Genomic DNA, 121,896 nt, shown 5'->3' with positions numbered 1-121,896 from the left:
TTGTTGTGGTGACATTCCCTGTCTGCCCAGTTATTCCTTTAAGTTTGTGCCTCGTTTCACCATGTTCCCAAATTTCAGAAACAAATGTTGAAATGTTTGCTCCACACCCACAGGGTTTCATCTGTTTAAAGCCACAAACAGAAAAGTCCAGCTTTCTCCTGGAGTTTGAGACAAATCTGTTTTCAAAATGATGCAGAGTTTCAGCCAATGAGGGAGATCCGCGCTCAACCCCGCCCCTCATTCACTCCGATTGGTTGGAGGGCCAACCGTACCCCCTTGATCCTGCAGTCCCGCCCCCATCCACCATTGGTCCGGAGCTGCCGTCAATCACCTGGACATTGTGACGTTTGCATGTGCAGTGTGGCTGCTGGAGCTGGACATCAGAGCGCAGGTGCAGTCCCGCCTCGAGTTTGGAGCATGCGCAGTGTGAGTGAGGGCGAAAGAAAGCTGCCTGTTTGTCAGGTCCGCAGCCGGTAAGATAAAGGGCTGAATTGAGGGAGAGATGCAGCCGGCCGGTGGACGGGCAGGTTTCGTAAACACCTTGAGCCGTTCTGAAGCCAGAATAACAAGCTACCGGTTCCTCGCTGGTATCTGTGGGCGGCAGTTCCCCCGATCCGTGTCCCTAGGTGAGAGACCCGGGTTAACGGCCGCCATCTTGTGCAGCAGGGCGCATGCGCGATCATCCCTGTCCCTGTCAGCAGGAGGAGATGATATTGTGTATTTCTATCCTGGACTGACAGGGACGGATTTTGGAAACTCCTTTTACAGGGGATTAGAAGGGGAAGATTTACACACAGCAAACTCAAATCAAAAGAAATGTTTGTCCCTTCTCAGTTTCTATCCTGGATTTATAGTGACGGTTATTGTAAACTTACAGGGCACTGGAAGTGGAGGATTGACAGACGGGAAACTCAATCCAAACATCACATCAACATCTGACAGAGTCACTCGATTAATCAGGACCTGAATATCATCAAAGTTTGAATGTGGAAGTGAAACAGTTTGTCTGTAGGCAAAGGTTTCAGGTAAGTATGAGAATAATGAACTGGGGGAAAGCCAATTTCAGTGGGGTAAGAATGGATCTGACCCAGTTAAGTTAGAATCAAAGGTTGGCAGGTGAAACTGGAATTGAAAAATTGGCAGCCTTTGAAAAAGAGGTAGTTTAGACACAGTCAAGGTTTATTCCCACAAGGCAAAAGATAGGGGCAAGAAGTCCAGAGCTCTCACGATGACAAAAACGACAGAGATTAAGATGAAGAAGAAAAAATGTGCTTCTTGCAGATGTCAGGTGTAAAATAGAACCAAGCTGAATAAAAAAAGTTCAAAGCAGAATTGGAAAAGCAATTAAGAGAAGCAAAGAGAGAGTATGAAAAGAGATTGGCAGGTAACTTAAAAATTAAAATGTCTTCTGTAGGCATACAACTAGGTAAAGGGTGATAAAGGTATGGGTGGGGCTGATTAGGGACCACAAAGGGGATTTACACATAGAGGCAAGGGGCATAGCTGAGGTATTAAACTAACAATTTGCACCTGCCTTTACCAAAGAAAAATACATTGCACAGGTCCTGATGAAAAAGGAGATAGTTGAGACCCTTGAAGGGTTTAAAATTGATGAGATATTGGATAAGCTGTCTGTATTGAAAGATAGACAAGGTACCAGGATGGTTTCCATCCACAGATACTGAGGGACCGGAATCTCAGGAGGCTTCACACCGCTGGCTGCTCGTGAGGAAGTGATCTCCGATCAGATTAATGTGCTTCTGCTGTAAGTATTTAATAAAGTGTCCGAACCTCTCATTGTGCTTCCTGTCCAATATTCCCCTTGCCATGGATCTTCCAATTTACCAACTGGGGGAAAAAAATGGCTGTTCACTGATTGGTCTCGATGGCGGCTGGTTTATCCAGAATTCCCTGTGGGTCAGAAAGTCCCCTATCAATGAGAACAGGAACCCAGAGCGCCACTGTGGGGACCGGGCTGTGCTCTGAGGCAGTGGCACAGCTGGGCGATGTTACTGAGGTGGAAATGGGTGGTTTTAGTGATTTGTAGTCAGTAGCTCAGCTTGGGCTGAAATTTGACAACAAGATTATGAATAGGTTGGTTCAGCCTCAGAGAGCTGCAAGAGGGATGGAGTCGGTGGTTAGGGAGTGGAGACAATGGCTTTCATCTTCCCAACATTTAAATGGAGGAACTTTCTGCTCATCCAGTACTGGATGTCAGACAAGTTAGGACAGTGTGTGAGTTGGAGGTGATGGTGTTCATTGACACGTGTTACTTTCATACTTCTAGGTAGTGGATGTTGAGGGTTTGGGATATTCTGCCAAAGTTCTGGTTGAGCTGAAGATGTATTAAACACATCTTCACCCCCTGCACCTCCCACCTCTCTCTTTCATCCCATGGAGGCCAGAGTCTTGTGTAGACCCAGACCAGGTGGCAGGTTCCATTCCCTGAAGGACATTAGTGAACCAGTTGGGTTTTTATGACAATCCGGCAGTTTTCATGGTCACTTTTCCCTGGTGCCGGCCCCACAAATTACCAGATTCATGCAGCTCAATTTCACAACCTGCATTTGTGTTTTTGTGGATTCTCTCTCACACCTTTTTTTCTGTTTTAAATCAATTTCACAGGGTATTAGAAGGGGAGGATTTGCAGTCGGGAAACAGAAACAAAACATCACAGCAGAATCTGACATTCGCCCTGAATATCATTTGATTTTGAACATGGAAGGAGAAAGTACCGTTCACAGTGGAGAGAAATCGTACATGTGTCCTGTGTGTGGACGAGGCTTCAACCGATCATCTGGCCTGTCAAGACACAAGTGCAGCCACATCGGGGAGAAACCATGGAAATGTGGGGACTGTGGGAAGGGATTCAGATTCCCGTCAGAGCTGGAAGAGCATCGGCGCAGTCACACTGGGGAGAGGCCGTTCACCTGCTCAACGTGTGGGAAGGGATTTACTCTTTCAAGCTACCTGCTGAGCCACCAGCGAGTTCACAGTGAAGAGAGACCTTTTAAATGCCCAGACTGTGGGAAGTGCTTTAAAAGTTCCTGCGAGCTGATGTCCCATCAACGTGTTCACACTGACGAGAGACCATTTAAATGCTCTCACTGCGGTACTGGGTTCAGGCGATCATCTCAACTCACTGTACACCAGCGAATTCACACTGGGGAGAGGCCATTCACCTGCCTTCAGTGTGGGAAGGGATTCACTCAGTCATCCCACCTGCTGACACACCAGCAAGTTCACACAGGGGAGAGACCTTTCATCTGCTCTGAGTGTGGGAAGGGATTCACTGCCTCATCCTACCTGCTGAGACACCAGCGAGTTCACACTGGGGAGAAGCCATTCACCTGCCCCCAGTGTGGGAAGGGATTCACTCAGTTATCTAGCTTGCTGAGACACCAGCGAGTTCACACTGGGGAGAAGCCATTCACCTGCCCCCAGTGTGGGAAGGGATTCACTCAGTTATCTAGCCTGCTGACACACCAGCAAATTCACACTGGGGAGAGGCCGTTCATCTGCCCTCAGTGTGGGAAGAGATTCACTACCTCATCCAACCTGCTGGCACACCAACGAATTCACACTGGGGAGAGGCCGTTCACTTGCCCCCAGTGTGGGAAGGCATTTATTCATCCATCCCACCTTCTGACACACCAACGAATTCACACTGGGGAGAGACCATTCACCTGCCCCCATTGTGGGAAGGGATTCACTACCTCATCCAAGCTGCTGACACACCAACGAATTCACACTGGGGAGAGGCCATTCACCTGCCCCCAGTGTGGGAAGGGATTCACTACCTCATCCAACCTGCTGACACACCAGCGAGTTCACAAGTAACTAAAGTGGTGGGATTTTGCTGTTAATCACATCCAGGACTGAACCATGTTCATTGGGATCTGTTTCTGCTGATGTTAATAAACTACAGACCACTTAGGGGGGGGCAAATATTCTGGATAAATATCAAATAAATTAGTTTTGTGTTAAAAGGCACAATGTGTTGAACCTTTTTAATATCTCTAACACAAGTTCATTCCTTTTGAAATGCTCTCCCTCCATCCTCACCCCCAACAACTGGTGTGAGGGTCTCATGGAGCTTCTTTGTCACCAAGATTGAGACAATCGGATGAGCTGCCTTTGCTGCTTCCCTCCTTTCCACTCGCCCTCCCTAAAGTTCCCCAATACCTGAGCCCTGAACTCACATCTTTCTGTAGTTTCCCTTCCATCTCCCCTCATGCCCTCTCAGAGCTCATCTTGTCCATGAAATTCATCTCTTGCTCTATTGACCCTACACCCACTAAACTACTGATCACTCAACTTCCCCATTTTCACTGAATATGTCAACAGTTTTCTCTCTCAAGTACTGTCCATCTTTCCTTCAAATCTGCCATCATTATACCCATAGAACTATAGAAAAGTTACAGCACAGAAGGAGGCCATTTGGCCCATCTTGTCCATGCCAGCCCGAGGACACCCAGGTACCCTTTCTAATCCCACCTTCCTGCTCCCGGTCCATAGCCCTGCAGCTTACAGCACTTTAGGTGCAGATCCAGGTACTTTTTAAAGGAGTTTAAAGTTTCTGCCTCTACCACCAACTTGGGCAGCGAATTCCAGACACCCACTACCCTCTGCGTAAAAAAGTTCTTCCTCATGTTCCCCCCTACACCTTCTGCCACTTATCTTGAATCTACGTCCCCTGGATCTAGAATTCTCTACCAAGGAAAACAATTTTATCCTGTCCTCTCTATCTATTCCCCTCATAATTTTGTACACCTCAATCAAGTCACCTCTCAGCCTTCTTTGTTCTAAGGAAAATAACCCCAACCTATCCAATCTCTCCTCATAGTTACACTTTTCTAACCCTGGCAACATTCTTGTAAACCTCCTCTGCACTCTCTCCAGAGCTATTATGTCCTTCCCATAATGTGGTGACCAGAACTGCACACAACACTCCAGTTGTGGCCTCTCCAGTGTTTTATACAATTCCAACATGATATCCTTACTTTTATATTCTATACCTCTGCCAATGAAGGAGAGCATTCATATGCCTTCTTTACAACCTTGTCTACTTGAACTGCTGCCTTCAGGGACCTGTGTACTTGTACGCCAAGATCTCTCACTTCATCTACCCCTATCAGTATATTCCCATTTATTGTGTAATCCTTGTAACTGTTTGACCTCCCTAAATGTATGACCTCACACTTATCTATGTTAAAATCCATCTGCCACTTTAACGCCCACTCCACCAACCCATCTATATTGTTTTAGAGATTATGGCTATCCTCTACACTATCCACTACTCTGCCAATCTTTGTGTCATCTGCAAATTTCCCAATCGTCCCCCCCACGTTCACGTCCAAATCGTTAATGTATAACACAAACAGCAAGGGTCCCAACACTGAGCCCTGGGGAACACCAAATGAGACAACTTTCCATTCGCAAGGGCATCCATCGAACATTACCCTTTGTTTCCTGTTACAAAGCCAACCTTTTATCCAGTTTGCAACATTACCCTGAATCCCATGGGCTTTTACTTTCCTGACCAATCTGCCATGTGGGACCTTGTCAAACGCCTTGCTAAAATCCATGTACACAACATCCACTGCACTACCTTCATCAACCCTTCTTGTCACTTCCTCAAAGAATTCAATCAAATTTATGAGGCAGGACCTTTCTTTAACAAATCCATGCTGACCATCCCTGACAAGCCCATGCCTTTCCACATGACAGTTAATCCAATCTCTCAGGATTGATTCTGCTAATTTGCTCACCACCGATGTAAGACTAACTGGCCTATAATTGGCATTTCCTTTGATCCCTTTTTAAACAATGGAACTACGTTTGTATTTCTCCAGTCCTCCAGTACCTCCCCTGTATCTAGTGAAGATTGGAAAATCATCCTCAGAGCATCTGCTATCTCCTCCCTGACTTCCTTCAGCAGCCTTGGAAACAATCCATCTGGCCCTGGTGACTTATCAACTTTCAAGGGTTTCAACCCTTCGAGTACTTCCTCTCTCTTTATGACTATCCAGTCCAATATCTTGCAGTGTTCCTCCTGGACTACTATATTTCCATCCTCTCCTTTGTAAACATGGAGACAAAATATTCATTCAAAACCCTTCTCACAGCCTCTGCATTTACACACAAGTTTCCATCTTCATCTCTGATAGGTCCCACTTTTTCCTTAACTAATCTTTTAGCCTTCTTGAACCGCTGCAGTCTATGTGGTGTCGGTACGCACACAGTGCTGTTAGGGAGGGAGTTCTAGGATTTTGACCCAGCGACAGTGAAGGAATGATGATATATTTCCAAGTCAGGATGGTGTGTGGCTTGGGGGGGATCTTCCAGGTGGTGGTGTTACTATCTATCTGCAGCCCTTGTCCTTCTAGATGGCAGAGGTCTCAGCTTTGGAAGGTGCTGTCGAAGGAGCCTTGGTGAGTTGCTGCAGTGCACCTTGTCGATGGTACACAAACTGTGTGAAGTTAAAGCACGTTGTTTGCAACCTCAATTTCATATTTGACCAGAAGGTGAGCTTCTGACCACAAATCTGCACTATCACTAAGACTGCCCATTTCCACCTCAGTAACATTGCCTGACTTTGCCCCTGCCTCAGCTCATCTGCTTCTGAAACTTACATCCATCAAACTGTTAACTTTAAACTTGATTATTCTAACACAATCGTGACCGGCCTCCCATATTCTACCTTCAGTAAACGTGAGATCATCCAAAACTCTGCTGTCTATGTCCTCACTCACACCAAGTCCCATTGGCCTACCATCCCGTGCTTGCTGACCCACATTGGCTCCCGGTTCAGCAGCACCTGAATTTTAAAATGCTGATCCTTGTTTTCAAATCTCTCCATGGCCTCCCCTCTCCCAATCTCTATTATCTCCTCCAGCCCTACAACCCTCCAGGATCTCTGGGCCCAAGAACTGTCCCACATTCCCACCAAAGCTACACATCGAGCCGCAGGAGCCTCCAGCCTGGAACTCGGAGTGGGAGAAGGGGGAAGAATGAGGAGACACAATATAGTCTGACACTCACAGCAACCGACAGTCTATTTATATTAATGGGATAGTGAGGCAGTTCAGAAACAATTCATTGAACTACAGAAAAGTTATGGCACAGAAAGAGGCCATTCAGCCCATCGTATCTATGCAGGCCGAAAAATAAAAAACTAGCCACCCATTCTAATCCCACCTTCCTGCACATGGTCCGTAGCCTTGCAGGTTACAGCACTTTGGACGCAGACCCAGGTACCTTTTAATTGAGTTGAGGGTTTCTGCCTCCACTGCCAAACCAGGCAGTGAATTCCAAACACCCACCACACTCTGGGTGAAGAGATTTTTCCTTAAGTCCCCTCTAATCTTCCTACCAAATCACGTTAAATCTATGGACCCTGGTAATTGACCTCTCAGCTAGGGAAAACAAGCCTTTACTGTCTACGCTATCTGGACCCCTCATAATTTTGTGTACCTCAGTTACATCACCCCTCAGCCTCCTCTGTTCTAAGGAAAACGACCCTAGCCGATCCAATCTTTCTTCATAGCTGCAATTATCCGGTCCTGGCAACATTTTTGTAAATCTGTCCTGCCACCTTCAGGGACCAGTGGACATGCAGTCCAAGGTCTCTCACTCCCTTCAGCCCTCTCAATATCCTCCCGTTTATTGAGTATTTCCTTGCTTTGTTTGCTTTCCTCAAATGCATTACCTCGCACTTTTCTGGATTTAATTTCATTTGCCCTTTTCTGACCGCTCACCAACACAATTCCTGTAGAAGATCCCATCAGGAAAACATTTTAGTTTCCCTTCTGTAAATCCTCCCCTTCTAACCCCCTGTAAAAGGAGTTTCCAAAATCCATTCCTGTCAATCAGTGAGGCAAGTCTGGCCACAGGAGAGGTGCCAGAGGACTGGAGGACAGCCAATGTGGTCCCGTTATTCAAGAATGCAGGAAGGGACAAACCAGGGAGCTACAGGCTAGTCAGTCTAACCTTAGTGGTGGGGAAACTATTGGAAGCAATTCTGGTGGATGGAATTAATCTACACTTGGAGAGGCAGGGATTAAACAAGAACAGTCAGCATGGTTTTGTTAAGGGGAGGTCATGTCTGACCAATTTGATTGAATCTTTTGAAGAGGTGGCCAGGTGTGCAGATGAGGGCAATGCATTTGACGTAGTCTACTTGGACTTCAGCAAGGCTTTTGATAAAGTCCCACATGGGAGACTGATAATGAAGGTAAGAGCCCATGGGATCCAAGGCAATTTGGCAAATTGGATCCAGAATTGGTTGAGTGGCAGGAAGCAGAGGGTGATGGTCGAGGGGTGTTTTTGTGACTGAATGCCTGTGTCCAGCGGGGTTCCACAGGGATCAGTGTTGGGTCTCTTGCTGTTTGCTGTATATATAAACGATTTAGACTTGAATGTAGGAGGATTGATCAGTAAGTTCATGGATGACACGAAAATTGATGGGATGGTAAATAGTGAGGAGGATAGCCTTAGATTGTAGGAGGATATAGTCGGGCTGGTCAGTGGCAAATGGAAATTAATCCAGATAAGTTTGAGGTGATGCACTTGGGCAGGACAAACAAGGCACGGGAATACACGATGAATGGGAGCACCCTGGGAAGTACCGAGGATCAGGGGGACCTTGGTGTGCACGTCCACTGGTCCCTTAATGTAGCTGAACAGGTAGATAAGGCATATGGGATACTTGCCTTTATTAGCCGAGGCATAGAATATAAGAATAGGGAGGTTATGTTGGAACGGTATAAAACGCTGGTTAGGCCACAGTTAGAGTATTGTCTTTAGTTCTGGAATCTGAATTATAGGAAGGATGTGATTGCACTAGACAGAGTGCAGAGGAGATTTACCAGGATGTTGCCTGGGCTGGAGAGTTTTAGTTATGAGGAGAGATTGGATAGACTGGGGTTATTTTCCCTGGAGCAGAGGAGATTGAGGGGGGATATGATTGAGGTGTATAAAATTATGTGGGGCATAGATAGGGTAGACAGGAAGGGACTTTTCCCCTTGATGGAGGGATCAATAACCAGGGGGCATAGATTTAAAGTAAGGGGAAGGAGGATTAGAGGGGATTTGAGGAAGTATTTTTTCACCCAAAGGGTAGTGGGAGTCTGGAATTCACTGCCTGAAAGGGTGGTAGAGGCAGATACCCTCATAATATTTAATTTGGATGTGCACTTGCGATGCCATGGCATACAAGGCCATGGGCCTCCTGCTGGAAAATGGGATTAAAATTAGGTACTTGTTTCACCCGCGCAGACTCGAAATATCGTTTTCATTCGATTGGAATTGCAGCCAAAGAGTTCGGATAATCTCGAAGTTGGGGGATGATAGGAAACTTGGAAGAATTGTAAACTTTGAGAAGCACAATGTTGAACTTCAAAAGGACGGAGGCAAGTTTGTGGAGTGGACACTATCTGTCAAGGCACATCTATCTGGCAGATGATGTTCGTTGTGGAGAAGTGTGAGGTGATTTTTGTTTTTATTCATTCATGGGATGTGGGCTTCGCTGGCTGGGCCATCATTTATTGCCCATCCCTAGTTGCTCTTCAGAAGGTGGTAGTGAGCTGCCTTCTTGAACCGCTGCACTTCATGTGAAGTAGGTACATCCACTGTGCGAAAGTGAAGGAACGGTGATATATTTCCAAGTCAGGATGGTGAGTGACTTGGAGGGGAACTTTCAACTGGTGGCGTTCCCATCTATCTGCTGCACTTGTCCTTCTAGATGGTAGTGGTCGTGGGTTTGTAAGGTGCTGCCGAAGGACCCTTGGTGAATTCCTGCAGTGCATCTTGTAGATGGTACACACTGCTGCAACTGTGTGTTGGTGGTGGAGGGAGTGAATGTTTGTGGATGTGATGCCAATCAAGCAGGCTGCTTTGTCCTGGACAGTGTCAAGCTTCTTGAGTGTTGTGGGAGCTGCACTCATCTACGCAAGTGGGGAGTATTCCATCACACTCCTGACTTGTACCTTTTAGATGGTGGACAGGCTTTGGGGAGTCAGGAGGTGAGTTACTCCTCGCATGATTCCTAGCCTCTGTCCTGCTATTATAGCCACAGCATTTATATTGCTAGTCCAGTTAAGTTTCTGGTCAATGGTAACTGACAGAATGTTGATAGTGGGGGATGCAATGATGGTAATGCCGTTGAACATCAAGGGGAAATGGTTGGATTGTCTCTTGTTGGAGATGGTCACTACCTGGCACTTGTGTGACGTGAATGTTACTTGCCACTTGTCAGCATAAGCCTGGATATTATCCAGGCCTTGTTGTATTTGGACATGGACTGCTTGAGTATCCGAAGAATCGCGGAACAATGTGCAAACATCAGCGAACATCCCTACTTCTGACCTTATGATGGAAGGAAGGTCCATTGATGAAGCAGCTGAAGATTGTTGGGCTGAGGACACTACCTTAAGGAACTCCTGCAGTGATGTCCTGGAGCTGAGACGACTGATCTCCAACAACCACAACCATCTTCCTTTGTGCTAGCTATGACTCCAACCAGCGGAGAGTTTTCCTTATGATTCCCATTGACTTCAGTTTTGCTAGGGCTCCTTGATGCTACACTCGGTCAAATGCGGCCTTGATGTCAAGGGCAATCACTCTCACCTCACATGGGAGTTCAGCTCTCTTGTCCATGTTTGAACTAAGGCTGTAATGAGGTCAGGAGCTGAGTGACCCTGGTGGAACCCAAACTGGACGTCAATGAGTAGGCTATTGCCAAGCAAGTACCGCTTGATAGCAATGTCGATGACCCCTCCCCATTACTTTACTGAAGATCGAGAGTAGGCTGATGGGGCAGTAATTGTCCAGGTTGGACTTGTCCTGCTTTTTGTGCACAGGACATACTGGAGCAATTTTCCACATAGCTGGGTAGATGCCAGTGTAGCAGCTGTACTGGAGCAGCTTGGTAAGAGGCGCGGCAAGTTCTGGAGCACAAGTCTTCAGTACTATTGCCGGAATGTTGAGAGGGCCTATAGCCGTTGTAGTATCTCGTGCCTTGACATCATATGGAATGAATTGAATTGGCTGAAGGCTGGCATTTGTAATACTTGGGACCTCCGGAGGAAGCCGAGATAGATCATCCACTCGGCACTTCTGGCTGAAGATTGTAGCAAATGCTTCAGCATTTATTGTACTGATATTCTTGGCTCCTCCATCATTGAGGATGGAGATATTTGTGGAACCTCCTCCTCCAGTGAGTTGTTTAATTGTCCACCATCATTCACGACTGGATGTGGCATTTTGGTAGGAAGAACATGGAGAGACAATATGAAATAAAGATACAATTGTTCAGGGGGTGCTGGAGCAGAGGGACTTGGGTGTATATGTGCATAAATCATTAAAGGTGGCAGGACAGGTGGAGAGAGCAGTTAATAAAGCATACAGTATCCTGGGCTTTATCAATAGGGGCATAGACTACATGAGCACGTAGGTTATGCTGAGCTTATATATGACATTATTTAGATCTCAGCTGAAGTACTGTGTACAGTTCTGGGCACCACAGGAAGGATGTGAACACGTTGGAAAAAACGTGCCCAACATCGCCCTCATACCGATGGCCACCTTTGTGTGTGGCTGCATCAAGCGGTGCGTAGACCCTCAGTACGCAAATACCAAGTGTCACTATGTGCTGAAGTTCTACCTGTCCCCGGTGTTGCGAAGGATGGGTCTGGCCACGCTACCGCAGAACGCTCCAAGTAGTTGGACCGTGCCGTACCACCTGTCCCTCATGGAAAAATTTATGCAGTGAAACACCTTCGACCACAAGTCCATCAGGCAGTGGTCGGCACGTAACGTCTTAGAGGCCCTGAGGGAAAAGGAGAGGGTGGATCCTTTGGGATGGTACCCCGAGCAGACTGTCAAAGTCATTTGGCAGAATGCCTCATCGCCAGAACTTTCCAACAAGCACCAAGACGTAGCTTGGCTGGTGGTGAGAAAGGCCCTCCCCGTCAGATCCTTCTTACACGCCAGGAGTCTCACCCCCTCGGCACGTTGCCCTCGAGGTGGCTGTGGTGGGGAAGAGACCGTTGTTCACCTCCTTGTAGATTGTGCCTTTGCAAAGAAGGTCTGGAGAGAGATGCAGTGGTTTCTGTCGAGGTTCATCCCGAGCAGTTCTGTGACACAGGACTCTGTGCTCTACGGGCTGTTCCCAGGGACACACACCGAGACAAACATCAACTGCAGCTGGAGGATCATCAACTCGGTGAAAGATGCTCTTTGGTCTGCCCGAAACTTGTTGGTCTTCCAGCGCAAAGAGTTGTCCCCGACCGAGTGTTGCAGACTGGCACATTCCAAAGTCCAGGACTACGTGCTGAGGGACGCACTAAAGCTTGGGGCAGCTGCCGCAAAGGCGCAATGGGGAAGGGTCGCTGTCTAAGACCTTTCTGCTACAGTGCACCGAGGGACTGGGAACTGCTTAAATCCCCTCGGGCTGTCCAGCTCAAAATGAATGTCTGCAAATGATTGTAATATTGTTTGTACTGATGCACCTGGTGATACATGTTGTAAAAGTTGAACCTGATTGTACCTTTGTAATGGTGTGTTTGAAATGGTTTGGAATGTGGTTGACGACATTTTATGAATAAAGTAAATTTTTACCAAAAAAAAACAAGACGTCCGCGCATGCGCACTGCACCCCGCTGATCCAAAATGGCGGCCGTTAACGCGCTTCTTCGGAAAAAAGAACCGGGCTGCAAACAGGGGTATCTCAGGGTCTTATTCAAGGTTTGGAGCCTTTACAAAGTGTTTAGAAACCCTCCCCGTCCTCCCGGCGCCTCCATCGTTCCTCCGTGTTTTCATTTCCTTTCCAGTTTGAAGATAAGACAGACAGAAGACGCCACATCGCCATTATGGCGCATGCTCCAAACACTGGGCGATAATGCACCTGCGCATTGCTCTCCTCTGGCGGGGAAAGGGGACATTCACCACCGCGGGGGATGCTGGGTAAATTCCTTGCCATAGAATGGCCTAATTGGTAGTGGTGAGTGTTTTTTTTGCAAAGATGTGGGGATTGGGGCGAGTGTCGGGCAGTCAATAAAATTAGGAACCAACACAAAAACAAAAATTGCTGGAAAAACTCAGCAGGTCTGACAGCACCTGTGGAGAGGAAGACAGGGTTAATGTTTCGAGTCCGTAGTAACATTAACTCTGTCTTCCTCTCCACAGATGCTGTCAGACCTGCTGAGTTTTTCCAGCAATTTTTGCTTTTGTTTCAGATTTCCAGTATCCGCAGTATTTTGCTTTTAAATTAGGAACCAAATTATACAGAAGCCCAAGTGCACAGAAACTCCATTATCCACCAAAAAGGGAATTGATGGTGAATTGCAAATCCCCCAAAGTTTTACCAGAACAGCAGCAATGACGGGGAATCCAATCCCTCCAGTCAAATGTGAACTTAGCAGATGGGGTGACTGAGTGAATCCTTTCAGTGAGTAACTGTCAGGATTGTTGTCTCGTGGATATTCCTGGTTGTGCATTTTTAGTTATGCTGTCACATACCAATAACACAGTAATCTGGAAACAGGCTGCAGCTCCTTTTTTTCATTCGTCACAGGATGTGGGTGTCACTGGCAATGCGGGAATTTATTGCCATCCGTAATTGCCTTTGAGAATGTGATGGTGACCTGCCTTCCCAAACCGCTGCAATCCAATTGAATTTTCCTTTCTTCGAGCGGCTTTGATATGACCAAGTGGCTTATGCACCATTTCAAAGGGTCAAACACATCACATTGTAGTTGGTCTGCAGTCACCAGTAGACCAGATGAGGTTGGGATGGCATCCTAAAGAATGTCAGGGAACCAGTTGGACTTTTATAACAATCCATTCATTTCATGATCACTGATAACAGCTTTTATAGTAGATTTTTATTCCAGATTTATTGAATTAACTGAATTTAAAATCTCTAACTGTTGTGATGAGTTTTGAACTCACATCTCCAGATTATTATTCCCTCTAGATTGCTAATCCAGTAATGTAACCACTATGCCTGGGCATGTTGTCAGAATGCCTGAATTCAGATTGACAAACAGGTGCTGTACTCGGAGCTACACCAGGGAGGCTCTTCACATGGGGCCAAAGGAAACTTTTCAAAGACAATCTCAAGGCCTACCTGACATTCTGCTCTATTAACAGAAACACTTGGGAAGCAGATTCCCAATTGCCTCCAAAACGGTGAATCATCATCCATGAACTTTTCAATCAACAAGAACATCCACTGAGAGAGAGGGACAGAGAGAGCAGCTGCTCGAGTCAGCAATCCATCACCAACTCTACTGGCCAACAAACCCCATGTCCTCACTGTAAGGAGAGCCTGCAAGGCTAAGATAGGACACATTAGTCACCTGTGAATACACAACTAACACTGACGTATCACTTGCACCCAGTCATCCACAAGGAAGAATCACCCTTGACAGAAGGGATTACTGATGGATAACCATGATGTTATCGTACCCTTCTTTATCTGGGGATTGAATGTCAGTTATACAATTGTAGCAGCAGTTAAAAGCCTCCTGTGAACACCTCCATGCGATCTCTTAGTGCAGATTTAAAAAAAATTATTTTGAGTGTGCTTACATTCAATGAGTTAATACTGATTTTATAAACCAACGGTTATGCCTCAGTTGGAGTGCTGTATTCAGTTATGGGCATCACACTTTAAACAGGATGTGAAAGCCTTAGAGAGGGTGCAGAAGAGATTTGCTAGAATGGTACCAAAGGTAAGAGACTTCAGCTATATGGAGAAACTGGGATTGTTTTCCTTGGAGCAAAGGGTTAAGCAGGATGGTGGTGGTGGTGGCATGATGGTATTGTCACTGGATTAGTAACCCAGAGACCAGGGTTAATGCTCTGGAGGCTGGGTTTCGATTCCCACCAGGTCTCATGATGACCCTGAAGCCATTGTTGCTTGTCATAAAAACCCATCTGATTCACTAATACCCTTTAGAGAAAGAAATATGCCATCTTCACCTGGTCTGGCCTGCATATGACTCCAGACCCACAGCAATATGGTTGACTCTTAAAATACCCAGAACTTACACCATGGACTGCAGCAGGCCAAAAAGATGGCTCACCACCACCTTCTCAAAAAAGATGCAAAGCGGTTTTCAAAATCATGAACAGTTTTGACAAACTGAAAGAATAAGGGTGTCCAGTAGCAGAAAAATTGCTAATCTGAGGACACAGATTTCAGAACTTTTTTTTAAGCAGTGTGTTGCTGTGATCTGGAAATCACTGCCTGAAAGGGTGCTGGAAGCAGATTCAAGAGCAACATTTTTGGGAGAATTGAATAAATAGTTGAAGGAAGAAATATCCAAGTCTAGGAGTAAAGAGCAGGGGAGTGGGACTAATTCGATAGCTACACTAAAGCGCTGGTACAAACACGATGAGCTGAACACCATCCATTAGCTCCTGTACCATCTGAAGACAATGGCAGATGATGATACCCGGAATGCTTCAGGTGGTAGAATATGGCCCATCAACATCAAAAGGGATGCAACACTGATTTTTCTTCCTTTCTTTCATGAAGGTGCTGTGTGATGGTGAGGTTCAATCCCAGTTACTGTTTACCCACCTGTACCCTGCCAAGTGGTAATTCTGAGCTTATGATCCTACACTGTGAGCTATAATAACGGTATTTTATTCAAGAAGCAAGTTTTCAGACCAAAGGCTGAATTGCAGTGTGACTTACATGAGGAAATTCACATAGAGACTAAATAATAAAGTTAAAAACATGGAAATATGACAATCAAATAGCAGAAACAGGTTCCAGTTGAAAACTAGCAGGAAAAATGTTTCCAGTGATAATAATAAACACAGACACCAGAACTGGAATAAAAGACAGGCTATTTTCTAATAATAACAGTGGCATAGTATAAGTGTAACAATTACAAACACAGGGTCTGATACAGTAAGAGTGCAGATGGGCCCAAAGGAAGAATAACAAAGGTTTGGCTCACCTTGAGTGTAACAAATACAGTATTTGTTCCAATAATAAGAGTTAGGCTGCAGTGTGTTAGTTAACACATCATTGGATCCAATGTGATGATAATGCAGTCAGTATCTAGTGCAGCAAAACCAAAGTTTGGGTCTCATCTAGCAATGTAAGTGAGTCATGGTCTATTAGTATAATATGATGTCAATGTGTTGCCTAATGTCTAATAACAGAGCCAAGGATCACTGCAATGGGAATGGGATGGGTTTAATGTAATAACACAGACATGGTCTAGTGGAATGGGAACTGATATCAATATTGACTAATTGGTGGCACTCTCACCCCGAGTCAGAAGGATGTGGGTTCAAGCCCCCTCCAGAAACTCGACCACATCATCCGAGCCGATGCTCCTGGTGTCATTATAAATGGGAGTCTCTGTTCTTTTGCCGAATATTTTCTTAGACTCAGAAGGAGTGAAGGGAATGACAGACGGGACAATTCTGGGCAGTTGCTCCATCCAGCAAAGCATTCCTGGGACATGATTGCAGGTTTGACGTGCCCATCCACTCCTTAAAAAAAATCTCTTCCTCTTTGGGTTTGTGAAGGGAGTTACGACTGCAGCACGTGGGGCTGACTGGAGTCTGGTGTAAAAATAATCACACAGGCCGACTCCAGTTCTTAATAACAGAGGTCACTTTAACTGCAGGGAACCTTACATTAAGTGAGGAAAGAGGCAGAATAAAGATCCGATTGTAATAGGAGGACAAGGTGTAAGGAAGCAATGATATTTGGGTTTCTGTGTTATGGTGAGTGTCACAGGGAGGTGTGTGATAAAATAGGAGTGGAAATGTCATGACAGAGACACGTGTGACTGACTCCACTTGACTGAGAGCTGTTGTACCCAAGGGGAGGGCAATGACGACATGGGGAACTCCAGAGATTTCTGTTATCTGAGGTGATAATGGTGCATCTGAGGAACTGAAAAGAATCGGTTCCTTCTCACCCTTGCCTGCAGTTCCCAAGTTGCACAGACACACAGGAAACAGATCTGACAGCTCGTAGAAACCAACGTTTTAAATCTTCTGTTTGAGACACATTATGATTGAAAAGATCAAATGTTAAAACCTCAGGAGAGGAAAATTCAGAATGTCACAAAGATCAGTGAACCGTCCAATTAGTTCCATTCACCATAACTCTGCCAATTTTCCCCTCTTCATTTATTGATCCAATTCCCTTTGAAAGTTGCTATTTTATCTGCTTCCAACCCCGTCAGTGTGTGCATTCCAGATCACATCAAATCACTGCGTAAAAATATTCTCCTCATCACCCCCTCTGGTTCTGTTGTCAAAATCATAAATCTGTGTCCTCTGGTTACAAACTCCTGCATCTGAAAACAGTTTCTCCCAGTTTTCTCCCTCCCTCTTCTCTGCCTTGGTTCAGTTCTCCAGCTCCTGTGTCTCTGATTCAGGGTCTCAGGCTGGACCCCAGCTGCCGCCGGGCGGGACACAGGAGGGGGGGCCCTCCCGGGTGGGTCTTAGCCGGACCCTGTGTCCGTCCTCCCAGTTTCTGAGCCCTCGGGCGGCCCGCGGTCTCCCCGTAATTTTTGAATCTCCCGCTCCGGAGCCTCTTCCCCCGAACCCGGCTCTGTCACCGGGAAGAAGCCCCGGAGCTGCAAACGCGGGACATGGAGGCTATGATCCGGGATTGCGGCCTACACCGGGTGTTTCTGAAGCCTCTCCCCCGACCCGCCGGCTCGATTCGGCCTCACTCACCCGCCGCCTCCAGTCAGTTTCTGTCTCCCTGCGGTTCCGACACCGGCCCGTCCGAACACCTGCACTGCGCATGCTCCAGTCAGAGCGACACTGCGCCTGCGCAACAATCGCCTGTTGTACAGATAGGGCACATTCTGCCTCTCGGTGAATGCTGGGTAAGTCCCACCGCCATTGACAACCTGTTTCATCGAATACAACATCATCTTTTGTGGTCTGTTTACGATTTGAACCCTGGATATAAAATGGTTAAGTCAGTTGACACAGTATCCATAGTTCTATCCTGGACTTGATTAACAGCAGGAAAAAACCCTCAATGTCAAATGTGAACTCACTGGATTCTTAGCAGGCGGTGTGAACGAGTGTGTCTTTTCTCGTAAACAGAACATTTAAACAGCTCCTCATCACCAATTGATTGTATATCAATTGCTTTGAACTTTTAAAGCTGGAGTGTTAACTAGTGGAAATACTGAATAGATCCCTCTGCGCATATAAAGTATCTGAATGGTCTCCCTCTGACGTGACTGTGTTCTTGTGTCAGTAAATGGGATGACCAAGTGAATCCCTGTCTACATACAGCTGGTGGACGGTGTATTTGTGGTGTGGTTGTACCCATGAGTTCCCAGTTCTGACATGCTTCGCAAACTCTTAATATAACGAATTCCATATTCTCACATTCCCCTGGTCAAAGAAAAGCAAAAATACTGTGGATGCTGAAAATATGCAATAAAAATAGAAAATGATGGAAATACTCTGATATTGAGCAACTTCCAGGTCAGAATTGACTTGATATGATGTGTTGCAGCCGTAGCATTTGGACGTTGGTAGGCACGAATGTGATCCACAACAACAACATTTGCAGTAAGTGCAGCTCGAGGAACTTCAGCTCAGAGTTGTTGAGCTGGAGCCTGAACTTTGGACAATAGGGAGAAAGTTGCCTGGACAATTTGATTCAGCAAGCAGCCACTCTCCTTAAGTTACATAATATCAGATTTAGTCTGTGGTCAGGGATGGGAGGGTGTGACTACTGGTGATACAGGTATGGGTATCAAGAAGGTAGCACTTTGCACTTGTCCAGTAAATTCAAAGTTCTTGGAGCCATGAGGACAGCAGCTTGATGTATGAGCAAAGTGACCATGTTACCGAGTTACAGGGGACCATTCAAGCTGGGGGTGGTGGGTGGCGGAGAGAACAGAGTGTAGGAACAGTCGGGGACTGTAGCCAAGGGTGTGAGTCCCGAATGCTGTGCAGCCTGCTCAGTAATGGATTTAAGGACATCTCCTCGGGCTGGAGAGTAATGTGGAGAGGGAGGGAGAGGGCCCAGTTATCGTGGTTCATGTAGGTACCAGCTACATAAGTATTATCGTGTAAAAGGTTCTGCTCAGGGAGCATGAGCAGCTAGGACCTAAATTAAAAAGCAAAAACAAAAGTAATAACCTCTAGATTACTGTCTCAGTCATCAGTAAATCGGTCAAAATGTTGAACGTTCAACAACTGGTGTCACAAGGGTCATTTGGAAGAACTCCTTCAGACTCATCCCATCTGGGTCACTAATGTCCTTTAGGGAAGGAAATCTGCCAACCTTACCTGGTCTGGCCCACGTGTGACTCCAGGCCCCAACAATATGATTGACTCCGAACTGCCCTCTGAAATGGCCTAGCAAGCCTCTCAGTTATACTCAAGGCAGCAACTCGCCACCACTTTCTCAAGGAGCACAGGGAGAGGCCATTCAGCTCCTCGGGCCTGCCCCCCCTCCCCCATTCAATAGGATGGCGGCTGATCTTCTGCCTCGACTCCACCTTCCCGCCCTATCCCTTCGCGCCCAAAATCCTATCAGTCACAGACTTGAATAGACTTAGCGACGGAGCATCCACAGCTCTCGGTGGGGAGTTGGGGGGGGGGGGGGGGGGGGGGGTTAGAATTCCAAAGATTCACAACCCTCCGAGTGAAGGAATTTCCCCTCATCTCAGTCCAAAATCGACGACCCCTCACCCTGAGACTGTGACGCCCCCGCCGCCCCCCATTATAGACTTTACAGCCGCAGGAGGGAAACAGTCTGTCAGCACCGACCCCGTCAAACCCTCGAAGAATGTTCAAAGTTTCAATCAGATCACCTCTCGTTCTTCCAAACTCCAGCGGTAACAGGCTCCCCTATTTCAATCTCACCTCGTAGGACGGCTCTCTCATAGGGATTCACGGAATGAGTAAGGAGGCCATTCTGCGCTTCACCCCCATGCCAGCATCCCAGGCATCAGTCTCGTGAACCCTCACTGCATCCCCACCAAAGGCAAGTCTCCTTAGCTAAGGAGACTGAAACTTGTGCACGTGTGCTCCAGGCGTGGTCTCGCCAAGGCCTTGTATAATGGCGGCAAAACTTCCTTACTCTTAAAACAGCACCTCCCTCGCAAGGGGAGAACCGACATGCCATTCGCCGCCCTTTATTGCTTGCTGCCGCCAGCGGGGCAGCTTGCCGCGTTACGGGTGTGGGGCACCCAAATTCTCCCACGTGTCAACGTTGGCCAGGGCTCCGCACGGTGGCTGAAGGGTGCAAAGCCAAAGCAGTTCGCTCCGGGGCGTCGCCCTGGCTCCCTTTGAGCGAGGGGAACTCGGCGAATCCCAAGTGAAATTTGCGCCGTTCTCCCTTTTGCCCCACATGCAATGATGATGATGATGATGGTGTGTGTGTGTGTGTGTGCACGTAACTCCTGCCATTTCGTCTTACCTGGACCTTTGGTGCTCTGAGACCCTTTACTGCCTTATTTCAACTCTTCAGCCTGCCACTGGTCACTTGCCTACCTCCAACCTGACACGCTTCGCTGAGTTGCTCTATTACTATGTCGCAACCTCTCCTATCTCTTAAAGCCTATCTTTCCTCTTAAGAGGGAAACTTTTCATTTAAGTCCAACAGTTCTGACATGCAGTCAGAGCCACGTTAGTTGGCCAATGTTTGGGTGACCTTTGACCCTGCCTAAACTGGCATCCCAATGAGGTCCTGGCTGCCTTTTATTTCACTTTTTAAAACAAATAAATACAAATAAACCCTGATTAGAGTAACCTTATTTCAAAAACTGTGTTCCCTCTTATAATGTTTTATTTCTACTTTATTCCATGACCAGCCCCTCCACCTCACACCCTCAAATAGCGTCGCTTCCCCCTCCATCTAACGGCTTAAATACATGGGCGGCCGCAGGGAGGGGGCGGGGACAGCCATCGCCACGCCCCCGCGACCAATCACGGCGGGCGCTTCTGTTTCGCCCATCGCGTGGCGGCGGCCCGCCGTCCAATCAGCTCCCCACCACCTCCAGACCCTGTGCGGGCGGAGGGCGGCTCGAGCTTTCCCGCCAACGGTCGGAATTCAAAATGAGGACCACGTGGTTGGGGTGGTTATTCGGCCCCTCCCGCCATTACAAGCCCCTTTCCCCAAAAATGCATCGCAAAAAGGCATTAACATGCTGAAGGATATGGGGACCTATCTTCTCAAAAGACATGAAGATGAAGACATTAAGATGACTGAAAAAGAGAACATCTTAAAAGGCATTCGCAAAAGGAGAGCACATCTTCTTAAAAGGCCAGGAGATGACTAAAAAGGACATATTTTCTCAAAAGGCATTAAGATGATTGATAAATAGAATACATCTTCCCAAATGACTGGAAAAGAGGACAAATGTTCTAAAATGCATTAAGATACAGAACATATCTTCTCAGAAGGCATTGAGATGACTGAAAAAGAGAACATATCTTCTTAAATGCATTAAGATAACCAAAATGAGGACATATACAAACATATGAACTAGGAGCAGGAGTAGGCCACAAGACCCTTCAAGTCTGCTCCGCCATTCAATAAAATCATGGCTGATCTGATTGTAACCTCCTCCTACCCCTGATAACCTTTCACCCCCTTGTCAATCAAGAATCTATGTAGCTCTGCCTTAAAAATATTAAAAAACCTTGCTTCCACCGCCTTTCAAATAAGAGAGTTTCATGACCCACCACCCTCCGAGAGATAAAATTTCTCCTCATCTCTGTCTTAAATGAGCGACCCCTTATTTTTAAATAGTGACCCCTAGTTCTAGATTCTCCCACGAGAAAACATCTTCTCCACATCCACTGACCCCTCAGGATCATAAATGTTTCAATCAAGTCACCTCTTACTCTTCTAAACTCCAGCGGATACAAACCTAAGCTGTCCAATGTTTCCTCATAAGACACCCATCCATTCCTGGTATTAGTCTAGTAAACCTTCACTGAACTGCTTCCAACGCACTTACAACCTTCCTTAAATAAGGTGACCAATACTGTACACAGTTCTCCAGGCGTGGTCTCACCAGTGCCCTGTACAACTGAAGCATAACCTCCCTACTTTTGTATTCAATTCACCTCGAATAAACTATTACATGCTATTAGCTTTCCTAATTACTTGTTGTATCTGCATACTAACCTTTTGTGATTCATGCACTAGGACACCCAGCTCATCCAGAATCTTAGATCTCTGCAATCTCTCACCATTTAGATAATATGCTTCTTTTTTATTCTTCCTGCCAAAATGAACAATTTCACATTTGCCCACATTGTACTCCATTTGCCTGGTCTTTGTCCACTCACTTAACCTATCTATGTCTCCCTCTTCATGTCCTCTTCACAGCTTACTTTCCTACCTATCTTTGTGTCGGCAGCAAATGTAGCCACCAAACCATCTGCCCCTTCATCCAAGTCATTTACATAATTTGTAAAAAGTTGAGGTCCTAGCATTGATCCCTGCGGCACACCACTCGTCACATCCTGCCAACCAGAGAAAATACATTTATGGCTACCCTCTGTTTCCTGTTAGCCAGCCAATCTTCTATCCATGTCAATACATCCCTACACCCACGAGCTTTTATTTTCCACAATAGCGTTTGTGTGGCACTTTATCAAATGCCATCTGAAAATCTAAGTACAGTACATCTACCGGTTCCCCTTTATCCATAGCACATGTGGCTCCTTCAAAGAAGGCCAATAAATTGGTTAAACATGATTCCCCTTTCAAAACACCATGTTGACTCTGCCTGATTGCTTTGAGTTTTTCTAAATGCCTTGCTATAACATCCTTAATAATAGCTTCTAACATTTTCCCTATGACAGATGTTAAGCTAACGAACCTGTAGTTTCCTGCTTCCTGTCTCCCTCCCTTCTTGAATAAAGGAATCACATTTTCTATATGCCTACCTAATGGAACCTTCCCAAAATCTGGAGAATGTTGAAAAGCTTCTTAAAAGGCATTAAGATGATCAAATATCTCCTCAAATGCATGGAGGCGGCATATTATAAGGCATTAAGATGACTGAAAAAGAGAGCATTTCTCAAAAGGCATTAAGATAATTGAACAAAGGAAAATATCTTCTTTAAAAAGCATTAAGATATGGAAAAAGGGAAAATATCTTCTTAAGAAGCATTAAGAGGATTGAAAAAGAGGACATATTTCCTTAAAAAGCATTAAGATGGCTAAAAAAGAACAAACCTCATCTAATTGCTGAAAAATTGGGAGGAAATATCGAAGGCAAGTTAATCAACGGTCAACGCCAGGATGGTTGATCAAGGCCAAATAATTGCCTCCATGTCCAAACAAGAGTTGTTAACACAAGCCATCAAGAGTCACTAAACTTTCTTGAGGTGCAACCACCCACTAAAAACTTAAATGTAGCCCAAAGAGTTTCGGGGGAGATGGCGGTGTAGTGGTACTGTCACTGGGCTAGTAATCCAGTGGTCCAGGCTAACGCTTAGGGGACACGGGTTCCGATCAAGAAGAATTAGCAGAAGCGACATATATTCAGAAAGAGGAACCTGTCCTCTGCAGGCAAAAGGAACATGTCCAGGCATTACGCCTTTTTTTGAATTAAACAAAAGCCTGAGGGGAAACAGTTCCCTTGGTGCATTGTCCAAAGTAACACCTTGACCAATCTGCTAAGTGCAAGACGAAAATCTTTGCTGCATGTCTCCTCAGCAATACACGACTCTTATCTTTTCTAAACAATTTGGTAGATATGTTGCCTTTATAAAGCACCTTTCATGACATCCCAAAGCACTTTACAAGTCAATGAAGTACTTTTGAAGTGTAAGCACTGTCGCATTGTCGGATTACCAATGTGATTACTGCTTTTTTCAGTGTCATTGGCCAAGAGATAAATGCTCATGGCACAGTAGGGATAATTCCCCTGCTCTTCTTTGGAATAGTACCCTTGCAATCCTTTACATCCACCCGAGAGGGCAGACGGGGGGTCCTCGGTTAAAGGCCTCATATGGCAGTGCAGCATTCCCTCAGCACTGCATCAGGAGTGTCAGCCCAGCTTGTGGGCTCGAGTCACTGGACTGGGCCTTGAATCTACAGCCTCTGACCCTGCGGCCAGGCTGCTAGCCAACAAGCTATGCTGGTTATACAGTCAGGCTTTGTATTCAAAAATCAGGGTAATTTGATTGAAGTGTATACAAGATCCGGAACGGCCTTGACAAGGTGGATGTCGAAAGGATGTTCCCTCTTATGGGTGAGTCCAGAACTAGGGGGCACTGTTTTAAAATTAGAGGTCGCCCTTTTAGGACAGAGATGAGGAAATTTTTTTTTCTCTCAGAGGGCTGTGCGACTTTCAAATTCTCTGCCTCAGAAGATGGTGGAGCCGGAGTAATTGAATATATTTAAGGCGGAGGTGGACAGATTCTTATGAGGCAAGGGAATCAAAGGTTACCGGGGTTAGATGGGAATGTAGAAATCGAAACACAAGAGGATCAGTCATGATCTTATTGAATGGCGGAGCAGGCTCGAGGGGCTGAATGGTCCACTCTTGTTCCTATTTCTTATGTTCTAATGTTCCAATCATGTCAATATTTCCTATGGGGAAAAATGTTAACATCTCCACTGTTAGAGGTGAATAAGATTAGGGCAGGTTTAGATAAAGTAGACAAAGTAAACATGTTCCCATTAGCGAGGTACAGGAGACACAGATTTAAGGTTTTGCACAGGGGATGCGGGGGTGATGTGAGGAAGAACTTTTTTACACAGCGAGTGGTAATGAACTCGATGCCCACGAGGGTGGTGGAAGCAGAGACGATGAATGATTTCAAAAGGAAATTGGGTGGAAACCTGATGGAAATAAACTTGCAGGGGTACGGGGATAGAGTGGAGGGAATGGGACTGACTGGATTGCTCTACAGAGGACCAGTATGGACTCGATGGGCCAAATGGCCTCCCTTCTAAGTGGTAATGGCTCATTGACTATCATCTGTGGCCTTATACCCTACTATTGAACAAAATGTTAAAGTCTCTTTTCCTACATATAGCCAAAAAATTTCTACACAAATTTCCATTTGCTTTTTCAACTCATTAAAACTTCTAGCATACAAATTGAGACTTTAAAAAAATTACACATTTCACATGAATAAATTTATCCATAGGGTTTTTATTTGAAAGGGCCGACTTTTCTACACGACAGCAGCACAGAAACAGACCATTCGGCCCATCTGCTGCATGCCAGTATTTATGCTCCACATGAGCCTCCTCCCACCCGCTTACCACACCCTTCTGTTCCTTTCTCTCTAATGTCTCTCCAACTTCCCTTTAAACATATCTGTGCTATCCACCTCAACCCCTCCCTGTGGTAGCGATTTCCACATTCTCATCACTTGCTGGGAAATGAAGTTTCTCCCGAATTCCCCATCGGAGTTTCCATTCAAAAGGTCTCAACCTCTTCCAGCACTTTGGGTTTAAGACTCAATATCCATTCACTTGCAGCTGTATTTTCACTGTCTAAATATATATCAAAGGCTCCCTCGTAGCTGGAATATAAGGGCACTGAGACAGACGAGTCACTGAATGTCCTGGTTCAACCCTCATCAGTGCGTGCATTACTTTTCAAAACTATGTAAATGAAATGCTAGAGAGGAAAACTTTAAAATGTTTATTTGGATAAAATTCCTGTTTAATATTTTGAAAGGTGGTGATAATTTGTGCAGTGATTTAACATCTCCTACTTGGGCAGCCCTTCAGGGTCGAGGATGACTTGCTTCCACTCCAGTCCAATGGGTTCTATGGTGGCTGAGAAGCCCAGCGTACCATCTGCAGACTGTGCCACATGCAGCGACAGCTGGAGATTGAAGGGTGGGGCAGATGGCTCCTTCACGGGTTTGCATCCTCTTTCGGACGCCTGGGCTTCACCTTCACAAAAGAACCTTCTCCATCCATTTTGGTCGGTCACAAGCCAGGGACTCCCATGAGTCGGTGTTACCTGGGGCGGGGGGAGGGGAAGGGGGGTGGGGAGGAAGAAGAGTCAATGAAGCGTCTCCTGCCTCCACTGAATTCTGAGTACAGCAGTTGCTTCCAGAGTCTGGTATCAGGCATATGAAAGAACTGTCCTGCGCACCAGAGTAGGTTTGGAGTGACTTGCGCCTCGCCACTGGCCATACTGGCTTGGGAAGAGGAAGCTGGTGTTGGATGGCCTTTCTAGTTTAAAGAAAATAAACTGCAGGAATGATTACGCATAATTATGCTTTTGAGGGACTCTGCATAGAGGTGGTTGGACATTTGACTCATTTTTAAGATTTTTTTCCCCCCCAAACACACCATATATTGGGAAGTCAAGGTGCCAAATGTGCTGATGTTGTAGCATATTAAATCATTCTGCTAGCATAGATGCTACCTAGAGGGACTCATCAACTTGGTAATGATATTCTTTGTTTGCCGATATGGAAAAATTTGAGGTTTAGTCGTCAGAATCCTCCAGGCCCATTTCAAACTCGCAGGCTTCCTATCTAAAATGGAACCCAATTTAATGGCTGCGGTCTTACCTTAAATCTGGCCCTTCCAAAGGGGCTTCCCTGAAGGAAATGTTCCCGATTTCGCTTTCTTTGGCACAGAGACCGAGGAACAGATGTAAGTGGTGTACAAAGTTAGGCATTTTATCTGTAATGGGGAGGGCCATGATGCAGAGTGGATATGAAGTACCCATTTACCTCAGGAGCTCTGTATTTGAGAGGACTGCCTAAGTGTGTCGGCACTCAAACAGAGGCAGTGTGTGCGCACGTGTGCGTGCAGGAGATTAATAGGAGTCAGGTTGTCTTGTTGGTTTTGAAAGATGGAAAGGATAGGGGTGTTAAGCTTGAGGTATAAGTAACTAGGTTAGATCTAATATTTGCATTTTTAGAGAAGTTGAGAGTTTGTTTGAATATCAAAGGGGAGTCAGCGATACCAAAAACCATCTTTACATTTCGCATGAGTTCCATAGGTAGAGTAGTGGGGTTACTATATTTTATTGACCCAAAAAGCAAAGACAAGACAGAAACAGAAAAAGATTTTATATGTGGAAGGGTTTGAGTTTCAAAGAGGTGTGAGAACAATGGAACTGGGATGGAAGGGGAAAGAGTTTAGGATTAGAGATAGCTGGAGCCCTGGGCCCGGAGAGGATGCCATTTGAACCGGCCATTCAGTCAACAGAAAAGTCCTGGGCTGCAACAAGCAGTTTTATTCTGAAGTGGATTCCAACAGAGTGGAAGAGGGTAGAGGTCATGTGCTATGCTTTTATTAAAGCTACAACACTTGGCCTTGTGTAATATTACTGGATTTTATAGTTAACCATCTATAAAAGGGACTGTTGCCTGGGAGGTGTTTACTTGTAGGTTTGACCAAGTAGAATTTTCCTTTTTTTTGGGGGAATGTTTTAAAAAAAAAACCTAACATCAATGGTGTAACTAATCTTGTGTGTTTACGTTTCCCTTTATTGTTGCTAATAAAACTCTTGCGATTTTAAGAAAGTAAAAGCATTACTGGACTTCTTACTAAGATCGGTACATCGCCTTTTTTTTGTATTATGTAAACAAGGGTATAGTCCATAAGACAAGTTTCCCTGAGATTTGGTTTGCACAACAATTAACACTGGCTGTGGTTATAACAATGGAAGATGGTCACACTCCCAAGGACCATCCGTGTAGCAAGGTACATGGAGACAAATTACTAGTGGACAACCAAAGGAATGGTTCAAGGATGCTTGTAGCCATGACACGAAGACCCTAAGCATCGACAATTGCACCTGGGAATCAATTCTTATGGGTTGGCATGCTATGCCACAAATGGTCAGTGGCAACAATCCCCAATGTCACTTGGCAGCTTCATGGTGCAGTGCCTGAGACAGAACCTGTCACTTGGCCTTCAAAGAGAAAGGTACACCAAGTGAAGACACCCCTCTGAATGGATCATTTGCTACCTGCCCACCATTGCCCACAGATTGACCTCACCAAGGGGAATGTTGGTATCCTTCAACAACCAGGAGACAAATTTAATGTCATTGGCAGAAGGATTAGATGGGCATAGAAACTGAACTGCCATATAAATATTGTGGCTACGAGAGGTCAGAAACCATGTGACAAGTAACTCATCTCCTGACTCCAAAGCCTGTCCACCATCTGCAAAGCACAAGTCAGGAGTGTGATGGAAAACTCCACTTGTCTGGATGAGTGCAGCTCCCACAACACTCAAGAAGCTCGACACCAACCAGGACAAAGCAGCCCCATTTGATTGGCACCCCATCCACAAACATTCACTCCCTCCATCAGTGACAGTAGCAGCAGTGTACACCATCTACAAGACACTGCAGGAATTCACCAAATCCCCTTCCAAGCACCTTCCAAACCCACAACCACCACCATCGAGAAGGACAAGGGCAGCAGACACATGGGAACACCACCACCTGGAAGTTGCCATCATTGTCACTCACCATCCCGAGTTGGAAATATATCAGCCATTTCTTCATTGTCATTGGGTCAAACTCCTGGAACTCCCTCCCTAACAGCACTGTGGGTGTATCTGTACCACATGTACTGCAGCTGTTCAAGGCAGCTCACTACCACCCTCAAGGGCGACTAGGGATGGATAATTAATGCTGGCCCAGCCAGCATAGCCCACATCCCATGAATGAATTTTTAGAAATTCATATGTGATGGGGTACAGGCAGCAACTTTACACACTTTTATTGGATGTGGACATCGCTGGCTTGGTCAGCATTTATTGCCCATCCCTAATTGACCTTGTTCAGACATTAAGAGTCAACCACATTGCTGTGGATCTGTTGTCACATGTAGGCCAGATAAGGACAAGAACATCTGAAGGTCAGTGAACCAGATGGGACTTTACAACAAGAAAAATGGTCAGACGTGGGGTCTATTTTTTTTTTTTTTTTAAATATAAATTTAATTCAAATTTCACCATTGGGATTTGGACCTAGGTCCCTGAGCATTACCCTGGGTCTCTGGAATACCAGCCTGGTGACAATACCACTACGCCACCACTTCCCCAAAAAATGCACTTGGAAATCTGCGTGTCATGCTGTAACCCACAAGGCTAGGGACCAATCCCAGTTGGCACAGACATGGGCTAAATGGCTTCACTATGCTGCAAATCAAAACAAAAATTGCTTTTAAAGTTATCCAGGGTTTGGGAACGTGTGTATACCTAATCCAGTTTCAGAAACATAACTACACAGTTATCATAGAGAAAAAATTTCAAGGTAGCTGACTCCAGGATAAATTGCATAAGTTATTCATTTTAATAAATCAATTCCTCACGAGTGACAGGCAGCTCCAACAAAAAGTCTTTGATGACCCACATACAAACCTGCATTTATGAAAACAGTATTTACAGGAAATTCTTGAACAGAACTGGAAAATGAAAAAGTGGATGACAAACAGGTTACATGCAGCAGTTAACAAAAAATGTTGAAGCCTTTAAAAATTTTTTTTTTTTTTTTAAGTCAACTGCAGTTAAACCCTTCACTAAAGCTACTTTGAAAAGTCAGATCAGTCTGTACACATTAATAATTTTATTTAAATTCTGAAGTTTCTCAAATAACCGTAGTGGGTTCAGTTATCAACTGGAAATAGACTGAAACGTTAAGTTGTGCGAATTTTGACACTCCCAATAGCATTCCTTTCGTGAAATAAAATGAGACTCACTCAGCTGTAATCTGTACAAGAAACAGCTTTGTTTACATTTTCAGCAAAAAAGAGTTTACTTGCATTGCTCAGAAATCACATCTTTCATTTCTTTTGCACACATTTGGCATTTCCTTATTGAATCCTGGCCTTTCACCCACCAACTCCCCCTGCAGTGACAAGTTTCTAATATCTCCTCCTGTTGGGAGGAGAGGAAAACAAAGCATTGCCGTCAATAGTCAGCCATTCTGCCAAAATATTGGGCTCAATTAATTAGTGTTGATGTGCTTGAAACAAAGGTTCATTTTTAAAAAAAAAAAATTGAAGTGTTGCATCATATCCCCAACTGCTCGACAACCACACTGGACTCAGGTTAAAGTCAAAAATATCACGCCCATCACCTTTAAAAGTGGAGAGTCAGCAATTCAATCTACACTAGGGCTTACAAAGACCGTCATTAGCTGTTTAATGATGGTGTTTACTATTACAACATCTACAAGAGCTATTGCTACGTTTAACATGGGAAGGATAGAAGAAATTATCCCCAATATTGCATCAACACTTGGATGTACAATACAGCTTAAAAGCTTACAAAAGAAAACACATCTGGGTTATGTTGCTCATTCAGACAAAGAGGGTCAGTCAATATGTTGCATTGACAACAGCTGCAGGGTTGCAGTAATGTGCTTAGGCAAAACTTCACACCCACCTAGCATGGTAGCTACCAGCTGCAGTGAAATACGAGTCTTGTAGTGCCTAGCCTTCAATTTTGGCCCATGCCCATGTGAACTGCCAAGTAGAATTTCATCTGAAGGTCTTGGGATGAAATGGATATGTTTTGTACTTTCAGAAGAGAAGGCATTGTGCATTAACAATCTTGGACTGGCAGAGCATGGAATGCCTCTGCAACAAAGGTTACATTGCAGACTATGGAGGAAAAGAATAGGGAATTAAGCCACGTCACCTACCAGAGGATACCAACGTTGGCCTTTGATACTGAAGTTGAGCTTTGCTCTCCCTTCATGTGTACCAAACACCATTAGATTGTTGGGCCTCAAACAATGTTATTCACCCTTCAGTACATCCTCCATTTTCCTCTGAACACGGCAGGCATCGTCCGTAAACTTCTGCAGCATGGTATCCAACAAGCGGATGGTGGAAGCCCCAGACAGCTTCCCTCCAGGCAGGGTCTCGAGAAAGGGAATCCACTTCACGTAGCTGTGGGAGACCGACGCGTTTATCTCCGTCCACTTCAGCAGCTCCTCCGAGACTCCCTTCTCCGTCAGCATCTTTGCCATCGTGGTCTGGATCTCATCCGAGAGGACAAAGGTCGGCTGGCGAATCAGCTTGGCCCTTTTGCTCAAGGCCGGGTAGTCCAGCCCTAACAGGACGCGGTAAAGCCGGATCTCGTTGTACAGAAAGTGGACATTGGCCTGGTAAGGCAGCTGCTCGATCGGGATGGGGTCGATGAGGCAGCTGTAGACCGCCGACACCGGAATGAACTCCCTCAGGGAGTGCTTCAGCTCCATCTTGTTGGCCAGGTAGTGCAGGGAGAGCAGCAGGGCGTGTTTCTGGAGTGGAGGAGAGGAATTTCTCTGCAGAGCCCGGACGCACTCCAGAAAGTCGAACCTGTCAACCTGGTGGCAGGAGACACAGAAGAAGTGAGCAATCGCGTATTCAATGTCCAGGTTTTCAAAGTAGCCGGCGGTGAAAACATTCAGGACGTCCTCAACGAACTCCTTGTCCCTGTAGCCAGGAGGGCCCAAGTCAATCTTGGTGCGAATGAGGTAGAACTGCTTGCCAACCCGCCTGAGCTCGCTGGCAAGGGCTGCGACCTCCCACGTGAACCACGTCGATGACAGGATGAAGAAGCCGACGTACTTGTCGACGTCCACCGCCTTCAGGTAGTGGCCCGACGAGAAGCCGGATCCCCGAACGCTGGGCAGCTCCCAGAACACAGAGCTGGGGTTCCCCGGCCGGCTGTAAGGAGCCGGCTTTGTCACCTGTTGGGCGGGGCCGGTGGGTGCCGCGCCATCTTCGCCATCCTTGTAACCCATGACTGAATTAATGAAAGCAGACTTCCCCGCTCTCGGGGTCCCGGTGACCGCCACATGAACCGTCACGCTTTCCAATCTGCTCCTCTCAGCTTTCACCAAAGATGCCACTTCGGATATCCCGCCACGGCTCATGGCATCTGAAAATCTTCCTATAATCCCCTCAATTTCCAAATCCATGCTCGTAAACTGAGAGAAAAATAAACCATAGTTAGAATCTAATCTACAGCGTAGAAGAAAGAATGAACACACCAATGAGCTCCAAGAGTCCTCCTTCCGTTTCTAAGACCCACAAACACACGTGGGAGGAGAGAGGGAGTGGAGGTGCCACATAATGGATGGCACTAGTAATCCAGAGACACAGGGCAATGCTGTATGGGCCCGGGTTCAAATCCTGTCATGGCAGATGGTGGAATTAGAATGCATAAAAATCTGGTACTAAAAATTTAGTGATGGCCACGAACCCATCTGGTTCACTAATGCCCTTTCGGGAAGGAAATCTGCTGCTGTCCTTACCTGGTCTGGCCTACATGCGGTTAATTCTGACACCCACGCCCCATGAATGAATCAAAAAATTAACTCAATGCCAACTGAGGGAAGTCACCTTTTTCTCAGGCCTTGAGGAAACAGACAGGTCACTTTGTATAGATGGAGGCCTGATTTTAATCTCTTGCGTGCTAGTCTGCTAGATACAACAACAAGATTTGTCACACAAGGAGGCCATTCGATCTGTCAACTGAGCAATTCAGCTAGTGCCATTCCCCTGTAGTCCTGCATATTCTGCTGTCCTGTAGCCAAGATCTCACTATTTTTAAGAAACTTAAATGGCTAAATTACATGTTTGAAAAAACCTGGATGAAGGCTTACAAATGACTGGAGCTATTGCTGGCCGACTCAAAAAGTAACTTCCTGGCACTTAGAACAGCTGCCACTTCGTTATCTCTGAAGAGATGCCAATGATTGTTGTGACTGCAAAGATCAAATCCAAGGGAATTGTACAAAAACCAATTACATTTCTAAGGCCAAGGCCTGGCCAACAGAGAAGACCAGTCTGATGGTTCAAAGGACCCCAAAACCTCTTGGAAATGATTAATGGTTGAAACATTAACCATCAAGAATCCAGACTATGGAATATAAATAAATCCTTTGTCCGAACCAAAGTGGAGAAGTGGGAGTCATATCACATGATTCCCCCACCACCCTAGCTGGGAGAACCAGTTACCCTGCCTTGTGGAGCTGCGAAGCAGATTGCTATCTTCCATAGAAGAAGTGGCAGCAGAGCCAGGACTCTGTCCAAGTTTAAATGGCCCTAGTCCCCATCTACACTGTTTCTACTGGAACTTACTGCACCAGTGCCTACAAAGCTAATTAATCTCATCATAGAAGTTCTGCGCACTGGAAAATTGAATTATCCAGGATTAGTCTTCAACCTGCCGACTCTGAAAGGAATACATCATTGGACCTTTGATTCTGGACTCCAGTGAAATAATTCCTATTTTCTGTGGTCTTTGCCCTGTACTTCTTCCTTTATCCCTCTTTTGTATGAATGTAAAAGTGGGTGGGGGTGTGTGGTGTGGCAAACCCTGCTTTGTACGTGTAAAATAAACTCCTCCGATTCTACCCTCGAGTTTGCTGTGGAGTGGTTAATAAAAATTGGATCACATCAAAACGGAGGCTTGGGGAAAAAAATGCCACCACTTTTGAAATCATTCATACCCCCCACTTCCACCGCCCCTCGCGGTGTTAAAAAATAAAAATCCTCTTCCTCTTCCTCTTCCTCTTCCTCTTCCTCTTCCTCTTCCTCTTCCTCTTCCTCTTCCTCTTCCTCTTCCTCTTCCTCTTCCTCTTCCTCTTCCTCTTCCTCTTCCTCTTCCTCTTCCTCTTCCTCTTCCTCTTCCTCTTCCTCTTCCTCTTCCTCTTCCTCTTCCTCTTCCTCTTCCTCTTCCTCTTCCTCTTCCTCTTCCTGCCCTACACACCCCGTCTCTTAACTAAAATCTGTGTTCATAGTCCTTGGTATAATCAGTATCATCAGCTTTTCCTCTTACAGGTACAACGTGGAGAAGCTGGGATTGCTCTCTTGAGAATGGAGAAGCTTAAGAGGACATTGAAGTTCTTAAAAAAAAAAAATCACAAACCGTTCAATGGCAGCAGAGTTAGATTTTAAACGGGGGATTGCTGAAAAAACCGTAGCAACACGAGAAACTTTTTTTTTAAAAAAACGCTTGTGAAATGATGGCAGCAACAGATTCTAAAACGAATATTCCTATTTCTGTAACTTTAAGGCTACAGGGGACACCACAAGAGCGGAACTAATCAGATAAGAGTCAGTACATGCAGGGTGGGCTGAACGGCCTCCCCGTGCTGTACAAATGCAGAAACTGTTCAGCCTGCAGATGGTCAACGGTGATGGTCGAGCATTCAGCTGGACGGCAGTGTAAATAAATGCAGGATTAATTACATCTAATGGAGGCAAGTCCCATATGCAAGAAGTCAACCAAACCCATTTCTACTCGGATGTAGAGAGGACAACCGCAAGGCACAGGGCCCTCTATGACCAGTTGTCTATGTTAGTGCGCGGGTAAATCATTGCTTCAAAAGATCTCAAGCAGGCTATCAGGGTCACTGACCAGGGGAAGTCAATTCTGACAGCATAGAACTAAACAATCCACTCAAATTCAACCTTTTGATTTGCACATCAATCCAAGAAATGCTATGATACAATGCCAAAAGTATCTTTACAGTGCAAGAGGACAACACTTGGCCCGTTGTGTCTGCACTGGCTCTCTGAAAGAGCATTCTGCATAGTCCCACTCCTCTGCCTTATCCCTGTAACCTCGCACGCTTATCAGGGAGCAATCCAATTTCCCTTTGAATAGCTCAGTTGAACCTGCCTCCACCACCCTTTCAGGAAGTTCGTTCCAGACTCCAACCACTCTCTGGGTGAACACATTTTCCTCACCACATTTACTCCTTTTCCCACAATTATTTTGAATTTGTGCCCTCTAGTTCTTGATGTTCTCTTGAGTGGGAACAGTTTCTCACTATTTACCCTGTCCATACCCCTCAGGATCTTGAATCTCTCTTATCTAGTCTGTTCTCAGCCTTATTTTCTCCAAGAGAGTCCCAGCCTATCCTTATAGCTGCAGTTCTTTATCCCAGTTATCATTGAGAATCTAGAGAATATATCAACCAATATTTTCTTTGGAACATAGGGAAACCTAATACAACCCCTCCTGCCCACACCAGTGGTAATGCTCCAGTCAAGCCTCCTCCCACTTAACTCAGTATACCTCTATTCCCATTTCCCTAATGTATTTAAAGGGGAAAGATGGATAAATACATCTACACTAAATACCTCAACTACTCCTTGTGGAAGCGAGTTCCACATTCTCCTCCACTCTCTGGGTAAAGAAGTTCCTCTTGAATTCCCCACTGGATTTATTAGTCACAATCTTATATTGATGATCCCTAGATCTGGTCTCCCCCATAAATGGAAACCTATTATAATCACATTCATATGTTTAAAGACCCCAGTCAGCATCTAAAAGCTAAGTACTAGGGAACATGATTGGGTGATTCTCAAAAAAACAAGCCAGAATATCCAATTTAGAACAAAGTCAGATTTTTCACTGTAAAATAATGTAACATTACAACTCAGTCAGAACTCTAGACTAGCAACTCAAATTAATGAGCATCGTTATTTGTCAGGAAAATCAATAGCATTTCAAATCAAATTAATTGTGCAAAGCTGCTCAGTGGCCTGATCAATCTATCACTGCAGTGCTTAGCACATTTAGATTTAACATATATCTCCACCAAGACAGCATTATTCAACTGAGAGATTACATCGTGCTAAAAAGGGACTGGAAATTAATTACAGACACCAAACATTCACTTTCCCTCTCCCACAAACCATTTCTATCTCAATTTCGAATCAGTTTTCTGGTTTAGGCTGGAGGCCAACAGCTCCAACGAACATTAGTCATATTAAAGGAGGATCGACTCTGCACTACCAGTCACAATTACAGGACAAAAAGGTAGCTCTTTCAAATAAACCAACACAAATAGCCTTCTTCCTCTTGGACATGTTATTCCATGAATCATTTACTAAGAATCTTTAATGGTTTTGGAAAAGTCTCTGAGCTCACTGGAAACATTCAGATCCACCCTATTTTGTTTAGTGGAAGGACAGACAAGGAGCTGCTCAGCAATTCAAATTTCCAAAAACGCAAAGAGAACGTTGCTTCAAGAGCTTTTAGGTTCCTCACTCACCACAGAAGTAACAAGCATGCTAAAAACGGATAGTAGTGCTATGACAAAGATGAGGGGAACAATGGGTTTTTTCCTCAATAGTTCACAAAAACTGTTACCAGCCATTTTAATTCTCTACCTTACTCTCACTCCAACCTCTGTCCTCAGCCTGCTCCACTATTCCAGTGAAGCCAAAGGAACAGCACTTCATCACTCCAACCTCTGTCCTCAGCCTGCTCCACTATTCCAGTGAAGCCCAAGGAACAGTACTTCATCTCTCGAATCAGACACTACCTATAGCCTTCAAAGTTCAACAATTTCAGACTAACCTCTGCCCCCATTTTGTTTCCTTTGCCAGTTTCATTTTTACTTTTTTTTTTAAAGCATTCAGACAACAGGTGCTCTTAAAATTTCTGCCATTCACACCTATAGACACATTTTGCTTCTTTACTTATCCCAAAACTAATTTCCTTAACACCACAAAACCTCCCATCCTTCAATCACTTACATTTCAATTTTGAAAGCAATCATCTCCACTTGCTGAAAATCTATTCCATTTCTATCTTTACTCAGTTCTGATAAGAGGTCCTCAGCCTGAAACATTAACTCTACTTGCTTTTCTCCTTTCTCCCCACAGATAGTGCCCAGCCTGCTGATTGCTCCCAACATTTCCTGTTTGTCTTCAACTGAAGGCCCATCATCCACTTACCTGGCTGAATATCCTCCACTAACCATCCAATCACACAGCTCTGCCAAATGCTCCCACAGCTTTTATATAATGCTAATTGATCTCTTCTGACTATTTAACTGAAGCACCTATGTCAATTTGTAAAAGGTGCAGCCCAGTTTCCATTGACTCATTGTCGCCTCTCAGAATATTTATTATGTAACATCTCCACCATCTGATTGAGCCAATTATTGGTTAATGGAAGCAAAGGGGCATCCAAAGTGACTAACTTGACTCAGAAACCAGCTGTGAAATGTTGCATCCACTTAGACATGATAATGGTGAAGTAAAATGGCCACCCCCATGGGACACGACAGTTAATTAGTAGTCAGGGTGCAAAGGGTAGTAATCTCGCCCCCGAATCAAAAGGTTGTAGATTTGTAGTCCCATTCCAAAGACATGAGCACAACATCAAGTCTCACACTCCTCAGTGCCAGTACTGAGAGTGTGCTGCCCTGTCAGAGGGCCAGTACTGAGAGAGTGCTGCTCTGTCAGAGGGTCAGTACTGAGGATGATCTGCACTGTCAGAGAGTCAGCACTGAGGATGATCTGCACTGTCAGAGGGTCAGTACTGAGGAGCGCTGTACTGTCAGAGGGTCAGAATTGAGGATCGCTGCATTGTCGGAGGGTCAGTACTGAGAGAGTGCTGCAGTGTTGGAACGGTGATCAGTACAGAGGGAGTACTGCCTCTTAGAGGGTTAGCACTGAAGGCAAGATGTACTGACGGTGTGCTGCACTGTTAGGGGTGGGGAGGTTGAGTACTGAGGCAGCGCCGCCCTGTCGGAGGGTCAGTACTGAGGGAGTGCTGCACTGTCGGAGGATCAATGCTGAGAGAGTGCTGCACTGTTGGACGGTCAGTACTGAGGGAGTGCTGCACTGTCAGAGGGTGAGTACTGAAGGAATGCTAGACTGTTGGAGGGTCAGTACTGAGGGAGTGCTGCCCTGTCGGAGGGTCAGTACTGAGGGAGTGCTGCACAGTGAGAGGATGAGTATTGAGGGAATGCTGCACTGTTGGAGGGTCAGTATTGAGGGAGCGCAGTACTGTCGGAGGGTCAGTATTGAGCGAGTGCAGCACTGTCAGAGGGTAAGTACAGAGGGAGCGCTGCACTGTTGGAGGGTCAGTACTGAGGGAGCGCTGCCCTGTCGGAGCGTCAGTACTGAGGGAGTACTGCCCTGTCGGAGGGTCAGTACTGAGGGAGTGCTGCCCTGTCGGAGGGTCAGTACTGAGGGAGTGCTGCCATGTCGGAGGGTCAGTACTGAGGGAGCGCTGCCCTGTCGGAGGGTCAGTACTGAGGGAGCGCTGCCCTGTCGGAGGGTCAGTACTGAGGGAGTGCTGCCCTGTCGGAGGGTCAGTACTGAGGGAGCGATGCCCGGTCAGAGGGTCAGTATTGAGGGAGCGCTGCACTGACGGAGGGTCAGTATTGAGGGAGTGCTGCACTGTCAGAGGATGAGTCCTGAGGGAATGCTGCACTGTCGGAGGGATGACATTCGGATGACACGTTAAACTGAGGCCCTGTCTTCTCCAGTTGGCATTTAGCAGCTAATTCTCTTCAACTGAATTGCTTGTTACCTTTGATGTGCTCCATGCAACACACCTTCCTGTGGAACTAAGAAATTATTGGGATGATCAATGATTACTGGCCATCTTCTAGTTGTCTCTATCAATGTATGACATTTCATACCCCCATCCTCTAGACATGCTTACACAGGGCTAGGAATTGGTATGGTTAAAATTAAAAACTTTTTTTTAAAACTTAAAGATAGTTTGTCCTGTTGTAAAATTGTTTTTTCATTCTTTCATTTATTGCCCATTCCTAATTGCCCCTTGAGAAGGTGGTGGTGAGCTGCCTTCTTGAACAGCTGCAGACCCTGTGGTGGAGGTACACCCACAGTGCTGTTAGGGAGGGAGTTCCAGCGATAGTGAAGGAACGGCGATATACTTCCAAGTCAGGATAGTATGTGACGTGGAGGAGAACTTCCAGGTGGTGGTGTTCCCATTTATCTGCTGCCCTTGTCCTTCATGGCGATGCAGGTTGCAGGTTTTGGACGTACTGTCAAAGGATCCTTGGTGAGTTGCTGCAGTGTATCTTGTAGATGGGGCACACTGTTGCCATTGTGCGTCGGTGGTGGAGGGAGTGAATGTTTGTGGATGTGGTGCCAATTAAGCGGGCTGCTTTGTACTGGATTGTGTCGAGCTTCTTGTGTGTTGTGGGAGCTACACTCATATAGGCAAGTGAAGAGTATTCCATCACACTCCTGACTTGTGCCTTGTAGATAGTGGACAGGCTTTGGGAAGTCAGGAGGTGAGTTACTCACCTCAGAATTCCCAGTCTGTAGCTCTTGTAGCGATAGTATTTTATATGGCTCGTCCAGTTCAGTTTCTGGCCAATGGTATCCTCCCAGGGTGTTGACAGTGGGGGTTTCAGTGATGGTAATGTCATTGAACATCAAGGGGAGATGTTTAGATTCTCTCTTGTTGGCAATTGTCATTGCCGGGCACTTAATGATTCACGAATGTTACTTAAGGAAATGGTTCAAATTGTTCATCCCCCAAGATGCTCCTGAGTTTAGTGTGTCACTGTACAAGTTAGCTGAGTGCACTGCTAAGGTTATACTGAATGGCGAAGTTTAATCAGTCAGACAATAGATTATTAGGCAAGAAGGGGCCATCATGGAGCAGAAGGGCCTGCTCCGCCATTCAATAAGATCGTAGCTGATCTTCTACCTCACTCCACTTCCTCGCCTGACATATCCCCATATCCCTTAATATCCAAAAACATATCAATCTCAGTCTTGAATATACTCAACGTCTGAGCATCCACAATTTTTTAAGGCAGGGAATTCCAAAGGTTCACAATGCTCTGAGCGAAGAAGTTTCTCCTCATCTCAGTCCAAAATTGCCAACCCTTTATCCTGAGGCTGCGCCGGCCCGCCCACCTACCACCCTACCACCCACCCACCACCCACCACCCACCCACCACCCACCACCCCCCCCTCCCCCCGCCCCCGCCCCCGTTCTGCCTCTCCAGCCAAGGTGGAAATCCGGACTTGGAAATATATCGCCGTTCCTTCACTGTCGCTGGGTCAAAATCCTGGAACTCCCTCCCTAACAGCACCGTGGGTGTACCTACACCACATGGACTGCAGCAGTTCAAGAAGGCAGCTCAACACCACCTTCTCAAGGGGCGATTAGGGATGGACAATAAATGCTGGCCCAGCCAACGAAGCCCACATCCTGTGAACGGTTTTTTTTAAAAAGTGATCGCTTATTGCCTCAAATTCTAACTTGATGGTGGACAGATTGGCATATGGCATTTTTTTCAGGCACCATCTCGTTTCTGGGTCAGCTTTGCTGAATCATCTAGCACAGTGTGCCTGACTAGAGATCTATAAAGATTTCAGCTTTCCATCACAATCTGTAAAGTGAGACAAGGACAGAGGTCACATCTCTAACCAAACGGGAATCAGGATAATTGCGTATATTTCTCAGTATATTCACTGCTTCGAGGCATTATGTCTGTCAAAGAGTGGATTAAGGAGAAGAAAAGGCTTGTGTTGCCATTAAATTAGAGCACAGAAGATGACCATTTGGCCCATTGTGACTGTGCTGGCTCTCTGAAAGAACAGTCATGCAAGTTCTGGTACAATCACATTGCTTTTATATTCTGTGCCTCCATTTCTAAACTCAAGGAACCCATATGCTTTTATTAGCACCTTATCAACTCTGTTGAGTTGAACAGTAGCCTTGTGGTCATGTTACTGGACTAATAATCAGGAGACGTGAGCTCAAATCCCACCGTGGCCGGAAGGAATTTAAATTAGGTTCATTAAATAAATTTGGAATTAAAAGTGAGTAACAGTGATCATGATTCTTGTTGTAAAAACCCATCTGGTTCACTAATGCCCTTTAGGGAAGGAAATCTGCCATCCTTACCCGGTCTGGCCTGCATGTGATTCCAGAACCACAGCAATGTGGTTGACTCCTAGCTGCCCTCGGCAATGGCCCAGCAAGCCACTCAGTGGTATTCAAGAAGGCAAATCTGCATCGTCTTCTCAAGGGGAAATGAGGGAAGGGCAATAAATGCCAGCCATGAATGAACGGAAAATAAGGGACCTGCCACCTTTAGGTTTGGCCTAATGCCTCTCTGCTCATCTCCACATGACCCATACGTTACATTTCGTGGTGGCACAATGATCAAGGGTTGCATTAAATTCAGAGGATATTAGCTTGGGTGCCAGGAAGTGGGAACTTCAGTAAGGAACGCAACAACTAAACTCAGAGCAGGTGGCGATGGAAGGTGTTTAGGTGTAGAGAGACTGTATGTAAACTACATAAAATTGTGGTGTGAGCACTCATCCTTTTATTGTCGTGTTCAGAAGGTGCCAGTGTGTGGTACACTCATGTTCCTCCATCTTTGGCAGGAAGGGATCATTCTGGCTTCCTGTTATGGTGTGGTGAAGACAGCAGAGACAAGGTGTTTATAGTCTGGGATCCTTAAAAGCCTGTGTCTCTCGTGTGGAGACATCAGTTGCAAGTTTCATGGTCTGGTCCGCTTGGCTCTCAGTTGCCAGCGACTGTGCTTCAGTCCCTGTTCCAGGGTCAGTCCCTGTTCCAGAGTCAGCAATGCAAGGTCTTCATGAAGGCTTTGCGGAACACCATGTTGAATGTCGTGTAGATGATGGGGTTGATGACGTAACCCAGCCAGGCGCAGGCGCTGTAGAGCGCCGGTGGGATGTAGCACCTCTGGCAGTGGACGTTCAGGATGTGAGTGATGAAAAATAGCAGCCAGAAGATGATGAAGACGCCTGCTAATCCGATAGAGAGCGAGAGAGAGGAAAAGAGTCGTCAATGCATGTGTGGGCCATTTGTCATCGCAACGCAGTGACTCGCGAAAGGGTTCCTACCCCACTCAGCTCCTCAACCATATGGCAACAGGGCTCCATTAATTACTTGCAGTTACTACTTCTTTGATAAAATTCACATTACATTCCTGGCACACATCATCAGTATAGAATACAATCCGAGAACATAACAATTCCATACAACTTAGCCTATTGGTCCGGATCATTGTAACACTATAGGACTCAGACTAATCTACTGGGAGTATGATAACACCATACACAGCCAATTAGTCTAGATAATTACATTTCCGTGCAGCTTGGCCTATTGCTCTAGAACGTTGTGGTCTGGTGGAATGCAGCCTATTGTTCTAGATTACAGCAAAACCAATAGAACTTGGACTGATGATCTAAATCATTGTGCTACAATGCAACTTAACCTATGGTTCTAGATCATTGTGCCACAAGGCAACTTTGCCTATTTTCTAGATCATTTCAAGACTATTGAAGTTAGTCCACAGTTATAGAGCTTGTAATTTAGCCTACAGTCCAAGATCCATGGAATCTATCCTGTTCTTCTAAATCAATGAGACACAATGGAACCTCGTCTATTGTTCTAGATAGTTGTAATTACATAGAAATCGGTCTGTTGTTCTAGATCATTGTAAGAACCGGTAGACGTTTGCCTATTCTCGATCATTGTGGCACAACAGCACCTAACCAATTGTTCTAGACCACTGAGACTGTGGATCTTGGGCTATTGTTCTAGATCATTGTGACTCAGTGAAACATAACCTATTGTTCTAGTTTGTTCTCGACTCACCTCAGACAACCGCCAACATTTGTTGCTTTCTTCTCCTTCTGGTGGGACAGTTTTCTTTCCCTGCTGATTTGGCCACTGGCACCCTCCGCACCTCAAAAGCGGTCTGCTTGAAGAACCTTGCTTGGCCATCGCACTCGGGGTCCGCGGATACCTCGATGGAGGAAGGGGCCTTCCATTTACCAGCCATCAGGCAGGATCCGGAAGTGGCCCCGAGTTGGAAAGCCTGCGGAGTTCCTGTTGGCCTTGACCTCTCGGGAGGCCCCACAAAGCGGGCTCCCTCAGATTCTTCAGAGTAAGGGATTGCTTCTCGTACCAGTGTCTAGGATGCCAAAAAGAAGAGAAAATGGGTGTTACCAACAGCCAACAGCACAGACCAGAGCACACTCAAATCACAGGAGAGGACAAGGAAGGGAATGACAAAGGGCCCTTGTCTCCAAGTCACCATTTTGTACATGGGGTGTGGGCAGTTAACTTGTTCACAGATCATACTGCACAGGAGAAGGCCATTAAGCCCATCGAGCCTCTGCTGGCTCTTTGAAAGAGCTTTTTAATTAGTCCCACACTTCTGCCCGCTCTTTGCCCAACAGCCCAGCAAATCTTTCCCCTTCAACTAATTACCCAATTCCCCTTTTGAAAGTTCCTGCTGAATCTGCTTCCACCGCCCTTTCAGGCAGCACCTTCCAGATCACAGCAACTCACTGTGTAAAAAGGAAAAAAAAACTCCTCATCTATCCCCGTCTTTCTTTTACTGATTCTCTTCAATCTGTGTCCCTCTGGTTACTGACCCTCCTGATACAGGAAACAGTTTCTCCTTATTTACTCTATCCGAACCCCTCATGATTTCACCCACCTCGATTAAATCTCTCACTGAACCTTCTCTGCTCTCAGGAGAACAATCCCAATCTCTCCATGGAAGTGAAAGGAATTAGGGTTCTGTGCGATGGGAATGGATTGATCTATTGACATTCTGTGCAATAGGAGTGAAGGAGAAGGGGCTTGTTCCATTGGGATTGTGTACAATGGGAGTGAGTGGGAAGAGGTTTGGGTCCATTGAGATTCTGTGCAATGGCAGCGAATGGGAAGAGAGTTGATCAATGACCTTTGGAATGATTGGTGACCTTAGTGACAAGTGGAAATTTCGGCCACTCAAATTGAACTGGAAATTTGTCAATCAGCTCCGAGGATTCTGATGTCTCCAGATGAGGCCTCACCAATTTCTTTTTACTCACACTGGTGCTCCCGTTTGATTGGACCATTAAAGTGCAAAGTTTGACATCTTCCGGGTGTGTGCACTTATACTGAAATTAAATAAAACAAAAAATGGAATTATCGACCCTGGCAACAGTGTAGGCACGAACATGGATACAAATACTTCATATTGGCCATAAAGAAAATCCATTGTTTACAATTGGAATTGAGAGATTGTCCATTAAATAGGGCAAAAATCCTTTCAAAATTACTGACTTAAGTATTACATTTTTAAAAAAATTATTCGTTCATGGGATGTGGGCTTCGCCGGCTGGGCCAGCATTTGTTGCCCATCCCTAATTGCCCCTTGAGAAAGTGGGGGTGAGCTGCCTTCTTGAACTATTGCAGTCCACGTGGTGTAGGTACACCCACATTGCTGTTAGGGAGGGAGCTCCAGGATTTTGACCCAACGACAGTGAAGGAACAGCCAATGTATTTCCAAGTCAGGATAGGAGTGACTTGGTGAGGAACTTCCAGGTGGTGGTGTTCCCACTTATCTGCTACCCTTGTCCTTCTAGATGGTCATGGTCATGGGTTTGGGAGGTGCTATCTAAGGAGGCTTGGTGAGTTGCTGCAGTGCGTCTTGTAGATGGTACACTCTGCTGCCACTGTGCATCAGTGGTGGAGGGAGTGAATGTTTCAGGTGGAATATGATTATGTGATACGCACAGTAATATTGCACAAGGAAATTTCACCCTGAAAAGCATTTTTTTATATAATAAACCAAGATACTGTTCCTTCCAAACACTCCCAGGACAGGTACAGCACGGTGTTAAATACAGAGTAAAGCTCCCTCTACACTGTCCCCACCTAACACTCCCAGGACAGGTACAGCACGGAGTTAGATAAAGAGTAAAGCTGCTTCTACACTGTCCCCATCAAACACTCTCAGGGCAGGTACAACATGGGGTTAGATACAGAGTAAAGCTCCCTCTACACTGTCCCCATCAAACACTCCCAGGACAGGTACAACATGGGGTTAGATGTACATTTCCCTCTATGCCTGCCAATCTGCAGCCTCCTACAAATGACCAACATCCTATACTTGTGGTGACACCACTTCCTCAGTCATCCTGTATCCTCCCTTAAATGGCAGGTTGAAAGCAACTCTGCATCATGGCAGCGTGTCTGATACAAAATGGATCGAAGCCACTCTAACCCATGTCGAATTGAACCCGTGCAGCCTCTACACAAAGCGAACTTGGGCAGGATTTAATTGCGGCGTCTAGAGTTTAAAGCTCAGTCATTTACACCATGCTCACTACGCACATCCCTTCATTTTAATATTTGAGCTTGTTATTTACTCTTTCGACCTTTATGGGCGGTTGGGTTTCATGCTCCATGGCAACGCTGATCCTCTTAGCTGCCACGTGCTTCCTTCTCCGTCTCAGCATGGCATATATCGGGACACAAACTAACAGCGTCACGATGAAGGGAACGTAGAAGGAGACAATAGAAGAATATAAGATGAAAGAAGGGTTCATGATGGCACAGATGGCCTCGTCCCTTTTATCTGGAAGAGGACAGAGCACATTCCTGGTCTCCATAATTGCAAAAACTGTCATTGAGTCACTGGGGAAGATGTAACTAAAGGTTCACAAAGATGGCACTCGAATTACGAGCTTATTACTACCAGGCAAGACTGAACAGGCTGGGACTCTTTCCTCTAGAAAAGAGAAGGCTGAGGGGTGACCTGATAGAAGCCTTTAAAGCTATGAAAGAGTTTTGACAGGATGAACCTAGAGAAGTTGTTTCCACTTTTGGGGTGGGGGAGGGTAAGGCTGATGGGAGACCAGAACTAGACGGCCATCAATATAAGATAGTCACTAGTGTTGTATGTGCCTGCATGCCACTGTAATGTAAAGGTGCACGGCAGAGTAAGGGTTAGAGGGGGACTGGAGAATAGCACCACCCACGGTATGATGTATAAAGTCACATGGTAACAGGCTGAGAGAACAGTCCAGAGAGAACACTTTGGAACCAGCCTGCATGGAGGTAGCAGCGCCATGCATGACAGTAACCTGAGATCTGTAAATAGATAAAGAGTTCATGTTTAAATCTACAAGTCTCAAGGTCACATCGTTGAGACACCACCGCGCACCATAATACAACATGGTTGGCAGTGGTGGGATACCAGCACTATCAGCATAGTGCAACAACTAATAAATCCAATGGGGAATTCAGGAGAAACTTCTTCACCCAGAGGGTGGGGAGAATGTGGAACTCACTCCCACAGGAAGTGGTTGAGGTGAATATTATCGATGTATTTAATGGGGAAGCTGGATAAACACATGAGGGAGAAAGGAATAGAAGGAAATGGTGATGGGGGAGATAAAGAAGGGGTGGGAGTGGGCTCGTGTGGAGTATAAATTCTCCTCCTCCCCCCCTCTTTTTCTTTTCCCGATTCTCTTCAATCTGTGGTCCGCTGGTTACCGGCCCTCCTGCCACTGGAAACACTTTCTCCTTATTTACTCTGTCAAAACCTCTCATGATTTTACATGCCTCAATTAAATCTCCCCCTGAACCTTCTCTGCTCTAAGGAGAACAATCCCAGCTGATCCGGTCTCTCCATATAACTGAAGTCCCCAATCCTTGGGATTGCTGTGAGAATTCTCATGCCTCTCCCTTACCATAAAAGGAGACAATAGAGGAATAAAAGATGAAAGAAGGGTTCTTGATGGGCACAGCTTACCAGGGTTTTTTTTAGCCCGAAGAGCAGCGGGCATGAGATGGCGAAGGACAGCATTCAGACCATGGTTATCATCAACGACTCTCTGCTTGGGGTTGCAGCGGGTATTGTATAGCACTGGCATGGCAACCGCAGTGTATCTGCAAGGGATGGACAAGAAACAGGTTAGAGCTGTTGATGAACTGGACGGTCTTTAAAAAGTTCCAAAATAGGTGGTGAGTGAAGCAGGGAAGTAAGTTCAAAAGGCCAAATGGCCGACTCCTGTAGGCATGGCAACCAAGGGAGGTTGAGGATGAGGATCCATTGATCAAATCGGAAAAAGGTACACAGTATTCCCAAGATCTAGCAAACAACCAGACAAATAGGAGCAGGAGGAGGCCATTCAGCCTCTCGAGCCTGCCCCACCCATTCATTAAGATCATGGCTGATGTTCTACTTCAACTCCACTTTCCCACCCTCAGTGCCCAAAAATCTATCAATCTGAGTCTTGAGTATACCCAATGATGGAACATCCATTGCTCTCTGGAGTAGACAATTCCAAAGATTCACAACCCTCTGAGTGAAGAAATTTCTCCTCATCTCAGTCCAAAATGGCTGATCTCTTATCCTAAAACTGTGACCCCCACCATTGTTCCAGACTCCCCAGCCAGGGGAGGGGGTGGGGTTAACAGCCTCCCAGAATCGACTCTGTTAAACCCCCGAAGAATTTTGTATATTTCAATTAGATCACCTCTCATTCTTCTAAACTCCAGAGAATATGGGGCCATTCTACTCAATCTCCCCTCATAGGACATCCCTCTCATCCCAGGAATCAGTTTAGTTAGAGTTATGGATAGGGTTATGGAGTTAGGGTTATGAGTAGGGAGTTAAGGATGGGGTTAGTGTTAGGGGTAGTGAGTTAGGGGTGGGGTTTGAGGGGTTAGGGATGAGGTAGGGAGTTGGGGATGGGGTTATGGCTGGAGTTGGGAGTTAGGGATGGGGTTGGAGAGTTAGGGACGGGGTTAGGGAGTTAGGATTAGGGATAGGGAGTTAGGGATGGGGTTAGGGATTTAGGGTTGGGTTTGAAGTTAGGGGTAGGGTTAGGGATCCAGAACTGTGCACAATATTCGGGTGTAGTCTCACCAAAGATCTATATAATTATTTTAAGATTTCTTTACTTTTATATGCCAATCCATTTGCAATAAAAGCGAACATGCCATTTACCTTTCGAGTTCCTTGCTGTACCTACATGCTGACTTTCTGTGATTCGTGTACAAGGACACCCAGGTCACTCTGCACACCAATATTTCCCAGTTTCCCACCATTTCCAACCAGGATCACAAGCGGGACAGCCGCTCCCATGGGAGGGTCCCATTGTCTATCGAGCTGCAGGGAGGAGGGGGCGAACCTTGTCAATGCACATCTGGAGAACCTGGAGTCATGAAAGGGCCTCTCGCTGGCCGTTGGGTCTCGCTGGCCCCACTCCTCCCAAAACTAGGGAGCCCAGGGAAAGTAATGGAGGAAGGAGGGAGGGTGGTGGGTAAAGGCCTGAGGAGGGAGGTGGGGGCGGGGGGCGGTGAAGAGAGGGAGGAAGAGTCTAACTACACTTGTACAGCCCAGAGGGCACTCCACTGACAATGGCACACGTGTGTCATGTACCCCACTGGAGCCCTGATGTGTATGAATTCAGATGGACACATCACAAATTATGAATAAGGAGCACGAGTAGGCCACTCGGCCCCTTGAGCCTGTTCTGCCATTCAATAAGATCTTGGCTGACCTGATTGTAACCTCAACCCCAAATTCCTGCCTACCCCCGATAACCTTTCAACCCCTTGTTAACGAAGAACCTATCGAGATCTGCCTTAGAAATATTCAAAGACTCTGCATCTACATCCTTTTGAGGAAGAGAGTTCCAAAGACTCACGACCCTCTGAGAGAAAATAGTTCTCATCTCTGCCTTAAATGAGCGACCCCTTATTTTTAAACAGTGACCCCACGTTCTAGATTCTCCCACAAGAGGAAACATCCTCTCCACATCCACCCTGTCAAGACCTCTCGGGATCTTAAATGTTTCAATCAAGTCACCTCTTACTCATCTAAATTCCAGTGGATACGAGCCTAACCTGTCCAGCCTTTCCTCATAAGACAACCCACCCATTCCTGGTATTAGCCTGGTAAACATCCTCTGAACTGCTTCTAACGCATTGACACCTTTCCTTAAATAAGGCGACCAATACTGTACACAGTACTCCAGATACGGTCTCACCAGCGCCCCACAGAACTGAAGCATAACCTCCCTACAATCAACCCCCCTTGCAATAAACGATAACATTCTATTAGCCTTCCTAATTACTTGATGTACCTGCTATTAGCCTTTTGTGATTCATGCACTAGGACACCCAGATCCCTCTGCATCTCAGAGCTCTGCAATCTCTCACCATTTAGATAATATGACTCTTTTTTATTCTTCCTGTCACAGCCCCGCTACCCAGTGCCAAAAGGGCTGGAGAAGCAAGTTGCCCGCTACCATTTTAAGTCTGTTGCTGTGCAGTTTCCGCCAGGTGGAGAGAAATTATACCCCTTTTCCCTATCTTCTCAGGACTTCAGAGCACCGAAGGAGGCTATTCTTCATTTATTCTGCATTTCCTACACTGCCAAAATCCGAGAGGTTATAACTCTCAGGAAAGACTGAACAGGCTGGGCCCTTTTCTCCAGAAATGAGGAGGCTGAGGGGTGACCTGATTAAGACAATGAAAGGGGTTTTTCGATAGGGTAGAGAAAGTCTTGCTATTTGTGTGGGGTGAGACCAGAACTACGGGCTATCAATATACGATTGTCACTAAAAGGTGGGATGGTGGCATCGCATTAATGTCTGGACTACTAATCCAGAGGCCTCGGTTAATGATCTGAGGGACATGGGTTCAATTCCCACCACAGTGGTAGGTGGAATTTAAATTCAGTTAATAAATCTGGAATTGAAAGCTAGTCTCAGTAATGGTGACCATCAATTGTCATAAAAACCCTGTTTGTTTCAATGATGTACTTTCGGGAAGGAAAGTGTGATAGAGTTGATTTTCTAGGCAGCTTTGCTTGGTGGAAACGTTGAACTTTATTTACAAGACGGCAGCAGCAGTTACATGTATACATCTAACTCTATAACGAAAGAAGAATTCTCTCCTCGAGGGTCCCCGTGCTTCTAACGCATTGGTTTATACAGTTCATGTGATCTTACAACACAGGCATACTCTTAAAGCTGCAGTCCTACGTTTATCAGAACTATAATTACTGCAGCCCCCCCCCCCACCCTTAAACGTTTCTTTACCTTTTGTATTTAGGAGGAGATTTATCTCATTACATCACAATATTTACACAGGTCATCAAATTACAAGTTCAGTCTTTAAGATGGTTTCCCGATCCCTGTGGAACATCGCAGCTCCACGACTTCCGATTATTTTGCAGGAACCACATGCTCTGGAACCACATTAACATCAGGTACCTCATTAGGCACAGGCAGTTCAGTGTCTTCCACTCCAACAGAGACACCAGGCATGTCTGTCCTTGGTTGAGCAACTTCAACAGGAACCATAGGTTTAACAATGGTTACAGGTGGAATATCATATTGTTGGGAAATCTCTCTTCCTCAATGATCCACATGCTTATAGGTGGTCCGGCCCTCCATTTCCATGTGGTATGACAATGGTTCGGTCACAGAGTTTACTTTACCAGCTAGCCACTTCAGTCTTCCACCGACATTCCTTACACACACTGTTTCTCCAAGTAAATTGTTGCTCATGACTATACAAATCAGGAGTCGATTTTTGGTTCCCATGACTTTTTTCCACCTTCCCCTCCAAATTGGGATTGTTCTGTAGTAAAATAGGAAACGAGCAAGTTTAGTTTCCGATCATTCACCTGTTAACTTTTTCATTCCTGCCTTTTATTGTCTTTTCAGGATCTTCCTCCTTTTTGTCTTCTGCTTTCTACCACAGAGTTTATTTTTGGCCTTCATCTTGACTTCACTGTCGGCCAGACTTCTCTCAGGTGGTTTCTCAACTTGTCTTAGTTCAGTAATTGAGTTACCCATGACTTCATTATCTACTTGCATCTTGGAAAGCTCTACGACCTTTCCTTTCAAGGTCTCTTTAGCTTCATTCAGCTGATTCTTCAGCTCTTCCGTCTCCTTCATGTATCTGTTGGCTTCCTTCTGGAACCTTGAACATTGTTGCGTCTTCTGTGCCAACTGGTTCTTCAGTTTGTTCAGAGTGACGTTAAATTCTTCCTGCTTCCCTTCATAATTTTCCAGAGGTACAAACTTTGACCTGAGGGATCCTTGTGGTGTGTGAGGGTCTTTCAACAGGGTTTTTCTTTTCTTTGCGAAACTCACTCGCTTCAACTTGAACTCTGTAATTCAGCAGAGTCGCCTTGAGTTTCTTCTGCTGTTCTTCCATGTCGTTGTTTAAGACAGTCTTCATTTCTTCAGGTTGCTGAATAGCTACACATTCCATTTGCATCCAGATGCGGTCCTTGGACTCTCTAGGCTCTTTCTGAAGGACCTTACCTTGTTCCTTTTCCAACTCAGGAACTCTTCCTGCTTCCTTTTGAAATCTCATTGGCCAATCAAGGTTAGTTTATCTCAACCAATTTCGACGTAGAAGGCTTGGTCCTGTACCTTCTAATACCATCACTGGTAGTTGTGCTGTTTGGTGTCTATAATAAGCAGGTACTCTGGTGATACCTTATACCTGGATTTCGTCGACTGTGTACGTTTTCAACTTGGTAGACGTTTGTTCCAAATTTAATTGTTGAGCACCTTTATTTAAATATTTGAAATTGTGTTCTCCTACTACAGTGGTAGAAGCACCAGTGTCTACTTCCATTATTAAGAGTTTCCCATTCACCTGTAAAGTGACAGTGACTGGCTCTGTCTTCCCAACTCTCATGTTGAATAAGGATTAAATGTCAGAATTGGTTGTTTCTGGCTCTTCCACACTACATACTTCATTGGGCTTTGTTTGTTGCCCGGAAGCCTGTTTTAATGTTGTGTTGCAATGTTTCAATATGTGTCCTTTTTTGTGACAAAAATAACACTCCACCTTTTAAATTGCCAATCGTTAGGAGTGTGATTGTTTCCACGTCGATAAAAATTAGTTTTCGAATTTGCTAATAAACTGGTTCCTCAATTTTCGGTTAGCGGGGGCTGTTTCCCGCTTCACGGCGGAGTCCTGGATTTTCGCGCCACTTTCAGTTGACCGTTCCCGCCCAACTAGGAAAATGGCGCCATTTTGTGCACCTTGAATCGCTTGTGAATCACTTACAGCGCTTTCCATCGCACGTACTATTTCTAATGCTTTCTTAACATCAAGATCCACTTCAGTCAGCAATCTTCGCTGAATAGCATCCTCTTGCACGCCAGAGACCAAAATAATCTCTGAGCATATCATTCAGGCTTTCACCAAAATCGCAATATTCCATGAGTTGTTTTAATTTCGCCACAGAGGTAGCAATGGTCTCTCTTGGGGCTGTATTCAGTGAATTGAACGTGAACCTCTTCATTGTGACTGAGGGTTTGGGTTGAAAATATTCCTTATTGTTACTAATTTACTGAGGGTCTTCAAGTCAGGGGCACTGGGGGCCGTTAAGCTTCGAATTAAACTGTAGGTTTTGCCCCCATAAATACTCAGGAGAATCGCTCTCCTCTTTTCCTCCCCTGTGGTTAAAGGTACAGTCCTATGTTTATCAGAACTATAATTACTACAGAAAACCCTTTTATAAACCCACAGAGATGTGGTTGACTCTAACCCTAACACTGACGGGTCATTCAGTTGAAGGGTGATATTGACCTTGCCAGCGGATGCCCACATTCCTAAAAATAAATCCAATGGTGAATTCAGGAGATACTTCTTTACCCAAAGATTGGGGAGAATGTGGAACTTGCATCCAGGGAATGGTTGAGGTGAATAGCATCAATGAATTTAAGGGGGAAGCAAGATAAACACACGAGGGAGAAAGAAATAGAAGGATATGGTGAACGGGGTGAGGTGAAGAGGGGGTGGGAGGGGGCTCGTGTGGAGGAGAAACACCGGCACAGAGCAGATGGGCCGAATGGCCTGTATCCGCACTGGCGAACGCCACTGAAAGCCCTCCGGTTACCTGTCGATGCTGATGGCACACAGGCTGAGGATGCTGGCTGTGCACAGCATCACGTCCAGTGTCACAAAGATGTCACAGTGAACCCAGCTGAAACGCCACTCACCAACCACCTTTAACCAGAGCAAAGTACAAACAGCATCAGCAACAATTCACAGCCAGGGTAGCATCCCTTCAAGCAAACCCTTCCACAAGATCACAGAACATCTCCAGCCATCCGGACGTCTGTTCACTGACTGGAGCTCTATATCCAGCCTTAAATCCAGATAAAAGATCTGTATTCCTACAGTGCCTTGCCCTTTGGTTCTGACCTGAAACGTTAACTCTTTTCCTCTCCGCAGATGCTGTCAGACCTGCTGACTTTTTCCAGGTATTTTTATTTTTGTTTTGGATTTCCAGCATCCGCAGTTTTTTGCTTTTACATTAATTCTGTTTCTCTCTCCACAGATGCTGGGTGTTTCCAGCATTTTCTGTTCTTATTTCGGATTTCCAGCGCCCTCAGTATTTTGTTCTTCTGCTGCCTTTGGGTACAAGACACCTAAGAGCAGTGCTTCTAAAATACTTTAGACCACTTTTGCAGGCGGTGTGGGAGGGGCGGGGAGGGGGAGGGGGGTGGCTGCAGGGAACAGAGCCCAAGGGCCACCAACCGATCCTACCCCACCCACATTCAATTGTCTTCCCCAAATAAGCTCATCAGAATTAACGGGAAGAATGGCTCCAAGGAATATGTTTATGGAAACTTAAGCTCATCCAAACTCAATTTTAGAATTCTCATCCCTGTTTTCAAATCTTTCCTTGTGCCCCATCCCTATCTCTGTAACCTCCTCCAGTCCCTACAACCCTCTCTATCTCTGTAACGTCCTCTAGTCCCTACAACCATCCCCATCTCTGTAACCCCTCTCCAGTCCCCATAACCCTCCCTATCTCGGTAACCTCCTCCAGTCCCTACAATCATCCCCATCTCTGTAACCTCCTCCAGTCCCTACAACCCTCCCTATCTCTGTAACCTCCTCCAGTCCCTACAATCATCCCCATCTCTGTAACTCACTCCAGTCCCTACAACCCTCCCTATCTCTGGAACCTCCTCCAGCCCCTATCTCTCTCTTTCTTTATATCTCTCTCTCTCTCTTTCTTTCTATCTCTCTCTGGCTTTAAGACGTTCCTTAAAACCTCACTCTGTGACTGAGCTTTTGGTCACCGGTCCCTCATATCTCCTGATGTGGCTCGAGGTCAAATATTGTTTGATAATCACTCCTGTGAGGCACCTTGGAGACACTTCATTAAATTGAAGGTGCTGTAGAATCATAAGTTGTTGTTGAAATTATAAACTTTCTGCTGCTGTTTTGCTGTTGACAGATTTGCACTCACTGACATTTTCACTAAATAATACGTAAATTATTAACTCATGCCAGAGAAAAAGCCTAGACATTTTCATATTCTAAACATGAATATGCCAAGAGAACGTGTTGATTTTAATCATTTGAATATGTGCTCTAACATCATCTTAACAATCTTCTGTTGAGAAACTAACACTTATTCTGCACCTACATTAATCAAACTTGAAGAACATTAGCTTAACACTTGGGTCGTTTTATGCATTTGTCACTGATGTGGTGTCTTTGATGAACGGACCACAGGAGACTCAGGTACAGGTTACGATCGTTTATTCGAGCAATTGCAAGGAGGGCACCATCTCAATACAGCTTGAGACAGTACTCTGCTAAGCTACAAGTGTTCACCATATTTATACATTATTTGTCACATACAAGAACATCCTCCAGATTCCGATCTTGTCAACATATAGGTTTACATTAAACAGACAAGTCTCTGGTACAAAGGTACATGCATCATCTGACCCTACTTTCACCCAGGCAGAGACCTGCCTTCCTATCTAAGCTGGGATCATCTGTCCTTCCCCTATCTGTTGAAGAGCACACTTAATCTATGTTCTTGCCATCCTCTGACTCCAGTCTAACTCCCAGGACCTTGCTGGTGATTGCAAACTTGCTGGTGTACAAAGTTTGAGAGTGTAAAAGGTTCATTTGGTTTAACTGTTTAATTGTTGATTTACTGATTTGCGCTGGCCTGCCTATAGATTCTAATTTAAGTAATTCATTCCCTTATAATGAATTCTCCCTTACCATAAATTTTCATTTACTTTCTTCCCCCTAAAAGTCACTGAGGTCCATAGAGATATTACATCTCCATTGAAAAGAATATAAAAGGCGAAAATAGTAATTCGGGTAATTTCAAGATGAAGAATGTTCCAAGAGATTAAACGCTTGTGGACAATCTAGATAGTATGAAGTATAAATTAGTTTGACAAGCACTGCAGCAAAGAATATTACAGTAATTCTCATTTCCTATAAAACTAATTTTGCTCCAGATTTAATTGTGTGAGAATAGTGCGATTAGATATCCAGCGGAGACATTATACAAAATTAATTATCTAGCAGTTGGATGATAATGAATGAATATTTTATCATCTGAGCACTGAATAGTTTCATTGCACCGGCTGATCTTATGTTTGCTTTTTCTTTATTTGAAGTGGTAATGAAAGCGATTGAGAAATGGGATTCCAAGATTCGCTCTTTGGAGGATCACAACAATCAGAAGCGTGCCCGAAGGCTGCAATACTAACCCCCATCCATGACGATCGTTCAGCTGCCGAGGGTTGGCTGCGACAACGTGGGAATGGTTTTTGCTAAGGCTGATAAGCCTTCGGTGCAAGTGAGCGTCACCAGCAAGGGGCGAGGTGAGGAAGAGCGGCTTTTAATCACACAGCGAGTTGTTGTGATCTGGAAGGCGCTGCCTGAAAGGGCGGTGGAAGCAGATTCAATAGGAACTTTCAAAAGGGGGGAATCGGATAAATACTGGAAGGGGAGAAATTTTCAGGGCGACGGGGAAAAGAGCAGCGGGGGTGCGGGGGGAGAGTGGGGACTAATTGGATTGATCTCTCAAAAAGCTGCAGCAGACTCAATTTTCTTTTTATCTTTTCATGGGATGTGGGCGTCGCTGGCAAGGCCAGCATTTGTTGCCCATCCCTAATTGCCCCTGAACTGAGTGGCTTGCTCGGCCATTTCAGAGGTCAATTAAAAGTCAACCACATCGCTGTGTGCCTGGAGTGACATGTAGGCCAGACAGGGTAAGGACAGCAGTTTTCCTTCCTTTAGGGGCATTAGTGAACCAGTTGGGTTTTTACGACAATTGATGATAGTTTCATGGTCACCATGACTGAGACTGGTTTTCAAATCCTGATTTATTAATTGAATTTAAATTCTACCAGCTGCCTTGTAGGGATTTGAACCCATGTCCCCAGAGTGTTAGACTGGGCCTTCAGATTACTAGTCCAGTGACATTGCTATTACGCCACTGTCTCTCCATTTGATGGGCCAAATGGTTTCCTTCTGTGCTGGACCATTCCATGATGACCCAATCGAATGGTGAAACAGGCTCGATGGACTGAATGGCCTGCTCCTGGCCCTATTGTGTGCAGTTTTGGTCTCTTTTCCTAAGAAAGGGTATAGTTGCCATAGAGGAAGTGCAATGAAGGTTCACTAGGCTGATTCCTGGGGTGGCAGGATTGTCATATGAGGAGAGATTGGGCTGACTAGGCCTGCATTCACTGGAGTTTAGAAGAATGAGAGGGGATCTCATTGAAACGTATAAAATTCTGACAGGGCTGGACAGACTGGATGCAGGGATGACGTTTCCTCTGGCTGGTGGGGTGGTCTAGAACAAGGAGTCATAGTCTCAGGAAATGGGGTAGGCCATTTAGGGCTGAGATGAAGAGAAAATTCTTCACTCAGAGGGTGGTGAACCTGTGGAATTCTCCACCACAGAGGCTGTGGAGGCCAAGTCACTGAGTATATTTAAGAAGGAAATAGATGGATTTCTAGACTCCAAAGGCACCAAGGGGTATGGGGAGAGCACGGGAGTGTGGCGTTGAGATAGAGGATCAGCAATGATCATACTGAATGGTGGAACAGACTCGAAGGGCCGAATGACCTACTCCTGCTCCTATTTTCTATAGCCAGGATTTTATGGTCCCACCGCAGCGTGTCTCCCCCCAGCAGACGCGGCGAGCCATTTAAATCTCCATTTAGTTCAGCGGGACCGTAATAACCCGCCGGGCAGGAGGGGCCATAAAATCCTGGCCTACGTTTCTATACGGTCAAGTTCAGTCTTGTGTTGTTCACCAATCGCCTGGTATCTAAATGGATGACCAGAAGAGAGACCTTGTTCTGGCCGTGACTGATGCGCAAGTGACTGGCTCCAGGAAGGGAAGTGGGAAAAGGACTTAGAACCTCTTTGGCGGGGGGTGGGGTCGCTGAGGCGTGATGTCGGTAGCTGCGAGGCCCAACGCCCTTCGGGGCCCTCCCGCCTTTCGATAAGCGGGACCGAACTAACGGTTTAACCTCCAGATAGACAACCCAGGGCATCACCAGCGTGGCCACCAGTAGGTCTGCCACAGCCAGGCTGACGATGAGGTAGTTGGTGGTGGTCTGCAGTGCCCTCTCCCTGGACACTGCCATGCATATCAACACATTGCCAAACACCACCACGAAGATCAGGAGGCTGAGCAATGCCGCTTAGAAATTGTAGCGATGCCTCCATTGCTCACCGGCCGAGTTGCTCCAGGGCCCCAGCTCCCTCATCTGCGAGTCATTCAGGGCAGCCATGTTTGGAGCAGCCATTGGCAGCGACCTCCGAACTCCAGCCTCCTCAGTAACCTGCAGAGGAAAGAAGGCAAAGATTTAACCCCAACCAAGTGGGAAAATGGTGCAACAATACCGGCGATCCAGGCACCAAGGGTAAAAAGGAAGCAATTGCGGCAACAACAACTTATATTTATCTAGCGCCTTTAGCAAGGCAAAGCGTCCCAAGGTGCTTCATAGGAGCATTATTACATTTGACACCGAGCCACATAAGGAGATATTGCGGCCAATAATTCGGTCAGAGAGGTCAGTTTTTAAGGGGTATCTTAAAGGAGGAGAGAGAGAGAGAGTCAGAGAGGTTTAGCGAAGGAATTCCACAGCTTAGGGCACCTGGCAGCTAAAGGCACGGCAGCCAATGGTGGAGCAATGGGAATCGGAGGATGCTCAAGAGGGCAGGATTGAGGAACGCAGGGAGGATTAAATCAGATGATCTGGTCATTAACCGCCTTGAAGTTGGCGGGATCTTGCTGTGTTCAATTTGGCACCCGCCTTTGATACTTCCGTCATTTGTTCAAAAAGGCTTTGGGACATGGGCAGGTCCAAAATGCGAACAATAGTTCTCTAAAATGTTCACATAAACACCCCTTAAACGGTGCCTCTTAATCCAATCTAGTTGGCTTTGACCAACAGTAAAGATTATGGTCGGCGAAGGTGTCATCTCCGGATGTTCAACTGTAATTTAATCTGATTCCATTAAAGCTGCCTTATCAAAACATTTATTAAATCAATAAAACCTCTTGTATGTCAAGCATTGTGCACAGACCATTTATAAGCATTAATCAGTTCACATGAGGGATGTGTGTTCACGATACCTTGAGAAGATAATTATATGAAATCTATCAGCAGCCATGATATGAACTACACAATTGTGGTCCCCAAACTATTGCTAACTCATTCATTGTATGTCGACTGGTCTACACACAAAATTAAATTACTCAATAGATAATGATCTGCAGTGGTATGATTATACTCAGGGACAAAAACCCACCAGTCTGCTATGCCCCCTCCCCTCTCTCTCTCTAGATTCTTTCCCTACATAAATCCGCCTCGTCCTCTCTACTTACCTCTTTGAAGACTGCCCAATCCTCTCCTCTCTTCCTGCTAAGTGGACCTCCAATCCCAATGTAAACCACATGGGCCAATCTCACCGGATATCAACCAGCCAATCCTGTCCCTCAGGCCAACCCTCGGGTACCCTCCTCTCTCTTCTCAGGTTAAAAGCAGGTGAGAGAGGAAATGCGTGAGGAAGGAACGATGGAGAATGGAAGGGAAGGAAGGATGGAGGAATGGAAGGAATAAATTGGGGAAATTAGTTGTATGGGAGGAAGGAAGGAAGGGAGGGTGGGAGGAAAAAATATGAGGGAAGGAAATAATAAACCACTGGATTCCATCCGACCCTTTCTCCCTTGTATAACTCACTGGATTCCACCCTGACTCTCTCTCCTTTGTAAAAACAACTGGATTTCATCCTGACCCTTTCTCCTCTGGAAAAACCACTGGGTTCCACCCTGACCCTCTCTCCTCTGTAAAAAATCACTGGATCCCATCCTGACCTTCTCTCCTCTCTATAACCCACTGGATTCCACCCTGACCCTCTCTCCTCTCTAATAACACACTGGATTTCATCCTGACACTCTCTCGTCTGTATAAACAGGGAGAGGGAGAGAAGATCTTGGAGACCAGGGGAACGGGAGAGATGGAGAGAGACTGGGAGAAATGGGAGATTGGGAGAGAAAGAAACAGAGTTGGGATTCAAACCTTCAATTTTCTAAAGGCGGGTGTGGAAGAGACCGAAGGGAGAGAGCGGGTGGAAGGGGGGTGGGGTGAAGAGAGAGGTTGCGGTAGGGAGGAAGAACAGATTAGAGGAAAAGGAGGGAGAGAGAGAGCGCGAGAAAGGGAGATGATGAATGGGGATGGAAGAAAGGGAAAGGGAGAGAGACAGAGCGGGAGACGGGGGTAGTGGGAGAGGGAGAGAAGGAGAGGGGGACCAGGGGAAATGAGAGAGCGGGAGAGACGGAGAGGGAGACCGGGGGAGTGGGAGATTAGGAGAGAGAGAGACCTTGGGGAATGAGAGAGCAGGAGAGAAGGAGAGAGAGACTTTTTAAAAAATTCATTCATGGGATTTGGGCTTCGCTGGCTGGACCAGCATTTATTGCCCATCCCTAATTGCCCTTGAGAAGGTGGTGGTGAGCTGCCTTCTTGAACCGCTGCAGTCCACGTGGTGTAGGTACACCCAAAGTGCTGTTAGGGAGGGGGTTCCAGAAATTTGACCCAGTGACAGTGAAGGAACGGCCGATATATTTCCAAGTCAGGATGGTGAGTGACTTGGAGGGGAACTTCCAAGTGTTGGTGTTCCCATCTATCTGCTGCCCTTGTCCTTCTAGATGCTAGTGGTCGTGGGTTAGGAAGGTGCTGTCAAAGGAGTCTTGGTGAATTCCTGCTGTGTATCTTGTAGATGGTACACACTGCTGCTACTGTGCGTCAGTAGTGGAGGGAGTGAATGTTTGTGGATGTGGTGCCAATCAAGAGGGGATGCTTTGTCCTGGATGGTGTCCAGCTCCTTGAGTGTTGAGGGAGCTGCACTCATCCAGACAAGCGGGGATTATTCCATCACACTCCTGACTTGTGCCTTGTAGATGTTAGACATGCTTTGGGGAGTCAGGAGATGAGTAACTCGTCGCAGGATTCCTAGCCTTTGACCTGCTCTTGTAGCCACAGTATTTAAATGGCTCCTCCAGCTGTTGGTAAGGAGGACTTAGGGTCGACGGGGCTGAGATTGCTGTTGTCGGTTCCGGTGCCTATGTCAATGCCAGATGGCCCATCCTGTTTCGTTCCTTTTTCGAGACTTTGTAGCGGTTTTGATACAACTGAGTGCCAGCTCGGCCATTTCAGAGGGCATTTAGGAGTCAACCACATTGCTGTGGGTCTGGGGTCACATGTAGGCCATACCAGGTAAGGATGACCTTCCTAAAGGGGCATTAGTGAACCAGATGGGTTTTTACAACAATCGACAATGGTTTCATGGTTATCGTAAGACTTTTAATTCCAGATTTTTACTGAATTCAAATTCCACCATCTGAACCCACCACCGTTCGAACCCAGGCCCCCAGAGCATTACCCTGGGTCTCTGGACTACTAGCCCAGCGACAATACCACTACGGCATCGCCTCCCCTAACTGGGAAGTGGGAGAGCGGAAGAGAAGGAGAGAGAGAGACTGGAGAGAACGGGAGAGCAGGAGAGAAGGAGAGAGAAACCTGAGACAATGGCAGAGCAGGAGAGAAGGAGAGAGAGACCTGGGAGAATGGAAGGGTGGGAGAGAGACTGCGGGGAGTGGGAGAGGTGAAGAGAAGGAGAGAGAAACCGGAGAGAATGGGAGAGTGGTAGAGAGAGACCAGAGAGAACGGGAGAGCAGGAGAGAGAGATTGGAGAGAATGGGAGAGCAGGAGAGGAGAGAGAGACCATGGGGAGTGGGAGAGTGGGATAGAAGGAGAGACTGGGATGTGGGAGAGTGGGAGGGAAGGAGAGAGCGGGGAGAACGGGAGAGCGAGAGAGAGAAACCAGGGAAAATGGGAGAGCGGGAGAGAAGGAGACACCGGGGGTATGGGAGAGAAGGAGAGAGAGAACAGGGAGAGTGGGACAGCGGGAGAGAAGGAGAGGGAGACTGGTGGAGTGGGACAGTAGGAGGGAAGGAGAGGGAGACTAGGAGGGAAGGAGACAGAGACTAGGAGGAGTGGGAGAGAAGGCGACAGAGACTGGGGAGAGTGGGAGAGCGGGAGAGAAGGAGACAGAGACTGGGAGGAGTGGGAGAGCAGGCGAGGAGAGGAAGATCAGGGGGGGTGGGAGAGCAGGAAGGAAGGGGAGGGAGACCAGGGAGTGGGAGAGTGGGAGAGAACAAGAGAGAGAGACCGGTGAGAATGGGAGAGCGAGTGGGAAGGAGAGGGAAACCAGGAGGAGTGGGAGAGTGGGAGGGAAGGAGAGGGAGACCGGGGGAAGTGGGAGAGCGGGAGAGAAGGAGAGGGAGAGTGGGGAGAATTGGAGAGTCGGAGGGAAGGAGAGAGAGCCCGGGGAGAGTGGGAGAGCGGGAGAGGAGGAGAGGGAAAACGGAAGAGGGAGAGGAAGGCGGACATGACAGAGAACCAGAATAAAACAGTGACAAAAACAAGCAAATGTGCTAGTTAGTGACTGTGGAGGGTGCATAATCCAGTGTGTGGGCAGAAAGAAATGAATCATAAAATCTTACAACACAGGAAGAGGCCATTCAGCCCATTGTGCTTGTGATGGCTCTCTGAAAGATCTATCCAATTAGTCCCACTTCCCCCACGTTGCTCTTTCCCCCATAGCCCTGAAAACATTTCCCCTTCAAGTATTTATTCAATTCCCCTTTTGAAAGTTCCTGTTGAATCTGCTTCCACCACCCTTTCAGGCAGCGCCTCCCAGATCACAGCAGATTACTCGCTGTGTAAAAAAAAAATCCCCCTCATCTCCCCCTCTGGTTCTTTTCCCGATTCTCTTCAATCTGTGTCCCTCTATTCACCGACCCTCCTGCCACTGGAAACAGTTACTCCTTGTGTACTCCAGCGAAAACCCTGATGGTCGTAGGGAAGGTGTCACGATATCAATGCCCAATCATTTACAGCTCAAATAGCTGACTGTGAAGGTGCCAGGCTTTACCAGGTGTGGCAGGAGGGCACCAGCAGCCTTTTCCTGGCTCCGTACTGATTTCCCTGGAGCTGTGCCGAACCCATAAGACCATCAGACCACAAGACATAGGAGCAGAAATTAGGCCATTCGGCCCATCGAATCTGCTCCGCCATTCAATCATGGCTGATAAGTTTCTCAACCCCATTCTCCCGCCTTCGCCCCGTAACCTTTGATCCCCTTACCAATCAAGAACCTCTCTATCTCGGTCTTAAATACACTCAATGACCTGGCCTCCACAGCCTTCTGTGGCAATGAATTCCATAGATTCACCAATCTCTGGCTAAAGAAGTTTCTCCTCATCTCTGTTCTAAAAGGTCTTCCCTTTACTCTGAGGCTGTGCCCTCGGGTCCTAGTCTCTCTTACTTATGGAAACATCTTCCCCACGTTCACTCTATCCAGGCCTTTCAGTATTCTGTAAGTTTCAATTAAATCCCCCCTCATCCTTCTAAACTCCATTGAGTATAAACCCAGAGTCCTCAAACGTTCCTCATATGTTAAGCTTTTCATTCCTTGGATCGTTCTCGTGAACATCCTCTGGACCCTCTCCAGGGCCAGAACATCCTACCTGAGGTTCGGGGCCCGAAATTGCTCACAATATTCTAAATGTGGTCTGACCAGAGCCTTATAAAGCCTCAGCAGCACATCCCTGCTTTTATATTCTAGTCCTCTCGAAATAAATGCCAACATTGCATTTGCCTTCCTAACTACCTGCAAGTTAACCTTAAGAGAATCTTGGACTAGGACTCCCAAGTCCCTTTGCACTCCAGATTGCTGAATTCGCTCCCCATTTAGAAAATAGTCTATGCCTCTATTCTTCCTACCAAAGTGCATGACCTCACATTTCCCCACGTTGTATTCCATCTGCCACTTATTCGCCCATTCTCCTAACCTGTCCAAATCCTTCTGCAGCCTCCCAGCCTCCTCAATACTACCTGTGCCTCCACCTATCTTTGTATCATCTGCAAACTTAGCCAGAATGCCCTCAGTTCCTTCATCTCGATCATTAATGTATAAAGTGAAAAGTTGTGGTCCAAATACTGACCCCTGCAGAACTCCACTAATCACCAGCCGCCATTCTGAGAAGGACCCCCTTATCCCCACTCTCTGCCTCCTGCCAGACAGCCAATCTTCTATCCATGCTAGTACCTTGCCTCTAACACCATGGGCTCTTATCTTACTGAGCAGCCTCCTGTGCGGCACCTTGTCAAAGGCCTTCTGGAAGTCCAAGAAGATAACATCAATTGGCTCTCCTTTGTTTAACCTACTCGTTACCTCCTTAAAGAATTCTAACAGATTTGTCAGGCATGACCTCCCCTTGATGGAACCATGCTGACTTTGCCCTATTTTACCATGCACTTCCAAGTATTCTGAAATCTCATCCTTAATAATGGACTCTAAAATCTTACCAGCGACCGAGGTTGTTGAACCCTCTGCCTGAGAAACAAACTTCCTGTGCTCCGGAGCTGTCCCCCATTCCCCGCGAGGGAGGCAGTGCGGCACCTTCGAGAGGGAGTGGGTTACCACAGGGCGGTACAAATATGTGTTGACAGGACTGAACCCAACCTGTTTGGATATAGAAAGAAAACTTGGCAGAAATGTTGCTCCCATTCACCAAATTTGTGCAGCACTGAAGGAGACCATCGAGCCTATTGAGTCCGTGCCAGCACTTCTGACGAGCGATCGGGTTAGTCTCACTACCACCACCCCCACCCTAACTCTTTCCCTTAAATGCTATTCACCTCGACCACTCCCAATGGGAGCGAGTTCCACATTCTCCCCAATCTCTGGGTAAATTCTCCTGAATTCTCCATTGGATTTATTAATGACTATCTGATATTGATAACACTAACCACCCCTACCCCCACCGCCCAGTTTTGGTCTCCTCCACATCTTCTCTACGTCTACCCGCTCGAAACCCTTTCAACATTTTAAGGACCTCGATCAGGTCAACCTCTCAGCCTTCTCTTTTCTGGAGAAAAGAGCCCCAGCCTGTTCAGTCTTTCCTGACGGTTATAACCTCTCAGATCTGGAATCGTCCTTGTAAATCTTTTTTTGTTTTGCATCTTCTCCGGTGCCTCTATATCCTTTTTTATAATACGGAGGCCAGAACCGTGCACAGTGCTCCCATCGCTCGAGATAGGGTAGAACAAAACTTCTGTTTTTCAACGTTCACACTCTAGAAATGAAACCAATTGCTTTTGCTCTTTTAAATGTCTCTATCATCCTTCATCACCAACTTTTCGCCACTGGCGTTCCATTCCTGTTTGCTCCCCTTGATAATTTGGTGTTGAAAATTTGGTAGCACACTCACTTCTGCTCCGTACAGAGACTCCTTGCGAGTCTCCTTCCGCTCTTCCTTCCCTGCAGCAACCACATAGCGGAGAGTCTCACTCCGGCAGAGAGAGATGTTCTTGATCATTCAGGGCTGCACTGGTGCTGCCTGTACCGAACTATCAGCACAGCCTGTCTCTCCCTTACATACACATACACACACACACCATCAGAAACCTGCTCTCCTCAACATCATCCCTCTCCCTGACAGCTTGATGTTCTCTCACAATAAGCCAGACACCCAATCGGATTACAACTCAACATGCCAGAAATTAATTCCCCCAACTATATTCATTCTGACAGTTGGAGTTTGTTTCTGCTGATGTTAATAATTGAACTGAAGTTTAGTATTCTGGTTATATAGCAAATAAATCAGCATTGTTTTAAACATATTGTCGTAGATTTTTGTCTTTCCCACCTGAGTGTTTAACATCACCTGGCTGGAGCTCAGAAAGGACAATCTGGGGGAGGATCATATGGCAGGAACAGAACTTCAGCCTGGACACAGTCCAGGAGCATGGTGACCATCCACATCTTGTCCCTGTTGGATAAAATCAAACACAGCGTTTATTCTCCATCTGGTTATCTGACATTTTCATTATATACAGTTCACACGGATCTTCATGATAACACAAATATTGCATTTCCATCCTTCATTTCCATTTCGCTAATATAAGATTTGTTTCCCACAAGTCTATCTAGAACATCATATGGACCTTCCCAATTAGCAACCCGACCCGACCCCTTTTCACAAGGTTTTTAACATGACTTCATCTCCCATTGAACAGTTAATGTAACGGGTAGGGTTGTACTCCCAGGAGGTGTTGAGATGGGCAGCACCATCTTCTCCACTGCCTGTAGTCCCACTGAGGGAGGATGCTGAGGTTTGTTGGAGGTTCTGGAGAAACAGATCCTGAATCTGTCGAGTAGCAATGGGGAGTAGGATCGCAGGGCGATGCACAATCTGCATTTTGTGCCCTGTCATGAGCTGAATTGGGCTGCAATTGGAGCAGTGCACAGGATGGGAGTGAATGGTCATTAACACACCAGGCAAGGCAGTTGACCTTGACCAGATCATCAGCTCCCTTCATGACAGCTTTTCTCAGTACTGTTTTTATAGAAAAGTAAAGCCCTCGACTATCCCGCTAACTGCTCGGTGGTAGGTGATGTGGAAATGTTGTTCCACAACCACAAGATGACGGAACTGCTGCATTAATTCAGCTGTGAAATGAGAACCAATATCACTCTCTATCCTTTTCAGAAAGTCCCATCTGATAAAGATCTGTTCCCACAAGATTTTAGCTGTAGTGGCTGCATCATTTTTTACAGGCAGGGAAAGATTCAATCCACCAGGTAAGCATAACTACAACTACCTGGATATACCGGTCCCTTCCTGTTACTGTGGGTAGTGGGCCTGTATAATCAATCTGCAATGTTTCCCACGGAACGTCATTCAGATGAGACATGTCCGTTCACGAGTCCGGGTTAATTTGGTCACAGGTTCAGGTAGTGATGGACATCCTGGTGCATCCTGTGTTGTCAATAGTAATTATGCAACATATCGAGGATTGGAAAAAGAGAAACATGTTCCAAATTTGATCCATCAACAAAAATAATTCTTTTCTGAGGCATCAAAGTGTGACCCAAGTCAAATTAGAGCCACCCTTGTTGGATGAATGAGTCCTTGCTGAGAAAGGATGAGGGAAAGTCTTTGCTATGGTGTACGGCCTCTTTGGCCACAGTCACATCAGGGTCATGGTCCTGACAAGTTTTTAAATCACGTTTAACTGGAGTCTGTCGTACCAGTGCCAGTGTTCTGGGTGGATCCCATGGAATTCCCTCTGGAGTAACTTTCCTGGTGAGTCAGTCTGCCTGGGTATTACCATCACCCTCTTCACTAACTCTTGCTGCTGATGTACATTCACATTACAAATAGCAAATTGTTCCCGTCACTTACCAGCAATATACCAAATCATTCGGCATTTGGAGTGGTGGGTGAGTGGTTTCCTTTCTGTTGTGGAGAAGTTGTGTTTTTTTTTGCTAGAGAGGAAGGTTTTCCCTGAGGGAGTTACAACCAATGGATAGTTTCTGAATAGTTGGAGTTTCCATCAGTGGCAGTTTGAAGGGCTGTGATCACAATAAGCTCAGATTTCTGGGTTAAATATTATGTTGAGTATTTAATAAGGATATTACAGCTGTCATGAGGGACATAAGATGCAGCACCAGTCTGATACAGTCCTTATTCATAAAGTTGAGATCCATCCACATGAACACCAGTGAAATTGGACAGTGGTGTGGCCCTAATATGTCCAATGGACACGGCCTCTTTCACTGGACAAGTATGTGGGGTTCTTTCAAACTGCAACATCCCAGCTAATTGGCATTTGTGAGGTTACAGCATATTAATATCCTTGATTCGTAACTCCATAATTCATCTACTCTATCACATCAGGGATATTCCCTTCACTTGGCCCTTTGTTAATAATGTCACTGTGGTATGTGGGGTGTGCAGAATTATCGAATTAAACTCGACCAAGTACTCTGTACTTAACTAACCAGTGAACCCTTAAATAAAAGCAATATACTGCGGATAGTGGAGATCTGAAATAAAAATCGGAAGGTGTTGGAAAAACTCAGCAGGTCTAACAGCATCTGTGGAGAGAGAAGCAGATTTAATGTTTCGACTGCAATGTGACTCTTCTTCAGAACTGAAGAGATGGAGAAATAGGATGGGTTTTCTGGCATTGAAAAGTGGGGAGGGTCAGGTACAACAAAAGAGAAGGTCAGGAGGACGGGAGAGATTAAACAAAGATGTGATTGAACAAAAGGCAAAGGGAGTGGTCATGTTTGTAGTATAAAATAAAAAGCACGGTAAGTTTTAAAGTCAGAATACAGGAAAAATGGCTGTCCATTTCAGTTTCGAAGGAGGGGAGTAGACGGCAGAGCGGTAATTGCTAAACTAGTAATCCAGAGACCCAGGGCAATGCGCTGGATAATCCCACCACATTGCGAATAAAAATCTGGAATTAAAAGTCGAATGATGACTACCCATCTGGTTCACAAATGTCATTTAGTGAAATGGTAACTACATGTGACAGCAATGTGGTTAACTCTAAATGCCCTCTGAGCTAGGGCAACTAGGGATAGGACACCTACATCCCATGATTGAATAAAATAAAGAATCATATTGGAATCAAAACACTAACACTGTTCCTCTCTCCAGAGGAGTTGCCAGACCTGCTGAGTTTTTGTGGCACTTGCGGTTTTATTTCAGCTCAGAACACTGGTCAGTCAATATTCCCAGATTCCGGGAGATCCTTTCCCATTCACCTCCTGCATTACTACAGCAGATATGCATCATTTTGACAGTACCAGCCGGGCTGTGGAATTACTTGGATAGATCGTCCAAAAAGGTCAGCACAGGGATGATGGGCTGAATAGTGTCCATCTGTGCTGTATCATTATATCAAAGAGTGAATATTCAGTAACATAAGATAGAGAGAGAAAGAGAGGAACCAGTGACTGTGGGATTGAACCCAGCCAGGGTCAGCACCTGCATGGGAGGAGAGAGAGGGGAACCATTGGAAAAAGCTTTAAAAACTCAGTGTATTCCGAATGGAGCAGAGATTTAAATCACGTTGGGAGATGGAACCTAGCAGCACACAAATTCACAAACATTTACGTGTCTTGTTTTAAAATTAATTTATCCCAATTGGTTAAATGAAAGATTTTCTATTTTTTATTTCGACTGTCAATGGCGCTGCTGTTACCCAACATTCCGTGCGGATGTGAATGTGCTCTAGTCACCGTACAGGAGCCCAGTGCGCAGGCGCCGTGCTGATCAGTTGGGAGCATGCGCAATGTCACTTTGATCGGAGCCCAGTGAGTGCGGGAGAGGCTTTTGGAAATGGGTGAGGGAGGAATTTAGCCGGGAGGTGAGGGGAGGGAAAGGAGGCTTCATAAACACCCGATGTAGGCCGCAAGCCCAGAATCAGACTGTGCAGGAATGGGAATGGCGTTTGCAGCTCCGGGAAACAGACCCTGGTTAAAAACAAAAAAACGGCGGATGCTGGAAATGCAAAACCAAAACAGAAACAGAAACACCTGCAAAAACTCAGCAGGTCCGGCAGCATCGGCGGAGAAGAGTAGGTTCTGTTGAAGGGTCATGAGGACTCGAAACGTCAACTTTGTTCTTCTCCGCCGATGCTGCCAGACCTGCTGAGTTTTTCCAGGTGTTTCTATTTCTGTTAACAGACCCTGGTTAACGGCCGCCATCTTCCGAAGGGGCAATTTGCTGCAGGGCGCATGCGCGGTCTTCCCAAGCGCCAGAATAAGAACATCAGGAGACCATTCAGCCCATCGAGCCTGTTCTGCCATTCAATAAGGTCATAGCTGGTCTGCTTGTGGCCGTAACTCTACTCTCCTGTCTGCGCCCCCTCCCTCCCCCCCACCCCCCCCCACCACCCCCAACATAACGCTTGTGTCCCTTGTAGATCAAAAATCTGCTTAACTCAACCTTGAATATATTCAATGACCCAGACTCCACTGCTCTCTGGAGAAATGAATTCCACAGACTCATGACCCTCTGAGATAAGAAATTTCCCCTCCTCTGTGTAAAATGAGAGACACCCTTATTTGTAAACTGTGCCCCCTACCCTTGTTCTAGATTCCCCCATGAGAGGAAACACCCTTTCAGCATCTGTCAAGAGCCCTCAGAATCTAACATGTTTCAATAAGATCACATCTCATTCTTATAAATTCCCATGAGTATAGTCCCAACCTGCTCAACCTTTCCTCATAAGACAACCCCCCTCACTCCAGGAATTGGCCTAGTAAACCTTCTCTGACCTGCTTCCAATGGAAATTGTCACTGCTTAAGTAATCCTAGGCCAGGAGGAGGGAATGTTGTGAATTTCTATCCTGGACAAACAGTGATGAATTTTGGAAACTCCTTTTACAGAGGGTTAGAAGGGGACGATCAACACACAGGAAACTCAAACCAAGATAAACGTTTGTCTCTTCTGAATTTCAAACCTGGACTGACACATATGACTTTTGTAATATCCTTTTACAGGTGCTTTCACTGCTTGTAATATCTTTCCAGCTGCAGGCTCTGGCAGAAGATTTTAAATTTGAAAACAGTGAAATTGTTTCAGAGGTGAGTATTATTGAACATTCATCTACAATTTAGAGCTTTTAGTGCTGTGCTCTGGTTTCCATAGCTTTGGGACTGGTGTGGCTTCTTTACTGTGGATCTGAATCTATGTCCATCCATTGCTCTTTTTCACCTCTGCCTCCCTGATCACCTCTCTTCCATTGTTTAACTTCCTCTCCCTCGAACAATGGGTGTATTTTAAACATGTTTGGTATTTCCCTGTTATTTCTGCCAGCTGTGTCTAAATGAGGTGTCCCCTGCTGCCCGTCTCCCGTCTTTCCACTGCTGATTTACCAGCTTTACCTTCCCGTGGTCAGGAATTGTTTTTCCTGCACTAGAGATCATTCTCTTCTGCTTCTGAGCTTATATTGACCATAAAATTCTGCTGAATTTTTATTCCCTGTAATTGATTCTGCACATCCTGAAATGTTAACTCTCTTTTTCTACAGTTACTGTCTGACCTGGAGCATTTCCAGCATTTGCTCTTTTTCTTTCAGATTTACAGCACAGTATTTTGTATTTGTTTTATTGCAGCTGTTGCTCACAGAACTGAGTCTAGAAACAGAGATGGACCATTTAACAACTGATTTGTAATGGGCTGCGTGTTGGTTGCAGAAGTTGGTCCCTGGCCTCCGGTGTAGGTCCTTTTTCATTGAATCTGAGGATCATTGAGTGATTGCAATTCAGAAGGTGCCATTTCGCCGTTATGCTCGTGCTGGCTCTCCAGAACAGCAAATCAGCTTGTCCCACTCCCCTGCCCTTTCCTCATAGCCCAGCAATTTATCCAATTCCCTTTTGGAAGCCTTTGTTGCATCAGTTTGAGCTGGAGTGGAGATGGAGGAGAAGCTGCTGGGATTAACCCTGAGGACTTTGGAACCCAGTCGGGCCCAGCAATTTCCAATGTGAAATTGTCAAGGGAGGTAGATTCTAGGGGAGATCAGGTTGCTAAACGGACACTGTCCAGACAATGTAAAAGAATATTGTTTAAAGAACAATTATTTTTGTAGGTGTTTTTAATCTATTTTACATATCCATATTTACATACAAGTTTTTAAAATTTATTCTTGGGATTTGGGTGTCATTAACAAGACCTGCAACATATATTGGCAATCCCCAGTTACCTGTGGAGAAGATGATGTTTGACCTTCTTGAACAGCTACAGTCCATGTGGTGAAGGTGCTCCCACAATGCTGTTAGTTAAGGAATTACACGATTTTCACCCAGTGATGATGTCGGAACAGTGATATATGTCCAAGTCAATGACACTTAATTTGTTTTTATATAACACCTTAATGTAATAAAACGTTCCAAAGCATTTCTGAGGAATGTTACAAAACAACATTTGACAACAAGCCACATAAGGAAATATTAGGGCAGGTGACCAAAAACTTGGGCAAAGACGTAGCTTTTAAGGAGTATCTTGAAGAGGAAAGTGAGGTAGAGAGGCAGAGAGCTTCAGGGATGAAATTCCACATTCCAATTTAACATCCTGCAGCAAGAGCTGGTCGAAGGAGTTGACAATTTTCGAGTGCAGGCAAGTCAATGAAGCCGGTAGATGGGGGGGATTGGAGGCGGTGGAGTGGGCAGTGAGATGTTATAAAGGTCCACTGGAGGCTTCGACACCCGAGTAAATTGCAGTGCCCCGCGGTCGCAGCGAACGGTCCTGGGGGCAGCTGCGGGCCGCGGTTCTCAGTAAAATGGCGGAGTCAACTGCCGCCATCTTGAGCGGGGTCAATGTGCAGCAGTACGCATGCGCAGACATCCCTGTCCCTGTCAGCAGGAGGAGAGAATATTGTGCATTTCTATAAAAACAAAAAACTGCGGATGCTGAAAATCCAATACAAAAACAGAAACACCTGGAAAAACTCAGCTGGTCCGGCAGCATCAATGGGGAGAAAGGCGGAGTTAACGTTTCGAGTCCGTATGACTTCTTCAGAACTCGAGAGTCATACGGACTCGAAACGTTAACTCTGTCTTTCTCTCCACAGTTGCTGTCAGACCTGCTGAGTTTTTTTCCAGCAATTTTTGTTTTTGTTTCAGATTTCCAGCATCCGCAGTATTTTGCTTTTATCTAGGTCTTTAAAATCCTCATTAGGATGGTCAGGTCGATGCGGACAGAATGTTTCCACTTGTTGGTCTGTCCAATGCTGGAGGTCTTGTGTACACAATAGTTACAAATAAATCCAACAGGAAAACTGGAGATATTTCTTTCCTCAGGCAGTAATTAAAATGTGGAACTCGCTACTACAGTAAGTGGCTGAGAAAAATACCTGAGACTCTTTCAAAAAGAAATTAAATGAGAACATGAGAGAAAAGGGATTAGAAAGATCAGCTGAAAGGCTGAGATTAGGTTGGCAGAATGGGAGGAGATTTGTGTGGAGTAGAAACTCCAGTACAGACTAGATAAACCGAATGGCCTGTTTGTGTAATGTACACAGTGTAATTCTTTGTAAACTTATTTTACAGGGTAATAGAAGAGGAGGATCTGCAGACAGGAATATCAAATCAAACCTCACGTCTGACAGAGTCAGCTGGGTCATTGGGATCTGAAGATTTGTACATCTGAAGGGATTTAATCGACCGCCTCAGCTGGAAACTGGTGAGAGGCTGTTCACCTGCTCCTCCTGTGTGAAGGGATTGATACAGCTGGTAAACATGCTGACACGACAGCGAGCTCAAAATAGTGAGAGGCTGTTCACCTGCTCTGCGTGTGGGAAGAAATTCATGTGCTCATCCAACCTGCTGGCACACCAACTCGATCACTTTGATGAGAAGCCTCTTCAATGCTCTCACTCTGGGAAAAGTTTTGAAACCTCTGAGGAACTGGTCCAGCAGCAGCGAGTTCACACTGATGAGAGACCGTTCAGCTGCTCCCACTGCGGGAAGAGGTTCAGGCTGTCCTCCTGCCTCGCGGAGCACCAGCTCCTTCACACACACGAGAGGCCGTTCAGCTGCTCTCTCTGTGGGGAGTCGTTCAGTGAGTCAGGGCATCTCACTCAGCACCAGCGAGTTCACACCAAGGACAGGCCATTCTGCTGCTCCCAGTGTGGGAAGGCATTCACTCAGTTTTCAAGCTACACTAAGCACCAACTGGTTCACTCCGATGAGAGACCTTTTAAATGCTCCGAATGTGAGAAAACCTTTAAAAGAAGCATTGATCTGCTGAGGCACGAGTGCATTCACACTGGGGAGAGGCCGTTCCCCTGCTCTGTGTGTGGAAAAAGATTCATTCATTCTTTCCACCTTCTGACACATAAGCGTGGTCACACTGGGGAGAGACCATTCATCTGCTCCGTGTGTGGGAAGGGTTTCATTCGGTCATCCAGCCTTCTTATGCACCAACGGATTCACACCGGGGAGAGACCATTCACCTGCTCCATATGTGGCAAGGGATTCACTCGTTCAAACCAAGTTCTGATACACAAGCGAGTTCATACTGGAGAGAGACCGTTCACCTGCTCCGTGTGTGGGAAGAGATTCACTCAGTCAGCCAACTTGCGGACACATCAGTGGGTTCACACTGGGGAGAGGCCATTCATCTGCTCCGTATGTGGCAAGAGTTTCTCTCGTTTGTCCTACCTTGAGGTACATGAGCGATTTCACACCGGTGTGAGGCCGTTCACCTGCTCCACGTGTGGGAAGAGATTCGCTCATTCTTCCCATCTGGTGAGACACCAGCGCAGTCACACTGGAAAGAGGCCGTTCACCTGCACAGTGTGTGGGAAGGGATTCACTTGTTCATCTTATCTGGTGAGACATCAGCGCATTCACACTAGGGAGAAGCTGTTCACCTGCTCCTTGTGTGGGAAGGGATTCACTGGTTCAACCCACCTGCTGAGACACCACCGCATTCATATGGGGTTGAGGCCGTTCTCCTGTTCTGTGTGTGAGAAGGGATTCACTAATTCATCCAACCTGCTGAGACACCAACGAATTCACACTGGGGAGAGGCCGTTCACCTGCTCCATGTGTGAGAAGAGATTTACTCGGTCATCCGACCTGCTGAGACATAAGCGAGTTCATATGTTACCAGAAAAGTTGGATTCAGTTGTTGATGCTGAGAATCACATCCAGAACTGAACCTTTTCTCCTTTCTAACTCTAGATTATTTCAGTTTTCATACCTTCAGTTACTCTCATGGACAAGTCCCAGCTCCCCGTACCTCCCAGAGTGTCTCAACTTTTTACGATTTACATCAATGACTGAGATGAGGGGAGTGAAGACATGGTGGCTAAATTTGCAGAGGACACAAAGATAGATAGGAAAGTATGTTGTGAAGAGGGCATGAGGAGGTTGCAGATGGATATAGGTAGGTTGAGTGAGTGGACAAAGATCTGGCAAATGGAGTTTAATGTGGGAAAATGTGAAGTTCACTTTGGCAGGGAGAATGAAAAAGCAGAGTATTACTTAAATGGAGAACGGCTGCATAATTCTGAGGTGCAGAGGGATTTAGGTATTCTAGTACATGAGTCACAAAAAGTTATTAAGCAGGACCAGCAAGTAATTAAGAAGGCTAATGGAATGCAATCCTTTATTATGAGAGGGATTGAACATAAATGTAAGGATTTCACGCTTGAGTTATACAGGACATTGGTGAGATCGCACCTCGAATACTGTATACAGTTTTAGTCTCCTTATTTAAGGAAGGATAGAAATACATTGGAGGCGGTTCAAAGGAGGTTTACTAGATTGATACCTGGAATGAGTGGGTTGTCTTATGAGGAAAGGTTGGATAGACTGGTCTTGTTTCCACTGGAGTTTAGAAGAGTGACGGGTGATTTGATTGAAGTTTACAAGATCCTGAACGGCCTTGACAAGGTGGATGTCGAAAGGATGTTTCCTCTTGTGGGTGAGTCTAGGGGGCACTGTTTTAAAATCAGGGTCGCCCTTTTAGGACAGAAATGAAAATTTTTTCTCTCTCAGAGCATTGTGCAACTTTGGAACTCTGCCTCAGAAGGCGGTGGAGGCGGGGTCACTGAATATTTTTAAGGCACAGGTAAATAGATTCTTGTTAGGTAAGGGAATCAAAGGTTATCAGGATTGAAACATAAGATCAGCCATGATCTTATTGAATGGTGGAGCAGGCTCAAGGGGCCGAATGGTCTACTCCAGTTCCTATTTCTTAAGTTATTATGTCTCTCCTAGCCTTGGCATCCAGGGAAGGATAACACACCCAGGATCATTATTGGTAAAATTTTGCTGAACATTTCTGAAAAAAGAGACATGCTGTTGAAGTTTTTCATCCTGCACTCATCAGGACAGATTTGTAAGAATACCAATTGTAAATGGAACAATGATTTATACTACATGAGAGGAGGGGCTGATTGGTTGGCAAGAGGACTCTGATTGGTAGAGGTGTTACCATGGAAAATGCACCAGGCAGTAGTTAACTGCCAAGCTTTTGTTTAAATTCAAACCAGGTAGGTCGACTCTGATTGGTCATGGGAAATGAACCAGGGAATGACTGTCCCTAAGCTTTTGTTTTTTTGAGAAAGCGCAGTGTGTGGACATGCTCTTTCTGTTTGCAAAGGACGGGACCCTGTGTGTGAATACATGAGTTTCTAGCATGTGTAAGTGAGCTATACCGTGAGCATGACTGATAATTTTAAATTGTTTGTCAGTGTCATTCTTAGCACAATCAGATTTGTTTAGTAAGTGCTGTCCAATTGCAGAGTCGCTTATCATGTTGGACACTTAGTTCTGAGATTTGCAAGCATGGGCTGGTTTATTATGGTCAGCAATTTGCCTGTTGTGAACAGCCGAAGGGACGCGCTGTTTGACAAGAATGATACCAGAAATGTTTGTGTTGACATATGAGGAAAGGATTGACAGGCTGGGTCTCTTCTCTCTTGGATAAAGGAGACTGAGAGGTGACCTAATCGAGGCCTTTAAATTGATGAAACGTTTTGATAGAGAGGATACAGAGAGAATGCTTCCTCTTGTGGGGAAGAGAGACCATCAATATAAGATAGTCACCAAGAATCCAATAGGGAATTCAGAAGAAACTTCCTAACCCAGAGAGTGGTGAGAATGTGGAACTCACTATCACAGGGAGTGGGTGAAGTGTATAGTATGGATGTATTTAAGGGGAAACGAGATAAGCACAAGAGGGAGAAGGGAGTAGAGGGTTACAGTGATAGATTTAGATGAGGAAAGATGGGAGGAGGCTCGAGTGGATCATAAACACCAGCATGGACTGGTTAGGCTGAATGGCCTATTTCTGTGCCTTATATCCTCTGTAATCCTATGTAATCGAGCTCTGAATCCACTGTATTATTTCTGTTTGTGTCTGGAAGCAGCATGGCATTAACCTGAAGACTAAACTCAGACTCTCCCAGGCCATTGTCCTTACCACCCTGCTCTATGGAGCAGAATCCTGGGTCTGCTATCGGAGCCACATCAAAGCTCTGGAACGCTTCCACCAAAGACACCTGAGGTCCATCACGAGGATTCGATGGCAGGACAAAATCACAAAACAACGAGGTCTCCATCGTGCTGGACTCAACAGCACAGAGACCACCCTCCAGAAAATTCCACTTGGATGGCCAGGCCATATCCCCCACATGGATGATGACAGAATCCCCAAGCAGATCGTCAATGGGGAACTGTCTCAGGGTAAACAACATCAAGGTGGTCAGTACAAACAGTACAAGGACACCCTTAAAAAAGAGCCTTACAAACTTGTGCATTGCAGACCACCTCTCTGGGGAAAACACTGCAGCTGACCAGCCCATGTGGAGGCAAACACTGAAATTTGGTTCAGCATGTTTCAAGGACCATCTACTCCAGACTCACAACATCCGATGTGCCCAGAGGAAGACCAGTGGTGGAGCAGCTGCAGAAGTTCCCCCGGTACCAACAACGACAACATGAACTGCCAGTCCATGGCAATCCCACATCAGACTCTTCAGTCATGAGAGGAGCCACAGAAAACGATGCAATCATTGACAGCTTGGACATACTCGAACAACGAGGCATCTACCCCAACATTACCCGTGTTCCCCGGATCAGGGAACGATACTCTGTCTGTATGATTGCAGTGTTGTTAATAAAGTCAGGAAAAGACAATCTATTGTTGTGAGTTTGATTATCACAAGAAATCACAAGATTCAACAGTTAGAGTCAACAAGATGAACAAGGAAACACATCACGGCCCAATATTCCAGCTCGATATTCCCAGGAGAACGTCTTATCTAACACCTCAAGTGGACAGAACAGAGAAAGATCCCATCTGTAAGAAACCCTTGAATCATTTGTAAATATCTTTCAAATGTTGACAGGTTCCAACTGTCAGTTTCTATTACATTGAAGTCAACGGAAGGTGAGAGCGTAGTTATTCTAGAACCATAAAGAACACTAGTTCGACCACAGCTAGAGTACTGAGTACAGGTCACCACATTACAGGAAGGATGTGATTGCACTGGAGAGGGTACAGAAGAGATTTATCTGGATGTTGCCCAGATTGGGGAACTTTAACTGTGAGGAAAGATCTGATAGACTGGGATTGTTTTCTGTGGAACAGAGGTGGCTGAGGGGAGATTTAATTGAGATATATAAAATTATGAGGGGCCCAGATAGAGCGGACAGGACCTATTTCATTAACAGAGAGATCAATAACCAAGGGGCAAAGATTTAAACTAATTGATGGAGGATTAGAGAGGAGTTGAGTAATGTTTTCACCCAGAGGGTGGTTGGGGATCTGGAACTCACTGTCTGAAAGGGTGGTAGAGGCAGAAACTCTCATCACATTTAAGAAACACTCCAATATACAGCTGGAGGTGCTGTAACCTCCAGGGCTACAAGAGCTGGAAAGTGGGATTAGACTGGATAACTAATTTTCGGCCAGCACATGCATGATGGGCTCAATGGCCTCCTCTGTGCTGTAAATTTCTGTGATGACAAGTGGTCCTCGTGTTTTTATCCGAGACAGGCCTCAGCCCAGTCATTTGCTCCAAGTGTTGATGTGATGGTTGAAGCTAAGAGGTGTCAGATGTTGGGAGCAGCAGGAGCAGTAAATAAATGGAAATGTCAGAAAATACTGATGTAGTTTATCTGTATATAGTTCCATTTTAATAACTTCTGCTGAATGTGACCCTCACCCAGTGCCAGGATATCAGATCAGAGCCACCATGGAAAATGAGTTTGACACTCCTGAGACTCTGTAACTTCCTCCAGCTCCACAACCCTCTGTGTAAATACAAGGTGTTGTTGTTGGATTACACCCAGAGATAGACAATGTCAACCTGATTCTCCTCATCCACAAACACAACAACTTCTCCACAAAACACAAACAGGTTTGTAAATTGCGACCTTATTTTCCAGAAGCCGTGTTGAGGATCTCTAATGGCTCCTTCTCTTCCCCAGTGATCAGAAACAGCATCTCTTAGGATCCCTTCAAGCATCTTCCCTGTGATCGACATCACACTGATGGGCCTGGCTCTGCTTTGTCTCCAATTCAGAAAGTGGGAACTAAGTGAGCTGCCTTCCAATCTCAGGGAACAATCCCCAACTCTGTTGAGCTGTTGAAGATTCGGCCAAGGGGCTCAAAGAGCAGCCATCCCATCTCTTTAAGCTGCCTTGGGTGGGTATCATCTGGACCTGGAGCACCATCTAGTTTGAGATTTCCTATTTTATCCAGGATGACAATCACTTTCTACTTTAATATTGATGATGTTACTGTCAACAGCACATCCCACAGCTGGAATCTGAACATCATCCACAGGAGTGCAGACTGATGTGAAATAGTCATTTAACAGCTCTGTTATATCCTGGCAATCTGTTTCAATCTGTCCTGAGCTGACTTTCAAAACCATCTTTAACTATCTTCTCACTCCTGATGGAGCTGGAAAAGTTGTCACTATTATTCCTATATTGGTTCACCACCTTCCTTTCCAAAGATTGCTTCACTTCTCCAACAGCTGCTTGTGTCTCCCTCAATTGTGGGTGATATTTGTCCCTATTCTCCTGGACACTGAATCCATCTTGTTCTAAACTGGGTTCAATGTCAGACAGTTCAGGGAGTCGGGAATCATTCACCCCTAGACCTACACTGACAGGTAAAACCCCAGACAGCTCCTCAGTAAGGATTCCTTGGTTTTTCACCATGTATTAGTCAGGATACTGAAACCCACCTTTCTGACAGTCCAATCCTGGAGGCCCCACTCCCCGAGCCTACAACCTTCAGCAGGGTCAGTGGTGGAGTTCCACAGCGGGAGTGATCCCAGAGTAACTGTTGGGATTGCACCACCATGGATATCCTGAGTTGTCTATTTATAGTTATCCTGGTGTCTAACACACGCACATCAATAAAACAGGGAATTCCTGGAAACACGGTGCAGATCCTTCTTTATCTGGAGATCAAATGTCTGTGGTATAATTGTCCCAGCAGTTAACAGGCTCCTGTGAACTCCACTATCTGCTCTTTCAATGCAGATTTTAACAAATGTCTTTCAAATAAATTAACATTGTCCTGAAATGGTAGCTGTCGTATAATTACCACAGTCATTTTCAGGCTGGAAACTTAAACCTGCCATTTCTCTTTCAAGACAAGAACACATCACAGTTTTACACCAATCTCTGATTTGACAGCACATTTCCAGCATTCACTGTTGAAAAACAGAAATTGCTGCAAAATCTCAGCAGGTCTGGCAGCATCTGCAGAGAGAAAAACAGAGTTAACGTTTTAAGCCCAATATGGCTCTTCTTCGGTTCCAAAACATTAACTCTGTTTCTGTCTCCACAGATGCTGCCAGACCTGCTGAGATTTTCCAGCATTTTCTGTTTTTATTTTAGACATCCACAGTATTTTGCTTTATTTCACTGTTGTTCTTCCTGATTCTAAACACAATTGTAAAGGAGCCTTTTGTCCCATCTGAACCATGGAAAAAAGCAGCTGACACACATTTCTTCCACACTTCAGGATTAACCCACACAAAATCTCTTCAGTGTCAGTGAAGAGATGAGAAAGACAAAAGTGCCATTTGTCCCTCTCAGTGTGACCCTGAAGGACTGTGTCCAGGCTGAAGTTCTGTTCCTGCCGTATGACCCTCCCCCAGATTGTCCTTTCTGAGCTCCAGCCAGGTGATGTTAAACACTCAGGTGGGAAAGACAAAAATCTACAACAATATGTTCAAAACAAAGCTGATTTATTTGACATTTATCCAAATGTTAAACTCCAGCCCAGTTAGAGGGATAATGAACATCATCAGAAGCAAACTCCAGCTCTCAGGATGAACATGGTCCAGTCCTGGATGTGATTAACAGCTGCAAGAACAGCAGAATCCAACCCCTGCAGTCACTTGTAAACTGACTGGTGTCAGTAGGTGAGATGACCGAGTGAATCTCTTCCCACGCATGGAGCAGGTGAACCGCCTGTCACCAGTGTGAATGTGTTTGTGTGTCAGCAGGTCCATTTTGCTATTAAATCTCTGTTCACACAATTTAGAAAAGGTTTCTTATCAGTGTGAACAAGTTTATGTGTTTTAAGGTGGGATGACTGAGTGAATCTCTTCCCACACATGGAATAGGTGAACGGTGTCGCCCCAGTGCGAGTGCGCTGCTGGACACTTGAGTTCACATGATCAACAGTACCCGGTCCCAGTGAGAGCACCTGAATGATCTTGTCAGTGTGAACACGTTGTTGGTACGTGAGCTCCACAGGATTTCCATAGCACTTCCTACAATCCAGAGATTGAAAAGATCGTCCCAGTGTGAACTCACTGGTTTGTCAACAGGTTGAATGAATGAGGGAATCCTTCCCCACATGGAGCAGGTGAATGACCTCTTCCTGGTGTGAACTCGCTGGTGTTGCTGCAGGATGGACAATCGCCTGAACCTCTTCCCGTAGTGAGAGCAGATGAATGGAGCGGAACCAGAGTGAATGTTCTGGAGCATCATCAGTGAATGTAGGTTTTTAAACCTTGATCTAAGCATTTAAAGCCTCTCTCTGGGGTATGAACTTGCTGGTGTGTATGGAGGCTGGATGGAGAAAGAGGCGGACAAGGAGGAAATCCCAGTGGGGTAGTGGAAGAGAGGGAAGCAGCAGAGGCAGCTGATCGGATTGTCTCAATCTTAGTGACAAAGAAGCTCCATGAGATCCTCACACTTGTTGTTGGGGGTGAGGATGGAGGAGACAGGGGAGAGGGAGAGCACTTCAAAAGGAACTAACTTGTGTTAGAGATATTAAAAAGGCTTGACATACTGTAGGTTTAACACAAAGCTGATTTATTTGACTTTTATCCACAACATTAACCACGATAACTGGACTGGAGTTTATTAACATCAGCAGAAAAATACCCCATTGAACATGGTTCAGTCCTGGATGTGATTAACAGCAAAATCCATCACTGTAGTTATTCATGAACTCGCTGGTGTCTCAGGTGAGATGAGCGAGCAAATCTCTTATTACACACAAAGCAGGTGAAATGGCTTCTCCTCAGTGTGAACTCTCTGGTGTATCAGCAGGTGGGATGAGATAGTGAATCCCTGCCCGCACTCAGCAGGTGAATGGCCTCGACCCAGTGTGAACTCGCTGGTGTGTCAGCAGGTTGGTTAAGGTAGTGAATCCCTTCCCACACACAGAACAGGTGAATGGCCTCTCCCCAGTGTGAGTGCGCTGATGTATCAGCAGTTTGGATGACTGAATGAATCCTTTCCCACACTCAGTGCAGGTGAATGGCCTCTCTCCAGTGTGAATGCGCTGATGTATCAGCAGGTTGGATGAGGTAGTGAAACCCTTCCCACACTCGGGGCAGGTGAATGGTCTCTCTCCAGTGTGAACTCGCTCGTGTATCAGGAGGTTGGTTAACCGAGTGAATACCTTCCCACATTCAGTGCAAGTAAATGGCCTCTCCCCAGTGTGAATCCGCTGGTGTACAGTGAGCTGAGATGATTGTCTGAACCCCGTCTCGCAATGAGAGCACCTGAACGGTCTCTCGTCAGTGTGAACACGTTGATGGAGCATCAGTTCACTGGAACTTTTAAAGCATTTCCCACACTCTGGACAATTAAAAGGTTTCTCCCCAGTGTGAATTCGCTGGTGTCTCAGGAGGTGGGATGACCAACGGAATCCTTTGGCACACACGGAGCAGGTGAATGGCTTCTCCCCAGTGTGACTGTGTTGATGAGTTTCCAGCTCAGACGGGAATCTGAATCCCTCCTCACACTCCCCACGTTTCCACGGTTTCTCCCCAGTGTGGCTGCACTTGTGTTTCAACAGGTCAAATGATCGACTGAAGCCTCGTCCACAGACAGAACACGTGTACGGTTTCTCTCCACTGTGAACGGTGCTTTTTCCTTCCATGATCAAAATCCGATGGTATTCAGGTTATGATAAATTAGGCAACTTCATCAGATCCTGATGTGATGATTGAGTTTCCCGACAGTGAATCCTCCCCTTCTAATACCCTGTGAAATTGATTTAAAACAGAAAAAAGGGAGTGAGAGAGAACCCACAAAAACACAAAGGCAGGTTGTGAAATTGAGCTGAATGAATCTGTTAATTTGTGAGGCCAGGACTAGGAAAAAGTGAATGTGAAAGCTGCTGGACTGTCATAAAAACCCAACTGGTTCACTCATGTCCTTCAGGGAAGGGAACCTTTCTGGGCCTACACAACAATCTGTTCTCTATGGGAGGGGACAGAGAGAGGTGGGGATGTGGGAGAAGTGGGGGGGATGAGGCAAGGAAGAGGGATTTTATATATCTTCAACTCAACCAGAACTTTGACATAATCTCCCAAATCCTGACACTCTACCACCGAGAAGGATCAGGATAGCAGGTCTCTGGGAACAGTATCACCTCCAAGTCACACACTGTCCTGACTTGTCTGACATCCAGAACTGGATGAGCACAAATTTCCTTCATTTAAATATTGAGAAGACTGAAGCCATTGTCTTCAGTCCCACAACAAACTCCACTCCCTGGCCACCGACTCCATCCCTCTCCCTGGCAACTGGGTGAGGTTGGAGCAGACTCTTCACAACGTCAGAATAATATTTGACTCCAAGAAGAGTTTATGGCCAGATATCCCCATCATCACCAAGATCGCCTACTTCCACCTCAGTAACATCACCCGACTCTGCTCATCTGCTGCTGAAACCCTCATTATTCCTTTGTTACCTCTAGACTTAACAATCCTAACACACTCCCAGCCGGCCTCCCATATTAAACCACCTCCCTCCATCCGGAGGTCATCCAAAACTCTGCTGCCCGTGTGCTTACTCACACCAAGTCTTGTTCACCCATCACCCCTGTGCTCGCTGACATACAAAGGTTTCTGTTCAAGAAGCATCTAAATTTTAAACTTCCCATCCTTATTTTCAATTATATCCATGGCCCCGCCCTACCTCTGTAATCTCCTCCAGCCTCACAACCCTCTGAGATCTTTGTGCTCATCTAATTCCTCAGCATTCCTGATTTTAACTGTTCCACTATTAATTGGCTGCACCTTCAGTTTCCCAAGGCCATAAACTGTGGAATATCATCCCTGAAGCTCTCTACCTCACTTTCCTCCTCAAGATATTCCTTAAAACCTACGCCTTTGCCCAACCTTTTGGTCACCTGCCCTAATATCTCCTTATGTGGCTCATTGTCAAATGTTGTTTTGTAACATTCCTCAGAAATGCTTTGGAACGTTTTATTACATTAAGGCGTTATATAAAAACAAATTAAGTGTCATTGACTTGGACATATATCACTGTTCTGACATCATCACTGGGTGAAAATCCTGTAATTCCTTATCTAACAGCATTGTGGGAGCACCTTCACCACATGGACTGCAGCTGTTCAAGAAGGTCAAACATCATCTTCTCCACAGGTAACTGGGGATTGGCAATATATGCTACAGGTCTTGTTAATGACACCCAAATCCCAAGAATAAATTTTAAAAACTTGTATGTAAATATGGATATGTAAAATACATTAAAAACACCTACAAAAATAATTGTTCTTGAAACAATATTCTTTTACATTGTCTGGACAGTGTCCGTTTAGCAACCTGATCCCCCCTAGAATCTACCTCCCTTGACAATTTCACATTGGAAATTTCTGGGCCTGACTGGGTTCCATAGTCCTCAGGGTTAAACCCAGCAGCTTCTCCTCCATCTCCACTCCAGCTCAAACTGATGCAACAAAGGCTTCCAAAAGGGAATTGGATAAATTGCTGGGCTATGAGGAAAGGACAGGGGAGTGGGACCAGCTGATTTGCTGTTCTGGAGAGCCAGCACGAGCATGACGGTGAAATGTCACCTTCTGAATTGCAATCACTCAATGATCCTCAGATTCAATGAAAAAGGACCAACACTGGAGGCCAGGGACCAACTTCTGCAACCAACACGCAGCCCATTACAAATCAGTTATTAAATGGTCCATCTCTGTTTCTAGACTCAGTTCTGTGAGCAACAGCTGCAATAAAACAAATGCAAAATACTGCGTTTGCTGTAAATCTGAAAGAAAAAGAGCAAATGCTGGAAATGCTCCAGGTCAGACAGTAACTGTAGAAAAAGAATGAGAGTTAACATTTCAGGATGTGCAGAATCAATTACAGGGAATAAAAATTCAGCAGAATTTTATGGTCAATCTAAGCTCAGAAGCAGAAGAGAATGATCTCTAGTGCAGGAAAAACAATTCCTGATCACGGGAAGATAAAGCTGGTAAATCAGCGGTGTATAGACGGGAGACAGGCAGCAGGGGACACCTCATTTAGACACAGCTGGCAGAAATAACAGGGAAATACCAAACATGGTTAAAATACACCCATTGTTCGACAATCCGGTTAGACAATGGAAGAGAGGTGATCAGGGAGGCAGAGGTGAAACAGAGCAATGGATGGACATAGATTCAGATCCACAGTAAAGAAGCCACACCAGCCCCAAAGCTATGGAAACCAGAGCACAGCACTAAAAGCTCTAAATTGTAGATGAATGTTCAATAATACTCACCTCTGAAACAATTTCACTGTTTTCAAATTTAAAATCTCCTGCTAGAGCCTGCAGCTGGAAAGATATTACAAGTAGTGAAAGCACCTGTAAAAGGATATTACAAAAGTCATATGTGTCAGTCCAGGTTTGAAATTCAGAAGAGACAAACATTTATCTTGGTTTGAGTTTCCTGTGTGTTGATCCTCCCCTTCTAACCCTCTGTAAAAGGAGTTTCCAAAATCCATCACTGTTTGTCCAGGATAGAAATTCACAACATTCCCTCCTCCTGACCTAGGATTACTTGAGCAGTGAGAACTTCCATTGGAAGCAGGTCAGAGAAGGTTTACTAGGCCAATTCCTGGAATGAGGGGGGTTGTCTTATGAGGAAAGGTTGAGCAGGTTGGGACTATACTCATTGGAATTTATAAGAATGAGATGTGATCTTATTGAAACATGTTAGATTCTGAGGGCTCTTGACGGATGCTGAGAGGGTGTTTCCTCTCATGGGGGAATCTAGAACGGGGGGGGGCACAGTTTACAAATAAGGGGGTCTCTCATTTTACACAGAGGAGGGGAAATTTCTTATCTCAGAGGGTCATGAGTCTGTGGAACTCATTTCTCCAGAGAGCAGTGGAGTCTGGGTCATTGAATATATTCAAGGTTGAGTTAAGCAGATTTTTGATCTACAAGGGACACAAGCGTTATGTTGGGGATGGTGGGGGGGGGGGCGCAGACAGGAGAGTAGAGTTAAGGCCACAAGCAGACCAGCTATGACCTTATTGAATGGCAGAACAGGCTCGATGGGCTGAATGGTCTCCTGATGTTCCTATTCTGGTGCTTGGGAAGGCCGCGCATGCGCCCTGCAGCAAATTGCCCCTCGGAAGATGGCGGCCGTTAACCAGGGTCTGTTAACAAAAACAGAAACAGAAACACCTGGAAAAACTCAGCAGGTCCGGCAGCATCGGCGGAGAAGAACAAAGTTGACGTTTCGAGTCCTCATGACCCTTCAACAGAACATCCTCTTCTCCGCCGATGCTGCCGGACCTGCTGAGTTTTTGCAGGTGTTTCTGTTTCTGTTTCGGTTTTGCATTTCCAGCATCCGCAGTTTTTTTGTTTTTAACCAGGGTCTGTTCCCCGGAGCTGCAAACGCCATTCCCATTCCTGCACAGTCTGATTCTGGGCTTGCGGCCTACATCGGGTGTTTATGAAGCCTCCTTTCCCTCCCCACCCTCACCTCCCGGCTCCATTCCTCCCTCCGCCCCGCCCGCTCTCACCCATTTCCAAAAGCCTGTCCCGCACTCTCAGGGCTCCGATCAAAGTGACGCTGCGCATGCTCCAAACAGATCAGCACGGCGCCTGCGCACTGGGCTCCTGTACAGTGACTAGAGCACATTCACGTCCGCACGGAATGTTGGGTAACAGCAGCGCCATTGACACCCGAATAACAAAATAGAAAATCGTTCTGTTAACCAATTGGGATAAACTAATTTAAAAAAAAGACACGTAAATGTTTGTGAATTTGTGTGCTGCTAGGTTCCATCTCCCAACGTGATTTAAATCTTTGCTCCATTCGGAATACACTGAGTTTTTAAAGCTTTTTCCAATGGTTCCCCTCTCTCTCCTCCTATGCAGGTGCTGATCCTGGCTGGGTTCAATCCCACAGTCACTGGTTCCTCTCTTTCTCTCTCTATCTTATGTTACTGAATATTCACTCTTTGATATAATGATACAGCACAGATGGAAACTATTCAGCCCATCATGCCTGTGCTGACTTTTTGGACGATCTGTCCAAGTCATTCCACAGCCCGGCTGGTACTGTCAAAACGATGCATATCTGCTGTAGTAATGCAGCAGGTGAATGGGAAATGATCTCCCAGACTCTGGGAAGATTGATTGACCAGTGTTTTGAGCTGAAATAAAACCGCAAGTACCACAAAAACTCAGCAGGTCTGGCAACTCATCTGGAGAGAGGAGCAGTGTTAGTGTTTTGATTCCAATATGATTCTTTATTTTATTCAATCATGGGATGTAGGTGTCCTATCCCCAGTTGCCCTAGCTCAGAGGGCATTTAGAGTTAACCACATTGCTGTCACATGTAGTTACCATTTCACTAAAGGACATTTGTGAACCAGATGGGTAGTCATCATTCGACTTTTAATTCCAGATTTTTATTCGCAATGTGGTGGTATTATCCAGCGCATTGCCCTGGGTCTCTGGATTACTAGTTTAGCAACAATACCACTCTGCCGTCTACTCCCCTTCTTCGAAACTGAAATGGACAGCCATTTTTCCTGTACTCTGACATTAAAACTTACCGTGCTTTGTTTTTTTTATACTACAAACATGACCACTCCCTTTGCCTTTTGTTCAATCACATCTTTGTTTAATCTCTCCCGTCCTCCTGACCTTCTCTTTGTTGTACCTGACCTTCCCCACTTTTCAATGCCAGAAAACCCATCCTATTTCTCCATCTCTTCAGTTCTGAAGAAGAGTCACATTGCAGTCGAAACATTAAATCTGCTTCTCTCTCCACAGATGCTGTTAGACCTGCTGAGTTTTTCCAACACCTTCCGATTTTTATTTCAGATCTCCAGCATCCGCAGTATATCGCTTTTATTTAAGGGTTCACTGGTTAGTTAAGTACAGAGTACTTGGTCGAGTTTAATTCGATAATTCTGCACACCCCACATACCACAGTGACATTATTCATAAAGGGCCAAGTGAAGGGAACATCCCTGATGTGATAGAGTAGATGAATTATGGAGTTACGAATCAAGGATATTAATATGTTGTAACCTCACAAATGCCAATTAGCTGGGATGTTGCAGTTTGAAAGAACCCCACATACTTGTCCAGTGAAAGAGGCCGTGTCCATTGGACATATTAGGGCCACACCACTGTCCAATTTCACTGGTGTTCATGTAGATGGATCTCAACTTTATGAACAAGGACTGTATCAGACTGGTGCTGCATCTTATGTCCCTCATGACAGCTGTAATATCCTTATTAAATACTCAACATAATATTTAACCCAGAAATCTGAGCTTATTGTGATCACAGCCCTTCAAACTGTCACTGATGGAAACTCCAACTATTCAAAAACTATCCATTGGTTGTAACTCCCTCAGGGAAAACCTACCTCTCTGGCAAAAAAAAACACAACTTCTCCACAACAGAAAGGAAACCACTCACCCTCCACTCCAAATGCCGAATGATTTGGTATATTGCTGGTAAGTGACGGGAACAATTTTCTATTTGTAATGTGAATGTACATCAGCAGCAAGAGTTAGTGAAGAGGGTGATGTAATAACCAGGCAGACTGACTCACCAGGAAAGTTACTCCAGAGGGAATTCCATGGGATCCACCCAGAACACTGGTACTGGTACGACAGACTCCAGTTAAACGTGATTTAAAAACTTGTCAGGACCATGACCCTGATGTGACTGTGGCCAAAGAGGCCGTACACCATAGCAAAGACTTTCCCTCATCCTTTCTCAGCAAGAACTCACTCATCCAACAAGTGTGACTCTAATTTGACTTGGGTCACACTTTGATGCCTCAGAAAAGAATTATTTTTGTTGATGGATCAAATTTGGGACATGTTCCTCTTTTTCCAGTCCTCGATATGTTGCATAATTACTATTGACAACACAGGATGCACCAGGATGTCCATCACTACCTGAATCTGTGACCAAATTAACCCGGACTTGTGAACGGACATGTCACATCTGAATGACGTTCCATGGGAAACATTGCAGATTGATTATACAGGCTCACTACCCACAGTAACAGGAAGGGACCGGTATATCCTGGTAGTTATAGTTATGCTTACCTGGTGGATTGAATCTTTCCCTGCCTGTAAAAAATGATGCAGCCACTACAGCTAAAATCTTGTGGGAACAGATCTTTATCAGATGGGACTTTCTGAAAAGGATAGAGAGTGATATTGGTTCTCATTTCACAGCTGAATTAATGCAGCAGTTCCGTCATCTTGTGGGTGTGGAACAACATTTCCACATCACCTACCACCGAGCACTTAGCAGGATAGTCGAGGGCTTCACTTTTCTATAAAAACAGCACTGAGAAAAGCTGTCATGAAGGGAGCTGATGATCTGGTCAAGGTCAACTGCCTTGCCTGGTGTGTTAATGACCATTCACTCCCCTCCTGTTCACTCCTCCAATTGCAGCCCATTTCAGCTCATGACAGGGCAGAAAATGCAGATTATGCATCGTCTTGGGATCCCACTCCCCATTGCTACTCGACAGACTCAGGACCTGTTTCTCCAGAACCTCCAACAAACCTCAGCATCCTCCCTCAGTGGGACTACAGGCAGTGGAGAAGATGGCACTGCCCATCTCAACACCTCCAGGGAGAACAACCCTACCCGTTACATTAACTGTTCAATCGGAGATGAAGTCAGGTTAAGAACCTTGTGAAAAGGGGTCGGGTCGGGATGTTAATTGGGAAGGTCCATATGATGTTCTAGATAGACTTGTGGGAAACAAATCTTATATTAGCGAAATGGAAATGAAGGATGGAAATGCAATATTTGTGTTATCATGAAGATCAGTGTGAACTGTATATAATGAAAATGTCAGATAACCAGATTGAGAATAAACGCTGTGTTTGATTTCATCCAACAGGGACAAGATGTGGATGGTCATCGTGCTCCTGGACTGTGTCCAGGCTGAATGTTCTGGTCCTGCCGTATGATCCTCCCCAAGATTGTCCTTTCTGAGCTCCAGCCAGGTGATGTTAAACACCCAGGTGGGAAAGACAAAAATCTACAACAATATGTTTAAAACAAAGCAGATTTATTTGCTATATAACCAGAATACTAAACTTCGGTTCAATTAGTAACATCAGCAGAAACAAACTCCAACTGTCAGAATGAACATAGTTGGGGGAATTAATTTCTGGCATGTTGAGTTGTAATCCGATTGGGTGTCTGGCTTATTGTGAGAGAACATCAAGCTGTCAGGGAGAGGGATGATGTTGAGGAGAGCAGGTTTCTGATGGTGCGTGTGTGTGTGTGTGTATGTGTATGTAAGGGAGAGACAGGCTGTGCTGAGAGTTCGGTACAGGCAGCACCAGTGCAGCCCTGAATGATCGAGAACATCTCTCTCTGCCGGAGTGAGACTCTCCGCTATGTGCATGCTGCAGGGAAGGAAGAGCGGAAGGAGACTCGCAAGGAGTCTCGGGACGGAGCAGAAGTGAGTGTGCTACCAAATTTTCAACACCAAATTATCAAGGGGAGCAAACAGGAATGAAACGCCAGTGGCGAAAAGTTGGTGATGCAGGTTGATAGAGACATTTAAAAGAGCAATAAGCAATTGGTTTCATTTCTAGGGGGTGAGCGTTGAAAAATTTTGTTCTACCCTATATCGAGCAATGGGAGCATTGTGCACGGTTCTGGCCTCCGTATTATAAAAAAGGATATAGAGGCACCGGAGAAGATGCAAAACAAAAAAAGATTTACAAGGACGATTCCAGATCTGAGAGGTTATAACCATCAGGAAAGACTGAACAGGCTGGGGCTCTTTTCTCCAGAAAAGAGAAGGCTGAGGGGGTGACCTGATCGAGGTCCTCAAAATGATGGAAGGGTTTCGAGCGGGTAGACGTAGAGAAGATGTGGAGGAGACCAGAACTGGGCGGTGGGGGTAGGGGTGGTTAGTAGTTATCAATATCAGATAGTCATTAATAAATCCAATCGGGAATTCAGGAGAATTTACCCAGAGAGTGGGGAGAATGTGGAACTCGCTCCCATAGGGAGTGGTCGAGGTGAATAGCATTTAAGGGAAAGAGTTAGGGTGGGGGTTGTGGTAGTGAGACTAACCCGATCACTCGTCAGAAGTGCTGGCACGGACTCAATGGGCTCAATGGTCTCCTTCAGTGCTGCACAAATTTGGTGAATGGGAGCAACATTTCTGCCAAGTTTTCTTTCTATATCCAAACTGGTTGGGATCAGTCCTGTCAACACATATTTGTACCGCCCTGTGGTAACCCACTCCCTCTCGAAGGTGCCGCACTGCCTCACTCGTGGGGAATGGGGGACAGCTCTGGAGCACCGGAAGTTTGTTTCTCAGGCAGTGGGTTCAACAACCTCGGTCGTTGGTAAGGTTTTAGAGTCCATTATTAAGGATGAGATTTCAGAATACTAGAAAGTGCATGATAAAATAGGGCAAAGTCAGCATGGTTTCATCAAGGGGAGGTCATGCCTGACAAATCTGTTAGAATTCTTTAAGGAGGTAACGAGTAGGTTAGACAAAGGAGAGCCAATTGATGTTATCTACTTGGACTTCCAGAAGGCCTTAGACCAGGTGCCGCACAGGAAGCTGCTCAGTAAGATAAGAGCCCATGGTGTTAGAGGCAAGGTACTAGCATGGATAGAAGATTGGCTATCTGGCAGGAGGCAGAGAGTGGGGATAAGGGAGTCTTTCTCAGAATGGCGGCCGGTGATTAGTGGAGTTCTGCAGGGGTCAGTATTTGGACCACAACTTTTCACTTTATACATTAATGATCGAGATGAAGGAACTGAGGGCATTCTGGCTAAGTTTGCAGATGATACAAAGATAGGTGGAGGGACACGTAGTATTGAGGAGGCGGGGAGGCTGCAGAAGGAGTTGGACAGGTTAGGAGAATGGGCGAATAAGTGGCAGATGGAATACAACGTGGGGAAATGTGAGGTCATGCACTTTGGTAGGAAGAATAGAGGCATAGACTATTTTCTAAATGGGGAGAGAATTCAGCAATCTGGAGTGCAAAGGGATTTGGGAGTTCTAGTCCAGGATTCTCTTAAGGTTAACTTGCAGGTTGAATCGGTAGTTAGGAAGTCAAATGCAATGTTGGCATTTATTTCGAGAGGACTAGAATATAAAAGCAGGGATGTGCTGCTGAGGCTTTACAAGGCTCTGGTCAGACCACATTTAGAATATTGTGAGCAATTTCGGGCCCCATACCTCAGGAAGAATGTTCTGGCCCTGGAGAGGTTCCAGAGGATGTTCACGAGAACGATCCAAGGAATGAAAGGCTTAACATATGAGGAACGTTTGAGGACTCTGGGTCTATACTCGATGGAGTTTAGAAGGATGAGGGGGGATTTAATTGAAACTTGCAGAATACTGAAAGGCCTGGATAGAGTGAACATGGGGAAGATGTTTCCATTAGTAAGAGAGACTAGGACCCGAGGGCACAGCCTCAGAGTAAAGGGAAGACCTTTTAGAACAGAGATGAGGAGAAACTTCTTTAGCCAGAGATTGGTGAATCTATGGAATTCATTGCCACAGAAGGCTGTGGAGGCCAGGTCATTGAGTGTATTTAAGACCGAGATAGATAAGTTCTTGATTGGTAAGGGGATCAAAGGTTACGGGGCAAAGGCGGGAGATTGGGGTTGAGAAACTTATCAGCCATGATTTAATGGCAGAGGAGACTCGATGGGCCGAATGGCCTAATTTCTGCTCCTATGTCTTATGGTCTTATGGTCTTATGGGTTCGGCACAGCTCCGGGGAAATCAGTACGGAGCCAGGAAAAGGCTGCTGGTGCACTCCTGCCACACCTGGTAAAGCCTGGCACCTTCACAGTCAGCTATTTGAGCTGTAAATGATTGGGCATTGATATCGTGACACCTTCCCTACGACCATCAGGGTTTTCGCTGGAGTAAACAAGGAGAAATTGTTTCCAGTGGCAGGAGGGTCGGTGAACAGAGGGACACAGATTGAAGAGAATCGGGAAAAGAACCAGAGGGGGAGATAAGGGGGATTTCTTTTTTTTACACAGCGAGTTGTTGTGATATGGGAGGTGCTGCCTGAAAGGGTGGTGGAAGCAGATTCAACAGGAACTTTCAAAAGGGGAATTGAATAGATACTTGAAGGGGAAATGTTTTCAGGGCTATGGGGGAAAGAGCAACGTGGGGGAAGTGGGACTAATTGGATAGATCTTTCAGAGAGCTGGCACAGGCACAATGGGCTGAATGGCCTCTTCCTGTGTTGTAAGATTTTATGATTCATTTCTTTCTGCCCACACACTGGATTGTGCACTCTCCACAGTCACTAACACGTTTGCTTGTTTTTGTCACTGTTTTATTCTGGTTCTCTGTCATGTCCGCCTTCCTCTCCTTCTTCTGTTTTCCCTCTCCTCCTCTCCCGCTCTCCCACTCTCCCCAGTGTCTCTCTCTCCTTCCCTCAGACTCTCCCATTCTCCCCACTCTCCCTCTCGTTCTCTCCCGCTCTCCCACTTCCCCTGGTCTTCCTCTCCTTCTCTCCCACTCCTCCTGGTCTCCCTCTCCTTCCCACCCGCTCTCCCATTCTCACCAGTCTCTCCTTCTCTTCCGCTCTCCCACTCCCCAGTCTCTATCTCTCTCTTTCTCTCCCACTCCCTGGTCTCCCTCCCTTTCCTTCCTGCTCTCCCACTCCCCCTGGTCTCCCTCCCTTTCTTTCCTGCTCTCCCACTCCCCCTGGTCTTCCTCTCCTCGCCTGCTCTCCCGCTCCTCCCAGTCTCTGTCTCCTTCTCTCCCGTTCTCCCACTCTCCTCAGTCTCTGTCTCCTTCTCTCCCACTCCTCCTAGTCTCTGTCTCCTTCCCTCCTAGTCTCCCTCTCCTTCCCTCCTACTGTCCCACTCCACCAGTCTCCCTCTCCTTTTTTCCCGCTCTACCACTCTCCCTGTTCTCTCTCTCCTTCTCTCCCACACCCCCGGTGTCTCCTTCTCTCCCGCTCTCCCATTTTCCCTGGTCTCTCTCTCTCGCTTTCCCGTTCTCCCCGGTCTCTCCTTCCCTCCCACTCTCCCACACCCCGGTCTCTCCTTCTATCCCACTCTCCCACTCCCCATGGTCTCTCTCTCCTCCCCCGCTCTCCCATTCTCTCCAGTCTCTCTCTCCCGCTCTCCCGTTCTCTCCGGTCTCTCTCTACCACTCTCCCATTCTCTAGGGTCTCTCTCTCCTTCTCTCCAGCTCTCCCACTCCCCCCAGTCTCTCTCCCACCCTTCCATTCTCCCAGGTCTCTCTCTCCTTCTCTCCTGCTCTGCCATTCTCTCCAGTTTCTCTCTCCTTCTCTCCCACTCTCCCATTCTCCCCGGTCTCTCTCTCTCCTTCTCTTCCGCTCTCCCACTTCCCAGTTAGGGGAGGCGATGGCGTAGTGGTATTGTCGCTGGACTAGTAGTCCAGAGACCCAGGGTAATGCTCTGGGGGCCTGGGTTCGAACGGTGGTGGGTTCAGATGGTGGAATTTGAATTCAGTAAAAACCTGGAATGAAAAGTCTTACGATAACCATGAAACCGTTGTTGATTGTTGTGAAAACCCATCTGGTTCACTAATGCCCCTTTAAGGAGGTCATCCTTACCTGGTCTGGCCTACATGTGACCCCAGACCCACAGCAATGTGGTTGACTCCTAAATGCCCTCTGAAATGGCCGAGCTGGCACTCAGTTGTATCAAAACCGCTACAAAGTCTCGAAAAAGGAACGAAACAGGATGGGCCATCTGGCATTGACATAGGCACCGGAAACAACAACAGCAATCTCAGCCCCGTCGACCCTAAGTCCTCCTTACCAACATCTGGAGGAGCCATTTAAATACTGTGGCTACAAGAGCAGGTCAAAGGCTAGGAATCCTGCGACGAGTAACCCACCTCCTGACTCCCCAAAGCATGTCCACCATCTACAAGGCACAAGTCAGGAGTGTGATGGAATAATCCCCGCTTGTCTGGATGAGTGCAGCTCCCTCAACACTCAAGGAGCTGGACACCATCCAGGACAAAGCAGCCCCGCTTGATTGGCACCACATCCACAAACATTCACTCCCTCCACTACTGACGCACAGTAGCAGCAGTGTGTACCATCTACAAGATACACAGCAGGAATTCACCAAGACTCCTTTGACAGCATCTTCCAAACCCACGACCACTAGCATCTAGAAGGACAAGGGCAGCAGATAGATGGGAACACCATCACTTGGAAGTTCCCCTCCAAGTCACTCACCATCCTGACTTGGAAATATATCGGCCGTTCCTTCACTGTCACTGGGTCAAAATTCTGGAACGCCCTCCCTAACAGCACTTTGGGTGTACCTACACCACGTGGACTGCAGCGGTTCAAGAAGGCAGCTCACCACCATCTTCTCAAGGGCAATTAGGGATGGGCAATAAATGCTGGTCCAGCCAGCGAAGCCCAAATCCCATGAATGAATTTTTAAAAAAGTCTCTCTCTCCTTCTCTCCTGCTCTCTCATTCCCCAAGGTCTCTCTCTCTCCTACTCTCCCACTCCCCCGGTCTCCCTCTCCGTCTCTCCTGCTCTCTCATTTCCCCTGGTCCCCCTCTCCTTCTCTCCCTCTCCCACTACACCCGTCTCCCGCTCTGTCTCTCTCCCTTTCCCTTTCTTCCATCCCCATTCATCATCTCCCTTTCTCGCTCTCTCTCTCTCCCTCCTTTTCCTCTAATCTGTTCTTCCTCCCTACCTCAACCTCTCTCTTCACTCCTCACCCCCCCCCCCCACCTTCCACCCGCTCTCTCCCTTCGCTCTCTTCCACACCCGCCTTTGGAAAATTGAAGGTTTGAATCCCAACTCTGTTTCTTTCTCTCCCAATCTCCCATTTCTCCCAGTCTCTCTCCATCTCTCCCGTTCCCCTGGTCTCCCAGTCCTTCTCTCCCTCTCCCTGTTTATACAGACGAGAGAGTGTCAGGATGAAATCCAGTGTGTTATTAGAGAGGAGAGAGGGTCAGGGTGGAATCCAGTGGGTTATACAGGGGAGAAAGGGTCGGATGGAATCCAGTGGTTTATTATTTCCTTCCCTCATATTTTTTCCTCCCACCATCCCTTCCTTCCTTCCTCCCGTACAACCAATTTCCCCAATTTATTCCGTCCATTCCTCCATCCTTCCTTCCCTTCCATTCTCCCTCGTTCCTTCCTCACGCATTTCCTCTCTCACCTGCTTTTAACCTCGGAAGAGAGAGGAGGGTACCCGAGGGTTGGCCTGAGGGACAGGATTGGCTGGTTGATATCCGGTGAGATTGGCCCATGTGGTTTACATTGGGATTGGAGGTCCACTTAGCAGGAAGAGAGGAGAGGATTATGCAGTCTTCAAAGAAGTAAGTAGAGAGGACGAGGCGGATTTATGTAGGGAAAGAATCTAGAGAGAGAGAGGGGAGGGGGCATAGCAGACCGGTGGGTTTTTGTCCCTGAGTATAATCATACCACTGCAGATCATTATCTATTGAGTAATTTAATTTTGTGTGTAGACCAGTCGACATACAATGAATGAGTTAGCAATAGTTTGGGGACCACAATTGTGCAGTTCATATCATGGCTGCTGATAGATTTCATATAATTATCTTCTCAAGGTATTGTGAACACACATCCGTCATGTGAACTGATTAGTGCTTATAAATGGTCTGTGCACAATGCTTGACATACAAGAGGTTTTATTGATTTAATAAATGTTTTGATAAGGCAGTTTTAATGGAATCAGATTAAGTTACAGTTGAACATCCGGAGATGACACCTTCGCCGACCATAATCTTTACTGTTGGTCAAAGCCAACTAGATTGGATTAAGAGGCACCGTTTAAGGGGTGTTTATGTGAACATTTTAGAGAACTATTGTTCGCATTTTGGACCTGCCCATGTCCCAAAGCCTTTTTGAACAAATGACGGAAGTATCAAAGGCGAGTGCCAAATTGAACACAGCAAGATCCCGCCAACTTCAAGGCGGCTAATGACCAGATCATCTGATTTAATCCTCCTTGCGTTCCTCAATCCTGCCCTCTTGAGCATCCTCCGATTCCCATTGCTCCACCATTGGCAGCCGTGTCTTTAGCTGCCAGGGGCCCTAAGCTCTGGATTTCCTTCGCTAAACCTCTCTGACTCTCTCTCTCTCTCTCTCCTCCTTTAAGATACCCCTTATAAACTGACTTCTTTGACCGAATTATTGGCCGCAATATCTCCTTATGTGGCTCGGTGTCAAATGTAATAATGCTCCTATGAAGCACCTTGGGACGCTTTGCCATGCTAAAAGCGCTAGATAAATATAAGTTGTTGTTGCCGCAATTGCTTCCTTTTTACCCTTGGTGCCTGGATCGCCGGTATTGTTGCACCATTTTCCCACTTGGTTGGGGTTAAATCTTTGCCTTCTTTCCTCTGCAGGCTACTGAGGAGGCTGGAGTTCGGAGGTTGCTGCCAATGGCTGCTCCAAACATGGCCGCCCTGAATGACTCGCAGATGAGGGAGCTGGGGCCCTGGAGCAACGGGGCCGGTGAGCAATGGAGGCATCGCTACAATTTCTACACGGCATTGCTCAGCCTCCTGATCTTCGTGGTGGTGTTTGGCAATGTGTTGATATGCATGGCAGTGTCCAGGGAGAGGGAACTGTAGACCACCACCAACTACCTCATCGTCAGCCTGGCTGTGGCAGATCTACTGGTGGCCACGCTGGTGATACCCTGGGTTGTCTATCTGGAGGTTAAAGCGTTAGTTCGGTCCCGCTTATCGAAAGGCGGGAGGGCCCCGAAGGGCGTTGGGCCTCGCAGCTACCGACATCACGCCTCAGCGACCCCACCCCCCGTCAATGAGGTCCTAAGTCCTTTTCCCACTTCCCTTCCTGGAGACAGTCACTTGCGCATCAGTCACGGCCAGAACAAGGTCTCTCTTCTGGTCATCCATTTAGATACCAGGCGATTGGTGAACAACACAAGACTGAACTTGACCGTATAGAAACGTAGGCCAGGATTTTATGGCCCCTCTTGCCCGGCGGGATATTACGGTCCGGCCGAACTAAATGGAGATTTAAATGGCTCGCCGCGTCCGCTGGGGGAGAGACACGCCGCGGTGGGGCCATAAAATCCTGGCTACAGAAAATAGGAGCAGGAGTAGGTCATTCGGCTCTTGGAGTCTGTTCCGCCATTCAATATGGTCATTGCTGACCCTCTATCTCAACGCCACACTCCCGTACTCTCCCCATACCCCTTGATGCCTTTGGAGTCTAGAAATCCATCTATTTCCTTCTTAAATATACTCAGTGACTTCTCTGTGGTACAGAATTCCACAGGTTCACCACCTTCTGAGTGAAGAAGTTTCTCCTCATCTCAGCCCTAAATGGCCTACCCCATTTCCTGAGACTATGACCCCTTGTTCTAGACCGCCCCACCAGCCAGAGGAAACATCATCCCTGTATGCAGGCTGTCCATCCCTGTCAGAATTTTATACGTTTCAATGAGATCCCCTCACATTCTTCTAAACTCCAGTGAATACAGGCCTAGTCAGCCCAATCTCTCCTCATATGACAATCCTGCCACCCCAGGAATCAGCCTAGTGAACCTTCATTGCACTTCCTCTATGGCAAGATCTTAGGTAAGGAGACCAAAACTGTGCACAATAGGGACAGGAGCAGGCCATTCAGTCCATCGAGCCTCTTTCACCATTCGACTGGGTCATCATTGGAATGGTCCAGCACAGAAAGAGACCATTTGGCCTATCAAATGGAGAGACAGTGGCGTAATAGCAATGTCACTGGACTAGTAATCTGAAGGCCCAGTCTAACACTCTGGGGACATGGGTTCAAATCCCTACAAGGCAGCTGGTAGAATTTAAATTCAATTAATAAATCAGGAACTGAAAGCCAGTCTCAGTCATGGTGACCATGAAACTATCATCAATTGTCGTAAAAACCCATCTGGTTCATTAATGCCCTTTAGGGAAGGAAATCTGCCGTCCTTACCCGGTCTGGCCTACATGTCACTCCAGGCCCACAGCAATGTGGTTGACTTTTAATTGTCCTCTGAAATGGCCGAGCAAGCCACTCAGTTCAGGGGCAGTTAGGGATGGGCAACAAATGCTGGCCTTGCCAGCGACTCCCACATCCCATGAAAAAGATAAAAAGAAAATTGAGTCTACTGCAGTTTTTTGAAAGATCAATCCAATTAGGCCCCACTCTCCCCCAGCCCCCGCTGTTCTTTCCCCCGTCGCCCTGAAAATTTCTCCCCTTCCAGTATTTATCCGATTCCTCCCTTTTGAAAGTTCCTATTGAATCTGCTTCCACCGCCCTTTCAGGCAGCGCCTTCCAGATCACAACAACTTGCTGTGTGATTAAAAGTCGCTCTTCCTCACCTCGCCCCCTGCTGGTGACGCTCACTTGCACCGAAGGCTTATCCGCCTTAGCAAAAGCCGTTCCCACATTGTCGTGGCCAACCCTCGGCAGCTGAACGATCGTCATGGATGGGGGTTAGTATTACAGCCGTCGGGCACTCTTCTGAGTGTTGTGATCCTCCAAAGAGCGAATCTCGCAATCCCATCTCTCAATCGCTTTCATTACCACTTCAAATAAAGAAAAAGCAAACATAAGATCAGCCGGCGCAATGAAACTATTGTGATGAAACTATGAAACAATGAAACTACAGTGCTCAGATAATAAAATATTCATTCATTATCATCCAACTGCTAGATAATTAATTTTGTATAATGTCTCCGCTGGATATCTAATCGCACTATTCTCACAAAATTAAATCTGGAGCAAAATTAGTTTTATAGGAAATGAGAATTACTGTAAATATTATTTGCTGCAGTGCTTGTCAAACTCATTTATACTTTGTACTATCTAGATTGTCCACAAGCGTTTAATCTCTTGGAACATTCTTCATCTTGAAATTACCCGAATTACTATTTTCGCCTTTTATATTCTTTTCAATGGAGATGTAGTATCTCTATGGACCTCAGTGACTTTTAGGGGGAAGAAAGTAAATGCAAATTTATGGGAAGGGAGAATTCATTATAAGGGAATGAATTACTTAAATTAGAATCTATAGGCAGGCCAGCGCAAATCAGTAAATCAACAATTAAACAGTTAAACCAAATGAACCTTTTGCACTCTCAAACTTTGTACACCAGCAAGTTTGCAATCACCAGCAAGGTCCTGGGAGTTAGATTGGAGTCAGAGGATGGCAAGAACATATATTAAGTGTGCTCTTCAACAGATAGGGGAAGGACAGATGGTCCCAGTTTAGATAGGAAGGCGGGTCTCTGCCTGGGTGAAAATAGAGTCAGATGATGCATGTACCTTTGTACCAGAGACTTGTCTGTTTAATGTAAAGCTATATGTTGACAAGATCGGAATCTGGAGGATGTTCTTGTATGTGACAAATAATGTATAAATATGGTGAACACTTGTAGCTTAGCAGAATACTGTCTCAAGCTGAATTGAGATGGTGCCCTCCTTGCAATTGCTCGAATAAACGATCGTAACCTGTACCTGAGTCTCCTGTGGTCTGTTCATCAAAGACACCACATCAGTGACAAATGCATAAAACGACCCAAGTGTTAAGCTAATGTTCTCCAAGTTTGATTAATGTAGGTGCAGAATAAGTGTTAGTTTCTCAACAGAAGATTGTTAAGATGATGTTAGAGCACATATTCAAATGATTAAAATCAACACGTTCTCTTGGCATATTCATGTATAGAATATGAAAATGTCTAGGCTTTTTCTCTGGCATGAGTTAATAATTTATGTATTATTTAATGAGAATGTCAGTGAGTGCAAATCTGTCAACAGCAAAACAGCAGCAGAAAGTTTATAATTTCAACAACAACTTATGATTCTACAGCACCTTCAATTTAATGAAGTGTCTCCAAGGTGCCTCACAGGAGTGATTATCAAACAATATTTGACCTCGAGCCACATCAGGAGATATGAGGGACCGGTGACCAAAAGCTCATTTACAGAGTGAGGTTTTAAGTAACTTCTTAAAGCCAGAGAGAGAGAGAGAGATAGAAAGAAAGAGAGAGAGAGAGAGATATAAAGAAAGAGAGAGATAGGGGCTGGAGGAGGTTCCAGAGATAGGGAGGGTTGTAGGGACTGGAGTGAGTTACAGAGATGGGGATGATTGTAGGGACTGGAGGAGGTTACAGAGATAGGGAGGGTTATGGAGACTGGAGGGGGTTACAGAGATGGGGATGGTTGTAGGGACTAGAGGAGGTTACAGAGATAGGGAGGGTTGTAGGGACTGGAGGAGGTTACAGAGATAGGGATGGGGCACAAGGAAAGATTTGAAAACAGGGATGAGAATTCTAAAATTGAGTTTGGATGAGCTTCAGTTTCCATAAACATATTCCTTGGAGCCATTCTTCCCGTTAATTCTGATGAGCTTATTTGGGGAAGACAATTGAAAGTGGGTGGGGTAGGATCGGTTGGTGGCCCTTGGGCTCTGTTCCCTGCAGCCGCCCCCCCCCCCCGCCCCTCCCACACCGCCTGCAAAAGTGGTCGACTAACGGAAGTATTTTAGAAGCACTGCTCTTAGGTGTCTTGTGCCCAAAGGCAGTAGAAGAACAAAATACTGAGGGCGCTGGAAATCCGAAATAAGAACAGAAAATGCTGGAAACAACCAGCACCTGTGGAGAGAGAAACAGAATTAATGTAAAAGCAAAAAACTGCGGATGCTGGAAATCCAAAACAAAAATAAAAATACCTGGAAAAATTCAGCAGGTCTGACAGCATCTGCGGAGAGGAAAAGAGTTAACGTTTCAGGTCAGAACCAACGGGCAAGGCACTGTAGGAATGCAGATCTTTTATCTGGATTTAAGGCTGGATATAGAGCTCCAGTCAGTGAACAGACGTCCGGATGGCTGGAGATGTTCTGTGATCTTGTGGAAGGGTTTGCTTGAAGGGATGCTACCCTGGCTGTGAACTGTTGCTGATGCTGTTTGTACTTTGCTCTGGTTAAAGGTGGTTGGTGAGTGGCGTTTCAGCTGGGTTCATTGTGACATCTTTGTGACACTGGACGTGATGCTGTGCACAGCCAGCATCCTCAGCCTGTGTGCCATCAGCATCGACAGGTAACCGGAGGGCTTTCAGTGGCGTTCGCCAGTGCGGAAACAGGCCATTCGGCCCATCTGCTCTGTGCCGGTGTTTCTCCTCCACACAAGCCCCCTCCCACCCCCTCTTCACCTCACCCCGTTCACCATATCCTTCTATTTCTTTCTCCCTCGTGTGTTTATCTTGCTTCCCCCTTAAGTTCATTGATGCTATTCACCTCAACCATTCCCTGGATGCGAGTTCCACATTCTCCCCAATCTTTGGGTAAAGAAGTATCTCCTGAATTTACCATTGGATTTATTTTTAGGAATGTGGGCATCCGCTGGCAAGGTCAATATCACCGTTCAACTGAATGACCCGTCAGTGTTAGGGTTAGAGTCAACCACATCTCTGTGGGTCTATAAAAGGGTTTTCTGTAGTAATTATAGTTCTGATAAACATAGGACTGTACCTTTAACCACAGGGGAGGAAAAGAGGAGAGCGATTCTCCTGAGTATTTGTGGGCGCAAAACCTACAGTTTAATTCGAAGCTTGACGGCCCCCAGTGCCCCTGACTTGAAGACTCTCAGCAAATTAGTAACAATAAGGAACATTCTCAACACAAACCCTCAGTCACAATGCAGACGTTCAGGTTCAATTCATTGAATACAGCCCCAAGAGAGACCATTGCTACCTATGTGGCGAAATTAAAACAACTCATAGAATATTGTGATTTTGGTGAAAGCCTGAATGAAATGCTCAGAGATTATTTTGGTCTCTGGCGTGCAAGAGGATGCTATTCAGCGAAGATTGCTGACTGAAGTGGATCTTGATGTTAAGAAAGCATTAGAAATAGTACGTGCGATGGAAAGCGCTGGAAGGGATTCACAAGCGATTCAAGGTGCACAAAATGGCGCCATTTTCCTAGTTGGGCGGGAACGGTCAACTGAAAGTGGCGCGAAAATCCAGGACTCCGCCGTGAAGCGGGAAACAGCCCCCGCTAACCGAAAATTGAGGAACCAGTTTATTAGCAAATTCGAAAACTAAGTTTTATCGACGTGGAAACAATCACACTCCTAACGATTGGCAATTTAAAAAGGTGAAGTGTTATTTTTGTCGCAAAAGAGGACACATATTGAAACATTGCAACACAACATTAAAACAGGCTTCCGGGCAACAAACAAAGCCCAATGAAGTATATAGTGTGGAAGAGCCAGAAACAACCAATTCTGACATTTAATCCTTATTCAACATGAGAGTTGGGAAGACAGAGCCAGTCACTGTCACTTTACAGGTGAATGGGAAACTCTTAATAATGGAAGTGGGCACTGGTGCTTCTACCACTGTAGTAGGAGAACACAATTTCAAATATTTAAATAAAGGTGCTCAACAATTAAATTTGGAACAAACGTCTACCAAGTTGAAAACGTACACAGTCGAAGAAATCCAGGTATAAGGTATCACCAGAGTACCTGCTTATTAGAGACACCAAACAGCACAACTACCAATGATGGTATTAGAAGGTACAGGACCAAGCCTTCTACGTCGAAATTGGTTGAGATAAACTAACCTTGATTGGCCAATAAGATTTCAAAAGGAAGCAGGAAGAGTTCCTGAGTTGGAAAAGGAACAAGGTAAGGTCCTTCAGAAAGAGCCTGGAGAGTCCAAGGACCGCACCTGTATGCAAATGGAATGTGTAGCTATTCAGCAACCTGAATAAATGAAGACTGTCTTAAACAACAACATGGAAGAACAGCAGAAGAAACTCAAGGCGACTCTGCTGAATTACAGAGTTCAAGTTGAAGCGAGTGAGTTTCGCAAAGAAAAGAAAAACCCTGTTGAAATATCCTCACACACTACAAGGATCCTACAGGTCAAAATTACGAAGAGAAGCAGAAAGAATTTAACATCACTCTGAGCAAACTGAAGAACGAATTGGCACAGAAGACGCAGCAATGTTCAAGGTTCCGGGAGGAAGTCAACAGATGCACGAAGGAGACAGAAGAGCTGAAGAATCAGCTGAATGAAGCGAAAGAGACCTTGAAAGGAAAGGTCGTAGAACATTCCAAGATGCGAGTAGATAATGAAGTCATGGGTAACTCAAATACTGAATTAAGACAAGTTGAGAAATCACCTGAGAGAAGTCTGGCCGACAGTGAAGTCAAGATGAAGGCCAAGACTATACTCTGTGGTAGAAAGCAGAAGACAAAAAGGATGAAGGTCCTGAAAAGACAATAAAAGGCGAGAATGAAAAAGTTAACAGGTGATCATCGGAAACTAAACTTGCTCGTTTCCTACTTCACTACAGACACAATCCAAATTTGGAGGATAAGATGGAGAAACGTCAAGGGAACCAAAAAGCGACTCCTGATTTGCATAGTCATCAGCAACAATTTACTGTTGGAGAAACAGTGTATGTAAGGACTGAAGTGGTTAGCTGGTAAAGTAAGCTCTGTGGCCGGACCATTGTCGTACCGTATGGAAGTGGAGGGCCGGATCACCCGTAAGCATGTGGATCATTGAGGAAGAGAGATATCCCAAGAAAATGATGTTCCACCTGTAACCATTGCTGAACCTATGGTTCCTGTTGAAGTTGCTCAACCAAGGACAGACATGCCCGATGTCTCTGTCAGAGTGGAAGACACTGAACTGCCTGTGCCTAATGAGGTAACTGATGTCAATGCGGTTCCAGAGAATATGGTTCCTGCAAAAGAATCGGAAGTCGTGGAGCTTCGATGTTCCACACAGATCAGGAAACCATCTTAAAAACTGAATTTGTAATTTAATGGCCTGTGTAAATATTGTGATGGCATGAGATAAATACAAAAGATAGAAAAGTTTAAGGTTGTGGTGGGGGGGGGGTGGGTGGTGGCTACAGTAATTATAGTTCTGATAAACGTAGGACTGTAGCTTTAAGAATACCCCTGTGTTGTAAGATCACATGATCTGTACGGACCAATGAGTTAGCAGCACGGGGACCCTCGAGGAGAGAATTCATCTTTAATTATAGAGTTAGATGCACACATGTAACTGCTGCTGCCGTCTTGTAAATAAAGTTCAACGTTTCCACCAAGCAAAGCTGCCTAGAAAATCAACTCTATCACACTTTCTTCCCGAAAGTATATCAGTGAAACAAACAGGGTTTTTATGACAATTGATGGTCACCATTACTGAGACTAGCTTTCAATTCCAGATTTATTCATTGAATTTAAATTCCAACTTCCACTGTGGTGGGAATTGAACCCATGGCCCCCAGAGCATTAGCTAGGCCTCTGGATTAGTAGTCCAGACATTAATGCTATGCCACTATCCCATCTTTTAGTGACAATCGTATATTGATAGCCCTTAGTTCTGGTCTCACTCCACACAAATAGAAAGACTTTCTCTATCCTATCGAAAAACCCCTTTCATCGTCTTAATCAGGTCACCCCTCAGCCTTCTCATTTCTAGAGAAAAGAGCCCCAGCCTGTTCAATCTTTCCTGAGAGCTATAACCTCTCGGATTTTGGTAGTGTAGGAAATGCAGAATAGATGAAGAATAGCCTCCTTCGGTGCTCTGAAGTCCTGAGAAGATCGGGAAAAGGGGTTTAATTTCACTCCACCTAGCGGAAACTGCACAGCAACAGACTTAAAATGGTAGCGGGCAACTTGCTTCTCCAGCCCTTTTGGCACCGGGTGGCGGGGCTGTGACAGGAAGAATAAAAAAGAGGCATATTATCTAAATGGTGAGAGATTGCAGAGCTCTGAGATGAAGAGGGATCTTGGTGTCCTAGTGCATGAATCACAAAAGGCTAATAGCTTTTACATCAAGTAATTAGGAAGGCTAATAGAATGTTATCGTTTATTGCGAGGGGGGTTGTTTGTAGGGAGGTTATGCTTCAGTTCTGTGGGGCACTGGTGAGACCGTATCTGGAGTACTGTGTACAGTATTGGTCACCTTATTTAAGGAAAGATGTCAATGCGTTAGAAGCAGTTCAGAGGATGTTTACCAGGCTAATATCAAGAATATGTGGGTTGTCTTATGAGGAAAGGTTGGACAGGTTAGGCTCGTATCCACTGGAATTTGGATGAGTAAGAGGTGACTTGATTGAAACATTTAAGATCCTGAGGGGTCTTGACAGGGTGGATGTGGAGAGGATGTTTCCTCTTGTGGGAGAATCTAGAACGAGGGGTCACTGTTTTAAAAATAAGGGGTCGCTCATTTAAGGCAGAGATGGGGAGAATTTTTTTCTCTCAGAGGGTCATGAGTCTGTGGAACTCTCTTCCTCAAAAGGCGGTAGATGCAGAGTCTTTGAATATTTCTAAGGCAGAGCTAGATAGATTCTTGGTTAACAAGAGGTTGAAAGGTTATCGGGGGTAGGCAGGAATGTGGGGTTGAGGTGACAATCAGGTCAGCCATGATCTTATTGAATGGCAGAACAGGCTCAAGTGGCCGAGTGGCCGACTCCTGCTCCTAATTCATAATTTGCAATGTGTCCATCTGAATTCATACACATCAGGGTTCCAGTGGGGTACATGACACACGTTTGCCATTGTTAGTGGAGTGCCCTCTGGGCTGCACAAGGGTAGCTAGACTCTTCCTCCCACTCTTCACTGCCGCACCCCCCACCCCACCTACCTCCTCAGGCCTTTACACACCACCCTCCCTCCTTCCTCTATTACTTTCCCTGGGCCCCCTAGTTTTGGGATGAGTGGGGCCAGCGAGACCCAACGGCCAGCGAGAGGTCCTTTCATGGCTCCAGGTTCTCCAGATGTGCATTGACAAGGTTCCCCCCCTCCTCCCTGAAGCTCGATAGAGAATGGGACCCTCCCATGAGAGAGGCTGTCCCGCTTGTGATCCTGGTTGGAAATGATGGGAAACTGGGAAATATTGGGATGCAGAGGGACCTGGGTGTCCTTCTACACGAATTACAGAAATTACAGCATATAGGTACAGCAAGGAAATCGAAAGGTAAATGGCATGTTCTCTTTTATTGCAAACGGATTGGCATATAAAAGTAAAGAAGTCTTAAAATAATTATATAGATCTTTGGTGAGACTACACCCGAATATTGTGCACAATTCTGGATCCCTAACCCTACCCCTAATCTTAAACCCAACCCTAACTCCCTAACCCCATCCCTAACTCCCTATCCCTAATCTTAACTCCCTAACCCCATCCCTAACTCTTCAACCCCATCCCTAACTCCCAACTCCAGCCATAACCCCATCCCCAACTTCCTACCTCATCCCTAACTCCCCAAACCCCACCCCTAGCTCACTACCCCTAACCCTAACCCCATCCTTAACTCCCTACTCCTAACCCTAGCTCCCTAACCCTATCCTTAACTCCCTAACCCCATCCATAACTCTAACTAAACTGATTCCTGGGATGAGAGGGATGTCCTATGAGGGGAGATTGAGTAGAATGGCCCCATATTCTCTGGAGTTTAGAAGAATGAGAGGTGATCTAATTGAAATATATAAAATTCTTCGGGGGTTTAACAGGGTCGATTCTGGGAGGCTGTTAACCACCCCCCCCCCCAACTCCCCCCGCACCCCCCCCCCCTCCGCCCCGCACCCCCACCCCCTCCCCTGGCTGGGGAGTCTGGAACAATGGTGGGGGTCACAGTCTTAGGATAAGAGATCAGCCATTTTGGACTGAGATGAGGAGAAATTTCTTCACTCAGAGGGTTGGGAATCTTTGGAATTATCTACCCCAGAGAGCAATGGATGTTCCATCATTGGGTATACTCAAGACTCAGATTGATAGATTTTTGGGCACTGAAGGTGGGAAAGTGGAGTTGAAGTAGAACATCATCCATGATCTTAATGAATGGGTGGGGCAGGCTCGAGAGGCCGAATGGCCTCCTCCTGCTCCTATTTGTCTTGTTGTTTGCTAGATCTTGGGAATAATGTGTATCTTTTTCCGATTTGATCAATGGATCCTCATCCTCAACCTCCCTTGGTTGCCATGGCTACAGGAGTAGGCCATTTGGCCTTTTGAACTTACTTCCCTGCTTCACTCACCACCTATTTTGGAGCTTTTTAAAGACCATCCGGTTCATCAACAGCTCTAACCTGTTTCTTGTCCACCCCTTGCAGGTATACAGCGGTTGCCATGCCAATGCTATACAATACCCGTTGCAGCTCCAAGCAGAGAGTCACGTTGATGATAACCATGGTCTGGATGCTGTCCTTCGCCATCTCATGCCCGCTGCTCTTCGAGCTAAAAAAACACCCTGGTAAACTGTGCCCATCAAGAACCCTTCTTTCATCTTTTATTCCTCTATTGTCTCCTTTTATGGTAAGGGAGGGGCATGAGAATTCTCACAGCAATCCCAAGGATTGGGGACTTCAGTTATATGGAGAGACCGGATCAGCTGGGATTGTTCTCCTTAGAGCAGAGAAGGTTCGTGGGGAGATTTAATTGAGGCATGCAAAATCATGAGAGGTTTTGACAGAGTAAATAAGGAGAAAGTGTTTCCAGTGGCAGGAGGGCCGGTAACCAGAGGACCACAGATGGAAGAGAATCGGGAAAAGAAGCAGAGGGGGGGAGGAGGAGAATTTATACTCCACACGAGCCCACTCCCACCACCTCTTTATCTCCCCCATCACCATTTCCTTCTATTCCTTTCTCCCTCATGTGTTTATCCAGCTTCCCCATTAAATACATCGATAATATTCACCTCAACCACTCCCTGTGGGAATGAGTTCCACATTCTCCCCACTCTCTGGATGAAGAAGTTTCTCCTGAATTCCCCATTGGATTTACTAGTTGTTGCACTATGCTGATAGTGCTGGTATCCCACCACTGCCAACCATGTTGTATTATGGTGCGCGGTGGTGTCTCAACAATGCGACCTTGAGACTTGTAGATTTAAACATGAACTCTTTATCTATTTACAGATCTCAGGTTACTGTCATGCATGGCGCTGCTACCTCCATACAGGCTGGTTCCAAAGCGTTCTATCTAGACTGTTCTCTCAGTCTGTTACCATGTGACCTTATACATCATACCGTGGGTGGTGCTATTCTCCAGTCCCTCTCTAACCCTTACTCTGCCGTGCACCTTTACATTACAGTGGCATGCAGGCACATACAACACTAGTGATTATCTTATATTGATGGCCGTCTAGTTCTGGTCTCCCACCAGCCCTACCCTCCCCCACCCCACCCCACCCCAAAAGTGGAAACAGCTTCTCTATGTTCACCCTGTCAAAACTCTTTTATAGTTTTAAAGGCTTCTATCAGGTCACCCATCAGCCTTCTTTTCTAGAGGAAAGAGCCCCAGCCTGTTCAGTCTTGCCTGGTAGTTATAAGCTCGTAATTCGAGTGCCATCTTTGTGAACCTTTAGTTACATCTTCCCCAGTGACTCAATGACAGTTTTTGCAATTATGGAGACCAGGAATGTGCTCTGTCCTCTTCCAGATAAAAGGGACGAGACCATCTGTGCCATCATGAACACTTCTTTCATCTTATATTCCTCTATTGTCTCCTTCTACATTCCCTTCATCGTGACGCTGTTAGTTTACGTCCAGATCTATGCCATGCTGAGACGGAGGAGGAAGCGCGTGGCAGCTAAGAGGATCAGCGTTGCCATGGAGCATGAAACCCAACCACCCATAAAGGTCGGAAGAGTAAATAACAAGCTCAAGTATTAAAATGAGGGAATGTGCGTAGTGGGCGTGGTGTAAGTGACTGACCTTTAACCTCTAAACTCCGTGATTAAATCCTGCCCAAGTTCGCTTTGTGTAGAGGCTGCACGGGTTCAAGTCGACATGGGTTAGAGTGGCTTCGATCCATTTTGTATCAGACATGCTGCCATGATGCAGAGTTGCTTTCAACCTGCCATTTAATGGAGGATACAGGATGACTGGGGAAGTGATGTCACCACAAGTATAGGATGTTGGTCATTTATAAGAGGCTGCAGATTGGCAGGCATAGAGGGAAATGTACATCTAACCCCATGTTGTACCTGCCCTGGGAGATTTTGATGGGGACAGTGTAGAGGGAGATTTACTTTGCATCTAACCCCGTGCTGCACCTGTCCTGGGAGTGTTTGAAGGGGACAGTATCTTGCTTTATTATTTAAAAAACATGCTTTTTAGAGTGAAATTTCCTTGTGCAATATTACTGTACGTTTCACACAATCATATTTCAGCTGAAACATTCACTCCCTCCACCTCCGACGCACAGTGGCAGCAGAGTGTACCATCTAGAAGATGCACTGCAGCAACTCACCAAGCTTCCTTAGACCGTACCTCCCAAACCCACGACCATGACCATCTAGAAGGACAAGTGTAGCAAATAGATGGAAACACCACCACCTGGAATTTCCCCTTCTAGTCAAGCACCATCCTGACTTGGAAATATATCGGCCATTCCTTCACTGTCACTGGGTCAAAATCCTGGAACACCCTCCCTAACAGCAATGTGGGTGCACCTACACCGCATGGACTGCAGCGGTTCAAGAAGGCAGGTCAGCCCTACCTTCTCAAGGGGCAATTAGGGATGGGCAAGAAATGCTGGCTCAGCTGGTGAAGCCAACATCCCATGAACGAATAATTTTTTTTTAAAATGCAATACTTAAGTCAGTAATTTTGAAAGGATTTTTGCCCTATTTAATGGACAATCTCTCAATTCAACTTGTAAACAATGGGTTTTCTTTATGGCCGATATGAAGTATTTATATCCATGTTCGTGCCTACACTGTTGCCAGGGTCGATAATTCCATTTTTTGTTTTATTTAGTTTCAGAATAAGTGCACACACCCGGAAGATGTCAAACTTTGCACTTTAATGGTCCAATCAAACGGGAGCACCAGCGTGAGTAAAAAGAAATTGGTAAGGCCTCATCTGGAGACATCAGAATCCTCGGAGCTGATTGACAAATTCCCAGTTCAATTTGAGTGGCCGAAATTCCCACTTGTCACTAGGGTCATCAATCATTCCAAAGGTCATTGATCAACTCTCTTCCCATTCACTGCCATCGCACGAAATCTCAATGGACCCAAACCTCTTCCCACTCAATCCCATTGTACACAATCCCAATGGAACAAGCCCCTTGTCCTTCACTCCTATTGCGCAGAATGTCAGTAGATCGATCCACTTCCATCGCACAGAACCCTAATTCCTTTCCCTTCCATGGAGAGATTGGAGAAGTTGGGATTGTTCTCCTTAGTACAGAGAAGGTTAAGAGAGAGATTTAATCGAGGTAGGCAAAATCATGAGGGGTTCGGATAGAGTAAATAAAGAGAAACAGTTTCCTGTGTCAGGAGGGTCGGTAACCAGAGGGACACAGATTGAAGAGAATCAATAAAAGAAAGAGGAGGAGATGAGGAGATTTTTTTTTAATTTTTACACAGTGATTTGCTGTGATCTGGAAGGCGCTGCCTGAAAGGGCGGTGGAAGCAGATTCAGTAGGAACTTTCAAAAGGGGAATTGGATAAATAGTTGAAGGGGAAAGATTTGTCAGGCTGTTGGGCAAAGAGCGGGCGGAAGTGTGGGACTAATTAGAAAGCTCTTTCAAAGAGCCAGCAGAGGCCCGATGGGCTTAATGGGCTTCTGTGCAGTATGATACTGTGAACAAGTTAACTGCCCACACTCCATGTACAAAATGGTGACTTGGAACCAACGGCCTTTTGTCATTCCCTTCCTTGTCCTCTCCTGTGATTTGTGTGTGCTCTGGTCTGTGCTGTTGGCTGTTGGTAACACCCATTTTCTCTTCTTTTTGGCATCCTAGACACTGGTACGAGAAGCAATCCCTTGCTCTGAAGAATCTGAGGGAGCCCGCTTTGTGGGGCCTCCCGAGAGGTCAAGGCCAACAGGAACTTTGCTGGCTTTCCAGCTCTGGACCACTTCCAGATCCTGCCTGATGGCTGGTGAATGGAAGGCCCCTTCCTCCATCGAGGCATCCGGGGACCCCGAGTGCGATGGCCAAGCAAGGTTCTTCAGGCGGAGCGCTTTTGAAGTGCAGAGGGTGTCGGACGAGAAACAGGTGCCAGTGGCCAAATCAGCAGTGAAAGCAAACTGTCCCACCAGAAGGAGAAGAAAGCAACACGGTTGGCGGTTGTCTTAGGTGATTCTAGAACAAACCAGAACAATAGACTATGTTCCACCGAGACACAATGATTTAGAACAATAGCCCAAGATCCACAGCCTCGGTGGTCTCGAACAATGTTTTAGGTGCCATCATGTCAACATGATTTAGAATAGGCAAAGTCTATCGGTTCTTACAATGATCTAGAACAGCAGACCGAGTTCTATGTAGTTACAACCATCTAGAACAATAGACGAGATTCCATTGTGTCTCAATGATTTATAAGAACAGGATAGATCCATGGATCCTGAAATGATCTAGGGCTGTAGGAGAAATTACATGCTCTATAACTGTGGACTAACTTCCATAGTCTGGAAATGATCTAGCAAAATAGTCAAAGTTTCGTTGTGGCACAATGATCTAGAACCATAGGTTAAGTTGCATTGTAGCACAATGACTTAGATCAACAGTCCAAGTTCATGGGTTTTGCTGTGATCTAGAACAATAGGCTGCATTCCACTAGACCGCAAAGCTCTAGAGCAATAGGCCAAGCTGCACGGAAATGTAATGATCTAGACTAATTGGCTGCGTATAGTGTTACCATACTCCCAGTAGATTAGTCAGAGTCCTATAGTGTTACAATGATCTAGAATAATAGGCTAAGTTGTATGAAATCGCTATGTTCTAGGATTGGATTCTATACCGATGATACCAAATTTGTAAGCTTGTGTGCCAGAGATGTAATGTGAATTTTAGCAAAGAACTAGCAACTATAAGTAATTAATGGATGCCCTGTTGCCATATGGTTGAGGAGCTGAGTGGAGTAGGAACCCTTTTGCGAGTCACTGTGTTGCGATGACAAATGGCCCACACTCTTTTCCTCTCTCTCTCTCTGTCGGATTGGCAGGCATCTTCATCATCTGCTCGCTGCCGTTTTTCATTATTCACATCCTGAACGTCCACTGCCAGACGTGCTACATCCCGCCAGGGCTCTACAGCGCCTGCGCCTGGCTGGGTTACGTCATCAACCCCATCATCTACACGACCTTCAACGTGGAGTTCCGCAAAGCCATCATGAAGATCTTGCATTGCTAAAGCTGGAACAGGGACTGACTCTGGAACAGGGACTGAGAGCCAAGCGAACCAGTCCATGAAACTTGCAACTGACGTCTGCACACGAAAGACACGGGCTTTTAAGGATCCCAGACTATAAACACCTTGTCTCTGCTGTCTTCACCACACCATAACAGGAAGCCAGAATGATCCCTTCCTGCCAAAGATGGAGGAACATGAGTGTACTACACACTGGCACCTTCTGAACACGACAATAAAAGGATGAGTGCTCACACCACAATGTTATGTAGTTTAAATACAATCTCTCTACACCTAAACACCTTCCATCGCCACCTACTCTGCGTTTAGTTGTTGCGTTCCTTACTGAAGTTCCCACTTACTGGCACCCAAGCTAGTATCCTCAGAATTAAACGCAACCCTTGATCATTGTGCCACCAGGAAATGTAACGTATGGGTCATGTGGAGATGAGCAGAGAGGCATTTGGCCAAACCTAAAGGTGGCAGGTCCCTTATTTTGTTCATTCATGGCTGGCATTTATTGCCCCTCCCTCATTTCCCCTTGAGAAGATGATGGGGATTTGCCTTCTTGAATTCCACTGAGTGGCTTGCTGGGCCATTGCAAAGGGCAGCTAGGAGTCAACCACATTGCTGTGGTTCTGGAATCACATGCAGGCCAGACCGGGTCAGGATGACAGATTTCCTTACCTATAGGACATTAATGAACCAGATGGTGTTTTACAACAATAATTATGGTATCATGATCACTGTTACTCACTTTTAATTCCAGATTCATTTAATGAACCTAATTTAAATTCCTTCCGGCCATGGTGGGATTTGAACTCACGTTTCGAGATTATTAGTCCAGTAACATGACCACAAGGCTACTGTTCAACTCAAAAGAGTTGATAAGGTGGTAATAAAAGCAAATGGGTTCCTTGAGTTTATAAATGGAGGCACAGAATATAAAAGCAATGTGATTGTACCAGAACTTGCATGACTGTTCTTTCAGAGAGCCAGCAGTCACAATGGGCCAAATAGCCATCTTCTGTGCTGTAACTTAATGGCAACGCAAGCCTTTTCTTCTCCTTAATCCACTCTTGGACAGAGATAATGCCTCGAAGCAGTGAATATACTGAGAAATATACGCAATTATCCTGATTCCCGTTTGGGCAGAGATGTGACCTCTGTCCTTGTCTCACTTTACAGATTGTGATGGAAAGCTAAAATCTTTATCGATCTCTAGTCATGCACACTGTGCTAGATGATTCAGCAAAGCTGACCCAGAAACGAGATGGTGCCTGAAAAAAATACTGTATGCCAATCTGTCCACCATCAAGTTAGAATTTGAGACAATAAAAGATCACTTTTTAAAAAAAACCGTTCATAGGATGTGAGCTTCGTTGGCTGGGCCAGCATTTATTGTCCATCCCTAATCGCCCCTTCAGAAGGTGGTGTTGAGCTGGCTTCTTGAACCCCTGCAGTCCATGTGGTGTCGGTACACCCACGGTGCTGTTAGGGAGGGAGTTCCAGGATTGTGACCCAGCGACAGTGAAGGAACGGCGATAAATTTCCAAGTCTGGATTTCCACCCTGGCTGGAGAGGCAGAACGGGGGCGGGGGCGGGGGCGGGGGCGGGGGGGGGTGGCGGGGTGGCGGGTGGGCGGGCCGTCGCAGCCTCAGGATAAAGGGTTGGCAATTTTGGACTGAGATGAGGAGAAACCTCTTCGCTCAGAGCATTGTGAACCATTGGAATTCCCTGCCCTAAAAAATTGTGGATGCTCAGTCGTTGAGTATATTCAAGACTGAGATTGATACGTTTTTGGATATTAAGGGATATGGGGATATGTCGGGTGAGGAAGTGGAGTAAGGCAGAAGATCAGCTACGATCTTATTGAATGGCGGAGCAGGCCCGAGGGGCTGAATATTCTCCTTCTGCTCCATGCTGGCCCCTTCTTGCCTAATAATCTATTGTCTGACTGATTAAACTTCGCCATTCAATAAAACCTTAGCAGTGCACTCAGCTGAATTGTACAGTGACACACTAAACTCAGGAGCATCTCGGGGGATGAACAATTTGAACCATTTCTTTAAGTAACATTCGTGAATTGTTAAGTGCCAGGCAATGACAATTGCCAACAAGAGAGAATCTAACCATCTCCCCTTGATGTTCAATGAAATTACCATCACTGAAACTCCCACTATCAACACCCTGGGAGGTTACCATTGGCCAGAAACTGAACTGGACGAGCCATATAAAATACTATAGCTACAAGAGCTACAGACTGGGAATTCTGAGGTGAGTAACCCACCTCCTGACTTCCCAAAGCCAGTCCACCATCTACAAGGTACAAGTCAGGAGTGTGATAGAATACTCTTCACTTGCCTGTATGAGTGTAGCTCCCACAACACACAAGAAGCTCGACACAATTCAGGACAAAGCAGCCCGCTTGATTGGCACCACATCCACAAACATTCACTCCCTCCACCACCAACGCACAGTGGCAGCAGTGTGCCCCATCTACAAGATGCACTGCAGCAGCTCACCAAGGATCCTTTGACAGTACGTCCCAAACCTGCAACCTGCACCGCCACGAAGGACAAGGGCAGCAGATAAATGGGAACACCACCACCTGGAAGTTCTCCTCCACGTCACAAACTATCCTGACTTGGAAGTATATCGCCGTTCCTTCACTATCGCTGGAACTCCCTCCCTAACAGCACTGTGGGTGTACCTACGCCACAGGGACTGCAGCTGTTCAAACTCTTTCGAGTTATCAACAGTCACAGATTGCAACCCTTTCGAGTACAATCACAGTTCTGGGTTTTTCCGGGAGTGGGACATGAACCCACAACCCTCTGATTCAAAGGCGAGGGTGCTATGAACTGAGCCACAGCTGACACCAGAAGACAGCTCACCGCCACCTTCTCAAGGCGCGAATAGGAATGGGCAATAAATGAAAGAATGAACAAACAATTTTACAACAGGACAAACTATCTTTAAGTTTTAAAAAAAAGTTTTAAATTTTAACCATACCAATTCCTAGCCCTGTGTAAGCATGTTTAGAGCATGGGGGTATTAAATGTCATACATTGATAGAGACAACTAGAAGATGGCCAGTAATCATTGATCCATCCCAAAAATTTCTTAGTTCCACAGGAAGGTGTGTTGCATGGAGCACATCAAAGGTAACAAGCAATTCAGTCGAAGAGAATTAGCTGTTAAATGCCAATTGGAGAAGACTGGGCCTCAGTTTAATGTGTCATCCGAATGTCATCCCTCCGACAGGGCGGCGCTCCCTCAGTCCCGACCCTCCGACAGGGCGGCGCTCCCTCAGTCCCGACCCTCCGACAGGGCGGCGCTCCCTCAGTCCCGACCCTCCGACAGGGCGGCGCTCCCTCAGTCCCGACCCTCCGACAGGGCGGCGCTCCCTCAGTCCCGACCCTCCGACAGGGCGGCGCTCCCTCAGTCCCGACCCTCCGACAGGGCGGCGCTCCCTCAGTACTCACCCTCCCCACCCCTAACAGTGCAACACACCCTCAGTACATCTTGCCTTCATTGCTGACCCTCTAAGAGGCAGCACTTCCTCTGTACTGACCTCCACTCCAAAACTGCAGCACTCTCTCAGTACTGACCCTCCAACAATGCAGCGCTCCTCATTTCTGACTCTCTGACAGTGCAGTGCTCCTCAGTACTGACCCTCTGACAGTGCAGATCATCCTCAGTGCTGACTCTCTGACAGTGCAGATCATCCTCAGTACTGACCCTCTGACAGAGCAGCACTCTCTCAGTACTGGCCCTCTGACAGGGCAGCCCACCCTCAATACTGCCACTGAGGAGTGTGAGACTTGATGTTGTGCTCATGTCTTTGGAATGGGACTACAAATCTACAACTTTTTGATTCGGGGGCGAGATTACTACCCCTTGCACCCTGACTACTATTTAACTGTCGTGTCCCAAGGGGGTGGCCATTTTACTTGACCATTATCATGTCTAAGTGGATGCAACATTTCACAGCTGGTTTCTGAGTCAAGTTAGTCACTTTGAATGCCACTTTGCTTCCATTAACCAATAATTGGCTCAATGAGATGGTGGAGATGTTACATAATAAATATTCTGAGAGGCGACAATGAGTCAATGGAAACTGGGCTGTACCTTTTTCAAATTGACATAGGTGCTTCAGTTAAGTAGTCAGAAGAGATCAATTAGCATTATATAAAAGCTATGGGAGCATTTGGCAGAGTTGTATGATTGGGTGGTTAGTGGATGATGGACCTTCAGTTGAAGACAAACAGGAAATGTTGGGAGCAATCAGCCGGCTGGGCACTATCTTTGGTGAGAATCGAGAAAAACAAGTAGAGCTAATATTTCAGGTTGATGACCTTTTATCAGAACTGAGTAAAGATAGAAATGAAATACATTTTCAGCAAGTGGAGATGATTGTTTTCAAAATTGAAATGTAAGTGATTGAAGGATGAGCGGTTTCATGGTGTGGTGTCAAGGCAATTAGTTTTGGGATAAGTAAAGAAACAAAATGTATCTATAGGTGTGAATGGCAGAATTTTTAAGAGCAGCTGTTGTCTGAATGCTTTTAAAAAAAAGAGTAAAAGTGAAACTGGCAAAGGAAACAAAATGGGGGCAGAGATTAATCTGAAATTGTTGAACTTTAAAGGCTGTAGGCAGTGTCTGATTTGACAGATGAAGTGTTGTTCCTTGGGCTTCACTGGAATAGTGGAGCAGGCTGAGGACGGGTTGGAGTGAGAGCAAGGTAGAGAGTTAAAATGGCTGGTAACAGTTTTTGTGAACTATTGAGGGGAACAATGGGTTTTTTCCTCATCTCTTGGTCATAGCACTGTTTTTAGCATGCTTGTTACTTCTGTGGTGAGTGAGGAACCCAAAGCTTTTGAAGCAACGGTCCCTTTGCGTTTTTGGCAATTTGAATTGCTGAGCAGCTCCTTGTCTGTCCTTCCACTAAACAAATTAGGGAGGCTCTGATTGTTTCTAGTGAGCTCAGAGAGACTTGTCCAAAACCATTAAAGTTTCTTAGTGAATGATTCATGGAATAACATGTCCGAGAGGAAGACGGCTATTTGTGTTGGTTTATTTGAAAGTGCTACCTTTTTTGTCCTGTAATTGTGACTGGTAGCGCAGAGCCGATCCTCCTTTTTAATATGGCTAATGTTCGTTGGAGCTGTTGGCCTCCAGCGTAAACCAGGAAAACTGATTTGAAATTGAGATCGAAATGGTTTGTGGGAGAGGGAAGGTGATGTTGGGTGTCTGTAATTGATTTCCAGTCCCTGTTTTTAGCATGTTGTAATCTCTCAGTTGAATAATGCTGTCTTGGTGGCGATATATGTTAAATCTATATGTGCTAAGCACTGCAGTGATAGATTTAATCAGGTCATTGAGCAGCTTTGCACAATTAATTTGATTTGAAATGCTATTGATTTTCCTGACAAATAATGATGCTCATTAATTTGAGTTTCTAGTCTAGAGTTCTGATTGAGTTGTAATGTTACATTATTTTACAATGAAAAATCTGACTTTGTTCTAAATTGGATGTTCTGGCTTGTTTTTGAGAATCACCCAATCATGTTCCCTAGTACTTAGCTTTTAGATGCTGACTGGGATCTTTAAACATATGAATGTGATTATAATAGGTTTCCACTTGTGGGGGAGACCAGATTTAGGGATCATCAATATAAGATTGTCACTAATAAATCCAGTGGGGAATTCAGGAGGAACGTCTTCTCCCAGAGAGTGCGGGAGAATGTGGAACTCACTCCCACAGGGAGTGGTTGAGGTGAATAGTGTAGATGTATTTATCCATCTTCCCCCTTTAAATACATTAGGGAAATGGGAAAAGAGAGGTATACTGAGTTAGGTGGGAGGAGGCTTGACTGGAGCATTACCACTGGTGTGGGCAGGAGGGGTTGTATTAGGTTTCCCTATGTTCCAAAGAAAATATTGATTGATATATTCTCTAGATTCTCAATGATAACTGGGATGAAGAGCTGTAGCTATAAGGATAAGCTGGGACTCTCTTGGAGAAAATAAGGCTGAGAAGAGACTAGATAAGAGAGATTCAAGATCCTGAGGGCTATGGACAGGGTAAATAGTGAGAAACTGTTCCCACTCAAGAGAACATGAAGAACGAAAGGGCACAGATTCAAAATATTTGTGGGAAAAGCAGTAAATGTGATTTAAGGAAAACTTTTTCACCCAGAGGGTGGTTGGAGTCTGGAACGAACTTCCTGAAAGGGTGGTGGAGGCAGGTTCAACCGAGCTATTCAAAGGGAAATTGGATTGCTCCCTGAAAAGTGTGCGAGGTTACAGGGATAAGGCAGAGGAGTGGGACTATGCAGAATGCTCTTTCAGAGAGCCAGTGCAGACATAACGGGCCAAGTGTTGTCCTCTTGCACTGTAAAGATACTTTTGGCATTGTATTATAGTATTTCTTGGATTGATGTGCAAATCAAAAGGTTGAATTTGCGTGGTTTGTTTAGTTCTATGCTGTCAGAATTGACTTCCCCTGGTCAGTGACCCTGATAGCCTGCTTGAGAACTTTTGAAGAAATGATTTACCCGCACACTAACTTAGACAACTGGTCATAGAGGGCCCTGTGCCTTGCGGTTGTCCTCTCTACATCCGAGTAGAAATGGGTTTGGTTGACTTCTTACATATGGGACTTGCCTCGATTAGATGCAATTAATCCTGCATTTATTTACACTGCCATACAGCTGAATGCTAGACCATCACGGTTGACCATCTGCAGGCTAAACAGTTTCTGCATTTGTACAGCACGGGGAGGCCATTCAGCCCACCCTGCATGTACTGATTCTTATCTGATTAGTTCCGCTCTTTCGGTGTTCCCTGTAGCCTTAAAGTTCCACAAATAGGAATATTCATTTTAGAATCTGCTGCTGCCATTATTTCACAACGGTTTTTTTTAAAAAAATAACTTTTTCGTGTTGCTACGGTTTTTGCAGCAACCCCCGTTTAAAATAAAACTCTGCTACCATTGAACGGTTTGTGATTTTTTTTGAGAACCTCAATGTCCTCTTAAGCTTCTCCATTCTCAGAACAATCCCAGCTTCTCCACGTTTTACCTGTACGAGGAAAAGCTGATGATACCATGGACTAGGAACACAGATTTTAGTTAAGAGACGGGGTGTGGGGCGGGGAGAGGGTGGAGGAGAAGTGTGAAGAACATTTTTATTTTTTAACACTGCGCGTGTGATGCCCGCGAGGGATGGTGGAAGTGGGGGGATGAATGATTTCAAAAGTGGTGGCAGTTTTTTCCCCAAGCCTCAGTTTTGATGTGATCCAATTTTTATTAACCACTCCACAGCAAACTCGAGGGTAGAATCGGAGGAGTTTATTTTACAAGTACAGAGCAAACACGTACCACACCTCCCACCCACTTTTACGTTCATACAAAAGATGGATAAAGGAAGAAGTACAGGGCAAAGACCACAGAAAATAAAAATTATTTCACTGGAATCCAGAATCAAAGGTCCAATGATGTATTCCTTTCGGAGTCAGCAGCTTGAAGACTAATCCTGGATAATTCACTTTTCCAGTGCGCAGAACTTCTATGAGATGAAGGCGCTGGTGCAGTAAGTTCTGGTAGAAACAGTGCAGATGGGGGCTAGCGCCATTTAAACTTGGACAGAGTCCTGGCTCTGCTGCCACTTGCTCTATGGAAGATAGCAATCTGCTTCGCAGTTCCACAAGGCAGGGTAACTGGTTCTCCCAGCTAGGATGGTGGGGAAATCATGTGATATTACTCCCACTTCTCCACTTTGGTTCGGACAAAGGATTTATTTATATTCCTTAGTCTGGATTCTTGATGGTTAATGTTTCAATCATTAATCATTTCCAAGATGTTTTGGGGTCCTTTGAACTATCAGACTGGTCTTCTCTGTTGGCCAAGCCTTGGCCTTAGAAATGTAATTGGTCTTTGTACAATTTCCTTGGATTTGATCTTTGCAGTCACAACAATCATTGGCATCTCTTCAGAGATAACGAGGTGGCAGCTGTTCTGAGTGCCAGGAAGTTACTTTTGTTTGAGTCAGCCAGCAATGGCTCCAGTCATTTGAAAGCCTTTATCCAGTTTTTTGAAATATGTAATTTAGCCATTTAAGTTTTATAAAAGTAGTGAGATCTTGGCTACAGGACAGCAGAATATGCAGGACTACAGGGGAATGGCACTAGCTGAATTGTTCAGTTGACAGATCGAATGGCCTCCTTGTGTGACAAATCTTGTTGTTGTATTTAGCAGACTAGCACGCAAGAGATTAAAATCAGGCATCCATCTATACAAAGTGACCTATCTGTTTCCTCAAGGCCTGAGAAAAAGGTGACTTCCCTCAGTTGGCTTTGAGTTAAATTTTTTAATTCATTCATAGGGCGTGGGTGTCAGAATTAACCGCATGTCGGCCAGACCAGGTAAGGACAGCAGCAGATTTCCTTCCCGAAAGGGCATTAGTGAACCACATGGGTTCGTGGCCGTCACTAGATTTTTAGTTCCAGATTTTTATGGCATTCTAATTCCACCATTTGCCATGACAGGATTTGAACCCGGGCCCATACAGCATTGCCCTGTGTCTCTGGATTACTAGTGCCATCCATTATGTGGCACCTCTCCTCCCACGTGTTGTTTGTGGGTCTTAGAAACGGAAGGAGGACTCTTGGAGCTCATCGGTGTGTTCATTCTTTGTTCTACGCTGTAGATTAGATTCTAACTATGGTTTATTTTTTTCTCAGCTTACGAGCATGGATTTTGAAATTGCGTGGATTATAGGAAGATTTTCAGATGCCATGAGCCGTGGCGGGATATCCGAAGTGGCATCTTTAGTGAAAGCTGAGAGGAGCAGATTGGAAAGTGTGACGGTTCATGTGGCGGTCACCGGGACCCCGAGAGTGGGGAAGTCTGCTTTCATTAATTCGGTCATGGGTTTCAAGGATGGCGAAGATGGTGCGGCACCCACCGGCCCCGCCCAACAGGTGACAAAGCCGGCGCCTTACAGCCGGCCGGGGAACCCCAGCTCCGTGTTCTGGGAGCTGCCTAGCGTTCCGGGACCCGGCCTCTCGTCGGGCAACTACCTGAAGACGGTGGAGGTCGACAAGTACGTCGGCTTCTTCATCCTGTCATCGACGTGGTTCACGTGGGAGGTCGCAACCCTTGCCAGCGAGCTCAGGCGGGTTGGCAAGCAGTTCTACCTCATCCGCACCAAGATTGACTTGGGCCCTCCTGGCTACAGGGAGAAGGAGTTCGTTGAGGACGTCCTGAATGTTTTCACCGCCGACCACTTTGCAAATCTGAACATTGAATACGCGATTGCTCACTTCTTCTGTGTCTCCTGCCACCAGGTTGACAGGTTCGACTTTCTGGAGTGCGTCCAGGCTCTGCAGAGAAATTCCTCTCCTCCACTCCAGAAACACGCCCTGCTGCTCTCCCTGCACTACCTGGCCAACAAGATGGAGCTGAAGGACTCTCTGAGGGAGTTCATTCCGGTGTCGGCGGTCTACAGCTGCCTCATCGACCCCATCCCGGTCGAGCAGCTGCCTTACCAGGCCAATGTCCACTTTCTGTACAACGAGATCCGGCTTTACCGCGTCCTGTTAGGGCTGGACTACCCGGCCTTGAGCAAAAGGGCCAAGCTGATTCGCCGGCCGACCTTTGTCCTCTCGGATGAGATCCAGACCACGATGGCGAAGATGCTGACGGAGAAGGGCGTCTCGGAGGAGCTGCTGAAGTGGACGGAGAAAAACGTGTCGGTCTCCC

The 121,896-nt window shown here is 45.9% G+C and overlaps 4 protein-coding genes and 2 pseudogenes across 6 annotated transcripts in view; 4 read left to right on the top strand and 2 right to left on the bottom strand.

Annotated features, from left to right (window-relative positions):
• Positions 1–406: 406 nt before the first annotated feature.
• LOC144696993 (uncharacterized) lies at positions 407–3,992 on the top strand. 3 transcript variants are annotated; one of them, XM_078568739.1, is made up of 5 exons: positions 418–626; positions 878–1,025; positions 1,679–1,765; positions 2,626–3,697; positions 3,781–3,992. In XM_078568739.1, exons 4-5 carry the CDS (start codon positions 2,719–2,721, stop codon positions 3,864–3,866), a joined length of 1,065 nt encoding a protein of 354 aa, XP_078424865.1. In that variant the 5' UTR covers positions 418–626; positions 878–1,025; positions 1,679–1,765; positions 2,626–2,718; the 3' UTR covers positions 3,867–3,992. The 3 variants fall into 3 exon arrangements, with proteins under 3 accessions (XP_078424863.1, XP_078424865.1, XP_078424864.1); XM_078568738.1 differs by having other exon boundaries at positions 2,626–3,992; XM_078568737.1 differs by having other exon boundaries at positions 407–626; positions 878–1,765; positions 2,626–3,992.
• Positions 3,993–30,731: 26,739 nt separating this feature from the next.
• LOC144697839 (interferon-inducible GTPase 5-like) lies at positions 30,732–31,901 on the bottom strand. Its single transcript, XM_078569815.1, has one exon. The coding sequence runs from the start codon at positions 31,899–31,901 to the stop codon at positions 30,732–30,734; it is 1,170 nt and encodes a 389-aa protein (XP_078425941.1).
• Positions 31,902–41,317: 9,416 nt separating this feature from the next.
• LOC144697838 (D(2) dopamine receptor A-like) lies at positions 41,318–64,266 on the bottom strand (annotated as a pseudogene).
• A 7,672-nt stretch (positions 64,267–71,938) lies between these two features.
• Positions 71,939–73,413, top strand: LOC144697602 (uncharacterized). Its single transcript, XM_078569641.1, has one exon. It carries the CDS (start codon positions 71,989–71,991, stop codon positions 73,411–73,413), a length of 1,425 nt encoding a protein of 474 aa, XP_078425767.1. The 5' UTR covers positions 71,939–71,988.
• A 15,943-nt stretch (positions 73,414–89,356) lies between these two features.
• On the top strand, positions 89,357–112,130 carry LOC144697837 (D(2) dopamine receptor A-like; annotated as a pseudogene).
• Positions 112,131–120,884: 8,754 nt separating this feature from the next.
• The window catches only part of LOC144697836 (interferon-inducible GTPase 5-like), a 1,170-nt gene continuing 158 nt past the window's right edge, over positions 120,885–121,896 (top strand). The window contains exon 1 of the mRNA XM_078569813.1: positions 120,885–121,896. This exon is cut by the window's right edge and continues 158 nt beyond it. Coding sequence (XP_078425939.1) covers positions 120,885–121,896 — 1,012 coding nt within the window.

This window comes from Cetorhinus maximus, chromosome 23, assembly GCF_964194155.1.
Source record: "Cetorhinus maximus chromosome 23, sCetMax3.hap1.1, whole genome shotgun sequence".
In the NCBI taxonomy this organism is placed as follows: domain Eukaryota; kingdom Metazoa; phylum Chordata; class Chondrichthyes; order Lamniformes; family Cetorhinidae; genus Cetorhinus; species Cetorhinus maximus.
This window is presented reverse-complemented; position numbering and strand designations above follow the sequence as displayed.

Bases quoted from the DNA above. Each gene is read 5' to 3' on its own strand.
- LOC144696993 (XM_078568737.1), top strand. From the start codon at position 2,719: ATGGAAGGAGAAAGTACCGTTCACAGTGGAGAGAAATCGTACATGTGT.
- LOC144697839 (XM_078569815.1), bottom strand. From the start codon at position 31,901: ATGGATTTGGAAATTGAGGGGATTATAGGAAGATTTTCAGATGCCATG.
- LOC144697602 (XM_078569641.1), top strand. From the start codon at position 71,989: ATGCTGACACGACAGCGAGCTCAAAATAGTGAGAGGCTGTTCACCTGC.